Below are 144,179 nucleotides of genomic sequence, written 5' to 3'. Positions count from 1 at the left end.
TATATATATATATAAATATATATATATATATATATATATATACTGTGTGTGTGTGTGTGTGTGACAGAGAGAGAGAGAGAGAGAGATTCAGTCAGTGTTCATATAATTATCTGTAGAATACTCATGCAAACAAAATGTGTAGTTATGTACTTGTAAATTTATGCTTTAGTATACTGTTTCATTTGTCTAGTCATGTTTGTGGGGGTTTTTTGTGTGTGTCTTGAGAACATATCAATCGTGCTTTGTTGTGTGCAACTGCATATTTAGGTGTCTATACCTGTGTGCGTAACTAATATTGTAGCAGTATGTATGTGTGTGCATGCAGAAATATGAGACATGACTGTTGGCAGTCATGAAAATTGACTGCAGTCATAAAAACAAATATCAACTGCATCATATCATCAATTACACCACATTAAATACAGCAGAAATTTGCATTAAAAAATATGACAACAATTACAAAAATTACACTAGTAAAGATGTGCCAACAACAAGTACTGTATGATGGAAGGGTGTTGGAATAGAAATGTTGAGTCATTCAGTTTAGGAATATTTTTACAGTTCAGTAATGAAAATGAAAGAGAAAAGGAACTAGTAGAGAGTCTGTAAAGAGAAAGAAACAATGAAGTTATATCCAGGATTGTAGTTGCATCATAAAGGGGTATGAATGCTACATCATCTCATTTTTTACACTATTCTCTGTAATTGAGGTGATTGACAAGTATCTTTTGAAATCTATGACACTGGTGGTAGTAGTTGCAAAAGTAGCAGTAATAGTGGATGTGTAGTTTGGGAGGTTTTTTGTAGTTAGCGGTAAGGTGAGCACTTTGGGGATGGTGTTGAGTGCCATAGTGGAAGTGATGGTTATAGTTCTCTTCTTAGTGATGATGATGCTGGGTGCCTTGTGGTAGTGAGGGCCCTAATAATGTTGGTGAATACCCCAGTAATGGTGGTGAGAATTTATCATTGAGATATTCAGTTCATGCTTTATCAACATGTCAGGCTCTAACAACAGACAATCCATCTACTTGTGTTGGTTATTCATCTATGATCCCCAATTGTACACATTGATGCTACACTTTTGCAAATTTCTTTTAAGGATGTCTTCGAACCACTTGCATTGTCATCTTTGCATGCACTTTCTTTCATCCAAAATGAATAAAACAGTTTTTGGACATACCATTTTCCTATATTCCCACAAATATGACCAAATTATAAATTTGATGTTGCATAATCATAGTTTCATTGCAGAAGATATTGGTTTACTGCATCATGCTAACAAGCTTCCAGTGGATGTGCATAATTCTCCTCTTGTGTCCAGGTTTCATAGCTATATAAAAGAATAGTTACAACAGGAGTAACCATTGACAGTTAGGGCTGATGGACTATAATAAACAATAGGGGAATGAGACCTGAGTACTGAAGGACTCTGACTTGTTCTCTGGATTTGTTGTTGAACTCAGTGCTGATTCTCACTTCTCTGACTATGCCAACTCTTGTCTTCCTGACAGACTAATATTAACAACGACTAATATTAATGACTTTCTGACAAGTATAGGAAATAACTCAAGGCATGTTTTGGTATTATTCTAGCAACATCAGTGCAATAGAAATTTCACTATACTTGCCAAATTAGCACTGGAAAAATCATTTAGTAAACTCACAAATTTTGTAAATACATTTTCTGGATTTATTATTATTATTATTATTATTATTATTATTATTATTATTATTATTAAGGCGGTGAGCTGGCAGAATCGTTAGCATGCCAGGCAAAATGCTAAATGGCATTTCATCTGTCTTTACATTCTGAGTTTAAATTCTGCTGAGGTTGATGAAATAAGTACCATTTGAGCACTGGGGTTGATGTAATTGGCTAGTCCCCCTCCCCCAAGAATTTCAGGCCTTCTGCCTATAGTAGAAAGGATTATTATTTTTATTATTATTATTATTATTATTATTATTATTATTATTATTATTATTATTAGTAGTAGTAGTAGTAGTAGTAGTAGTAGTGGTTGTTACTGTATCAGCAGTAGTAGTAACACTATCATGGTAACTGGAGTTTCTAATAATTATAATAGTAATTTCTAATTTAGTCACAAGGCCAGTAGCTTTGAGAAGATGGAGCTAGCTGTTGTGGCGAGAGTCATTGACACTCCTGTGGGATTGGAAGAATGGACTAGCTGAACTCTTAGAAAAAGTAGTGTATTGGTTGAAACAAGAGAAGCCATAGGAGTTGTTGAGAGTTTGTATTTATTGGAGTATTTTGAAGTACATTGTGTGAAGACAGTTGTGTCTGTCCCTACTTCATGAAATCTGTATATCCAACATATAGAAGGATATAAAAGAGGCAATGAGGATATCCACTAAAAAAAGTGGTGATGAGGGTATTCAAAGCTTACATCAAACATTAACATTTTCTTTTAATACATAATCAAAGAAAAATTAGTTAACATGGAAGACCTATTAGCGTCCGTGCTACAGTTGCAAGAGCAACAACAGCAAGAGCAACAACAGTTACAGCAGCAGTCCTACTGTGTTGCACCTTGGCAAGTGTTTGCTACAAAGTTCCAGGCCAATCAAGGCCTTGTGAATGGATTTAGTAGCCATGTGTTGAGTGGAATTCTTTGAAGTTTGAATAATTCACCTCTGGAAACATGGGTGTTTCGTTCAACATCCTTAAACAACCCCTATTCAAGGACCATTTGAGTGAGATGAGCTACTCAACCTGAAGAAAATTCTGAGCCCTACCTGCAAGGTCATGTGCTGTTTATCTTGATATGGTTGTGATGCATGTGCCTGGTGTACCCTTATCAGATGAGTAGTCACAATAGGTATATTGAGCTTCGTATATTTTACCCTAGTGTCACTCTGATGGCATGCACTGCTCTCTCACTCAATAATAATAATAATAACAATAATAATAATAATAATAATAATCCTTTCTACTATAGGAACGAAGCCTGAAGTTTTGAGCAGAAGGAATAGTCAATTACATCAACCCCAGTACTTGACTAGTACTTTATTTTATCAACTCTGAAATGATGAAAGGCAAAGTCACCCTCAGCATGATTTGAACTCAGAAAGTAAGGAGCCTAAACAAATAACACAAAGCATTTTGTCTTATATTCAATATACTGTCTTATCTATCATTGCGTTATTTATAATAATAATAATAAGAAGAAGAAGAAGAAGTGTTTCTTATTTTCACTGATATTAAACTTATTTTGAAAAGGAGAGCAAAGCTATTCTCCCTCCCACCCATCCACCTATACCAAATAAAGCATTACAAAGAAGATAAAAGACATCAGGTTGATGTGAAATACCAGACTTTCTGTTTTTTCATCAATGCTGCATCTACTAAATGATGCTACAACTGCAATCATGCTGCTTTTATGATAATAAAACAGAAAAAAAATCTGAGGGAGGGGGGAATCAAAGTGGAACATCAAAAAAATTTAAAACCTCTTTGATTAATAAAGTCTTTTATTTCAACAATTTTTTTAAAATATGAAACAAGAAGCAGGAAGAAAAATAAAAAGCAGGTTTTTCTCTTGCAGCTTTGGAAAACAAATTTTATGGGGTTTTATATATATATATATAATGTGTGTGTGTGTGTGTATGTATGTATGTATATCCTCATTTAATTTCCTTTTGAAAATATTTCTTTTTAAAGAAATATAAAATAAATAAATGAATTAAATTAATGGAAGGGAGAGATTGTAGATTTGATAACATTCTGTTCTCTCTTTTTTCCTGTTTCTCCTTCTCTCCTTCTGTCTCTCTCTTCTGTTTTCTTTACAAAACTTCCTTGAGATATTTCAGGTTTCTTGCCTATCTTACAAAGTATTATAATTATTAGTATTTCTAGAGTGATGAATGAGTAGAATTGGTAGAGAGCCAGATAAATTTCCTTGTGATATTTAATTTCATAGCATGCCTTTTGAGTTCAACTCTTGCCAACATCCATTTTATCTTCCATGCATTTAGGGATGCTAAAATAAGTCTCCATCATGTACTGGTGTTGCTTTGATTGACTGTACTCTTCTCATAAAATTTCTGGGCCCTCTGCTTTTCTTAGCAAACATTATTCTTATTTTATTGTTTCTGGGGAGAGTCATTCTCTTTTAGTGCCTTATTACTTAACATGCTCACCATTTTGTTATCATTGTTATTATTATTATTATTATCATCATCATCGTTATTAGAGCAGTAGGTAGGAGAAATGGTACAGCACCAAATGAATTGTCTTCTAGTATTTAGTTATCAAATTTTGCTGTGAGACACCAGTCAATTACTGGTATCAGTTTGACCCCATCCCTCTCCACACACAAAAAAATAAATAATGACAATAAATTGTGTCATCTTGTGTCTAAGTTTCTAAGTTAAAAATGTATTCTTATTATTTAAGGCGGAGCTTACTGTAGGCAATGATGCTCCAACATGGCCTGAGCTGTGACAGCCAAAAAGCAAAAGTAAAGAACTAAAAAGAACATTGTGAAGATTATGGGTTTAACAATCTAATTTGCCATTTCTTTAACCTGTTTTCTGTTGTATCTTTATCTGATGATTAGTACATGTTTCTTTGGTACAGTGGATAAGTGTATTATACTACATTTACCTAGAAATAAAACTTCATGGTTTGAATTTAGTCCAGTATCATGAACATATTAAGAAGTTCACTTCGCAACCACATGGTTTCAGATTCAGTAGCACTGCATGACACCTTGGACAAGTATCTTTGTGCCTGTGTTTGTCCCCCAACCCTGCTTGACAACAGTGGTTTGGCAAAATAGACTGATGAATAAACACGGGTCAATTTGTTCAACTAAAACCCTTCAAGGCAGTACCCCAGTATGGCCACAGTCCTGTGACTGGAACAAGTAAAAGATAAAAGATATCCAGAAATAAGAACTCTCATGATGATCAAAGGTTAAACTGACCAAAGCATAGAGTAGATATAAATATCAAAAACTGCCTCATTGCATCTATTTTTCTTTGCTGGCATGGCTTTGGATGGTTTTTCAAAAGCAATTTTCCTCTCATCATAAATCATTTTAAATGCCTCTTACAAACCCTTCTTAAATTGGTGAGATTAAATGGGCTAAACTTTTACCATGTTAATGTCTGTAAGCAAAAGAAGTGTATAGGCAGGGCAGCAAGGGTTTGGTCGAAATACTAAGCATTCCAAAAATCCGATTGTAATGTTAAACTGGGTGGTGCACTGATCCTACTCTACGAAGGTATAATGTATGAGGCCCAGTGGCAGCTTCTGGAGAATGGGGTCCAGGAAGGACACAACATGACAATGGGAACCAAGGATTATGGGTTTCCAACAAAGGAGTTATGCCTGAAATTTGTATGTTTGTGTACACACTGGAGGAAATTCTTCTGTGAAGTAAATCCCAACCACTGCAGAACATTGTGGTGCTGTGATTATTTCATTTAGCAATTTACAATTTGTGCCTACCAGCTACATGCCATGTGAAAAATTTCTGTGACATGAATACTGGAAGAACAACAGAGAAGGGCTGGCTCAGAAACACCTGGCACCAGACATTCTTGGGGGTGGGGGAACACGTTGTATGAGGAGCAGCAGTTAGACAGGAATGGAAGGAACTGCATCAGATTGAGCATGTAGGAGGAAGTTTGCTGCTTTGTGTCTCATGGTGCAAGAAGACCTAAAATCTAAGCCGTGTGTGTGTGTGTGAATATTAGCAAGTTGTATTTTATTTAATTACTTTTCCTTTTTCTTTTTTCAGATAAACACTGAATATTGATTTTTAAAGAACTTTCAAAAACAAGAATCTCAAGCAGAAATCACCATCCATTCAAGAATACTTTACAAAGACATCATTCCTTTCATTGACTCCTCATCCAGTTCTATAACTAGATCTGACTGGGAACATTTCTGGATCCTTTTCAAATATTTCAGCTTTCCCATGACATAAGTGTAATGGCATTTAGTAGTTTTGTCTACAAACCACTGTGAAACATTACACCCTGCAACAAAGTACCAGTGGCACTGTTTTGGGGGATGGTATTCAAATGCAACTGTTATTGACCAGTGTTGATTTTTTACATTCCTCAAGAACATTATAGGACCAGTATTGTACACTGCAATCCATCTCTTACACATCTCCATATTGCAATTTGATGCATTTCTACAACTCTTTATAATACATCCAACAACTCGCTCCCTTAGATCTGTTTATTATGTATACACAGATATACACACATCCAGTACAAAAAAATTATATATACACATATATTAAATATATAAAATCATAAAGGAAAAAAATCCAAGTTATTGATCTGATGGTCCACTTGTGTAACTCCCTATCCAAATTCAAGTAATAATATCCATGCACCTCACCTTTTGAAAACTTGTAGGATTGGAACATAAAAGCATACAATATTGAACCAGATGGTTTTACTACCCACAGTGACATTATATTTTCACACAAACTGCCATAGCTCTTGTTTGAATAAGAGACATTGGCATTTGTCACATTGGCTTAACAGTGTTCTTTGGAATACTAGATATTAACGAAAGATATCGACTTCAACTTATATAACACATGCACACTCTCACACACACACACATATGACATCTATCTATATAAATTGTATATATAGCATATAAATAAACACATAAGTGTGTGTGAGTACGTGCATGTACACGTCTGTTATTTTACATGTTTAAGTTGATTGATGAAAATCTCTCTGAACTATCATTTGATCATAAGAATTTGTAAGAAGAGAAAAAGGAAGAAATATTTGTAGCAGGATAAAAATTCTTGCTTTTCTTTGTTGTAGTTTTGCTTCCCTGCCACTCACACATTTCTTCAGTTGTTTCCTGCATCCTCCTTTTGCATTTTCTCACTTGTGTCCTGCCTTCTCTCCTTCCCCATATTTCCTCACTCAATTCCCCACCCACTCCCTCCAAATATGGAACAACATCAATCCAGTTTCAATTCCCACCTGGCACAACTTTGTGCCACATTCAACTTTTGTTTTTATGAAGTAATGAACTGAAGAGAGCCCGTTGATAAAATGTTAGATCTGAATGGTCATCATTTTCTTTTATTTGTCAGTCCCTGACCCTAATTAACCAGCAGGACAGCCAGCCTCTTTTGTCCTCCATCTCTACCCTACCCTCTCAAAACACTCCCTACTTTACTTAAAACCTCCCCTTAAAACTGCTTTTGAGATGGGATCTGGCATTCCTTTATTGAATGAGTATAAGCAGGACTTTTTTTTGAAGAGGTTGCCCCAAACAATATTGGGCGGCCCTAAGCTGCGACTTGGCTATGATGCTCCGACATATGTGTATCTGTCACAGATATGTTTCTTTATCTGCCCATGCATCCTTGCTGCGATGTTCACAACACTTGTCGAGCTCTACCTCCTTCAATCGGAAGTGGCAGCCTACATCTTTGGTGCTATCATGTTCATCTTTGTCATCTCTGTGCAAGTTCTGTCTACAGTGTGCCAGCAGTCACAGAAGTCAAGTGAGGCTGTTGTCACCAAGAAGCACTGTGCGTTTTCTGAGGACGATGAGGTGGAATTCACAGCCTGCTGTGCCCCTGAGACACTGGAGTTTATTGTGCCAGTGAAGAAGTATAGAGTCAACATCCTGATCCATTCTGTGATATCAGGCGTGATGTGTGGCTTGGCACTACTTGCCTTGCTGCCTGTGTCAAACATCAAGCCCCTCTACAACAGCGATGTTGCTGCAGTTCTGCTCTTCTTGTTTGGCTGGTTATCTGTGTGCATTGCACAGTACTCACTGACTGTTGGTGCACCACCAGAGCCAGCAACATTCCGGACAATGGACACCTATGAAATATCTCATCTGATGCGGCCGACCTATGTCTTCATATGTGTCATTGTGGATGCTATTCAAAGGTAGGTTTAATCACTTTTAGTATTTTTGATTTCTTAATGTACTCATAGTGCCACTTAGTTTGAGGTAAAGTACTGAGTTACCACCATAAGGTACCATGTTATTATATATTACTAAGTCTTAAAGTACTATGCTACTAGGTCATAAAGTTCTGCACTACCAGTCATAAGGTACCATGCTACAATGTTATATGGTATCACAACTAAGTTATACCAGATCATATGGTACCACACTACCAGGTCATAAGCTACTAAACAACAGGTCCTAAAGTACTGATATGTTATGAGTATCCAAGTGGAGCTTATCAGATATGATATCATTTAGATCCAGAGCTAAATGACAACCCTTAAGAGTCCTTGAAATGCTTTGTGATATTTACAAATCCAGGAATGTCACAAAAAGTACCTTGGGGTGAAGATGAGTACTCTTAAAGTGTGAGGCTTAGTTCTGGATCTCCATAATATAAATTAGATGAAAGGGATAAGACATCAGTTTTCATGTGTGTCATTTCCAAGGTATGGGAGTTGCTTACCTGTCACCTATGATAAACTGGACACTATTCAGATTGATATTCATATCTCATGTAGTTAATATAATAGATCTCAACAAAATTAAGTGGGCTTTGAGAATCTTTGGGATACTTCCAGATCTTGTAAGAACTTCACCTATGATAGTCCAGTGTGCTATCCATGAGACGTTTTATCTCTCAACTGCTTAATACTTTGAAATTGAAGATCTTATGAACTCCTGGAGGCCTGTAAGGACATGTATTGCATATCATATGACATCAAGTTTTGTGTACAAGGCATCTCTGCATCATAAAGAGATTGAGTTCAATTCCAGTTGATCTATCCCTGTCTGTAGCTTTCACTTCATTTATCTACCTTTATTTTCTCTTTACTGATTTCAGTCATTGGTCACGGTGGAATACTACTTTGAAGGATTTTGATCTATCATATCTACTCCAATGCTTACTTTAGTCTCATATTTATTTTATTAATCTTTATTTTGTACTAACATTCATTATCTAATGTATAGTTAGATGGGATGGAGTTTTTTGGTTGATGTTATTTTGTTAGAGAAATTTTTCTTATAGTTGAATGACTTTTCTGCTGTCAACTACTGAACCATTAAGTTAATAGTATAATATATTTTATTTTTTATTTATGAGAGTGAGGACAAGTTTTATCATACTAGACCAGGCAGAGTTAAGTGTTTTACTCAGAGCCACAAAACAGAATGCTGTGGTCACAAAGATTCGAATTTACCTCATAGCCATTTTACCTGTTTTGAAATAGGAATAAACAAAATAAACTAAATTGGATGTGCATAGCTTAATGTTACCATGAACAATATTCCCTCTAAGTTTTTGTTGGGTGTGTACAGAAATTTACATTGTGAGCAAATTTTGCTTTTCTTTGCAAAGTATGTGTGCATCCATGAAAGTAATCACTGTTCAAATTTCTTCAATTAAAAAATCAAACTTCATCTTAAAAAACCTTTCCTTTCCTCATTTTAAAACATGCATGCACACAATCGTAGAGCTTAGAGGGAACACTAACTATGTGTAAACAGAACTTCATGTCTCCAGCTTTGAACTGATACCCTTAATCTCCTCTACTATCTATCTAAATAAGTTTATGATTGTGTATTTATGTTATTAAATATTATTTATTCATTGCCTTGAGTGTATATTTCTGTGTATTTTTCAGACAATATCCCTCATCTTATGACCTCCTGATTGCTAATCAGGTACTTCACATTTTCATGGCTTGCTTACCAATATGTTGGACATTTGGCATGTTACCACCGATAGATGCTGGCCTCCTATGGCTAGTAGAACAAAGCCATATATTCCTCTTAGGTGGATCTCCAATGGCTTCGAATCTCAGGTAACACATTTTCCTTTATAGATCTTGTCAACTTTTGTGATTGTTGCTGATGTTTAATGTTGTTGTTGTTACTGTTATAACTTTTGTTGTTGTTCAGTGGCCCATTTCCTTTGCTCAAGCAGACATTGTAAGCACATGTGGCCAACCTGGAACAACATGGTATTAGACATCCAGCTGAGTGTTTGATGCTTAATATCAAATCAGTACTGTACTGCCAACAACTTAGTCCACCAAGTCTTGGGTTCCTTACGCATAGAAAAAAGTCAAGACAGTCACATTTGAAATGCTTTTGATCATAGATCTGCTTTGTCAGATTTAATTTCAGTCTCCACTAAAACAACTATCAGTACCTAATCAATGGACTTCTATATTTAATGGCTTCTGTATTTAAAAATTACAGAAGGATGGATTGTATGATGCAGTTCAGTATTTCCCAACTTAGGGCCCAGACTCCTTTGGGTTGTGTGGAGAGCCCATGAATTGAGTTCAAAATTAATTGAAAGTCAGACTTTTTGAAAGCTAAGTGTCCTTGGTAATGAAAGTGTTTGGAACCATTGATATAGTTCTTGATAGATCTGTTGATTAACTTTGAGATAAACAACAACAATAGTATTCCCATTTTTTTTCCAGCATTGACCTATACATAAGTATGGTACCTGTTTACAGGTGGGCTTACTGAGCTTAGAGAAGTTAACTGTCTTATCTAAGGGTACAGTAGAGTGGTGAAGATAGATGCAGGAGGTGAACTAATGACATTTCAGATGTTACCCAACCCCCATCACTACCACCACTACCAACAACCACAATTGACGTAATCATCTCCTTTAATCTACTCATTCAGATTCAACAACAATCTGTCAGTTGAATTCTTTTCACATTCCATTTGTTGCCAACCTGACATTACAAATTGAAGTAAACTAAAACATAATCAGTCACACATATTGTGTCAGTAATTATCATCATTCAATGTCTGTCTTTCATGCTGGCATGGGTTGGATGGTTTGACAGAATCCAACAAGCTAAATGACTGCATTGAGTTCCAATATCTTCTTTGGTATAGTTTCCACAGTTGGATGCCCTTCCTAATGCCAACCACTTTATAACATGTACTGGGTACTTTTTACATAGCACTGGAAGTAGTGAGTTTGCCTGGTAATTCATACGACAAGCTCCCTTGACCCTCAATCCAGTAGAGGTGTCTTGGAGAGCAGGTGGCTTTAGATCAAGTGTTGAGATGTTAAAGCAGTCATGGGCAAACTGTGACCCGTGGGACTTTCTAAATGGCACAGCTAACAAAAAAAATTACCCTGAATTCTTTATAGTAGCATAGCCCACCTGTCATCAGGCCATGTTTCATGTGACCCACTTCTCAAAAAAGGTTGTCCATACCAGGCTAAAATATGATACAGAAATAGGAAGAAATATGTAGCTGTCCTACATTAAATAAGGGCAAATGGGAGTAGCTGGAAAAAGAGATAAAGGTGATGAGGAGGTGTCAGGGTGTACTCTCAATGCACAAAATAGTTAATGTAAGAGAAAACAGGGGCTGAGGATGAGGAAGGGTGTTTGTGTAAATTTGCAAGAGTGCAGAAGGATTGTGATCAATAATTAGTGATGGGGTTTGTGGTGAACAAAGGTGGAGGCTTGGTTGATGATGAATATTGGTTTGGAAGAGAAGGTGAAGGAAAAAGGAGTGGGGTCGGAGAGGAGGAAGTGATGTGGTGGTACAGAAAGGGTGAAGGAATAGAAGGAAAAATGTCCAATTAAACACATTGTTGCCATGTTTCCCAGTTTGAATATCATATGTTGTTCCTTATGCTTCCTTGAGTGTGTAGGTCTATGGTGTGTAGACATGAGGGGCAATATTAAATGGGTAATGGAGTGGTCCATTGTATTGAAGTGAGTGGTGACAGGTTGGCTCGGCATATGTACTAGAATACTATGAATGTATTTGCTAAAGGAATCAGTGACATGACAACCTGTTTCACCAATATGCAAAAGGCACCACTAAATTTGCAAGTGGTGCAGTATATGATGTTAAACATGTAGCAGAGGTTTTGTGTGATATGGTCCTCTGACTTAGGGTGGGTTATTATTGTAGTGTTATTGATGGAGTGACTGGGGCTATGGTGTTTCTAAGTTGTTGCAGAGATTCTTATTCCTGAAGGCAAGGTGAGGCGCCTTAATTTGCTTAGTCAGATCAGTGCTGATTAAGACATATCAGCTGTAACTATTCCACCTTTTTGTATATCAAGACTACTACATTGGCCAGTGTATCCTTCTTAAAGATAGTAAAGTATGTTTTGTTGGAGATTTAACTGCTATCTTTAGCAGCTTGAATGACCACATAGGAGCTCCCTCATTACTCTTTTACTTGTTTCAGTCATTTGACTGAGGCCATGCTGGAGCACCGCCTTTAGTCAAGCAAATCGATCCCAGGACTTATTCTTTGTAAGCCTAGTACTTATTCTATTGGTTTCTTTTGCCCAACCGCTAATTTATGGGGACCTAAACACACCAGCATCGGTTGTCAAGCGATGTTGTGGGGACAAACTCAGACACACAAACACACACACACATATATATACATATACATATACATATATACAACGGGCTTCTTTCAGTTTCCATCTTCCAAATCCACTCACAAGGCTTTGGTCAGCCAGAGGCTATAGTAGAAGACACTTGCCCAAGGTGCCACGCAGTAGGATTGAACCCAGAACTATGTGGTTGGTAAGCAAGCTACTTACCACACAGCCACTCCTGCACCTAGTTTTATCATTCATCTATTGGGTGTTTAGAAAATAAGATTCAGTAATATATTAGGGTTTAGTTCACCCAATTATACTTATCCTTGTACATACATAAGAAATCAATATTTTTGTTAATTTTTATTGATGTATTTATTTATTAAATTTTCTCTTTTTTACTTTTCCAGGTCATGTTTGATGCTAGCTCTGTCTGTCTGTATCTATCTGGTAGTACTCTATATGCCCGTCATGCTGGGTTCCATTGTGATAGCTGCTGGCTTCGGCTATCTGCTCAGCTTGGACCTGGGTGGACTTGGTACCCAGCTCATCCAGCACCTCATTGCCACATCGCCCCCTCCCCCAACCTCCTTTCCTGCCAACACGATCAACAGCCACCATAGCAGCAACAGCAGTTGCAGCAGTCACAACAGCAACAACAGCAGCAGCAGTAACAACAACAATAACAACAATATCCACAACAACAACAAAGCGACCCTCATGAAGGACAAAGTCACACTTGTTGCATCGAATGGAGCTCAAGGTGGTGGTGGTGGTTGTGGTTTTGGTGGCGGTAGTGGTGGTGGCAGCATTGGCAGTTGTGGTGGAGGTAGTGGTGGTAGTAGTAATGGTAGCATGGTCAGCTGTGGCAGTAGAGGTGGTGGAAATGATAGCTGGATCAACGGCTACAGTAAGGGTTTCATGTGGAGCTGGGGTTATCGAGAGGTGCTCTACCACACACTAATGACCTTATGTGTCAGCCTCGAGTCTGGAGTACTCTATTTCTTTGACTATGCACTAAGTACCGAGCTAGCCTGGTACTCACTTGGCTACATCACTGTTGGCTTTTGCATTGTAGAAAAGGTACTGCAAGACATCCAGAGAGTGTACATTGTGTTTGGGCTGTGGCGTAACCCTCTCTATCCGCATACCGTACACCGTGTCAGTGTTTACCAACGACGTAAAAGCATCCTCAAAGTTTTTGGTTTCCTAAGGAAGTGCATCATAAAATGGGGTCAGTACCAAATGCCTAAACATTTTTGTTTCTTTTCTTTATCTGCTTTTTATTTGTTTCTGTTTATATGCTTTTATAATTGTTTTATTGTTCTAGATCAGTGATTCTCAACCATTTTTTACTTGTGGACCCCGTTGATTCCTATTTTACTCAGATGGACCCGCCTAGCCCTTTGATGTTTAAAAATTCCTAATATATTTTAATAATTAAACATTACTGTTTTACTTGTTTCAGTCATTTGACTGCGGCCATGCTGGAGCACCACCTTTTTAGTCAAGCTAATCGACCTCAGGACTTATTCTTTGTAAGCCTAGTACTTATTTTATCAGTCTCTTTTGCCGAACTGCTAAGTGATGGGGACTTAAACACACCAGCATCGGTTGTCAAGCGATGTTGGTGGGGACAAACACATATATATATATATATATATACATATACATATATACAACGGGCTTCTTTCAGTTTCCGTCTACCAAATCCACTCACAAAGCTTTGGTCAGCCCGAGGCTATAGTAGAAGACACTTGCCCAAGGTGCCACGCAGTGGGACTGAACCTGGAACCATGTGGTTGGTAAGCGAGCTACTTACCACACTGCCACTCCTGCACCATTGTTAGGAATTGTATAAAATAGAATTGTTAAAATATTTTCTATATTGTAGAAGTATATCCAATTTATTGGAAATAAATTTTAACAACAAAATCTTATATGGACCCCCAAGAGCCATATGGATCCCAGTTGAGAGCCACTATTCTAGATAGATCTATATCCTCTTTGTGTTTCTCTTCCCTTTTGTAGTTGTGTGTGTGTAAAGTGTGTCCCTTTTGTAGTTGTGTGTGTGTAGTGTGTCTGAATGTGCAGACTCTAGATATGTGTGTAAGTGTGCATCCATAGGTATCAGTGTTTGTATGTGTACAACCCTTGGTCAGTCTAGATCCAGTAGATTTTTAATCATAAGTGTTCTAGCAACTACTTTCCAGTCTTTTTTTTTTCTAGTCATCATTTACCTAAGACTTCATTGTCTAATGCATTCTTCCTTCTTTGAGGGTGGTTGGGTGTGATTTGATGGGGATTTGGTAACTATTTCTCGCATATTGAGCAAACAAATGATGGCAACCTTGTTGAGTTGGATGTCTGTATATTATGGGGTTGCATATGCATGTGTTGTTTAGCCCTAGGTCAGCCTTAATTGGACTAACCTATAAAGAAAGACATATTAATCATGGCCATCCCATCATTTGCATATCAGGGACTATAATGTTCAATGTGTCCATCTTTATTTCTTAAGCCAGTAAGATGTGAATTAGGGAAGACTTGGCAACCATTTCTAGTAGGTTCAATTAAGTGTTTGTAGGCTCTTTCAGCTATGCAAGTATAGCATGTGTGTTTGCATGTTTTATATATTGGGTGGCCCAAAAGTAGGTTTACAGTTATTCAACTATCTCTTTCGCATTCAAATATTAACAGTTTAGATCTTAATTATTAAAAAAATATGAAACCATTATTCTATGCTAATTTAGTTAATTTTGTCAAGCTCCTTTTCAGTTTGTAAGATAGAAATTTAAATGTAATAAAATGTTTTAAAAGAAATTTAAAGTGCCTACCTGATAACTGTAAACCTACTCTTGGACCACCCTGTATAATGTGTGTGTTGTAAGTATAATGTGTCAGTACATTATATATACATTATTTACATTAGATTTATAAGCCCTAAAATTCACTCCATAATTACCCATGGGCATATGGCATAGGGGTTACGAGTGCTGGTTACTAACCCCAAGATTCTGAGTTCGATTCCAGGCAGTGACCTGAATATTCCCCAAGACATCTAATGAAGGCTGGAGGGTATATCATCCGAAACGTTGTGTTAACAACAGACAAGATGAGGACAAATATCTGTCAAATGTAAATAATGTACATAATTCCTCATCTCTTAAATGTAGAACTGTACATTATATATGTATAATCTGTGTGTATGTGTGTGCATGTTCCATGTACAATGTGTGTTTGTATGCATGTTGTATGTATAGTTTATGTTTACATTCTGTATGTATAATGTATGTGCATTCATGTTGTACTTGTAAAGTATGCATACATATGTGTATAATGTGAGTCTGTATGTTCTGTGTGTGACATGAGTGTGTTTGCATGTTGTATGTATCATCATTCATTTTCATCACCATCATTTAACACCCGTATTCCATGCTAGCATACGTTGGAATAGTTTAACATAATCTATGTTCATGTTGCATATATTTTGCTTGTGTGTGTATGTGTATACACTTGCTCGAGATCACCCTTAATTGCCTCACTTCATTATTAACACCATGTTCCGTTCCTTCCAGCTGGACCCATGGTTATGATTGCATATTTGATAGTATGTTTGAAACCTGTACAGTCCACTATACCTCTTATAGACCAGATGAACAATACACGGCTTATATGGTGGTCTCTAGGCATCATGCGCAGCTTCAGATGGGTGAGTCTCTGTATTATTTAGGCTTTAAATTTTAATCATGCATTCATATATCATAGAAGAACTGGTTATAGTACTATTGATGTCTTAGTGCAATAGATATCATAGTATTGTCAGTATTGTAGTACATTGATGTCATACCACAGCATATCCGGTATTATAATTTAGTGTTTGATAGAATGACTTGTTGAAATGGAGGAGGTGGAAATGTGAGGAAGTGGTTCAGTTTCTCTCCACATCAAACAGACCCAGATGCAGGATTACATGAACTAATTACATTTCTTCTGGCTGAATCACTAGGATGATCATGATCAGAGATGCACATATCGTCAGCCACTAAGGGACATGCTCAAATGGTTAAGATCAAGCAAATGAGAAGCAAATCTGTGGTATTGAGCAGATTATTTACTGTAGCCCATCTTTTATACCAAGACAAAACAGTGTACATGATAACACTTCCAATCAATTAAGATCAAAAGCCATGAGAGACACTGCCTAGTACTGCATCCGGGCATTTATTATTATTATGTTGTTGTTTTTTTTTTCTTCTTTCTTCAAATTTTTTTCCATTTCTCGCCGAGTGTTTTCCGTACACCTAGGGCAGAGAAACTCATTGTATACATTTCCAGTTTACACACGCAAATTCACAGGTAAAATATGTATTTAAAAAAAATTAATAAATACACGGTGGTGCATCAGCATGGTCGCAGCTCTGAGCTGAAACTTTGAAAAAAAAAAAAAAAAAAAATTCATGAATGGATGTTGTTTTCACAGCGATAATGCTCTTCTCAGTACATGAGTCGTTCCAGTTAACACGATTTTTTGCACTTCTTGTAGGGATGGTAAGCCTGGTATCATTTTCAAATAAGTTTCAGTACTTTTTTTTTTTTTATCATTCCTAGAGATCCTACAATCACTGGTACGGTAGTCACCTTGAGGTGCCACATTTTTTCAATTTCTATTAGCAAGTCTTTATATTTACTGATCTTGTCGAATTCTTTCGCCACTATATTATGATTGCAGGGAATACTCATGTCAATTAATAAACACGTCTTCTTTGTCTGATCTTTTATAATAATATCCGGTTTATTAGCTTTTATAGTCTTGTCGGTATGTATGTATCTATTATTATTACTATTATTATCATTATCATTATCATTATTGTTATTATTATTATCATTATTGTTATTATTATTATTATTATTATTATTATTAAGCAAATATTTTCTGTTTTCTTTGTTTCAGGTGTGGCAGAGCACAGTGCATTCTCTGTTTGAAGTTTCTCTCTGCCATTTTTTTATCCTCATGAAACCAGTTGATATTTGGCTGTTAAAGAGGCAGTTTGCTCCTCTGCTGCTCCTTGGCCTCAGCCTTGTACGAGATCGTTTCATTCAGTTCATCAACAAGGTCTTCTTCTTTCTCACTATCCTCATCACTTCACTGACTGACCGAAAACTGAGACGACAAGGAACGGGCACCATATTCTGCCTCTCCATCCTCTTCCTGCCGGTCGTATTGCTACTAATAGCTGTTACCACGGTGATAAGTGCACCACTGCTGCCACTCTTCACTCTGCCACTTCTCTTCATTGGTTTCCCCAGACCAATCAAGTTTTGGCCAGCTTCAGTAGGCAGTTCAGCTAACATCTGTCCTGACTCTATCTACTACCGCCAGTTTGCAATGGCCCTTGTTCGCAGCCTGCACAGTGCCTTCACATCAGGATCCTTGGGTGAGTAAAGCACTCGTTTCCTTCTACATTTTTCTATCTTTTCCTTCTTTGATAATCTTCACTTCCTCCACCTCCTCTGCAAACACAATTCCACCACCAACTCTACAGCCAGCATCTCACACTGTCATGGCCCTACTATTTGTTTATTTCATCTTGGCATTGAGACTAATCCAACTGCAGGATAGTGATGGTATTTAGGTTTCCTCATCATCATCATTATCACCTACACCAGTATGGGTCTGACTGGTATATAAAAAGCACCATTGGAGCGTTGGGCCTCACAGAGGCAGTGACAGGTGACCGAGACCTTTGGCGATATACTGTACTTGTGTAGACCTGTCAAGCCAAGTAAGATCATAGTCACAGTTGTTGCTAATGTCATGTCAATGGCACCCATTCCAGTGGCACATAAAAAGCACCCACTACACTCTTGGAGTGGTTGGTATTAGGAAGAGCATCCAGCCGTAGAAACCTTGCCAAATCAGACTGGAACCTGGTGCAGCTCCCCGGATACCAGTTTTCAGTCAAACCATCTAACCCATGCCAGCATGGAAAGCGGACGTTAAACAATGATGATGACAACTGGTTCTTAACCTTTTTTATCTATGGACTCCCTTGATCCCTATTTTATTCAGATGGACCCTCATAGCCATTCGATGTTTAAAAAAAATCCTATTATATTTTAAATAATATATAATTTTAAATAAATTAGTATTATTAGGAATTGTATAAAAAAGATTGTTAAAATATTTTATGTGTTAAAATATTTTGTGTGTTATATTACTAATTGTGCTCAGCGTCGCCTTTCTGGCACTTGTGCCCGCGGCATGTGTAAGGACTTTCGAGCGAGATCGTTGCCAGTGCCCCTGGACTGGCTCTTGTGTGGCCGTTGCCAGTATCGCCTGACTGGCCTTCGTGCCGGTGGCACGTAAAAAGCACCCACTACACTCTCTGAGTGGTTGGCGTTAGGAAGGGCATCCAGCTGTAGAAACTCTGCCAAATCAGATTGGAGCCTGGTGTAGCCATCTCGTTTCACCAGTCCTCAGTCAAATTGTCCAACCCATGCTAGCATGGAAAGCGGACGTTAAACGACGATGATGATGATGATGATGGTTGTGGATATTTTTTAACAACAAAATCTTATACGGGCCCCTATGAGTTATATGGACCCTGATTAGAAACCACTGACCTATCCTGTAGTGTCATATGCTGTTGAGATTAATATCCTCATCCTTGTTCGTTACTAACAGGTGAGGAGTGATCATAGTGGTGGTAGCTTTGAGGTGTAACACATTAAATAGGTTAACATCAGGTCTTGTCTGTATGCATAAAATTTCACTTGCATTTTGGAATTCCTCCTCAAGCATTGCTGTCAAATAAAATGAATGTTACAATCTACAAGGTTTCTTTTTATCTGTCAATAACTCCTAACTATCTGTCAATAACAAGAGAGCTTCTATGTGTTCACTTTACTTGCTAGAAATAGTAGCCAAAGCTCTCTTAAATCACATCTTGTCTTAAATAAAGGATATATAAGAAAATTTAGTTCTGCATGCTTCTAGAAAGGCAAGATGGTCGTGGATGGAATGTCTGCTCAGTTAGGATTAACTTGAGCTTAAGCAATATCAATCCTTGCTTCAGTTTGTCTATTATCTCAAGAGGACAGTTTTTTGCTGGACTTTAAAATTAATCTTTTTTGTTTTATTTTTTTTTTGTTTTCAGGTGATCCAAACCCAGGGAATTTTTATTTGGTACGTTTCCAAGACCGTCTTGCCTGGATCAGTGTGTTGGAACAAGGCAGTAGCCACGTGTCAATCAGTGTGAAGGGACTTGAACTTCAGGAGACTACGTGCCACACAGTTGAGGCGACACACATCGACACACACTTTGAGAGTACGTTTGAACCCCACCTGCACGGCAGCACAGTATCATCAGCTTTCAGTTGGAATTCCTTCAACAAGTACCCATTCCACACGCTTACACCTTATGATGCGTTCCCGGTACAGACCTACTCTGATGCACGCAGTGTTCTCATTGGGGTGATTGACTCACCCAACAGCCTCTTGATTGCAAAATCTTACTTTCTTAAGAGTTTTGTTTGGTTACTGCTTCACCATGTGTTTAAAGTGAAAGAGAAGAAGGAGGAAGGACAGATGCCCTTTATGGAAAAAATGCCCCAAATTATTGACATTCCTGGGGAGAAGTCTGAGAAAATATCCATGGCTGATCACGACCTTTTTGCCGTGGGCAACAGTTTCCGAATAGATGCCAGCCAGGCTTCATCACGTCCCTCTACAGCTGACTCCTCTATTGCAGCCAATGCAGCTGCTGCACAACGGCGCAAGTTATCGTGGGCGTCGTCTGTTGCCAGCTTCACGGACAGCGTCTGGTCTGAGGACCGGGACACCCTGGACAACCGAAAGAAAGCCCCGATGACTGTGCTGAAGAAGGACCAGATCTCACCCATCACCATAATTGTCCAACCTCGGGCCAAACCAGAGATCACTGAGGAGTCGGAAGATGATGATCTGTTTGTTGAACCGTCTGTGTTTGGTTTACCAGTTACTGATATCAACAGGTCAGTCACATTTTGCAGTAACATATTCTATTCATATATCACTATTACTGTATTTGTCATCGTCACTTTTTACTCATCTTCATTGTCACATCACTGTCAATACCATCATCATCATTATTGTTCACTCAACTACCACTACTACCATCATAGTCTACATCACCGTCTCCTTCATCGGACACAAAACTCAGCTTGCGAAGACTTATTGGGGCAAACGAAAGCGAAATTGCGATGGCACCTGTGCCCAGCATCGCCTTTCTGGCACTTGTGCCCGCGGCATGTGTAAGGACTTTTGAGCGACATCGTTGCCAGTGCCCCTGGACTGGCTCTTGTGCGGGTGGCACATAAAATACACCATTATGAGCATGGCCGTTGCCAGTACCGCCTGACTGGCCTTCGTGCCGGTGGCACGTAAAAGCACCCTCTACACTCTCAGAGTGGTTGGCGTTAGGAAGGGCATCCAGCTGTAGAAACTCTGCCAAATCAGATTGGAGGCTGGTGTAGCCATCTGGTTTCACCAGTCCTCAGTCAAATTGTCCAACCCATGCTAGAATGGAAAGCGGACATTAAACGACGATGATGATGATTTATAAATACAGATGATTTTGTATAATTGTTGTGGTAGTACTGATAGTGGCAGTTTTTGTTATAATAAGAGTATTGGTTATTTAATTTCATTCACCTTCTTTCTCTCTGTGTATCTTTAGTATCTCCATCACATGCACTCCTTCAGTCTCTCTCTTTCTTCAGTATTTCACCTCAGCCATGTTACTCTAAGAACCAACAGAAGAAGCTACACTCCAACGGCAGCAGCAGCATCTACCGTCCCCTGACCAGTCTTGCTGGCTCCCCAGACTTCAAATGCATCTACTCATCACAGTTGAGCCTCCCAGTTAAATGGCGTGAGTTACCAATTGAGCCAACCTGGCTCCTTAAACTCCAGGATAGCTTCCCACGTGACTGGTACACCTATGTGCTGGGGCAGCTTGCCTGGAGCGCAACTGACCAAATGCCCGTTGAACATGTGATCTCTGAAGTGGCAGCCGACACTTTGTTAATGAATAGTTATTCTCAGCTTACCATGGCCTGTTCATCAGTATTTGAGTCACAAGGTTTGTCTACTTTGGTTGTTCACATTACAGTTTTTTTGTTTTTCTATACAGACACAGGCATAGCTATGTAGTAAGAAACTTGCTTTCTGACCACATGGTTCCAGTTTCAGTCCCATTGCATGGAACCTTGGGCCGACCAGAGCCTTGTGAGTGGATTTGGTAGGCGGAACTGAAAGAAGCCTGTCATGTGTGTGTGCGTGTGTGTGTGTTTGTGTCTGTGTCCCCTACTACTGCGTGACAACTAGTGTTGGTGTGTTTATGTTCCTGTAACTTAGCAGTTTGGCAAAAGGTATTGATAGAATAAGTACCAGGCTTAACAAAAAATAAGTATGGGGTTAATTCATTTGACTAAGAATTCTTCAAGGCAGTGCCCCTGCATGGCCACTGTCTAATGACTGAAACAAGTAAAAGATAAAAGTTATTTGACCCTCGAATCAGCCCTGATTCAGCAGACTTATGATCAAAGAGTACCCAGTCATGATTATCGCATCTTTTTTAAGAGTTATATATAACTAAAAATAGATGTGTAGGTATAGCTGCTATTTTTAGCAGAACAAGCAATCCTGTAGGAACTCTATCATTGGCTTATTCTCATTGTAGCTATTTTTGTGTTGTTCTCGCGGTGATGGCGGTGGCTGCTGCTGCTAGCAGCTGTAGTAGTAGTAGTAGTAGTAGTAGTAGTAGTAGTAGTAGTAGTAGTAGTAGTAGTAGTAGTAGTAGTAGTAGTAGTAGCAGCAGCGGCAGCAGCAGCAGTTGTTATGAGTGTAGCAGATTAGCAGAATCATTAGAGCATGAGAAAAAATATTTTGTGACATTTTGTTCTGGTTCTTTACATTCTTTACGAGTTCTAATCTCACCGAGGTGAGCTGTGCCTTTGATCCCCCTGGTATCAATAAAATGAAGTATCAGTCACATACTGAGGTCATTTTAATCCACAAAAACTCTCAACCAAAAATAAATTTTCTGTCCTTTTGTCTATGTCAGAAACAATTATTGATAAGGGTCAGGCTGAATCATTAGAACATCAGATAAAATATCTTGAAGCATTTGTTACGGCTGTTTACATTCCAAGTTCAAACCCTGCCTTTATCTTTCTTCCCTCTGGAGGCGATAAAATAAAGTGCTGGAGTCATTGTAATTGACTAATCTCCTCCTCAAAAATTGCTGACATTCTTCCTGTTTTTTTTAAAGCATTTTTTAAGGTGCTTGGGATTGAACTTACTCTAGACTTCTAAGTAGACAGGAACTGGGACAAGGTTAGAGCAGGGTGGATGATGTGTCTACTCAGAAATGGGCTGTGAGAAAGTTGTCCCTGAATGTTCAAGTAAAAATGGCAAATGCATATATCACATCCATTATTTATTACTGCTTAACCAACGTGTCTCGCTCCGGTTTTCATCCAACCAGATTGCAAAGACTGCTCTTTTATTTATTGTGTATGGAACACATTTCACTGATCAGAAGGTCCATTTGTTGTCAACACTCACTGGAAAGAGTTTGGTATGCCATAGCTGATGTGTGTGGGGATGTGCTGATCCCATGGAATTAGTGGAGAATCTTGGACAGTGAATAAGTGTGGTAGCTGTTTGTGAGGCACATTCACCCACATCTCATTTCTTTGACAGAGGTGCAGTCCTGTGTTAAGTGAAGGCTAAATTTGGATGGATTTTGCAATATGAGTAGCTGTTGCTGGCCCTTAAATCAGCCTACTTCCATTTCTTGCTCAAAAGGGTTACTGTGAGTAGTCTCCCTCAACTCTCTCAGAGCATGTATAGTTGCTTCTGAAAAAGACAGACAGACAGGGACAGCAAGAGAGTGTGAAGGGGTAGAATTGATTTCAGTATTTGGCTGTTGTTTCATTTATTAACCTTGGAAGGATGAAAGTCAGTGAGATTTGAACTTGGAATGCAAAACTCTGGAAGAATTCTCATTAAGCATTTTTCTGACAATTGACTGCCCTAACATTGATTCTATTTCATTGCTAATCCAGTGTACATTTCTTCTGCTTCAGATGTCCACTCACCTGCCAGCTACCTTTATAAATATTACATTGGTAATATACCCTGGAATGCTATGTGGGACTGGTTAGCTGAAAACAAAGACTTACAGACGATCGTATTGAAAGCTTTTAGGTACTGTTTTTTTTTCTTTTTTGTGACCTTTACTCATTCTGTGATTTCTGAGACTACATGTTGTTGTTGTTGTTTATCTCCAGTTAATTTTGTACAAACTTACAATGAAAGATGTTCCTTTCATGACAATTCTATTTTTTACTCATAGTATATCTATGAAGGCATGTGACCTAGTTGATAAGTATTGAATTCAAGACCATAAAGTTGTAAGTTCAATTCCTGGAGCAAGTGACACATTGTGTTCAACAGGATACTTCATTCCACATTGCTCTACTCTACTCAACTGAAATAAGTACCAGCCAATTGCTCTTATAGCCCTATAACTCACCAGTTGTCACATCCTGGATGCATCACCGGGTCATGGTTGGGAGGGCCAAGAGCATATTTATATCTGTCTGTGATTACATAGGCATCTAAAACAATTTGTAACAACATGGTTCTTGTTACAAAGTTATTCTCAAATCTGGGTAACACCTGTAATAGTTTTTAGTGGTGTATCTAGGACTATATATATTTTTTTTTATCAAAGCTTTGTGTTGATGATGTCAGAGCTAAGGGAACACATAATGAATGTTGCTGCAGTTCCTAATTCAGATTTGTACATGGGCGACTATTACTGAGTGTTCATAGGTTGTTCTTGACAGGAGAGTTCATAGCTCACTGTAAATATAGAGCTCAAGTTAAATATAATTTCTAATTTTATTATTTTGCTTCCTAATTAAAAATGTTCTTTTAGATATGGTTTTAAATTAATGATGGACGAGGTACTGATGAATCCAATCACCAGCCATGAAGAACTGAAAGAATTCCTTGAGGACTATGACCAAAATTGGTTTATTGGCTTAGAGTCAGATCCTGACTGGAGCCGAGCTATTTTGGCAGGAAAACCACATCTGTTTTCTCTAGGGCACAACACCTCACAGGTAAGAACTGAATTGGAGAACCAATGTGTTTTTGTTTTTAACTCTAGGACTTATAAATTTATCAATCTAAGAAATGGATTAATATTTGTTTCTTAGATGGTTGGCATATTTTTGTTTTGGTAAAGGTTTCACATTTGTGTGTGTGATAGAGATAATAGGTTAACATACCGCATGGAGGGTAATACATGCTTATGTTTGTTAAAAGGTTGATACATATATGATTCTGAAAAGGCTAACAGATTTATAGTTGTTAAGCAGCTGGGTATTAAAAGTTTAACTTTCTACCTTTTGTACAATAGTTGTTAAAAGATTAGCATGTTTGTTTTTTGTTGAAAAGTTATATGTGTTTCTTAAAAGACAATTTGTTTTGCTTGCATTTGGTAAAGAAGTAACCTGTTGTATGTGTATGTTTGTGAAAGTGTTAACCTAAATATCATTATCATTTACTGTCAGTTTTCCATGGCATGGGTTGGACGGTTTGACAGGTGCTGTCCAGACTCCAGTTGTCTCTTATGGTATGGCTTCCACAGCTAGATGCCCTTTCTAATACCAACCACTTTACAGAGTGTGCTGGGTGCTTTTTACATGCCATCGGATAATATGTTTATAGTATTTGTATTCATTACAAGGCTAATGTTTTTGAGTTTGATGAATGAGCAACATCAGTGTGTTTATAGGACACCTTCATTCTTTTCTCTCTTTTTTTTCAGGCAACATACACCAGCCGAGTGTTGACCTTACAGGATGTCATGATACAGGTGGGTCACCTGAACCCAGAAGTCGTACGTGGTCAATGGGCCAACCTTAGCCTTGAGCTCCTCTATTTCACCAATGATGATGAGGAGCGTTACAGCATCCAAGCCCATCCAACCATTCTTCGCAATCTCACCGTCCAGGCCGCTGATCCACCTCTTGGCTACCCAATCTTTGCTTCAGACCCGATATCCATACCAATCCTTTGAAGATCTCCTCATCTGTTACAAAAGACAAATTAAAGAACAAAAAAAAATATATTTAAAACAATAGTACATAACAAAAAATTTTAATAAAACAAACAAAATACTCCAGAAATAATAATAGTAATTATTATTATTATTATTAGTATTATTATTATTATTATTATTATTATTATTATTATTATTACAATGATATAATAACAATAATATATTAATTTAAAAACAAAAGACGTCTGATTTGGTACAAAGCCAATTTTATACTGTAGAAAATACAGTCAATTGAATTTATCCCCTCAGTGAATTTGGTGGTATTTAATTGGTTGATGACGTACAAAGCCAACTCTGATAGGGATTGGATTCAGAACAGTGAGGCATCGAAATGGATACCATAAACCGTTGGTGAGGGGTGGGGGGAGAGCATCTGTCTACAATTTCTGACATCACCACCACCATTCTGTAATATTAGTAAGAACCAAGTAAAATCAAAAAAGCAATGTGCTGAAAATTGTGCTTGAATGCCGACTATATATATCAGTTGCAACTTTAAATGACGCACACACAGAACACTTTCCTCCTACACTACTATGATAGCTGGTGTTTTTTTGTTTTTTCACCTAAACAGATATGGCCTAATCTTATGCTGGTCAGATGTAAGTGTAACATAAGACAGATGAACAGGTCATTTGTTTTTGTTTTTTTTTAACAGAACAGTGTATGTGTGTGTGTATAAAACAAAACAGGAGAGTTTGTTCATAAATTTCATGTATTGATGTGTGTGTGTGTATGTATGTATGTATATATATATATATATATATATATATATATATATATGATGATATGATGTATAAACTGTTATCTTTTTCATACTGGTGCAATGTTGGGGTTTAGTTGTCTTTTCTTTATCAAGTGTACTTATGTGTGTGTGTGTGTGTGTGTGTGTGTGTGTGTGTGTGTGTATACACACACACGTGTGGTCATACACAAACTGTCTTTTTGTTGTGAACACAAGCATTGAATTTTTTTTGCCTACATAGATGTGTATATTTCATATGTATGCAGGATTTTATTCCCAGATATATGTGTATGTGCAAGTTTATATATATATGTTTATGTTTGTTTAAATATATACACATAGAGAACAGTAAGTAGGTTGTACTCAAGAGAGCGAAAGTGTGTGAGAGAGAATTCAATACAGGTTATTTGTAGAGTGATATTGCAGGAATTGGAAGTTTTTATTCTTTGTGAAAAAATATTTGGGTTGAAAACACACACACGCACACACACACACACACACACACTTAAGTGTGTGACATTCAATAGTTTTTCCTCACATTGGTGTCTTTTTGTTTTGTTCATTTTTGAAATTTGGACAGCTGTATATAATATATGATACAGAAGCATGTTTCTCATCCACTAATACAATAATTGTTTTATTTAGACAGTTGCATAGTTCTTTGTGTGTGTGTGTGTGTGTGCATGTGTGTGCATGTGTGTGAAATGATTGATTAGTTTATACATTGGACCACTACCAGTTCCTGAGTTATAAACGTTTTATTGTGTCTCTTGATATATCACTTTATTTGACACACTTCAGTTCATATTGTTGTGGGTAGGTTGGGAAAGTTAGAGGCTGATTCTTCTGAGAATTCTACCTCTGGTAAAACAGATTCCTATCCAGAAGTTTTGTTTCCCATCAGTTTTATTGACCTCTGGTTCATAGAGGCATTATTTTTTTTTCACAATGCATGTGTGTGTGTGTAAATGTGATTGTAATTGTGGATATGTCTGCATATTTTCATGTGCATGTGTAAGGTGGCTTATGCATCCATTGCACAGATTATAATTTTCTGCCTGTGCTCTTGTTGTATAGCCCCACTCAGTTGTGACCAAATTAACTGATGGCTGAAATAAAGCCATTTGAACACTTCATGTTAACCCAACTAATACTGTGAAAACTTTGACCACAAAATCACAGTGGAATTTATAATGAAATTTCAAGAAAACTGCAGCAATATAGACTAAAATACAATTGACACTTGAGCAGGAATTGAACACAAAATACTAATATAACTATCTTTTCATTAACCTTTAACATGCTTGGAGACATCATGGCACCATATGAATTTTCTCCCCTGTAGCTGCAGGTGCATAGAAAACTCATATGGCAACGTGATGCATTTACACTGTGCTAAAAGTTAATCATACAGTCCTTTCAATAATATATTGGCTTATATTTCTAAATACATGTTAAATATTGATAAAAATCTTAGACATCAATTAGCTTTTCCACTACATCACTCCTTCACTTTTATTAATAGGTAGGTTTCCATATGATACACAATCCCAGCATTGAGAAAACATTAAGAATGTGCTTAATAAGAAATTTAGCAACACAGTTTAATGGTTAATTTGAAGGTAGAGCATTTTGTTAAGCTGATTTTGCTTGAAACTTAAGAGACGTGTGTCTGTGGAATGTTCAGCCTCTTACATACTAATTCAGTTGATCAAATAACTGAATCCTTATTGTCAAAACCATTTACTTTACTGTTGGATGAACTATCAACTAGCTGATAAGTCATGGGTTAAAATTGTCTGCAGATTTTACTCTGAATTGCTGGAACAAATATTTAACTTCATACATGCCTCATGAAACAAGTATTAGGTTTTCTGAGCATGCTACCTGTGATAAACTGTTATCCTACATCAGCGCTGGAGAGATTTATTTCTTCTCTCACATGCTTAATGCTGCAGATCAGTCTTTAAGTAAATATTAGTTTTTATGAATTCCTGTGAAATATGGTGATCATTTTTTCAAAGGTTGGTTTATTTACATAGAAGCTCCCTTGTTGGATGTGAATATGTTGTGTTAGTATTGTACACAGTGATGATTTGAATTGTGTGAGAGAAAATTTGGTTGGTATATAAATAATTTGAAAGCCTCATAAAAGCTCTCCCTCCCTCCCTCAGAAATTATATCCTTTGAGATACAAGCATTGGGAAGTGGTGGATGTCTTGATACTTAAGAGAATGTAGATACATAATTAAGGAACGGTTTTTTTTTATATCAACAAGTTAAATGAAGTCATATAAGCTCTCTCTTTTTCTCTCATCATTGTATCTTGTCCTGTAAATACAAGATTTGTAAAATTTGGTCTCAGCATGAGTAGAGACTGTTGGGAGTGGGTTGTTTTTAATATTTTTGTATGTGAGGGAAGGTGTGACTGTGTTGTTTTGACAGATTCAGTGACTTGACAAAGATGCTTCCTCCTCATCTAATATGCTTGCATTCACTGCAGTCAGGTAGGTGCTTTGGCTACTACTTCATCTAACACTGCTCAACAAGTGCCCATCCAGCAATTGACTGATATATCTCTCTCTCTATATATATAATTCCAAACAAGAAAATAACCTTTTCCCTTAAATTCAGTTGAAGAGTTGTTCTTCACAGAAAAACTGTTTACTCATTGCAACAAGAATACAAAAATTAAAAAGAACAAACTCTTTAGCAGTATAAATTCAAATAAAGTTTATCAAAATTCTGCTGCTGTTTTTTTTTTTTTTTCTCTGTTTCTTTAAAACAAATGTTTCAGTATTGTTATTTTCCCTATGTCTGTTTCTGTTGTAGCCAGTTTTTTTCTTCTTCATTATCATCAACATCATCCAAATCAGCTCTGATTCAGCATATCTATGGTAAAAAAAAATTCTCCAACTCATGACTAGCCATTTGTTGCTTAGTCATTGGACTATATTTATCCAGAGTTTCTTTCATTTATAAAAACAGTAGGACAGATTGACTGCCATTTTTGCAGGTCAGGACACCACACAGAGACTACCTCATTGGCTCAAAGCAGATCAATTGTGTTACATTGACAATGCCATTCCACTTTGCTCACATTGCTTGAAGGAGATGAGCAAGATGCTTTTGACCATAATTAGATAAAACAAAATCTGGAAATATGCTAAATCAAAGTTAAGTTATAAAAATAAATTCCTGCACTAGTTTCTAATGATACTCCTTGCTATTTTAGGTAAAGGAAAGGTTTTTTAATATATATATATATATTAATCTGCTTTTATATGAAACAGTAGAAAAGACATTAATACTAATTCTTTGGGTTGGTGGAATGGGCAGTGCTCATGATTTTGCAAGCTCACCTAGACTGGTGAGAATGATGCCATTAATGTTTCTCTTGAATTTTTGTAAGTCAACACCTGCAGGAAATTCCAGAGAACCAATATTCTGGAAAGGGAAGCCGGTGTAGTTGCAATTAATGTTGGGATTGGACACAACAAGGTGTGAGATAAGTGGGATGGGGGTGCCTAAATGGAAGTGCTTGAGTCTGGTCAGCTACAAGAATCAAATTGAATTCTCTGTTTAACCCTTTAGCATTTAAACTGGTCATATCTGGCCCAAATATTCTACCTGTTTGATATTTAAACTGGCAAGATCCAGCCTCTCACACCTACCCTACACTGTCATTCTAAACAAAAACAGTCATACCATTGAAATCTCAAAACTACAAGATAATGTTTGATTAATTCAAAACAATGTGAATAAATAAGCATCACATTTGACAATAATCTGAATACTAAAGGGTTAAACCAGAAACTTTTGAATCTTAAATTTTTCTTTTCTTTGTGTATCATACTATAATGATTTCAAGTTCATGTGCAAATACTGGAACATTCGCTGACAAAAAGTAGCACCGTTTCAAGACAACAGACAAATATCAATGCATAGATCTAGAGTTAATTATAATCTATAGAATAATTAATAACCTAGTTGATATTCCTTTAAAAAATGTTTTTAAATTTTAAAAGTTACATACCTTTCAATCTACCTGTAAATGTTTCTATTCAAATAGAATCACTGACTTTTGGAATGGATTACCAAATAATATAGTCTAGCAGTCTTCACTTGCACATTTCAAAATTGTGTTGGTCAAAACCTAAAGGATATGTATTCACTAATGCTGCACAGGTTCTCAATTTTTGTTTTATGGTACCCTTAATTATGTATACAATGCACTGCAGTGCCCCCAACCCACCCTTTCATATCCTCACCAAATTCCATGGCACTCTGTTTCTATTGCAAAGGATTAAGTGTGACAGGAAAAAAGAAGGTTAATATAAGTACCTTATACTATTTACTATAGCACAATAAACTTTATTACATTGTAATTGCTGAGTTATGATAAATGACATCCATAACAGCTTGCAGGACACCAATCATACCTCAGATACTATTCATGCAAATTCTAACTCAAAATATTCCACAAGTTGTGAAGAAGTTTCAAAAACATCTTTACAGATGGCAGTTGTTTCCAATTCCTTTATCTTCATCCTCATCACTGTTTTAACATCCACTTTTCCATGTTTGCACGGGTCAGATGGAATTCATTAAGGCAGATTTTCTATAACAGGATGCCTTACCTATCACCAACCTTCACATGTTTCCAAGCATGGTATCTTTTTTTCCCCATGGTCAGGCAGGTTTCCATGGAAGATTGGAAACAAGCAACACCACATGTGTGATGGTGAATCTCATTTATAAATATGCAATATCAAGACAAACACTCATATATAAGAAGGTTCTCTCAATTTCTGCTCATCAATTCCACTTATATTCATTCACAAGGCTTTGTGAATTCAAGGTGATAATAGAAGAAATTTACCTATGGTATACTCCAATAGGATTGAACCTGAAACAATGTGGTTGGGAAACAAGCTTCTTAACCACACAGTCATGCTTGCCTTGAGGAACAAAAATTGGCTGGATATATCCTCTTGCTGAACAACCCTAATAAATCACATTAAACTTTCAGCATTCAGATTAGTCAATCAAATGTAATGCTTATCTATTCAATTTGTTTTGAATTAATTGTGCTTTATTTCATAGCTTTAAGATTTCCACAATGTGATAGTTTATTTTAGAATGACATTTCAAGTGTGAGAGGTCAGATCTGGCTGGTTTGAATATAAAACACATAAAATATTTAGGCTCGATATGGCCTGTTTAAATGCCGAATATTTCGCAATTGTGCCAGTTGCTCCATCAACTTGAGGGACATTCAATGATGGAATGAATGAGGAATTAAGTTGTCACTTCATCACAATGTAATGGCCAGCTTTTTGCTGACAGTTAGTTTAATGTGTACTGAAAAAGACTTAGTGGTCAGCTTTTTGAAGAGTCTGGTTATTTCTCAAAAATCTCCGAAATAGCAGTAACAAGTCCTGATTTCAAATTTTAAGCAAAGATTTACGATGGCTGGATTTGCAATTCAGTCTCTCGTAAGTATTCTCTTCTATATCTACTGACAACTCAACCACACACCTACATACTATATCATTTCATAGTGCTATCTTTTCAGTTTTATTGGTGACCTCATTCTCAAACTTAGTTCATATCCTATCTTTACAAACAAGTTGGATCAACTTTTCCTCAATGCTGTGGGTCTTAATTCATAGCAAGCTGTTCTGAAGCAACAAAGCTAGCTACCAGAACACTTTCTGAATTCTTGATTTTTTTATCATTTTTTATTAAAGTAGAGCCTTGTTTTTAAAGATCCGTGATAAGTGTCTTAATGTAATCAACCTATTTCTCACAAAATGTGCGTTTAATTGTGATATAGCACTGCAATTTATTTTGTAGTTTTGCCTTGTTGGTCAGTGGTCAATTTCTCCCCACAGAGCAGATTTTCCCTAGTGAAACCGAATGGTAGATAAGATTCGAAATATGGCTTACTCTTCTGGCCTTTACGTGCTTTTCTTGAGGTCTTGCGACTGTTAGGACTAGTTGACACTGTTGCCACCCTCAGTTACAAAGATCATTTACAGATGGATATGAACAATCTATTGTAAAATCATGTCTGCCACATTATCTGTAAAGTGCCTAATATGAACAACAAATCTATCTATTTTGACAAAACTTTTGCCTGAAAGGCAAACTATGACCACTAACATATCAATTTTATTGACTGTCCATTAAAACGGGGGGAAAAAACAAAAAGAAAAACTGAATTACCGATATTGTAGTTGAAGGGAGCTAACTTTTACTGTTTACGCAAATTATTTAATCTATATCTATATATATATATATATATTACGGAGATGTACTTGCATAGCAAGTGACCTGATCTGAGATCGTGTGCTGGAACGAAAACAATTGCAGCGTGGAAGGTGTTTATAAGCCATTTAAAATAATACACAAAATCCGTTAGATTCACTTCAACATTTAAATTTAATTTGTCAAAATATTTTCGTCGCTTTGAGACCGCGACCTGTTCACTGACAAAATTCTGTGCTGCACAGAATTTTGTCAGTGAACAGGTCGCAGTCTCAAAGCGACGAAAATATTTTGACAAATTAAATTTAAATGTTGAAGTGAATCTAACGGATTTTGTGTATTATTTTAAATGGCTTATAAACACCTTCCACGCTACAATTGTATGTATATATATATATATATATATATATATATATTAAACGCAAATTGAAAACATATATATATATATATATATTTGATGAAATGCAGTTTGGGTTTGTTCCAGGGAAAAACACCACTGGTGCTATATTTCTGGTAAGACAGCTGCAGGAGAAATACCTAGCCAAAGATAAACCTCTGTACCTGGCTTTCGTTGACATGGAGAAAGCCTTTGACAGGGTCCCCCGATCCCTTATCTGGTGGTCAATGAGGAAACTAGGGATAGATGAATGGTTAGTGAGAGCTGTGCAAGCCATATACAGGGACGCTGTCAGTAAGGTGAGGGTTGGCAACGAGTACAGTGAAGAATTCCGGGTAGAGGTAGGGGTCCACCAAGGTTCAGTCCTCAGCCCCCTCCTATTTATCATAGTTCTCCAGGCAATAACACAGGAATTCAAGACAGGATGCCCCTGGGAGCTCCTCTATACTGATGACCTTGCCCTAATTGCTGAGTCACTATCAGAACCAGAGGAAAAGTTTCAGGTGTGGAAGCAAGGACTAGAATCGAAGGGCCTTAGAATCAGCCTAGCTAAAACCAAAGTCCGAATAAGTAGGTAGGTAGACAAAACACAAACCCCTTCAGGTAGATGGCCCTGCACGATCTGTAGAAAAGGCATAGGTAGAAACTCTATAAGATGTACCCAGTGTAAGCTATGGACACACAAGAGGTGCAGCAATATCAAAGGAAGGCTAACCAGCAAGATAGTTTTTGTAAGTGGCAGATGCTCAGGAACTATAAACACTGTAAATGTGCAGAAAACAACTTCTGCCACATTCCAGGGAGAAAACTAGACGTAGTTGATAGCTTCCGCTATCTAGGTGACCAAGTTAGTAGCGGGGAAGGGTGCGCTGAAAGTGTAGCTGCTAGAATAAGAATAGCCTGGGCAAAGTTCAGAGAGCTCTTACCTCTGCTGGTGACAAAGGGCCTCTCAGAGTAAAAGGCAGACTGTATGACGCATGTGTACGAACCACCATGCTACATGGCAGTGAAACATGGGCCGTGACTGCTGAGGACATGCATAAGCTCGTAAGAAACGAAGCCAGTATGCTCCGATGGATGTGTAATGTCAGTGTGCATACTCGACAGAGTGTAAGTACCTTGAGAGAAAAGTTAGATCTAAGAAGCATCAGTTATGGTGTGCAAGAGAGGCGATTGCGCTGGTATGGTCATGTGGCAAGAGTGGATGAGGATAGCTGTGTGAAAAAGTGCCACACTCTAGCGGTTGAGGGAACCTGTGCAAGAGGTAGACCGATGAAGACCTGGGATGAAGTGGTGAAGCACGACCTTCGAACTTTAGGCCTCACCAAGGCAATGACTAGTGACCGGGACCTTTGGAAATATGCAGTACGTGAGAAGACCCGGCAAGCCAAGTGAGAGCATAATCTGTGGCCTCTGCCACAAGTGTAGCCAGCTCACTTATTCATATCTTTACTTCATTGGACACTAAACTCTGCTTGCGAAGACCTGTTGGGGTAAGTGAAATCGAAATCGTAATTGAACCATATTCGATGACTGGCACCTGTACCAGTGGAACACTAACATCACCGTCCGAGTGTGATCATTGCTAGAGCCGCTGTCTGCCTCCGTGCTAGTGGCACGTAAATAGCACCATTAGAGCGTGATCGTTTTATGATTTTTTTTCAACCCTGATTGTTTCAATTTATAATTTAAAGTATTGGAGAGCCTGAGTTCATTTCTGGCATTTATCCACAGTGACTTTAAAAAAATAGGTATGTAAAAGATAATTAATTTTATTTAGCATACTTTTCTGTGAGAAAATGTTGTTTGCTTATACACACAGCCTCACTTAATTAAGGTGGGGGTAAAAATATGAATTATCATTTTTTTGTTGATGCTTGTCTCTCACCAATGGAACACATGTGTGGTCCATTGGTATCATCATTAAGTGGGAGGAGAGTAAAAACCACTTTTTCATGAAAAGATGCTCCCCATCATTTTGAAGGTTGTAGTGGAAAACAATTGGAAAAATCCCCAACAAAAGGGAGAAATTCTACTTTCTGTGGTCTTCTTGATCCGAAACTCTTCTCCCCACTCTTTTGAAAAATTCCGCCCCAATTTCTTTATAATTGTGATCTATGTCATTTGAAAAGTATTTGTATAAACTTTCATTAAAAGATACCCATTTTCCTGAAAGTTATGAGGGAAAAATCGGATCATGTTAATTTTTCGAAAGTCCTCGTTCGTTTGCGCAAATTTTTGTTTTCATATTCGTTTTCTACACACTTTTTTTTTACACCTATTAGACTTGTTCTTTTTTGTTTTGGTGACCGGAAGTTAAAGTAAACATTAACCAATTTCTTTTTTTCATTTTTCTTACAAAATACCCTATTACCCCCGCCCCACTTCCCTGCTTTCAAAAAGCTAAGAACTCCATATTTTACTTTCATCTGATGTTTCATACATGTGTAGATTTCTCCTGAAATAGCAGACGAAAAAATATTATACCACCACCAGAAAACCCGATATGCTAGAAACAACAGCTAAATGTCTGGAAAATACTTTTTTCTTCTGATTTAATGACTTTGTTTTTCTTCTGTTTTTTTTTTTTTTTTTAATATAAACGATGTAATTACCCGCAAAAAAAGATCCAAATTTTGTTTTCAGGTGTTTTATATATGTTGTACGATTTCTGAAAAAAGTTCATTTTAAGTTTATATTGAAGATCAGGATTTCAGTAGAAGTTGAGCTGTAATTTTACGCGTGCACACAGCAAAAGAAGATTGCCGAAGGTTTTTTTTTTTTATGCCAAGCCACATATTATTATCATGTTTTGTTTATATAGAAATACCAAATAATAATCCATACTGAAGAGTTTGTCTGTCCTAGAACTATGTTTATCCACAACTAAATTCTGTGTGAAAGTGTGTTGTGTGTGTGTGTGTGTGTGCGTGCAACAGAAACGTACACAGAAGTTTGGTATCAAAAGAAGTTAATTTAAACATACTTTTCTTAATTCCAAAACATTGCAGGCATGGCTTGTGGTAAAAAGCTTGCTTCTCAACCACATGATTCTAGGGTTCAGTCCCACTGCATGGTACCTTGGGCAAGTGTCTTCTTCTATATAGCCTCCGGTCGACCAAAACCCTTGTGAGTGGATTTGGTAAACGGAAATTGAAAGAAGCCCGTTGTATATATATGTATATATTTGTATGTCTTTGTGTCTGTGATTGTTCCCCCACCATCACTTGACAACCAATGTTGGTGTATTTACGTCCCTGTAACTTAGGGAGTCTGCATAAGAGACCGATATTAGTCTTACAAAGAATAAGCTCTGGGGTCCATTACTTCGACTAAAAACCCTTAAATGCGGTGCTCCAGCATAGCCGCAGTCAAAATGCCTGAAACAAGTAAAAGAAAAAAAGAAAAAAAGAATACTTTCAAAATTGGACTTCGGCCATGATTGTTGATCTAAGATTTTCCTTCGATTTTGTTCCTTCATAACTTTCTGAAAAATGGAAAACGACGAGATGCGTATTGCACATCCCCCACCAAAACAATTCCATTAAAAGATATCCATTTCTATAGACGTTATGAGGAAATAAAGTCGATGGGGGAGGGACACTTGTCAAGATGTGCCCTTTTTTTGGTAAATTTTGATCCTTTCACCCGCACGATTTTCAAAAAAAAAAAAATCCATCATAATTATATATATCATTATACATCATCATCACCGTTTAACGTCTGCTTTCCATGCTGGCATGGGTTGGACGGTTTGACTGAGGACTGGCAAGCTAGGAAAATCTATTCGGGATTATTATATATATATTATATCCAGTTATTTTAAAAGGTTGGAAAAAGATATTTTGTTAATATTTTACTTTTACTTCATTTCACTCATACATGCAAAAACTCTAATGTGTTTTTTTTTAAGATGAATTTATCGTCTATCTCTCTACACTTCGTTACCATTAACTTCTATAACCTCTGCATCTTCACTTATTCATTCCAAACTTCTTTGAATTTTCAATCTAATGTAATCCACACACTCTCGAAAACGTATTTCTGCAAAATATCAACCAAGATTATGGATAAAGAAAGAAATAGCCAAAAATATTTGAAGATGGGGGTGAGGTGAAATTTCCGAGGGTTCCACTCCACCTCACCCTGTTTTCCGGACCCAAAAAGGGGTTTTGTAGCATATTAGGAGGTCACCAGAATTCAGTCAACGGAAAAAAAAAAAATTTCCCATGATTCCAGGATAGGTGGGGGTCCGGTTTCCCACCCACGGCTTTTTTTCGAACAAAAATAAGAGGTTTTCAGCATATTAGGAGGTCATGGTACTTGATTCCATGCAAAAAATCCGAGTTTTTTTTTTTTCTTAGTGAAAATCGGGCCTGTGAAAAGATCAATGGGGGTGGAAGGGGAAATTTCCGAGGCTTCCACCTCACTCCACCCCCCGTTTCCCCCCACCACCAAAGGATTTTGTAACATATTAGGTCACCGGATTTCATTCGACGAAAAAAGAAATTTCCAATGATTCGGGATATGGGGGGGGGGGGCGGTTCCCACCCCCTTTTTTCCGAGTAAAAATATGGAGTTTGCAGTATATTAGGAGGTCAAGGTACTTGATTCCACGCAAAAAATCCGAGATGTTTTTTTTGGGGGGGGGGGTGAAAATTGTGCGGGTGAAAGAATCAAATAATTCCCTTTTTTACGTTTTTCCTTAATTTTGCAGGTTATGCATCTCGTTTTACTTGGCCACTTCTGGTATCTTCTGCCTTTCTATCACTGCCAAAATCAATTTCTCTTCCAAAGAGAGAGTAGATTTTACCTCTTTCCTTAAATTTTTCATTAGAATGCATGGAGAGAATATGTTGTCACAAAAATGTTAAAGCTTTGCTAACGTGATCGATATGAGAGTAAACCTGGATTAAATTTCATTTTATACACACTTTGCTATCAATTATATAGAGAATTGCAAACATGGCATGTAAAGATAACTTATTTTAATACAATATTTATGTGTGTACATTTCCATAAATCGTTTTCTTGAACACTCACACCAAAATTATTAAATCAAGTGAAAAACGTGACAAAAATAATTGACCCGGAAGAAGGCCGTAGTCTTTTCGTACCTCTATATAAAGAGAGTAACCGGGAATTTTCAATTCCTTTTCACCGCCATTCTTTGAAACTTCTTGTCGGGTTTTGCTAGCTTAAATTTAGTTGGGTCTCCTGGTTTGTTTCTCTTTGCTATTTGTACGCGCTGTTATGTCCTCCCCTTTTGTGTTCAAGTCTGCGGACACGCCGACTACATCGGATCCGAACGATGTTTCCAGTATAACATCATTACTTTCGCAAACTACAGTAGAAGATGAGAAAAACGAGTTAAGCTTCTCTGGCCGGTCTCTGAAATTGAACGAGGCTGAAGATGGTCCGTATTTTATTTTGTTATTGTCTTGTTATTGTTTTCGTTGCTTTCCTTTCATTCTTAAATCATTACTCTTTATTTCTCCTATATACAAACAAACAATATATATGTGTTTATACATTGATTGTTCCATTAGTTGAAAAGAAGTAAAATTAAAACCAAAAGTCGGTGGTTCTTGATGTCCCTTGACTTTGTTGCGCACGGATAAAGAAAATTACTTGTACGCTTTGCTTAATGTATATATATATATATATATATATATATATATATATATATATATATATATAGAGAGAGAGAGAGAGAGAGAGAGAGAGAGAGAGAGAGAGAGAGAGAGAGAGAGAGAGCGAAAGAGGTCTATCTATATAGAAAACTATTGATTACCTTGTTTTCTTAAATCATACTTGCGAATAACACGTTCAAGGTGTTCATTCACAAGAATAGATTTACTAAAGCCTTAAATTAAAAGATCAACGCACATAATCGCCATTCAGGACACCTTGTGAGGACTAACTTCTACTATATATATATAGGCATAACTACAGGGTTTTACCCCCCAGACTTTGGGAGGTCATAACTTTCAGAAAAATGAAACCCTGTAGTTATGCCTATATATATATTGTGCGTGTGGAAACAAAATTGTTTTCGACCGCATTTGAGTAAAAGCTTTTGGCGGACTAAATCTACGTCAGTTGATAAAAGCTTAAAGCTCATAGAATATCATTATTGTATTTATTTGCGTCCATGTGTGTTTGTGATTACAAATAGAAGGCAACAAATATACGTCATTTGTCTATTCGTAATCATCAGAAGTTATGTTACAGTAGACGTCAATTACTATTCCTTGGCTGAGGTAAAGAATACGCACACCACCCGTTTTCGGCGTAACCCTGACCCCCAACCACCGGGTGTGCGTATTCTTTATCTTCACCCTATTCCTTCAGGTATCCGAGTTGTGAATTATAGTAAAGAAGTGTCCTAATTTGTTTTTCAGTGACCGACTCACATATATGTAATCAATATTCGAAGTGAATGCTCGATCTTAAGTTTCACCTACCCATTGTGCCTCCCACCCGTCTTTGTTTTCTAACTTTCAGAAAAATGGATATTTTTTAATAACATCTTCCACAAATACGCTTCTGATGATGTAGATTTCGTTTACATCTGAATTTTTAAGTGCGTAGTGCAAAATAAAATTGAAACAGTCCGTCTTGAGGGCCCTGGGAAGGGCCGGAAGGGAGTAACAAAATCAAATTTTCGAAATATTTTTTTTATAAGAAGCGCCCCACTCCGAACCATTTAGATGTATTTGGTGGAAATAAAAAATGAAAAAATCCCTGTCAAAGCAAATAACCCAACGTATGTGTGCGTGCTATTTCAGATCTCCACCCGTAATTTATTGTAAGCATTTTTTCCCGGAGTGGGAAGAGGGGTTTCGAAAAATTTACACTAGGCGGTTTTGTTTCTTCATAACTCAGAAAAATGGGCATGTTTAGATGAAACATTCTACAAATACCTTTCAGAGTGTGTAGATTACGATTATATCGGAATTTAATGTGGTTAAAAAAAATTGGTTGGTACACAGCATATGTATGTCAACAAAATGAAACTAGAAATTTCGAAAAAAATTGTGATGTCAGTATGCACAATTCCTATATAATCGTAATGTAACCGTCTGAAAGGATTTTGTAGAAAACTTCAAAAGTTATGAGGAGACAAAGCCGACATCTGTGAATTTTCCCCACCTCTGGAAAAAATTTTTCACCACAAATTCCGACCTGCAGTAATTTCTCGCCATATCACGGTTCACCACCTATCGCCGTTTATTATTTAAGCTTATGGTATTGTTTTGCATTTATAATAAAATAAATATATACAAATGAAAATTTTAAAAATATATATATACAGTATAGTACTGTTTCTATTTCGCGGATTTTCAGGTTTAGGAACATAACATCCACGATAGTCGAGGAATGACTGTACTCAAAATCTATCTACACCAGTTGAAGTGTATTTCATTAAAAAAAAAACCATCCATTTTTCTGAAAGTTGTGAGGAAACAGTCGGTGGCAGGGCATGTGTAGGTATGCTGTAACTTGAATAAGCTGAAATTCATGTTCAAATGATTAAGAAATGAGCTTATGGAATTTTTTTCATGACTAAATTAACAACATAATTCCAAATATTTAATATTATATAAGTAGTAGACCTTAGTTTAGATCTCTGATGTATTCTATCAAGCAGATTGGTGCTTCTCATCTGGGCTTTACTTCCTCATAACTTATTGCAAAATGCAATGAAACTTTGTAGAGATACGTATTAAAAGGTTTAGATTACAATTATATTGTTAAAATTTATTTAAACAAAATTGATTGAGGCGTTTTGGACTGTTTTCTTCTCACTCTGACTTTGTCACCCATTTTTATCATCCAAATATTTTCCTCTCGGTTTTCAGATTTATATTTGAAATTTTAGCATTAAGCACACCACAATCTCAAAAGCCATATTTCTGCAAAATATCAGTTAAAAAAATGTGCATAAGAGATAACAAAAGATTTCTCTTTCAGTGTGTGTATGTATTTCTTTGTAATAAAAGGCATTGGCTGGTGTATGAAAGAAGATCTATGCTGGTATATGTCAAATATGTTATGAATTTGGTGGTGGAAGCTACCCCTTGATAGACAGTTATTTTACATTTTAGTTAAGAGAGAAGAGACATTGCCCATGATATGAGCAACCAAATGCATTAATTTCTAAACTGTTAGAAATAAATTTATTTGGTTGCTAATATTAGTGTAGGACCAAAGAAGACTTAAGAAGTAAAGTTAGAAGGGACATGATTTTGAAAGTACACATGCCAGCGCCACGTAAAAAGCACCCAGTACCCTCTGTGAAGTGGTTGGCATTACGAAGGGCATCCAGCCATAGAAACCATGCCAAAACAGACAACTAGCACCTGATGTAGCCTTCAGTCAAACTGTCCAACCCATGCCAGCATGGAGAATGGACATTAAATGCTAATGAAGTGATGAACATATGTGGAGAAATGTTATACAGTGTAATATAAACCTTTCAACATAGTATTGGTATTGTAAAGCTGATGTTAAAATAATAATGATACCTATGAACTTTAAATTTTGTCAAATTCTGTAATATTTATTGTTATCTTTTTTTCTATATAGCACAAGAAATCATTGATGCAATCAATGATTTCAAGAATATGTGTGTGTTACGTATGGATGGGAATACAGTAGGACTGAATGCTGCTAAGGCAATTGCAAAGAGTTTGGAAAATCATCCAGAATTTAAAGTAAGTTGTTTGGAAATTACTATTATTATTGTTTTTTAATGTATGAAAAAAATTTAAAGTGATATGTGGTGTAGACTTGTACCATAGTCAGAAGTCTCACAGAATCATCAGCATCATGGCAGAAATGTTAGCACACCAGGCGAAATGCCTAGTGGTATTTCGTCTGCTGTTACATTCTGAGTTCAAATTCCAGGTTGACTTTGCTTTTCATCCTTTCGGGGTTGATTAAATAAGTACCGGTTAATCACTGGGGTCGATGTAATTGACTTAATCCCCTTGTTTGTCCCCTGTATGTTTAGCCCCCTGTGGGCAATAAAGAAATAAATAATAATTATATGGCGTGGGAATGACAGTGCTAGCGGAAATACACAATAGTTATTAGCTTATCAGTTTCAAGTTCAGAGTTCATATCCTACTGGTGTGGACAGTTACTTTTTCCTTAGAGTCAATAAAATAAAGTACCAATCAACTCAATTCGTTATTAGATCCCACCGTATTTATGGCCTTGGATCATCATCATCGTTTAACGTCCGCTTTCCATGCTAGCATGGGTTGGACGATTTGACTGAGGACTGGTGAAACCGGATGGCAACACCAGGCTCCAATCTAATTTGGCAGAGTTTCTACAGCCGGATGCCCTTCCTAACGCCAACCACTCAGAGAGTGTAGTGGGTGCTTTTACGTGTCACCCGCACGAAAACGGCCACGAGAATTTATTGTTATTTTTAGAATCGTTAACACACTGCAAAAAATGCTTAGTTGTATTTCTTCCAGGTTTATATTCTAAATTCAAATACTGAGGTTGACTTTGCCTTTCATTTCTTTTGGTGTTGATAAAATAAGTACTAGTTAAGCACTAGCTCGATGTAATCAACTTAGCCATCTACCCCTTAAAATTCTGTAGATTAGCAGAATTGTTAGTGTTGAACAGAATGCTTTGCAGTATTTGCCTGTTTTTATTATCTGAGCTCAAATTCCACCACGATTAACATTGCCTTTCATCCTTTTAGAGTCAATAAAATTAAGTATCAGTCAAGTACTGGAGTTGATGGCATTGACTAACCTCCTCCTAAAATTACTGATCTTTTTCCTAAATTTAAAACAATTATAATAAATTAAAATTTAAAGCAATTATTATTATTATAACTAGTGGCACCTGTGAATTTTTCATGGAATTAATTATAAACCTATTGGGTTATTTCTGATAACTTTATCCAAAAAACTGAAAGTGTAGCCTGTGTTGTGTGTGTATGGAAAGATAGTCGCTCATCTGCAACTCATTGAAATGTGAAAGGAATTGGAATACGATGATTACTTAATGCATTTTGTATATACACTTTATGCACAATTTTATAGACTTAATACACACCACTCACAAAATGAATATTCACTCTTATTTTTCCATTTTTCCTATAAACAAAAAAAAAGAATATCCTATACATATGATACAACTTTTAGTTAAATTGCATATGTCTGCCACGTAAATAAGAATATTTCATGGAATTGCACTTATGCACATGTTAAGTGATAGGTTATATAAAGTCTTAGTTCAATTTTTAAAACACACTTTTCACTGTCCAATCACCACTGCCATCACCACCATTTCTCTCCCTCCTCTCTCTCCCTTCTTTCCCTCCTCTCTCCCTCCCTTTAATCTCACCATCAGAACATCACCCCTCTGCTAAAATTATTATGTTCCTCCTACCTCACGTCACAGACACTTCTCTCTCTCTTTCTTTCTCACCCTCTTTCTGTCCCACTCTTTGCCTTATCCTCTTTCTCTCTTTTTTTTTCCTCCTCTCCTTCCCTTCAACTAATCATATGAGAGTGTTACAATTACATTCCCTCTACCTCATGTCATGGACACGTCTCCTTCTTTCCTCCCTCCCTCTTTTTTCCTCTCCCTATTTTCTTTCTTCTTCATTTTCTCCAATCACATGAAAGCGTTACCGACAGGCTAAGTAATGCAATGACAAGCAGAATTATAATAAGATATTAAAATGCTGTGACATGGCAGAAATAAATTGCTGCCTAAATCCCTTTCCTTAGTTCTGTACCTCGGTGTTCAAATATGACCAGGTTCACTTTATATTTCATCCCTTTAGTGTCAATAAGTACTAATTATGTTATTCTACCTCCCTCCTTCTCAAATTTGTAGCCTTTTGCTGGTGGCTATTGATTGGAAGAATCACTAGAGCATTGAACTGAATGTTCTGTGATATTCAGTTTTCCTCTGTACATTATCAGTTCAATTCCTTCCAAGGTTGATAGAATAAGTATCAGCCAAATACTAGTATGAATACAATGAACTATATCTAACAATATATTAGAAATCATTATAGTCCTTGTTTTCCATCAGCCATTTCATGCTAATATTAGTGGTACAGGTTTTATAGTTTTATAGATACTTTTATGCTAACCACTGAAGTATGGGTTAAAAGTGGCACCTACTTATAGTTAAACAGGCTTGAAGCAAATAAAAATGTGTTTTTTAAGGATGCAATGCAGCAGATTGCACTTAGCCTATAAGTAGGTTGGCATGCCATTGTTGTGAAGGCATGTGGCTTAGAGGTTAGGGTGCTCAACACATGATCATAAGGTCTTGGAATCAATTCCCTAGCCTGGGTTGCACATTGTGACCATGAGCAAAGCTTTTCATTTTACACTGCTCTAGTTTAATTAACTGTAATGTGTGCCAGCTGGGTGGTGGTTGTCTCCCCTGCCCTTCTAACAATCACATCCTAGATGTTCCTTTAGGTTAGAGTGGAAGAGCAAAGAGAGTGTCTATGTCTGCTTGCAACTATACCAACATCATCATCGTTTTACTTATTTCATTTTAATATGTTTGAAAGAAAAGCAAAATCAACCAGAATATGGTGACAGTGGTTCCAACAAAATAATTTGCAACTCAATGAAGCAGGTCTTTGACCAAGGATTTCACTAACTTCCATTGTAAGTTTTAAATCCTTCTGTGGGCCTCAGACAACAAAATACCCATTCCATTGTTGCCTCCTTTGAAGGATTTGACATTTTCAGTTGTACCCTGATAAACCAATGGGTTTGTAAGTTATTTTAGAGAGATCAACGTGTTTGTTGTAGAGTTTGAACTTGTGACCATCCAGCACATTAACCTCCTTGCTACTATGTATTTCAAAACTAATTTTAATGTCATTTTTCCTTTACTCCATTTTCTAGAGAGCTCTATGGAGTGATATATTTACTGGACGACTAAGGGAGGAAGTTCCACCCTCATTGGTATGTAGAATTTTGTTTCACTATATCTCTTCAGCCCTGTTTTCGTCTCTCTTCAGCCTCCTGTCTTTGTCGTGTTTGAAATAATAATGATGCTATTGTTATCAGTTTCATTTTCCAATTTCAGTTGTTTCCATTACCACTTATTACACCACTCATATTGTGGGGCCTTAAAATTATGACAGTACCCATTGTGCAGATTTTGTTAGTGTTTTTCTCTTAATAATTGTGAATAAGAAAAACCGGGGCTTTGTGGTTAAGAAGGTTGCTTCCCACCCATGTGGTCTTGGGTTCAGTACCACTGTACAGCACTTTGGGCAAGTGTCTTTTACTATAGCCCTTAGCCAACCAAAGTCTTGTAAATAAATTTAATGATGTCTAGACAAGGATACACACACATATATTATGTGTGTGTGTGTGTATCCCTGACTAGACTTCATGTAATGGTTGTAAATGAGCATCACCATCATACTAATGAGATTGTTCATTTCCAGTCTTCTGTGAAAAACAGGTCTGGCCTTGGAGAAATATTATTATACTTGGAAACAGGCAAGGGTTGGTGACAGAGCATCTGGCTGTATAAAATTTGCCTCAACAAATTCCATCTGACTTGTGGAAGCATTAAATGATGATGTATGTGTTTGTCTCTTTGTCTTGACATTGCAGGATGACTGTTAATGGGCATCATCATACGAATTGGTGTTGTTTGTTTCCTAGCCTCCGTGAAAACTTGTCAGGTCATGAGGAAATATTAACTTGCTTGGAAACTGGTGGGGGGTTGATGACAAGGAAGGAATCTGACCATAGAAAACCACCCTCAACAAGATCCATCTAATCCATGTAAGCATGGAGAAGATGTTAAAACTAACATGATGATTTGGGTGATATAGAAAATGGATGCCATTTTGATTGTGATGGGTATAAGCCTGTATTTTCGAGAGATGTAACAAATTTGAGATTTTACTAGTTTGGATACTTTTGTGTGATTTTTTTGCTTGGGTGTAGTTGTTTGTGACGATATCTAATCAAGAAAACCAATAACCACTTTGTCATTTGTTGGGACTAGTCCTTTTTAAAGGCAAGAACAAGAGATTTGGCTGCTACTTCTAGCAAATTGGGTATCCATACCATGTTTCTGTTATTGGTTTTTCTGTGTATTGTATCAAAGAAAGGTGGCTTCCACTACTCAGGAAATCCTAACTTCATCATCATCATCATTTAACATCTACCTTCCATATTGGCAAGGGTTGGACTTCTGTCTGTTTTTGGCGGGGTTTTTACAAATGCATACCCTTCCTAATACCAACCACCTAGCAGATTGGACTGAGTGCTTTTTACGTGGCACAAGCACAGTCGAGGTCAGTTTTGGCATGTTTTTACAGCTGGATGCCCTTCCAAACGCCAGCCACTTTACAATGTGGACTGGATGCTTTTTACATGACATCAGCACTGGCAGGGTCATCAAGTAACTTGCAAGACAAAGACCCTTTGAGAGGGGAAGGAGAATCTTGTGTCAGATAATGAAAGGTTGTAGTAAGACAGGAACAGGTGTAGAGGAGGTACATGGTTACCTAACCAAAGAGAGAGATTGAAATCTGTTTTATTGTGTGCTGCAACAACTATTGAAAGTAACTTTCTGTGTCTGGTCTTCTGTAACTTTGGCCCACTAACCACTAAACCTTGAAATGAGGATGACTGTGGTTAATATAGTTTTATCATTTGTATTTTCCAGAAAGCTTTAGGTGCAGGTGTTATGACAGCAGGAGCTCATCTGGTGGAACTAAATCTCAGTGACAATGCATTTGGTGCTATTGGTGTGGAAGGAATTGAAGAACTCTTGCTCAGCAGCTGCTGTTATTCTTTGAAAGAGCTTTACCTGAACAATAATGGACTTGGTATCAGTGGTGGAAAGGTAACTATTTTCTTGTTTGAACATATGAACGCATCTTATGTAATGACACATGTACATAATATCTTACCTTGTTTTCTAATGACATGTCTACAACATCTTGCTTTCTGATATATGAGCATAACATTATGATACATGAACAATGTTACATTGTGATACATGAGCCAAACATGTTACATTGTGACGTGAACATATTTTATAACACATACTCTACTTACTTGTGCACAAGTTGCACTATTTTATACTTGATTTTAACTGGAAAAACTGGGGTGCAATGTATACATAGGACGATGTAAAGTTACGAAGGGGGGAAAAATTTTGTACTAAGATTTAACAAGATTATGCACAAGTAAATACAGTAAATCACCTCAATTTAAAAGATGTCATTGAATAATTAGTCACAATTTTTATACTCTTTTTTTTCTTTTTGTATTTTTACTACTTGTTTACCTGGTCTTTAAACCTCGGTCTATTTAGTCCTAATTACTGTTGGGTAGGTAGGGACTATTTTCCACCAGGCAGAGTTATTGTTCATTGTAAATGTTTTATTTATAATTCAAGGAATACCCAGACATATGACTTGCATTGAATTCTGATTCTGTGATTTAATTTTAGCTTTATGATAATGATGATAATAATCCTTTCTATTATAGACACAAGACCTAAAATTTTGTGGGAGGAGCTAGTAAATTATATAGCCCCCAATGTTCAACTAGTACTTATTTTATCAGCCGCGGAAGGATGAAAGGCTAAGTTGACCTTGGTAGAATTTGAACCCAAAATGTAAAGAGTGAAAAAAATACTGCAAAGCATTCCTTCCCATACCCTAATGATTCAGCCAGCTTGCTGCCTTAATACTAACAATAAACGCCCTCCCCTCCTTTAATAGGAATGAACAGGCAGTTTTACTTGTGTCTGATGGCTGTGGTAAATGTGTCGGGAACAATGTTGAACGAATTGATGATAGACACCTTCATCTTTCGTCAAGTCCTCATCTACTTTTTCAAGTTCCACTTGGAAAGGAATTAGAGTGTGAAGAGGGAAGTGCTCTCTTCTGAATTATCAAAGGTGGATGACTAGTTAAAATGGTTAGAGTGAATGGAACCACTCAAAGCATATGTCTGTACATTGGAAAACATCTGTTGGAAGAGAGCATATACTCTTGGTGGATCTGTGGAGTTTCTTGATTGGACCTCATTGGTGGCTCTCTTGTATCTGGAGGACTGTATCATCGTATATTTTGTCTATTATGTATACTTTTCAACTCATTTCACTCTTTACTTTCTTTCCCTCCTCACCTTATTTTATGTACCCACCCCGTCTATGTTGTAGCTTGTCTTGTAATGTCTTCTTTTCTGATGCCTCTGCGATGAATAAAAGAAATTATTTCAAATACTATTGTGATTATGAAAAAAAAAACCCCAACTATTTCTAATTTGAAATACTGTAGATTTCTCTATTTTGTAGCTGCTGGCCAAAACTATGTTGAAGTGTCATGAAACCAGTGTGGCTGCTGGCACACCATTTCAGTTGAGTGTTTTTGTATCTGGACGGAACCGGTTGGAAAACGAAGGAGCTACTGCTCTTGCACAGGCCTTTAAGGTAGACTTTCTACTTTTGCATTTGTTGAAGACATTGAATTACTGCGTTTGTCTTATGCGACTTATGTCGTATATTTTCCCTATACCATTCTATCTTTCTCTCTCTATTTTTCTTGCAGACCATTGGTTCATTGGAGCGTATTGAAATGCCACAGAATGGAATCCAACATAAGGGTATTTTGGCCCTTGCTAAGGCTTTGGCCTCAAACCCTTCCTTAAGAACTCTTAACCTCAATGATAACACATTTTCAGAAAACGGAGCTCAAGCTATGGCTGAAGTAAGTTACAAGAAACACTGGCAAAGTCAACTATTGCTTTTTTAATTCATTAGTACAAGTTCTTATACTGGTGTCATATAATCAATTATACTCTCCCTCCAAAAACTTGCAGTCTTGTGCCAAAGGAAAAAACCTTATTGCATTCGTACATTTTCTACAGAAACGGTTTAGGAGCTTGCAGTTCTTTATTCTGTTCCCCATCCAATCTATTTTTCTGTAACTACACTAAATGTTACCAAAATAGCAAACATTTTACTGTGAACGATAAGCATCAAAATGAGAAAGAAAAGAGGAACAGGCCAACTGATTAGCCTGTCCTGCTTTTGCAACTTGATTAATATGCTACTGCTTCTCTACTGTTGAAATAATCCACTTCCGTATAATTTGAGTGACTATTTCTAGTTAGTCTCCAGCCCATTCCCTTCAATATCTCAGCTGCCAGCCGTGAAAGACCTCTTACTTTCCCTTTCTCCGTCATGTAACAGTTATACTCTGTACAGATCTCTACAACTAACCTCTATGTTGGTTCATCTCACTTGGTGTGTCCCCACTTATATTTTTTGTTGCAGTCTTTCTTTATGCCAATGGGGAAGGTTCCCTCATTGGCATAAAGAAATTTGCTGTAATCTGACCTGCTTGGAATAGCAACCAAATTCTCTCAAATCATATCTTACTATTTTTAAAAAGTATGGCACATTAAATAATGTAATCCTAGATATATGAAAGGGTGGAATACTCATAGTTCAGTTGGTATTGACCTTATTGCTGTTCAATTTCTGTCCTGGGGCTAAACAACAAATCATGAAATTTTCATGATTCTCTGTCATTATTAGCTCAAAGGTTGTCGGCAGAAACAGTTAAGCACAAGATTCATCTGTCTATTGTCTGAGATATATACTATATACTAAGAAGTTTACTATGTCAAGGCACATAGTTTAGTGATTAGTGGTGGACTCGTGATTGTAAGAGTGTGGCTTCAATTCATGGTCTGAGCAAACCACTTCATTTCACGTTGTTCTAATCCTCTCAGCTGATAAAAAATGAGTTTTCCTGTGATGGACTGGCATCTCATCCAAGAAGAAATGTACGAAACTGGGAAACTAGCCCTATGTTCTTTACCGGGTAATCTCAACTAACCAAGAAGCTTACTGGAATTAGTTCATTCACTTATACATTGCACCTTCTGCATAATTTGCTTTGTGACTAGTCAAGAGAAATCATAATCGTGTTGTTATTTAAATCCTTAGTCACAGCTCTGATTGTCGAACTTGAGATAAATTTGGTTGTTATTTCTTGCAGGTCAAGTATCTACACAGACACTTTACACCTTGGCTCATTATTATTATTGGCAGAATCAGTAACATTCCGGACAAAGTGCCTTGTGGTATTTAGTTATATACTTTTACACTCTGAGTTCAACTCCTACCAAGATCTTTTACTCTTCAAAGATGAATAAAATAGTACCAGTCAAGTTCTAAGAACAATCTAGTTTTCTGCCTCTTTTGTCAGAACCTGTGTCTATGTATCTTTGTTTGAAAAGATGATAAACGTTTAGCTGAACCTGTGACCCTGTTTTGATACCCACGTAAAGCATTTCTCCTACATTATATTCCAAATATTCATTAAAAAAAGAAAAAACAAAATAATGAAACTGTAAAATTTTCTATTCTTGTTAATTTGTTATTACTTTCTGCTTATGTATGAGATCAAGATTTTGTCAATGTCTTCTCTCTAGGTCCTTCCAAAACTGCAGAGGCTTGAAGTAATTAATTTTGGTGATTGTCTTCTGAAGACTGGAGGTGCAAAAGCTATAGGTGAAAGTTTGAAGACATCACACACATGTTTAAAAGTGAGTTGTATTCATTTTATTATTGTCAGATTTGTTGACTTGCTAGTGTGGTAGGAGTTGTGAGAGTTTTTAGATAGATAAACTATTGTACTGCGACTTTCCTTTTTCTTGGTGCAAACCTAACATTAAGGTATTGTGTAAGATGTCAAAAGAATTTGGGGATCGGACTGCTGATCAATTAATTGTCTCTATCTCTAGTTTAATCATCTTATTGCCATATTTCTAATGACGTATACTGCTTATGTGCTTCAGTAAATTCAGAAATTGACTAGGAATGCATATGTATCTCGCAAAATAACTTTATCATTAATTATGGTGTTTGTATGCAAATCATCCTCATTTAACATGTTTTCCATGCTGGCATGGATTTGACAGGAGCTGTCCAGACTCCAATTGTCTGTTGTGGCATGGTTTCTATGGTTGGATGCCCTTCCTAATGCCAACTACTTTACAGAATGTGTTGGGTGCATTTGCGCAGCCCAGTATTAGTGCATTTTATGTGGCACCAGCACCCGTAAAGGACAAGCCTGTATGTGTGGATGACCGTGATTTTACTTAGCTTGACATGTCATCTCATGTACAGCAAATTGCCACAACTCTCAGTCCCTTGTCATTTTCTCAGTGATAAAGTTATAACAGAAGGTTCTGATTTGTATATGATCATTTTCAAACAGACAATTTTTTATAATAGAATCAACAGCAGTGTCAAGCAGTTTGGTTTGGAAAAAAAATCAAATCTCTTTATAATAATTTACTAGAGTTGTGTGTGTGAGTGAGTATATGCTTCCTAGCCATGTAGTCTTGGGTTCAGTCCCACTGCATGGCACCTTTGACAAGTGTCTTCTACTGTAGCTCCAAGCCAGCCAAAGCCTTTTGAGTGGATTTGGTAGACTGAAACTGAAAGAAGTTCATTGGTGTGTGTGTGTGTGTGTGTGTGTGTAACAGACACGTACATCAAGTTAAATATAATTGTCTAAAAACTTGTCTTACTGCTTTGAGTTGTATTCATAAAACTTGCCCCTGGATCTTAGTGGTTGAGCAACTTAAGGCCTAGGCCTGTCAGAACAAGAGTTTTGCTCCTAAGTAAGGATGGTGTCATGAGGAAGCTTTGATTTATAAATTCTAGATCTACCTGTAGATGGAAGTCATGTCGAGGAGAGAACTATTGACTTCATCAAATGATAATCACTGCAGGATACATTTTGTTTTTCATTATGCATGTTCACACATGAACATAGCTTACACCAAATGACTTTCTAGGTACATTGTCTGGTGGAGAGCTGGCAATTAGAAAAAAAAGAGTAAGAAGTAAATGGAGTTTTGTTACATTAGCTGAATGAGGAAAAAACGGGTATAGGTTCATTATCTCAATGACTTGGTAATGACAATGATAATCATTTCAAGATTATAAATTTTGTGAATTATTAAACTCATTTTTAGGATATTTATTTACAGTATTTATATCTACAGTTTCAATCACTTCAATCTCTAGTTGTCATTTGGTAAGATCCCAGTTTAGATCTGTCAAATGTAATGCTTATTTCTTCATATTGACTTCAATTAATCATGGCTTATCTTGAAAGTTTTGAGATTTCACTAGTGTGATTGCTTATTTTTAGAATGACATTGTACAGTATGCATGAGAGGTTGGATCTGGTTTGTTTGAACATAAAACTAGTAGATTATTTATGCTAGGTATAGCCATTCTAAATGCTAAAGGGTTAAATTCAGTTTAGGATCATGTAGATATCCAGGAATTCAACACTTGTTGATCTGTGATCAAGTGTAAATTGTAGGTATAAATATTTTCAATACACCCACTAAAGATGATATTAAAAGATTGGAAAATTAATTTAATCAATCCATCTCAGATATTTAAATCTTTGATAATTACTGCTTGTATGATAATGTGACTTTTTCAAATATAAAAATATATTTTCTCCTGTTTGTAGCAACTTATATTAAGTGGTAATGAAATAGGAAGAGACGGCGCCACTATTGTAATCAAAGCAATGCAGAATAAAGAAAATTTGGAATTTGTAGAGCTCAATGGTAAAGTCTTTATTTATTTATTTGTTTGTCTGTTCATTTATATTTTAATGAAATAATTTGAACTCCTGCCTATTGCATGGAACTGATGTGAGAGCACTAGTGTGGTTGTTCGACCTATAAGAAATAACAGTGAAATATCCCTTAAATCAACTCTTGAATGAAGGTGGCTTTGGATACTGTAGTCATAGACATAGCAATATAACTGTCTGAAAAAAGAGATTAGGTAAAGCACCTTGCTAAATGCATTTCAAGCCAATAAGGAAACCTATATATGGTCACTTGACTGGCTAGAAATAGCAGCAAATCTCCGTCAAATAACTTATTACTGTCTTAAGAAAAGTACATATTGTATACTTAGTCCTGAATATCCTACAAAGACAGGATGGTCCTAGCTGAATGCCATTGATCAGGGATGACTTGCAGCTTAACAACTGGCAGCATTCATTGGAAAGGTAGTGGAGTGACAGAATCAGTATAATGGTAAATGAAATACTATGTCCTGTTTACTATTTTATTTTACTTGTTTCAGTCATTTGACTGCGGCCATGCTGGAGCACCGCCTTTAGTCGAGCAAATCGACCCCGGGACTTATTCTTTGTAAGCCTAGTACTTATTCTATCGGTCTTTTTTACCGAACCGCTAAGTGACGGGGACATAAACACACCAGCATCGTTTGTCAAGCAATGCTAGGGGGACAAACACAGACACACACAAACACACACATATATATATACATATCTACGACGGGTTTCTTTCAGTTTCCGTCTACCAAATCCACTCACAAGGTTTGGTCGGCCCGAGGCTATAGTAGAAGACATTTGCCCAAGATGCCACACAGTGGGACTGAACCCGGAACCATGTGGTTGGTAAGCAAGCTACTTACCACACAGCCACTCCTGCGCCTATAATTGTTTCATTACAATTCCATTATGTCCTAAGTTCAAATCTTATCAGGCCAGATTTGACCTTTCATTTCCCATAGGTTAATTAAGTCACTGAAGCTGTTGTGAGCTTAAAGTACTAGTGATACAGTGAGGGTTGATTCAATCATTTTTTATTTTCATTTTCTCTACATACTTCTGCCCTTATTTCTGTCTAAAAATCATTATTAGAGATAAATATTACTTTACAGTGTTTTATTCTATCTTGTTTTCTCCTTAGTTCAATTCTTTTTAGAACTGGTTTCCTTCAGTTTTGTGCACATGTGTGTAGCGTGTGCACACATATCTGAAAAAAAAAAACATTTACATGTTGACATGCATAGATGCATACATCTGTCCTGTAATTGTAATTTTATTATCGCTAATGCATGAATTTCTTTTCTTCTTTTGCTTTATGATTGTTGTTGCTATCTTTCAGAAAATTGCATAGGTGAGGATGGAATAGAGAACATTAAGGTTTATATGGAGTCTATTGGGAAACTTGATTCTCTTGGCTCATTCAGGTAAGTGTCATATTGTTTGATAAAATATTTAGTTCAGTTCGTTCTTGTATCGATAACTGTATTGCTTGTTTAAATGCCGTGGAAACCAGGGTAAACTCTGGCATAATAAACTTGTAGGCTTGTGGTGGACCTAAGATGAGGCAATGTAACTAACATTACCCTTTAAGTTAGAAACTATTATTACAACAACAATAATAACATTAATAATAATTCAGTGACACACTTCTGGTCCACTAATTATACACTTCTCATATTTGTAAAGCACCTTTGACTAAAGTGTTAAAGACAATTTTCAATAGTTGAAAGGTTTGTATAGACCAGTATCTATATCTTCACTTTCTGTAGTATCTTCCATCATAGTTATGTGTAAGAAACATCTGGTAAGTTATGTTCCAAGAGAATGGATGAGGATAACTGTGAAAAACTATCACAACCTAGTGGTTGAGGGAACCTATGGAAGAGATAGACCCAGGAAGACCTGGGATGAGGTAGTGAAGCACAAGCTTTGAACATTAGGCCTCACCAAGGCAATGACTAGTGACCGAGACCTTTGGAAATATGCTGTGCTTGAGAAGACCGGGCAAGCCAAGTGAGACCATAACCTGTGGCCTATGCCAGTGGTGTAACCAGCCCACTTATGCATACCTTTCTTTCATTGGACACTAAACTCTGCTTGTGAAGATCTGTTGAGGCAAGTGAAATCGAAATAAAATTCGCTGACGTGGCCTATGAGAGCACCACCTGACTGGCTTCCATGTAGTGTAATGTTAAGAGGACCATCTGAGCATGATCGTTGCCAGGGCCGCTGACTGGCTCCTGTGCTGGTGGCACATAAAAAGCACCATTCAAGCGTGTCGTTACCAGCGTCGCCTTACTGGCACTTGTGCCGGTGGCATGTGATAAACATTTGAGTGAGGTCGTTACCAGTGTCGCTGGACTGGCTCCTGTGCAAGCGGCACGTAAAAAACACCATTCGAGTATGGCCGTTGTCAGTACCACCTGACCAGCCCTTGTGCCGGTGGCACATAAAAGCACCCAATACTCTCTCGGAGCAGTTGGTGTTAGGAAGGGCATCCAGCTGCCAGATCAGATTGGTGCAGCCATCTGGCTCGCCAGCCCTCAGTCAAACCGTCCAATCCATGCCAGCAGGGAAAGCGGACGTTAAGTGATGATGATACTTATTTTCAAAATTAATTAAAACAAATCTGATAGATAATTCTAGAAATATATTCAGAAAAGGGTTTAACAAGTATTCATTTGCTCAATTAGTCTCACAATTGCACTCTAACCTTATAATGATTTGGCTTTGGTTTCATTTCTTTTTCAACTCTCAAAAACTATTGTTCAGTGATTGTAGATTCTTAAATGGTGGTGGTGTTGGTGGATCTCTGTCATTCACCAATGAAAATTCTATTATTCAGTCAACTGAACACATAATCAGCGGAAATAGTGTATGCTCTTAACATAAACAGTAGAATCAGCATGACACTGTGTGTGACAAGGCTGTATCTTTGGAATTACAGGCACAATCCTTCTATACAATTTCCATCTATTGGTATGGCTTAAACTTGAGGCTATAGAAAATGAAATTTGCCCAGGATGCTATGCTGTAGGATCAAACCTTGGATTTTGTGTATTCAAAGTGAACTTCTTAATCATTTGGTTATATGATGCCTACAGATTCTTTGAAGACCACTAACTAAATGCTTTTTCCCTTGAAACTGTAACGTTCTGGAATTCCCTGCTCAACATTTTTGTCAGGAGCTTTGTATTAACTGCAGCCACTTAACCAGTTTAGGATTTTGGCCTTTAAAGGCCCTGAACATTGCCTCTCTTGTCTAACAAAATTATAAAGATTTGTTATTTATTTTCTACAATTCTCTTCTTACCTATGTTTTTCCAGCTGACATTGACCTGTAAATAAATATGCAAGTAAAATGTAAACTGCATTGTACTCTACATGTATTTGATGTAGTTCTGAAGTTTCTTTTCCTTTTCTCAGTGATGATGAAGGTGATGATGAAGAGGAGGAAGAGGACGAGGACGAGGATGAGGAAGAAGAAGAAGAGGAAGAGGAGGAAGAAGAAGAAGAGTATGAAGTGAGAATTTTTATTATTATTAAAAAATATTTTCTGCTAGTTCTCCACATTTGCACAAATGAGTTAGCTATTTGTAGGATTAATTGCATTTACAACAGTATGAAATCACTTTCTACTACTGACCATGAAGTAGAAGTTTTTTTTTTTATCCCATATGATGTAATCTCTTTGCTGATGTATCATTTGCTCTCTTGAAGTGTGATGTTCGGTAGTGAATGCACAAGACTGGAGGTAAATGAGTTGTATATATACATATATATAGTCAAATCATCATCATTTAATGTCTTTTGCAAGCTAGCATGGCTTGGATGATTGAACAGAATCTAACAAGTTCATACTTCAATGCCTGCTTTGGTATGGTTTTCATCTCTAGATATCCTTCCAAATACCAACCACTTTACAGAGACTACTGGATGTACTCACTCTAATTTGTAAGACTAAGGCCCCACTCAGCTGAGTGGCACTGTGGTAGAGGGAGATGACTTTGAAAGGTTAAAGTATGAAAGAAAGGAGAGGGATAGGTTTATTGCTGTATAGGAAATACATGGCTTTTTTTGTTTAACATAGGATTTAATTTGAGGAAGATTTGGCTGCTCTTTCTCCCAATTTTGTAACTGTGCAGAGGCTTTTTCTTAGCTTAAGTGTTTAAATCAGACAGGTGAAGTAATGCATGATGAGAAACAGTATTGTAGACCAAAAGAAGGGATACGAGATCATGGGGAGAATGAGTTGCTCTGTGTATAACCAGTAATCTGTTATCCAGTATAATCTGTTGTGTGGTCAAGTGTAACATCCTATCCAGGTAGATATTTCTCAACTGCTTCTTACAAGCATGCAGCTTTTTGGAATTATACATAGTATTACACTGGTTTACTCCTATTATTTTTTATTTATTTATTCACTTATTTCTGTAAATTCCGTTTTGTGACAGGATGAAGACATTGAAGGAGAGGAATATATGGATAGCCTTAAAGCCAGCGAATTGATGAAGACTCCACCACATAAGGTAATAGATTCTTTCCTCTTATAGAGACTTTGAGATGATGGTTAGGTTTATCTGTCTTGTTAATGTTTACTAACAAAGCTTAATTTGTTTGTTATTATTTCAGTTTGATTTTTGTTCCAACTCGATTGTAATCATAGTAAAACTCCTGCACTTTTTTTCTAACTTTCTGCTGCTGATACCAGATTATAGATTGAGATGGAGTAATTAAGTGCAAGACATATATTTAGTCTTACGCCACTGTAAATTTTGGATTAAACTTGTAAAGAGGAATGTACCTGGCTGCCAGTTTAAAATAATGTCACTTCAGCCATGTTGGATCTCATTAAGTTTATGCATTACATTGGATTTCAATAAAGGGTAGAAGATAAAAGAAAAGATGATAGTGATGGAATGCCATAGCACAAGGCTTTTGTATTGTGAGTGCATGTCTGTGCACGTGCCAGGTTGCTTTGAGTATTACTGGTAGCATGTAACTCGGTACAATCTGTTATATTGTTGGGTTGTTAATAACTAAATTGACATCCCCGGCAGGACAAAGAAATGTGTCAAAAGAGAAGATGAACCTAGAGATAGCCTTTACCTATCTAGCAATAGTGCATAAGCACAAATACTCGTGATGGTGGTAAATGAATGAGCTTTAAGACTATTTTGGATGTGATGAACTCTTATCAAAATATCTGTCTCGCAAAGAGGTTGGTAGGGTTCCATAGCCATGGTGAGGGCAACACTTATCTGAACTGTTCTACACCTTTCTGGGTGAGTTCAGAACAATGAAGGCTAGGGGTGGGGGTGGGGTATTCTGTAGGGAAAAACAAACTGTGACATTCAGTTTTAAGGCAGTTTCTAACAGATTGGTTTTGCAGCTAGGAGGAAGTAACAGTTGTCTCGGGTAACTCTTACCACTGGCCCTATCTCCTTTGTAGTTAATGATACTAGGAAATGTGCACCTCAGTTCCACTTTTGAGTATCATTGCATAGATATCTTCTCCTGTAATCTATATCATGGATCTTGGATATGGTTGTTGTGGAAGTTGGAGCATAATGTATGTTTGTAACATTGAAATACCACCACTTCCATAGTTTACTTACAGTAGGTATAGCATAAGCTGTACCACTTGCAATTTTCCAGTCACCTGTGTAGCCGCGTTCTCTGTTAATTGTCATCAAAACATCTGCAACAGGAGATGATGGTTATCAGTGAATTTGACAGACAATTATAAGCATACGTGTGTGTCTGTATCCATGTTTTAGAATAGGTGCACTATCTGTGAGTGTTGTTGTATGAGGTGACTAAAAGAGATGATATCAGAGAAGGCATCCAGCAATAAAACGGTGCCTGAAAAAGTCACACACATCCCATACTAACATAGAAAGCTTAGAGAAAAATAATGAGATATATATATATATATATATATGTGTGTGTCGTATAACTGGCACTCATGCCGGTTGTGCATAAATGACACCCAGTATGTTGTTCTTGAGAAGACTTGTCAAGCCAAGTAAAATTGTAGTCCTGGCCGATGACAGTGTTGCATACCTGGCACATAAAAAGCACCCTTTGAATTTTGGGCCTCACAGAACCAGTGACAAGTGACTGAGATCTTTGGCAACATACTGTGCTTGAGAAGACTTGTCGAGCCAAGTAAGATCATAGTTGTGGCTGATGCTAGTGCTTAGAAACTGGCACTTGTGCCAGTGACATGTAAAAAACACGCACTACATTCTTGGAGTGGTTGGCATTAGGAAGGGCATCAAGCTGTAGAAACCTGGTGCAGCCTACCAGTATAGTCAAACTGTTCAACCCATGCTAGCATTGAAAACAGACTTTAAATGATGATGATGATGATGCATGTGTGTGTGATGAGAGAGAGAGAGAGACAGATCTGAGGCAAAAGGTCTTTAATGTGCAGCATGCAGGTGAAAAGGCAGACAAGATAAAAGGAGGAACTGTGTATTACATCTATCAAGAGGGTGAGGGCATCAGAGCAAAAAGCAAGGCCTACAACATCTGAAGAATGTCACTGACTCCTCAGAACTGGATGGCATTCACTCAGCAGCACAATTTGTCAAATGCTTGTTTTTTCATGTTTAGTAAAAACAATTTCTTTTTCAATTCATTAAAGAATTTACTGATTTTTCAAAGTGGAATCTTCATTGAACACATACATGCATACATACAAACGTATATCCATACATATATACTCTAGGCATGGTTGTGTGGTTGAGAAGTTTGCTTTACAGTCATATGGTTTTGGGTTCAGTTTCATTGCATGCACCTTGGGAAAGTGTCTTCTGTTTTAGTCTCAGCCAACCAAAGCCTTGTGAGTGGATTTAGCAGATGGAAACTAAAAGAACCTGAACATGTATATATGTATGTGTTTGTGTTTTTCTATTCTTGTTTTAACATTGTCTACTAATTGTAAACAGATGTCACTGCCATACAGATGGTATTGTTTGTTTACAATCTACAATGAAATCTTGTCCAGCCATCATGCTGCTCATGTTCAAAAAAAGCTAGAAGAAACATTACATTGCTTTGAAACCAGTGCGGGTTAGTGACAGGAAGAGCATCTGGATAGAGAAAATCTGCATCAGTGAATTTTGTCTGACCTATGCAATTATGGAGAAGAGAACATTAAAATGATATGGATAATGTGTGTGATTGTTGATATTCCACTTGCTACTGCTTGAGTGAAACGGTTAAGATGTTTGCATTCCTTCTTGATATTATGTTCAAACACTGCACTTTTGAACACATGTAAGAGTTGCCAACAAGAAAGGTATCCGGTTGTTAAATTCTCCCTCGGTTATGTTCTCATCTAACTCATACTAGCATAAAAACAAACAAACATTAAATTAATATAAATACACATTCACCATCAATAAATGATTTTAGTGAACCATGTACAAATAAACTTGGTTTTCCACAATACTTGGAAATCCGTATAGGTATTTTTCTCAGCAGGTTTTACAGGTTGGAATTGGAGCATGTAATCTTATAATTGAAGTTAAAATATTTTCTTGCTACATGACACCCTAGAATGATTACTCAAAGACCTAATCCCATAAAGAAATATAGATAATAGCAGATTTTGATGAAGTTGTTTGTCTGTTTCCAAGTTTCTGCTAATGTAAAGAAAAAGATACATAATGTGTGCATTGTCTCTGAGTTAAATGGTAATAATAAGAATCACTGAGAGAGGGTGAAAATGAGAAAAACGAACAAAGAAAGAAGGCTGTATGATGTAAAACAATGTGAGGGGAAGTATGATAAGATGAAAGACATGTTCTAAGTTTCCCTTACATTTTTAATGTGTACATTGCATGTATGCATGTGTGTATATATATATATATATATGTACATACATATGTGTGTGTATTAGAGAAAGCTGTATAAATAGAAAAGAGCTTTTCTTTTAAATGTGTTATATTAAAGTTACAACTATATTTGAATTGGATCTTTTTTTTTTTTTTCTGTTGGTGATTTTCCATATTTCTTTTTTAGCCCTTTTTGTTATTTTGAAACACTACTATTCTTAAATCCATTTGTCTATTACCATTTTAAGCTCCAGTCCCATCCTTGAATTAAAGTGATGGTAATAATGCTGTGTTATTCATGTATTTCACAGTAGTTCATAACTAATACTGAAATTCTGTTAAAACTGATAAAATAATAATTATACTAGGGCTAAACATTGCTAAATTTCATGACTATTTTGGCATTTACTGTTGATTTTTGGTTTCGATTCTGCTGTTAGTGATGCCTCCACAGTTACCATATTTTGTCGCATTCACTGTAATAAATCACAAATCAGCATACGGATACATCACACAATGGACAGTTTTATTTGTTGTAACAGTGTTCTCTTGATGCTTTGCAACCAACTGCAAAGCATGGATGGACCAATGAATGTAGGAATGCAGTTGCTTCAAAGTAAGTATAAAGGGCAAATAAAGAAAGTCTTAATACAAAAGATCAAACTTAAACATAGTCATGTCTAGAAAGGTTGTTTCTTTTCCTCTCTCTCTCTCTCTCTCTCTCTCTCTCTCTCCTTCTCCCTCCCTCTCTGTGCTTGCACATACACACATAAATGGAAAAACTGAAGGCACACGGCTTAGAGTGTTGGGCTCACAATCATGAGGTAGTGAGTTTGATTCCTGGCCCAGGTTGTGTTGTGTTCTTGAGCAAGACATTTCATTTCACGTTGCTCCAGTTCATTCAGCTGTAGAAATGAGTTGCATGGAGAAGGGAGGCTGATATGCATGAACAACTGCTAGTCTTCCATAAAGAACCTTGCCCAGGCTTGTGCCTCAGAGGGTAACTTTTTAGGTGCAATCCCATGGTCAGTCATGACTGAAGGAGGTCTTTACCCTTTATATATGAAAAAAAAAAAAAAAAAAATTTAATTTTAAAAAGTATAAAAAGAATATAATTTATAAACAAATGGAAAATGAAGACATAATTTTCTTAAATTACAATATTCAATAGTTAAGAATTGACTCCTCTTCAGTGAGTTTGTTAAATTAGTTCACTACTTTTCTTCTAGTTTTGTTTGAAAGTTTCATTGTGACTAGTTGTGCATATATCAGAATCATTTCATATGGTGAAAGTAAACATTTTTTTTTTTGTGTTAGCTTCCATATCGGAGAAATCAGTGGAGCTTGATAATACAATTTGTTCTTTTGGTCCTTGGTATGTTCTGTGGTATTTCATGAGTTCACTGTCCTGTGGTTTGTCATATTGCATTGTGTAGTCTTTGGTATGTTAACTATGTTTTTAGTGTTGCTATTGTGTTAGCTGTTAATATTTTCTCTTCACTAACCAACTGTGAACGGCTTTTAATGGTTTCTACATTAATCAGTTCTTGCTTCATTATTTTCTTATTTGTCACTCCTTGACATATTCATTTGCTTTAGTTTCTAAACAACCCCTCTTTCACATAATGTATTGAAACTGTGCTTGTTTGTTCTACCCTTGGTTGAGCTTTTCTTTTATCTACTCCTCATATAAGCTCACTAACAAGACAACAATCTAAAATACTCTCTAGTACCAGGTCTCTATGCTCTCTGCACCAGAACTCCTCACCTTCAGTTCTGACTGTTAGTTTTGAAGACTGGCAGAAGGAACAGGAAGATTGCATGTGTGACCACTGGTTACATTGTTGTAGTGACTGTGATATGTACTTGTGTTTGAAAACTGTTTTCCTGTTCTGTTTGCAGGGTGACATTTGTGATGAGCTTGAAGAAATTTCTCTAAAACTGGAGAAAACCCAAATTTGTTGTGACCAACTTGAAAATACAGATCTTTAAACAAAACCATTAATTTCTCTAGTTTTTGTTGTTGTTTTTTTTTATCATTGATGTTGTCTGACCCTAGGCCCCTATGTAGGTTATTGATCAATCACCAAGGTACAACACACAGGTCAATTGTCTGAGGTATACCATATCTCCACTTAGATGAAAACCACACTGTCATACTAACATCTGTCTATTTCCATATACCTGCTGTTGTTGGTGTGCTTGGTCAGAGCCATGATCAAATGTTTTTCGACTATCATCATTATCATTTAACATCCATTCTCCACACTGGCATGAGTTGGACAGTCTGACAGAAGCTGGCCAGCCAGAGAGCTGCCCAGGCTCCATTTTGTCTGTTTTGGCAGGGTTTCTACAGCTGGATGCCCTTCCTAAAGCCAACCACTTTACAGAGCGTACTGGGTGCTATTAACATGGCACCAGCTCCCACAAGCCCACAAAACTAGGACCTCTCAGCTGAATGAGGGACATAGAGGACATGCCTATGATCATTCATTTCTTTTATCAAGGACTTCATTGTCAAATATTTCCTTTTATTCAAGAGATTTGATTGTTATTTTGTTGGTTGTGTATGTCAGCAAATTCTGCTGATGTATCCAAGGTCTTCCTCTGCATTTATCACATGTTGCTGTTGTTTTAAAACCAGAATGAGATCAATTTTCGAGGTCTCTGATGAAGTCATTTGCTTTCTTCAAAGAAAAAACTCTAAAATCTCATTTACATCTAATTAATTTTAGTGCTGTATGCTAATTAAAATGCAGATGTTTATTACCTGTTATAACCTGTACTTCTTAAGATCTAGTTTTGGGAAGACGAGCTGAATTACAATGTCTTTTGTTTCACACTCAGAATAAATTTGAAAATAACTGTCCCTGATGCCTTCAGAGTTTGTTTTTGTTTAACCTTAGTTCAACCGAGGTTGAACAGTCCTATAATCAAAGGCATTCCTACCAGGACTATCCCAACTTTTTAAAGTTATGCAGGACTGCCCTGTTTAACATAGCCTTTCCTTATTTAAAGCAGTAGAGTGTGATATGTGGAAGATATGGCTGCCTGGCCCTAATAGGTTAGATGACTATGTTGAGGCTCCTGGGTCAACTACTTTCCCAGTAGAGATTTTCAAAGACCAGTGCTTATGCTAGTTTATCGCAAATGACTGTGCTAGTCTGGTACACATTGATGACATCTGGGTGGAGTGAGCAGTAAGGAATAAAAGGATTTGCCCAGATTCTCAACTAAGTTCCGGCAGTATGTTTGAACTCATGAGTCATGGATGGGTAGTCTAACACTTTACCCAAATAGCAAATATGTTGAGTTGTCACTGTACTACTAAAGATCATATTCCATTCCCACTACATTCCATATTTAATTCATTTAATTAAATTTTCCAGAGTTGTTTGTCTTCTGTTTTAGAGAATTTCATTAAAATTTCTTTTGGTGCTCCACTATGTTATACCCATTTTACTGTTAAGTTATCATGCAACAGGCATCTCTGGATGTTTTTCCCCAAGTCATTTTTAAGTTATTATGCCACTCTGTGTTCATTTACTAAAATTCTATATATACTTCTCTAATCATTCTAAGATCTACAGAAATGGTTGGACTACACTAGCAGGTCCAATGAAACAAACTTGTTCAAAGATGTCACTATACATCTAAAACCAGACTTGCCGCATCTTGTTTTTTGCTATAGTCAGTTGTTGTCTCCTTTATGAGGCTCAGCATCGTGATGTCGTCCTTTGCCACATTTTCACATGTTTTCTTGTTCTGCAGGCACCTTCCATATGGATCTTTGGACACATTTTTACTTAACTCACTTTCTTCATATGCATCATATGCCTGTATCAGCGCAGCCTTTTTTGCACACTATAGTTCTTATGTCTTACTCCCATGCAGTATTGTATTTCACATGCAAGCATAATACAGTCTATCCTTCCCTCAAAGTAAAAGTTCATTTATTGCCATAAAAGGTGGTAATTACTTAACTTTTCAAGTCCTTGTTCACTCTGGCTACTGTGCATTCATAACATCCACTCCCACTGTTGATTTGGTCAACAGAAGCTATCAATTACTTCTAGCAAACTTTCATGGATGCTGTTACTTATATAGGTAGCGAAAGGCAGACTGTGAGATGCATGTACATGAAGTGCAGGCACAGACATTGAAAATGGAGAATATGTTACAGCTGTAAAGAAATGCAGCAAGCATCCTTCTCTGGATGTGTAATGTCATGTTGTTTCTTACCCCTGCTGCCCTGTTTCACTGGTTTTGATAGGGTACCAACAGCTCTCTTGCCAATGCTGCTGTGGTAGTTTGAACCAGAAAAGACATTTTTCAATTTATTCAGTTCACCTAACTGTAAATAGGTAGCATGGTGAAGAAGGGATCATTGGTATGAGAGATGCTAAAAATAAAATTTAAGATCTTAGACATAACATTATAGAGAGCTGATAACCTTGTAATCTGGAATTACACAAACGACTGCTTAAGTACAAGGTGGTATCGAGAAGTTTCTGGGCTACTTCTGTAGTGCACCAACAGATGGCAGTACATGGTTGTGTGTGCAGTGAATGACAGCACTGTGTTTACTTCACAAGTCGTGAAATTTGTGTTTTTTTTGCTCATGTGTATGCTGTAGTCTGCGATTTTGTCATGGACAGGAAGTTGGAACAAAGAGCCAACATGAAATTTTGCATTGAACTTGGGAAGTCTACTACAAAGACACTGAGCATGCTTCCACAAGCTTATCGTGACAAGGCAATGGGTCATATGCAATGTTTTGAGTGGCATGGGCACTTCAACAGTGGAAGAACATCTGTCGAAGACAGTGAGCAATCTGGAAGACCTACCACGAGCATCAACCCCAGAAATGTGGTATTGTGCATCATGAATTCGTCCCCCAGGGCCAGACCATCAATCAAGAGTTCTACTGCAACATTTTGAAGCATTTGAGGGAGGACACTCAGCAAAAGTGACGGGATCTGTGGGTCGCTAAGAATGAGTTTCTCGCCAAAAACAACATGGTATTGTTTCTGCACCCACCCTACTGCCAGATTTAGCACCTGCGGACTTCCATCTCTTCCCCAAGATGAAAATGCAGTTCAATGGTTGCCGTTTTAACACTATTGTTGAGATCCAAAGTGAATCACAGAAGGTCCTTGACTAGCTTACAGAAAACAACTTCCAGGCTGGATTCCAAAAGTGGCAGGAATGCTGGGTCTGGTGTATTGCTGCACAAGGTGATTTTTTTTCAAAGGAGAGGATGTTAAAACTTAGGTAAATAAGTTATTTTTTATTAAACATAACTAGTCCTGGAACTTTTTGATACCACCTCATATAGCAGGAATGGAATTACCATGTTCAAGGAATTTAATCTTAGTATTACAATTACTACCAATATAGACATATTTATCTTCCTAGGTATAGCACTAAACCAAGCCAAAAGAAAGCTTATATAATTAAAGGTTCTAAACATCCTCTTGGTATAAAAAACATTTTAGTCAACAATACAGGTAGCATTATATCCAACATGTCTTCAGATAATACAACCTTCAAAATAACAGTTAATGCAAGTGGATTTCATGAAAAATTAGTTTTTTGACCAAATAGACTCAGTAATAGAACAAACATAGGAAACAACATTATCTAGTTTAACTTGCCTTCTGCAAACAATTTAGAAATAAACACAGCTACAAATTCCTTAGCCTTCATTTAAAAGAACATTTCCCAATCAATTATAAATACTACGAATTGTTTAACAAAAATAGCATCTAGGTCAGTTACTATTGTGCAAAATTGTTGGCAATTTGAAGGACCAGTCTGAACAAACCCCCAAGAAGTCAAGTGAAACTACAAGACAAAGCAAACTTAGTATCTCCATCATAGAAAAGACTTAACAAAAGGAATTATCTATAAATTTGGTCAGTCTGCTCAAGATTGCTCAGATTAGTTTATCTTTGTGTGGCACTTGCACCATATAATAAATGAACTAACAGACACTTCAAACAAAAGGACAGAAATATTATTAAAATGTCATCACCAGTTTTGGTGATGCCAATTACAGAAAGTTTACAATATATTGTCTTTTGGTATTGAATGCAAATAATAATTTTGTTAGCACTGGAAACATCTTTTCACTGACATAACATCTAATCATTGTCTGTAATAAAATAAAACCTGGAATATTTAGTATGTGTGTGTGTGTGTGTGTGTGTATGCATATGAGTCTACACACAAACACATTATTCATTACTATTTTTTTAGTTGCACTTGTTTAGCAAATAATTTGATCTGAGATCATGTGTTTTCATTGTACATTTAAAACCTCATCATTGAAGCTCCATTTGCTGACTATACACACACTATTGTATCACATATAGTCACTGTTGCTATAAAAAATACACATATACTGTTGTGCTCCCTTTTACTTTATTATTTTGTAATATGAATGTGTGTGTGTGTGTCAGTATGTTTGCATTAGTGCTCTACAAAAGTGTTCAGGAGCTACAAGCAGTATTGTTATAGCTTCTCCCCTATCAAGAAATTGTCTTGCTTTCTTTTATGAAAATATGTGAAATAAGAGATCTCTTACTTGTAAAGGGTTAGCAACAGGAAAGGCCTCCAGCTGTAGAAAGAAGCAGTTTCTTAATAGTATATCCATCTAGCCCATACTACCATGGAAAAATAGATGTAAAAATGAATGAATGAACTTGCAGGGTTTGTGGAATTACACATTTTATAAACATTTGTATTTCTATTTTGATGCATAAATTTATAGATCTTCATACCATTATTTCATTACATTAAAGAATTCAGTTACATCTTCCATTTCATTCCTTAAGTCAACTTGTTTAAAGCATAATACATAAACTTGTTTCAATATATTAAAGCATTCATTTCTTAGTTAAGCTTGTTTCAAATTTGAACACACAAACACTATGAGGAGCAACATAATGTCATAGTTTTTGGCATCAAAGTCTTTAGTAATATGTTTATGATTTAGTCACTCATACTCTGCTTCATAATAGTGCTGCTGCTTGAAATAGAGGGAAATAGTATGCCAGGGATTAGAGTACAGTTTAATAATCAAAGACTAATACATAATAAGGTGAAAGTAAATATGACAATGTATGTGTGTTTTTTGAATCTGTTAGCGTTTAAACTGGCCTTACCTGGCCCAGATATTCTACTTGTTTTTTGGTCAGTCATTCGAAAGCATTAGAATAATCTGAATGCTAAAGGCTTCAGTGTGTCTCTAGCATGATGATATAGTTTGTTGTTCTTGTTTCCATATTTTTAAGATTCTTATTCCTTCACTTTCAGGTGTCTGCCAGGGATTTCCTTGCCTTCCCGTCACCTAGTAAACTATTACAAATGGGTACTGCTGATACAATAACAAAAAACATTAAAGCAGAACTTGGGGTGAGTGACACACCCTCTATTTTGGGGTGGTGGTCGTTGTTGCTATATATTGTCAATAATTGTATATAAGATTACTTAAAGGTATCGTGATGGTGGTAGTTGTAGGAGTGTGGTTTTTGTGTGATTGTTTACTGTGCGTATGCTAGCTTAGATTAAATACACTATGTCCCTGCATGTCTTAAAAAGCAATTAAAAGAGTTTTTGATGTGAAGGACAGTAAAAAATTGCTTCTGAGAACCTGTCAACTCATACCAGCATGGAAAGGAGAATGTAAAGCAATGATGATGATGATGAAGTACTGTGGTGACTATAGTAGCATGGTATCCTGCTTAGTAAAGTTGTTACTGTTGTGTTGTAGTCTTTTATGATGGATGTAGCAGTGTGTTGATTGGTGTACTAGTGTTGTGCTTGGTAGTGGTTATAGTCATGTAGTGACTAGTGTGTGGTGGTTGGTTAAGCTGTAACAATATAAATGCAAACGTATTATAACCGTAGAACCCACCAACTCATGTGAACATGAAAGTAGTAAATGTTCAGTAGTAAAATAATTATAAAATAGCAAGTAAGAGCAGGTGAGAGGGAATAATTTTCAAAACTGCATACTCTTACTTAAGCCAGGAACCAAATGTAGATGTCAAGAAGTGAGTGTAGAAGAGGGCAAGTTGGCTGCAATGGACAGAAATAAAAGATAGCTTTAGAAAATATGGACAGTTGATTACATGGTGGATAGCAGTGGTTCTCCGTAGTTTTGACTTCATGATCCATGGAAATCAAGTAAAAAAAAAACCATTAGCACATTTCACATGTTAAATGGAACAGAAAAAAGTATATTAAAAATTATTGCTTATCCTGTATTTATTAATCATCATCAGGATTTTAATGTTGGACAGAATTCCTTGAGGCAGATTTTCTACAGCTAGATGCTCTTCCTGTCACCAATCCTCACCTGTTTCCAAGAAAGGCAATATTTGTCCTTGGCTGGACATGTTTTGATTGAAAATGAAGGGCATCACTTATATGTTGATGCTCATTTACAAATGTCGCACACTGTCAAGATTTGAAGACTGAGACAAACACACTCTTGCATACACATTCTTTTATTCGTTTCAGCCATGCAGCTGAAGCACCATCTTGGTTTTTAAACTACATCACATAGGTATATATATATATATATATATATATATATATATATATATATATATATTATTTTGTTTAAAAGAGTTCCAACACTGTCTGTTTTTTATGTTTTATTTATATTCCTGCAGAACCAATGTGGGGTATAGAATATGGAATATACAATATATAATATAATATATAAAATAAAATAAAATAAGTCTGTCATACCGGCCATGACGAAGGGAAATAGCCCTGAAACTCGAGTCGCCTTTATATATTTATATTTATATATTTGATCCTTTATATTGAACACTCAATATTTCATCTACATTCAATACTTTCTTTCATGGTGCCATCCATTTTTATTTTATATTATATATTGTATATTATATTGTATATTCCATATTCTATACCCCACATTGGTTCTGCAGGAATATAAATAAAACATAAAAAACAGACAGTGTTGGAACTCTTTTAAACAAAATAATATATTCCTCTATACACAATCATACAAAAAAACAAAAAAAAAACCCACCTTTTGTATTTATTTTTACTCGCATATATATATATATATATATATACACACACACACACCTATGGACAGGTTTCTTTCAGTTTCTGGCTACCAATTACACTCAAGACTTTGCTCAACCCAGGACTATAGTAGAAAACACTTGCTGTGTGGTGGGGCTGAACCTGAAACCATGTGATTGGAAAGCAAAACTTCTCAAGCACACAGCCGTGCATTCACTTAGCATGCTTGTGTATAACAATATTATGAATAACAGGTTATTAAAGATACTTAAGTATTAGTGTGGATTTTCTATAGACATAAATTATATTTTCGAAATTCTGCAGCACACCTCCTATGACACATTGGTCAAATGAAGCACTGGTACACACTCCTTTAATAACTGAATTCTGATAGTGCAGATTTTAGTATTGACCTAAAAATCCACTGAGTTTAGAGTTGACTTAAGAATAGTGAAATCAAAGATTCCATTCAAGTTTACTATTGCTGAAATACTTCTGTTTCTGCTATTCAATTCAATTATCTTACCATTTTCTTCAACTATTTCAGGAATCTTGTACAAATGTTGATGAAGTTGTTAAAACTTTCTTAAAGGTAAGTCCTTGTGTTGTTGCTTGTGAACTTGACTTAGGTTTTGTTAAGGAAAGATGATGCTAATGTTGCTTAGCCCTACATCAGCTCTGACTGTAGATTTATGATCAAAAGCGTTCCTACCATGACCATCCACAATCTCTCAGATGGTGTTTGTTATTTACTTGGGCATACATTATACAGTGTTCCTCCTTTCTCAAAATAGCAGGTTGTAATCTGAGGGAGTTTTGCTGCTATTTCTAGATTCTCAAACAACTGTTGAGACCCTTTCATTGGCTCTAAGCTCCCTTCAGCTTGGTTGTGTGTGTATGACTAATTACCAAGATAATATCTCAGACTGCACACCTTCACATACTTACTGTCATATTCATTCGTGTTTACATGTGCATATTTATAAATGCCTGCTTAAATATGCAATCATTATAATATGGTGATAAGCTCCCAGCATGCATGCTAAGCTCACAACTTGGTTTCATCTCTTAGTTGAGCTAATTTAGTTGAACAACATGTACCCATGTTAGAAAACATTATTATTAAAAGGAGTGTAACGAGGGTGGAGATTGACAGGGCCTGGTAGTGTTTCTCACACCTCTTTACATTCTAAGTTCAAATCCCAGTATGGTCAACTTTTCCTTTCATCCTTTCAGGGTTGATAAAGTAAAGTACTAGTCAAGTACTGGGGGTCAATATAATTGACTAACACCCTCCCCTCTAAAATTGCTGACCTTGTTCCTAAATTAGGAACCATTATCAGAAAGGCAATAGATTGCAGAATCAGTAGAGATCCAGACAAAATCCTACTACTACAGAAATTGTAAAAAAAGAATATCTGAGAATTGGAATAAAGGCCTTATAGTAAATTCTGAGCACAAATCCCACCGAAGTACTGGGTGACTGCACCTCTCCCTCAAATTTTGTGACCTAGTGATTCAGTTCAAAAACAGATGTTACTGCTACAACTACTGTTGTGGTAATAAACATTGATCGTTTAGATTCATTTATGTGAACTCCATGGCAAATAATCTCTGTGCTTGTAGTATAAAAACAGGAGAGGACTTTCTAAATCCTTCCAAAATATGAAAAAATATGTATGTAAAAAGGTATCAATTGTTAAAATTTATGTTACTGATATTACAAAAAAAAAAGTGGAGTATTTTAGGAAATAGTGTTATAAAAGAAATGCTGGCTGCATATTCAACTGTCTATATATACCAGAGATCTGTATTTGTTAAAGAGTGGGAACGTCTTGTAACTCTACACACTGAAGCACTAACTTAACAGATGTTTTGTTAGCCTGAACTGCTAAATTAATGAGCTTCATGGACACTATGGCACTCTAGAAATAACAACCAAATTGTCCTCAAATCTCACCATACTGTTTTAAAAGACTGAATGGTTATAGCTATTGTAGGTCTGCTCAGTTAGGGTTAACTTAGTACTACAGAGCAACAGCGATAGCCACCATATTAAATACTATAGATATTGTGAGAGACTGCTTTGTGACCTGCTGGAAAAAGCAGCCAAATTTCCTTCAAATCACATTCTAATGTTTAAAAAATAAAGGAAGGACAGATTAGATAATATAGTTCTAGATACACCAAATACAGATGGGAAGGATACAACAGCATCACATTTAACCATAGATAGATCTGTGATATTTGGGCCAACCAGGAGCCAGACAACAACCCTAGATGCACTACATGAGATAAAGTCTTCAACAGTACTCTTGTGATCAATTGATTTACAGGACTTACCTACATACTGTGTTGTGTTTATAGTGTTCTATAGTTTTATGTCACTGGAATTTTGTATTAGGATTGCCTTCAATATTTATCTTTGTATTGTAATTTCCATGTTTCTTCCTTAACAGATAGCATCTGTTGTGGATTCTCAAAATGAAAAGTTAAAGAAAACTGCCAACCAGTGTACAGGTAAGTTGTTCTTGGATTCCTTTGAATCATACAACAAGGCTATTTATTGCAAAATTAACCTGCTTTTTTCATTAACCATCTTAGATGTTCTTCAATATTTATGTATTGTCCCTATACAATATATAATTCATGCTAAATTCAGTGCCCAAATCTTGCCTAAATTTGTACACTGAACCCTGGCATAATGAACTGGATACCAGAGTGCATCTTGTCCAGCTCTTTACTCACTGCACCAACTCAGCTGTTTTACGTCTGTTTGGAACAATGATTTTTTTTTATATAGATATAAAACATAGGCGTAGGAGTGGCTGTGTGGTAAGTAGCTTGCTTACGAACCACATAGTTCTGGGTTCAGTCCCACTGAGTGGCGCCTTGGGCAAGTGTCTTCTACTATAGCCTTGGGCCGACCAAAGCCTTGTGAGTGGATTTGGTAGATGGAAACTCAAAGAAGCTTGTCGTATATATATATATGTTTGTCCCCCCAACATCGCTTGACAACCGATGCTGGTGTGTTTACTTCCCTGTAACTTAGCGGTTCGGCAAAAGAGACCGATAGAATAAGTACTAGGCTTACAAAGAATAAGTCCTGGGGTCGATTTGCTTGACTAAAGGCTGTGCTCCAGCATGGCCAAAGTCAAATGACTGAAACAAGTACAGGAGTAAAACATTATCTTTGTGGTTGATGTGGGAAATGGGTTGATGTCATGTTCATAGCTTTCATGAAAGCAATGAAATCTGAATTAGTAACAGTTGGATTATTAACTTGCAGACTTTGCTTCCTTTTAAACTTAGCTGCCAGCTAACTCCTCTTCATATGTATTTGATAAAACTATTTTCTCTTGTTTTCTTTGTAGATTCCTTATTTTCAGAGCTTTTAAAAGCAAATCCAGAAGAAAATACCTCATTATTGTTCAACTCACTCTTAGTCCACATGGGTTTACTTAAGGTAAGTTCAGTAAGTTTATCCTACTGAGAACAGTATTGTTTATTTGATAGTATTTACCTTAAATATATATCTACTGTATAGGTTACATATAATTACTCTATTCTATCTGTAAACACTGTTCTCAGTGAGTTAACTCTTAGGCAGGTTGCATCTACTGGTACCACTATTACTTATAACTATTTTAACCATTAACCCTATTGTTAGTGATTTGTCCATATTATCATTTCAGTTGGTAGTACTGTGTAACACTTGCTGTTACTGTTTTTTAACTGTTGAGTACTACTACTTATGACTGTCCAAATTATTAAACTTTGTTATCTGTGTATTAACCCTTTCTTATTACTGCCAAAGTATTTTACTATGTGCATCTCCGTTTTTAGAATAGGTACACCATGTCCTTACATGCCATAAAAGGCATCTAAGTGGTTAGCATTCAGTGAGTGGCATTCAACCATAAAACACTGTCTCCAAAAGCCCTGCCCAACCCATCTCAGTATGGAGGTGCAGATATGAGTAGCATAGGATAACTTGCAGTAGTTTTCTGAATTAGTATGGCATATTTAAATTTCTGATTACATAAACATAACATATTAAAATTGTGTAACCTAGTCTTCTAGTTCTGATAATGTGAGCAATTTCAGTTTTCCTTGGATCAAATTTTTTATTATTTACATAATACAATACATGATGCTTTCTTTACCACACATAATGTTTGTGAAATTCTATTTTTCTGTGTAACGAAGTGTAATATATGGTGTACTCTGTACTATATGTAATGTTTGTTAAACTATTGCTTCAGTGATGTCACTTGGTTTAAAATGAGCAATGTCTCATAAGGCTTGCTAGAAGAAAAGTTTGCATGTGTTTGATGTAATAGCTATCATTACATTTATGTGTGTGTGGATTCAGAGTTTGCTTTAAAATCAACTTGTTTCAGATCCTGTCTCTCTGTGGGACACCTTGAGCAAATGTATTCTTCTGTACCTTCAAGCAACCAATGCCTTGTGAGTGGAATTTTCAAAAGGTGTATGTGTGTGTGTTTTATCATGTGCTAGAAAGACAAACAACAAAGTTGGCCTCAGCAGGATTTTGAATTCAGAATGTAATAGAAAGGAACTAAAAGAACCACAAGTCATTTTGTCTGATGCTCTACCATTTCTGCTGGCCCAGAGGTGTTACTATTATGTGCAATTATTAAAATAAATTTTGATGTGAATTTAAAACCTAAAGCTGATGTTGACTATATGGGTTAACAAAATTTTTATAAATGTTTTTGATAGTGTTGACCATTTATTAAATTTGTTGGTTTTTCTTTTTAAAAGGGAGAAGACAAGAAATATAAATCACCTGGAGACCTCAATGGTACCTTGATAGTTCTAGAACATTGTGTACAACAGGCTTACTTCCCGAGCTTTGGGCGAGATATTCTCAGTGCATTCATTAGCCGGTGAGTAATAGTAGTAGTACGACAACAGCAGCGGCATCTTTGCCTTCTTCTTCTTTGTTGATGTCTTTGTCTTTTTTGTCTTCATCATCATCATCATCATCATCATCATATATATATATATATATACACACACACACACACATCTGTCTATATCTGTTTACTCGTCAGTAAGCACCTCAATATATTTCTATATTTGCAGGCCATCCACGATGTTAGAAAATTGTAGTGAAATGCAGCACAAGTTTTTGCAGACTGTCAACAAATTTTGAGAAACCTTCTGCACTATCACCACCACCACCACCATCATCATCATCAACATCATCATCACCATCTTATTTACACACCTCTGCACTACACACCAAGATTGTTTATACAATTGCCCATCTCCCTCATCCCATCCTGACCTCATGAATGGAATGCTTTGGGAAAGCCATAATATTATTTACAGTGTATGTATACACAACGAAAACATTGAATAAACACATACAGGAAAACTAGAAAACAACAAAAAGGACAATTGGTGAAAAATTTTTAGTGAGACAATGAAAAGGATGTATATTTTTCCCCAGACACACAACACAATGGCTGTAGCTACTGTAAGATTTGAACTGGTTAAAATGTGAACTTTAGTGATCAAGGTCTTTATCTTGCTTTACAGTCATTTATGTCTCCTTTCAGCTTTCTCAATTTGGAAATATTTCTTTTTTGCAGTTGGCCATAAAACATGGTTGTTGCAGTGAAATAAAATTATTTTCTTTTCAATTCTGAGAATTGTCAAACGGCTATAAAGAAATTTAAAAATAATGTTCTGTGTATTTCTCTGTGATCCTCTCTGGCTGTCTCTTTCTTTTTTCTTTCTTATACTTGCGTAAGTCATACAGAATTTTTTGAGACAGCATGGCTAGATGCCCTTCCTGTCACCAACCTCCACCTATTTCCAGGCAAGATAAATATTTCCCCATGACCAGACATGTTTTTCAGTGAAGATTTGGAAATGAATGAATCACTTGTATGATGCTTGCTTGTATGTTTTTATGCATATATATTGCATTTTAAATTATTAACAAGATGTAATTAAAACTCATGTAAACAAGAAAATACCATATGCCCACGGGCATATGGCATAGTGGTTAAGAGCGCGGGATACTAACCCCAAGAAAATACCAATTTAGTCCATTTACGACCCATAATTACACAATTACCAGATCACTCGTTAATAATTTGGAACACTGAAAGTTCGTGGAAATCCTGCAAATGGCTGAAGTTTGTTTACACTTGCACAAACGTCATGTATTTTTACATACCACATGCATATAACTGCTGAATTTTAATGAGTTGTTTTTAAATAAAATAAACAAATGTTATGTCATTAATAATTTGAAACGCAATGTGTGTGTATATATATATATATATATATATAATTATTACAAATTAAAAGGGTGAAGCAAATGCTTGCTGATCCCTTAATTATGTTTATATATATATATGTATATATATACATACAAGGTGTTATTAAAAAACTCACCATTTTGATTTAGTCTCCTTCAGGTGTAGCCATCTTTGAACTGATTGTACCACTTCTTTATTTGTGTTTTTCCCATAGCATCATCTCCAAAGGCCTTCTGAATCTTTTCGATAGCCTGGGCTTGCGTGTCACCAAATTTTTGGCAGAATTTAATACAGTATCTTTGCTCAATGCACTCAATCATCTTGGCTCAAAAAGAAAAATTACACAGCACACTCTTCATCTCTGTACTTAACACGTCATTATGGGTGAATGGCGCAACCTACAGGCATGAACATTTTTGTGCATGCTCAGGAAATACGCGGCCACCTAATACCCATGCAGATTTTGCTCACACATTCTGCAAAACATTTTGTCCCACCATTCCTACATTTCCATCATCTGTTACTTCAACAATAAATACCAGTCGTGTATTGGGTTAATATCAATTGCATTGCAGCTCCCCAATTTTGAGATGTTGTGCTATCATTATAATGTTTATCTACTATTTTAATTATAATTTCTTAAGACACAGCACCTCAAATATAAGGTATAGAATCGATAATATTGACCCCAGCTGTTGACTGGTACATATTGTATTGATCCTGGAAGGATTTGAATCCAGTATATAACTGAATATCACAAAACATTTTGTCTGCTATTCTAATGATTCTGTCTATCCAGAGCTATCAATTAGTAATAATAACAAATAACAAAATATTATTTCAAGTAACAAAAACAGATTTATTTTGTGATATGTCTTCCCCCACCCCCCACCTACTCTCTCTCTCTTTCCCTCCCTAGAATTGTCTGACTCCTTCAGATCGTTCACTGATAAGTTAAAGCCATGTATGAAACAGCAAGTAACTGGGTCCAAGCTACTACCACTTCATCATCTTTTATTCATGATGCTGAGTTCCTCTTGGTCACGTTTGTCAGTCATGGCTACCAACACAGTCATAAGAAACTTTTCAAGCTGCTCTCTCAGATCTGCTGAACTGGACTCCAAATTTGCTTCAATGCACTGGATGTTCTGAAATGATGGAGCTGAAAGGAAAAATCAGGAAATTAATATTTGGTTGTGAAGAAGAAAATCTTTTGACAAATGTTATTATGTATCTTGTACTTCTGATTACACACACATGCACAGTAACAAACTTCTTTGTGATCAATCAACTTATTAGATTTAGCAGTTAAATCACTCTTAAATCATACTCTACCTTCTTACAAAATCAAGAATGTAGATATAAAAAAAAAAAAGGAGAAACAAGATGGTCATGGCTGGAATACCTTTGATCATTGACCTTCTCAATTAGGGCTGATTTGAGGCTAAACAATAACATTTCACATTTTTTTCAGACTGGGCATTCTCTTCAGAATCAAAAAATACTGCAGCCTTAACACATGCTTCAGTAGATTACTACTCACACATGAGGAGGCGCAATGGCCCAGCGGTTAGGGCAGCGGACTCGCGGTTTTGATTCCCAGACTGGGCGTTGTGAGTGTTTATTGAGCGAAAACACCTAAAGCTCCATGAGCCATCCGGCAGGGGATGGTGGCGAACCCTGCTGTACTCTTTCACCACAACTTTCTCTCACTCTTTCTTCCTGTTTCTGTTGTGCCTGTAATTCAAAGGGTCAACCATGTCACACTGTGTCATGCTGAATATCCCCCGAGAACTACGTTAAGGGTACACGTGTCTGTGGAGTGCTCAGCCACTTGCACATTAATTTCACGAGCAGCAGGCTGTTCTGTTGATCGGATCAACTGGAACCCTCGACGTCGTAAGCGACGGAGTGCCAACAACAACTCACACATGCGGGATGATGCATCTATCATCACATATACTAAAGACTATCCAAGAAAAGGCTGATAATATAAGAATAACTCACCACTGCGCTACCTCTATGTAGTCTCTCGATCTGCAAGAAATAGCAACTAAATCTCCCTTCAAATTACATCCTACATACTGCCATAAAATAACTAAAGGTGACATTTGATAACGTAGTCCTCGATACATTGATTCCAAGTAAGACAGAAAGCTATGGCTGGGACACCTTTGATCATAAGTCTATGTGATCAGGACTTGCTGTTTTCTATTACTGTTACAACAGTGTCTGAGTGAGTTAGCTACCATATTGGTAGCTAACTCACACAGACAAAGCCCTCTTGATCCACTCCATCAAAGCCCTCTTGACCCACTCCATCAAAGCCCTCTTGACACCACTTGTTACTTCTACTGTGTAACGCCTTCCCCAGATCTTACACTAAATAATTTAACCTTCCATCCAAATGTATCTCCTTGAATTAACTTCCAGTTCATTTCATGTTTACTCTACTGAACAATAATTGCATCAATCACTATAATATACGCACAACCACAGGTATTATGGCATAGAAAATAACCTTTGTATACACCCTGTTGTGTGGGAAAGAAAATGAATAGGGACAATGCAAAGCGAAAATTCTAAATTTAAAAATAATAATAATGAAATTATTGTATACAGTGCTCAGGTGCACTACAATTTGTCAAAAGTGCATATAAAGCATATGCAGTAATGTACAAATGTCTTGAAAGTGAACAGTGTATGAGTCAGATACATGCTTGCGTGTGTATGGAGGGGAGAAAATCAGGTGTAGTGTTGGCGAATCTCAGGAAGCATGGAAGTTTTGAAGGATGCAGTGCTCCGACAACTAACAACTGATGCTGGCAGGTTTTTTTTTGTTTTTTTTGCTGTAGTTTCAGCTCAGAGCTGCGGCCATGCTGATGCACCACTGTTTCAGCAACTCTTAGTGTGAAAAAGTGTTTCCGAAAGTCATAGGAGCTGTGCTGTTTTCTGACTTTGTAAACATGTCCACAGGTGTTAGACAGGTGGAATTTGAAAAGGTGCTCAGAGTTATCGTTGGTAAGCTGGTTAATAATTTTATGGGCGTCTGCCAAGTCAGTTGCCAGACGTCGAAGTTTCAATGAATCCATGCCCAGGTAAGTAAGGCGTTCAGAATATGGCAAATGCCTGATATAGAGTATTCTCTTGGTTGCACATCACTGAATGGTTTCCAGACGATTAATATCCTGGGCAAGATAGGGGTTCCAGACCGGAGATGCAAATTCCAGGTGAGGCTGCACCATAGCTATATAAAGCCTCAGATTTGTGATTAACCCTTTACCATTTAAACTGGCCATATCTGGCCCAAATATTCTATGCTTTATGTTCAAACTAGCTAAAACTGGCCTCTTTCACCTACCCTACAATGTCATTCAAAAAATATATAATTGTATTGAAATCTCAAAGCTATGAGATAATGCATGATTAATTCCAAACAATATGAATACATAAACATTGTATTTGACAAAGTAATCTGAATGCCAAAGGATTAAACAATCTCTCTGGTATTATTAAGTAAATTGGAAACACTTGTAGTGGCACGAAATTATAGCCGCCATTGAGGAAGTACTATTCACCACCGGAAGCCCCTCGAGTTGCGCATGCGTAGTAAAACTCGTACTTAAACAGTTACTTTCATTATCTCGGTGAGTTGAGCTCAGACCTACATGACAACACCTCGCTCCTCCACGAAGCACTTTTACACTGTTCTCTGGCAGGCATCAAGGAAGCCCTTAACCTTCCATTACCAAACTACAACCTAATCAGCGGCTGCTAAGCAGAATGACAGGAATTGTGAAACCAAGCATCATAGTCATAAATAAAACCTTTTTAATATGTTGTTAATTGTTCTGATGTCTCTTCATTCATAATGCTGTTGAAAGGTGATAGAGAGACTAAAGTCTCTATGACAACTATCATACCTTTTACACACTCTAGGACAGTGAAGCATTTTTAGTCTTGGTGAGAGCAGGATGATATTTCTAGTGCTTTGAGAACAGTGTGTCCAATAGATCCATGGGTGTTAAGTTTGGGCTTTAAGTCGGACAGAAATCCTCCTTACATTGTTGATGTAAAGGAAAGATAGAAAAAGGATGTAAGATTTTAGTGTTCACATAAACTGAACACATATATGAATGTTACTTAAGAAGAGTAGCCTGTGTTAAGCTTCTTTGCCCTATAATCACAACATGAAGGCATAAGTTTTATAGTGATTGTGATCTTACAGCCTGGACTTACTGTTATGACAACAAGTCATACCAGAAAAGCTTCAATAAATACAACAAAAGGGAATCTATGTGATCACTCAGGCTGCTAGAAATAATTGCCAAATCACTCTCATCACACTACACTATCTTCAAAAAGGGAAAGACACATAAGATAGTTCTAGATGTCTTTTGATCATAGGTTAGCTAGATCAGGATTGACATGGAGTTAAAAGGTAACTCAACATACCTGAGAACCTATAATAAATACCTGAACAACACACACACACACAGCAAACAACCTGTAATACCTTTCAATAAATACAACAAAGAATATTCAGGAGTCAGCACATACAGTATTTATACATGTAGTAAAAATCCTTGTATTAGATGGCTTACTCACGGAGATCATAGGTCAAAGCATTACATGGATATTGTAAGACGATTAAGATACATCGTTTGGGGCTTATTTTGCATGATCGGACAAAATAGCTGTATCTGGGATAAAGAAAGCAAAGCAGTTAGTATTGGTGGCACTAGTGATGATGGTATGGTGATGATTAAAGCAATGAGTAGTGGCCATTGAGGTGATGGTAGGTAGAGATTGTAGTGTTGGGTGAGGTGGAGTAATAGTAATGAGTGATGATGGGAATGGTGATGAGTGATGGACAGGGAGTAGTTATGGTAGGTGGAGGTTGTGGTGATGACGGTGTCGCTTGTATAATGGTTTTGTAGGGACGGAGTGGTTAGTAGTGGTGGTGTCATTGATAATGATAGAGTTGGTGTCAGAGCTGACTTGGTTTGGAAGGGATGGTTGTTGATAGTTTGAAAGTGTGATTATGGCTTTGATGAACAGATGTAGTGATGGAGGAGTGAAGAGGTGACAGTGGAAGCTGATGGCACTAGGCTTATCTGAGTTATCAGTGGAGTAATGTGTGCAGTGGCAGACATGAAAGAGCAAAGAGCAATTGATGAGTGCAGTGGCAAGCATAACAAAAGCAAACTGTGAGAGGCCAATGTTAGACTGACATACAACTAAGTAATAAGTGTGTATACTGCTAAACTTTACGAAACAAACTGTGAGAGTCTGAGCATAGTGTAACATGTAAGTTGAGTGTGAGTGTGAGTACAGTGCTAGACATGATTAAAACATAAATTAATAAGTTTAAAAAAAAAAAGAAAAACTTCAATAATTTGTGGAGAGAGGGATTTAGCTGCTAAGTTGACAGATGTGACACTTGAAATACACTATAGCAGCATGTGACAATTTAAATATTGTTATAGCAACAAACATAGTTGTTTAAATATGTCTACCAAAGTGTTGTCATGGTATTCATGCCTTGTTGCAGTAAGCTTGCTGAAGTAAGTTCAGTGTCATTGCAGCAGACTTCCCAAGTTTAATGCAAAATTTCACATTGTCTTTTTGCTTCAGCTACCTGTCCTTGACAAAAGTTGCAGACTACAGAATACAAGTGATCACAAAATCACACAAATTTCACAACTTGCAAAGTAAACACAGTGATGTCATTTGTCTCATGAAGGTCACTGCAAGCTCTCGTTACACATGCAACTGTGTGCTGCTATCTGTTGGCCTACAACAGAACTAATCTGGGAACTTTTTGATACTACCTCATAACCCTTTCTTCGATCATGCTTTCCAAACAAGCCAGACAAAATGCTATTGCTGTTTCTTCAGACTCTTTGTATTCTGAGTTCAAATCCTGCTGAGGTTTGACTTTGCTTTTCATTCTTTCAGGGTTGATAAAATAAGTATCAATCAAGTACTAGGATTAATATAATCAATTGCCCACTCCTTCAAAATTTCAAGGCTTAAGAATTGTTAGCACACCAGACAAAATGTGTAATGGCATTTTATGTTCTGAGTTCAAATGTCACTGAGGTCAACTCTGCCTTTCATCATTTCAAGGTCAATGAAATCAGTACCAACTAACCCAACGAAATCATCTACCCCACTCCACGAAAATTCCAGGTCTTGTGCCTATCATAGAAAGGACTATTATTATTATTATTATTATTATTATAATTGTGTGGTGGTCTAGACTGAAAGGGCTGAAGACAGATACTTTTCTCTTTGGTCTACCCCATATCCACTTTTTTAGATACCATCTGAAAAGGAAAGTGAGGGTTGAGAGAGAAGTGCTGACTTCCAGCAAATTTGTTAAAAGGTGAGTGAATGTGGCAAAGATGGTCCATATCAATGGGCCTGCTTTGAGCATGCGCTTTTGAGTTTCCAAGTCTGAGAGAGAGAGAGAGACAAAGATGGAGAGAGGGCTCTTGCCCTAGTGGTCCAGGTGCCTGTGGATTCTTTGTGGGGTCTCCATGAGTAGCCCTGAGTTGCTTGCCTCTTTTAAGCATTTTCTTTGTTATATTTTTCATTGTTATTGACTTTTTACATGACACTTTATGTAACCCCACTTTATCCTTCGTGTTTTGTAATGTCCAGTCTTATTTTTGTTGGCCCTTGTGGCTAATAAAGAAAGGATTATTATTATTATTATTTCAATAGTTTAAAGTTGACTACTTTGCTGCAATCATCAGGTGGCATAGCAATGAAAAATTAAGAATACTTAAGTTATGTATGTATATATGCATGCATACAAGTTTGAGAGATTGAAAGCATCACAACAGAAAGCCAAACATAAAATAGCGGTGATGATAATGTTAGTGATGACAAGAGCTGTGTATGTGTGTGCGTGCACGTGCATAGAGATCCAGCTGCAAGATGATTGTACTCACGGAGTTCACTGCGAACAGGGGCATTGTAAGCCTCAGCTCTGACATTGCTCACACAGAAGCAGTGGTTGGTGGTAAGGCCTGTCTGAGGTAGGAAATAAGCAAGTCTAGAACATGTAAAAGAAAAAAAATAAATGGTAGGTTAGCTGAACTTCACTCAGAGAACCACCATTTTTATTTGGAAAGAATATGGTACAAATTGATCCCAAGTGCCAGTATTCAGGTGCCAGCATTGCTGATAATAAAAATTTCTAACCCAGGCATAAAGACCCAAAGACTGATATTTTAGTTTATCAGAGGCAAAGTTAGGCCCAGCATGACCTCAGTTATGTCTCTTTGCAAGGGATATGACTAAAAAGACAATAACAACATTTTGCCAACTTTACAGTCTTTATAATAATGATTTCTAACTCAGACACAAGGCCAGTCAGAAATTCAGGAAAGAGTAGAGCTGATTACACTAATGTCCGACCTGAGTATTTGGCTGGTATTTAATTTGAATCTTTAGAATGGTGAAAGATAACTCAGTACAGCAAGGCATTCCAATTCTACCTCTTCATTTATATTATAATATTAATAATGATTTCTAATACGTTTACATATTCATATCCATTTCACCATCAGATGTAAATGGATAGGTGGGAGGTAAAAAACCCCTTCAGTTATGAATGACCATGGAACTGCACCCAGAAATTTCCCCCCAGGCACATGTCCGGGTAAGGTTGTTTGTTAAAAATTAGCAGTCACCCATGCATACCAACCTCTCCACTCCACACCACTGATGTCATCCAAGAGAAAGGCAAAGGCCAATACAGCTTGACACCAGTGACCCTGTTGGTGCTGTGCCTCATAAAAAGGCACCCAGTGCACTGTAAAGTGGTTGGTGTTAGGAAGGGTATCCAGGTGTAGAAACCATGCCAAAACAGACGATGGAGCCTAGTACAGCTCCTAGCTATGCCAGCTCAAGTTGACCCATCCAACCCATGCCAGTATGGAAAATGGATGTTAAATGATGATGATATATAAGTGCATGTGTATGTACTTATATACACACACATATATAAGATGCAGGCACAGCTGTGTGGTTAAGATGATCACTTTGGTGTTAGGTTCAGCCCCACAGTCCAGCGCCTTGAGCATGTGGCTTCTATTACAGCCCAGAGACAACCAACAGTGTGAACGAATTTGATGTATGAAAACAGCAGGAAGTTTACCCTGTGTGCACATGAAAGCGTGTAAATGTAGACTTCCCACAGTTTTGTTTGAGTAAAACATATTACCAACAAACAAGAAGTCAACACTTCATATCTGTCAGCCACTGCAGCTCGGTGAATTGAAAAAAACCCCATGAAATATTAAAGTTGTATGATAGAGAGGTGAACTGTGAAATGTATGAGGAAATGAAGAGTGTAACATGTGAGAAGAGAAGAGAGAGAAAGAGTAAGAGAAAAGAATCTTACAGCTCTTCAAGTTCTTTGTTGTGGTTGGTACGGTCTGGGTTATAAACAAAGATAATACCATTGGCATCTTTACTAAATGCTGCCCAACAGGATTCATATCTGAGACACAACACAGAAAACAAGGTAAATTAATAAATTACAGTGACAGGTTTTCATTAATGTCCCATGACAACACAACCTCTTCATGGCTTATTGTGCACCACTAATTTTTGCAATGATTTAAAGCAAAAGTCAAGCTATTTCTTACAGCTGGAGCATTGTCAGAATAAATTAGCTTTATTTTTATTCCCTACTTACTATGAATAAATCTGGTGTCCAGTGTATTATTTAAAATGTTAACTGGCTCAGCCTATAACTGGAACTTATCAATGATACATTTAACATGTTAACTGCCACAGCCTGTTACTGGAACTTACCAATGATACCACGTATTTTATGCGGTCACACCGCATACTGTTTAGTTACAGAGAAATGTACTTTTACAATATTTCATAACTGAATTTCAATATTTAGCATTCATGTTATTTGAATATCCTCAAAACCATGTGAGCTGAACAACCCCGTAGACGAAAATGGTGTTCATCTTAGAGGATACCGACAACGTATGTATGATCAATGGAGAGAAAGAAGATTGTTTCAACTCACGGAACAGAGATTATGTGATCAAGCTAGAGCTTGATCACATTTTATGATGGGATTTTATGATTCAGTGCGACCATGAGAGAGAGAATAAGAAAACAGATATAGTGTTAATTGAGAAAGAAAGCAAACAATGCTGGATCAGAGATATAACAAGCCCAACTGACAAGGTATGCGATAAGGAAGAAAGAAAAGTCAATAGATATTACAGGTTAGCTTGGAAATTTAAGCAGTTGTGGTCACTGAAAAAGGTGGTAGTAGTACCAATAACTGTTGGAGCCCTGGGAACAGTGAGTAAAAATCTTGAGTAGTACATGGAACAAATAGGGGCTGCAATAAGGGTGGAGCACTTGCAGAAAACAACACTGCTTGGAACTGCTCAAATACCCTGGATGGCACTCAAAATATAAGGGGTGTTACCTTAGTTCACTGCTAGTGAACAGCTGACACTGTAGTACATCTCCAGCAATAGAAACTGTGCAAAGACGATAAATAATAATAATAAAGACTTGTAACATAGGCACAAGACCAAAAATTATAAATTAGAGCAACTGAAGAGTAAATGGACACTAGACATAACTAAATATTACAAAGCAATTTTTCTGTTCAACACACTGTTAATTTTGTCATACATTATCATCAGTAAATTAGGAAAGTATGAGTGGAATCCTGGGTTCAACCAGAAGAATGTGCTTTTCTTAAGGAGTTTGTTTGAAAGTTGATGTGATACACTAGCTTTTAATCCAGTGGATATTTCACACATTCCATTCTAAATGATAGAAACTGGAATGAAGTATTGGCTCTATGGTGACTGGATGTTTCTAAAAGGATTAACTAAACCTAACTTTATTGTATTGATTACAGATATATAACAGCACAACTACTGTATTGGGTGATAGATGCCTTTTTGCTAAAAAGTGTAGTGCACTATTACACATCATGGGACAGTAATGCTATTTACATGTTGTACTAAAATTGGACACAGCAAATTCATATAAATCTACCTTCACAAATGATGTATAAGCTCCATTATGAAATGTAACTGGACAACGTGTTTAGACATGGATTCCATCTCAAAAACTATCCCTCTTATAGATTCAAAGAAAAAAGGTAAAAAATGACCATAACAAAACATAACAATATCTGTTTCAACACAGGGTTTCACATCAGCAATCAGGCAAAATAAATTCATAAACACACACACACACATATATATCATCATGATCATCATCATTTAACATCAACTTTCCATGCTGGCATTATATATATATATATATATATATATGTGTGTGTGTGTGTGTGTGTATATATGCCTCTGTGTGTGTGTGTGTGTGTGTGTGTGTGAACACCATTTCAATACTGCTACAAGCCTGTAATCACCATTGTAAGACAACTACTACTACATACCTATGATCACCACTACAATCCCATAATTCGATATCAGCAACAGTATTACGACCATCCAGAATCATTGGCTGTTCAAACTCCATTATTCTGTTCAGAGAAAGAAAGAAAAACAAAATATATAGGTTTATAATTTTGGGAATGACTGCTAGTCTCATTTTCAAAGTTGAATTTTATATATATATATATATATATATATATATATATATATATATATATATATATATATATATATATATATATATATGTATGTATATATATGTATGTATGTATATACACACTCACACCCAATCAAATAAATTCATACCCATGTTCTGGTTGAGGCTCCCCTCCATCTTATCTCTTGTACACAGCACACATCTACTTATCACAGCTTCAGCATCTCTACAATCTCTCCAGATCTAACAGTCTTTCAGGTGTTAATAAGATATTTTCTTCACCTGGAGGATGATACATATTGAGACAAAAATCTGAATGGCAATAGAATGAATTGTCAACATCGAATATATATATAAGAGATTTTGCAGAAAATACTTGATGCAGTCACAATATTTGAAGAAAGATTTTCTTAAAAGTTACTATCTATTTTAAAAAGCTTTTTAAGAAAGTTTTTGTATCGTGCATTACTTTGCTGTTTGACTTTTCAAGCACACATGTCCTGGGCTTATGTATGTGTACATCATCATCATCATTCCTCCCATCACCATCCTCACCACCAATAAAACCTCCTTTAATACAGTGATGATAATACACTGAGGAGCCTCAAGATAGTTATCTGATATACTAGAAATAGTAGTCAAATCTTTCTTGCATCACACCATACAACCCTTTGAAAAGGATAGTTTGAATAATATTGTTCTTCATATGTTATATCAGACAAAAATTTTTGTAAAAATGGAATACTTTAGGTCAAAGCATCTTTCATCATAGCTTTGCTTGATCAGGTCTGATATCAGGTTAAACAACCAACAACTGCAACAACAACAACAATGATGAAAATCAAGAAGAAATTAGTTAATTCTAGAGTATGTCACTCACCTGACCCCAACAGTAGGAGAAATATTTGTAACTTCAGTGGCTTTACACAGGAAATTAGCCAGGACTGTTTTGCCACTCTGAAAATAAATGGAGATAACATTGGGGCTTCAAAGTTTGACACAAGAGCATCAGTTTTGGGAGATATGGTAAGGTGATTACATCACTTCCAGTGCTCAACTAGTACTTATTTTATCGACCTTGAAAGGATGAAAAGCAAAGTCAACCTCAGCAGAATTTGAACTCAGAGCATAAAAACGGACAAAATGCTACTAGGCATTTTGCCCAGCTAGTTAAAGATTTTGCTAGCTCAAATGGAGAAAATATTAAACTATAACAAATCCACAAAGAGATTTTGAGCTTGGTTTCCAACCATAGGGTTTCAGGTTTACTCCTTAGGTAAGTGTCTTCTCCTATAGCCTCAGGCTGACCAAAGCCTTGTGAGTAAATTTGGTAAGTGGAAACTAAAGTCCATCATGTGTATATGTGTGAGAGTGAAATGCTTGTACCCTTTGTACTGCGGGCAAATTCCACAATATCATGCCTTCTGATGGTTTGTATACATTTAGTACGATACCCAGATGGTGATTTTAGACGATATAGACTGAAAATGCACTCCTATATAATTAGGCTATATATCAATTTCTCATGGAACCTTTAGTAATGTCTCACAGAATCCTATGGGAATACTCATCTAAAATAAGGCTATATATGTCATAAACATATAATTATACTTCGGTATAATAAATTGTTTAGTTTCCCATCCTTTATTAGTGTAAACAGAGAACAAACAAAGGAGGATATTCTACAGAGACATTGCATTCTTGCAGAAAAAGAACACAGTATCTGGTCCTACAAGGAATTTCCTTTCAGGGTGGCTGAGTGAGCTATAGACCAAAATAGTTGCAACATTGTTGCTTTTGATGGATAAAACGTGCATGTTGAGTTACATATCATTATAAGTGAATCCTGGCTGTCATGCATCAGTTAAATTCATTTTTTGTCCCAGCTGTAGCAACTATCACAGACATTGATCATGTGTTTAACCCAGATACATGTCTTTTGGGAAGACAAAGTAGGTAGGTTTACAGTTCCTGAAGCTTGTATGGTCCAAATTCTACTTAAATATTATCCATCATCACACCAACACCAACTTAAGGAGTCAGCATTGATACAGTAAATTGTTAACAAAAGACCACTTACCACTAAGAATCAATATGTAAAAAAAACAACTTTTACAACAAAAACTATTTGCATACATATTGTCTCATAGTGATGAGGTGTTTTGCTGAAAACTGACTTTAATACTTTATATATTTATTAATGCCTACTGCCTGCAGAGTGTATTTACTCACTATTTACTGTTTAGTCTAAATGCTTTACAAACAAAAGGATGCAACAAGCACTGACTGACATCACAGCACACTTGGCAGAGTTACGAGGGTGGGCTGAAAAGTTAGTAGGCTGACTACGAAGGAGTGATGCTAGAGCTGTGAAATCATGCATGATTTCATTTCAACTCTCCTTATTAATAACTGCATTGTTTCTTTCCATGCAAACTGATATCTGACTGGTCAAAGAAAACTTCAGCTTTGGCAGCAGTGCAAAAGTGGGCAGTTAGATTTAGGAGGAGGGAGGGTCCTGAAGATGACTCAAGGTATGGACTGAAGATGACTCAAGGTCCTACAACTGCCACCACTGAGGAAAACATTGTGTTCACCACATGGTGATTGACTATAAATCAAATAACCAAGGCTGTTAGTATATCCCGTGAGAGAGTTGAGAATATACTGCACAATGAACTTGGCATGACAAAGGTTTCTGCTAGCTGGGTACCATGTCTTCTGACACCTGATCAAAAAGCACACCAGACGGATCACATCAGGAAAATCTGACATTGTTTAAAGCAGATCCAACTCTCCCTTTGATCTGTCTTGCAAAATGATACATTTGAAATGTAGTCCAACATATGTTTGGATGAAAAACAGGGTGACCACGATAGAAGGTCCTTGGTCATAGGTCTGCTTGATTAGGGCTGACCTTGGGCTAAAGAACACCAACATTAATTCCCATAATGTAGTTTTGACATTTTCTTGCACAGTTTGTTTTATTTTCTGAAGTTAGTAAAACAAAGTTGTGGATATTTCAATGGAGGGGTAGAGGTAGTAAATGTCAAATAATGCAAACGATGGAGTAACTAAGTCTTATAGCAACTAAATCTCCCTCAAACCACCTCTTACCATCTTTAAAATGGACACAATGGTTAATACTGTGCTTGTAAATGAAAAGATGTAGTGGTCAATACTAGAACGCTTCAGATCAAAGACCTGGTTATTTAGTGTTAGCCTGAAGTTAAAGACAATAAATGTAACGTTGAATATCTGCGAGTTTTCGAATCTTCTTCTTTGTGGGTGGAGATGAAATACGGCAGAATGAGAAAATCAAGAGTTTTTTTTTAATAGTTGTCATTTAGTCTCCGGCCAGCCTTCATGTAACAAATATATGATAAAAGACTTTCCAAACATGACCATCATTTTTTAATTCAGACTTAGTGTATATAGAACTTATGCAGTGTGTCATTTCATTTAGAAAGTTTGTGTAATTTGAGGGAGGCTTAACTGCTCTTTCTAGCAGTTCTCTCACTGGTTCGGTCTTAAGCCTAATCAAGATAATTTATTGACATAACAACACTATTTTAAGCAAATACACTTACTTCCATCGGCCCGAGAAGTAAAACTTTGGCTTTGAACATAGACATGGTTTTTCTGGTGTGGTTTATGTGTTACTTGGTAACCAGGCTCCTGGTACTACTGCCGCCCTCTCTTGGCAAAACATTACACTAGCAGTAATAAATATCATTAGCAATGCGGTGGATCAAATATACCAACATATAAACACGTTTGTTACAACTATTTTGCCACCAATTTTATTTACACATTACCATAAAAAATACATTTCTTAGGAGTGAATTATGTTTGATAAAAGGCAAAAAATCTAGCTATGTAGGTACATTTTTTTGTCTCTCGACGAAGCTGAATAAATATTACACAGGAACTAGACACCGTTTACACGTGGACGGTTACTCGTTTTATGGGAACGATGGCGGGATTTCTGATATAAATATTGACATTTTGGTTTGTAAGTAGATTTATAAGAATCGGCACTTTAATCTATTAACTTTACCCTTCAAATTATCTCATTTGTTTTGCATTCATTTACTTAGTAACTTTTAATGTATTCCATTACAAACTTAAACTAAAGAAGAGCGCAAGTACGCAGGCGAATTAAGCTATCTTAAATAAGTAAACATTCAAATGATAAATAAATATGTCTTTTTCCTAATAGAATTAATGACAGTGTGATTTTAAAGAAGCTTTATGACTATAGTGGTTTCTAAATTTCAGTTTACTAATATGCACCAACTTATGTTAATTACGTTTTCTAGTGAAACAAGTGTGTACTTCGCTTCTTGCATGTTTTAGATTTGCTGTCGAAACAAGATGATTACCGCTTACGTTGCTTGTTAAACATTGTCTTTTTAAACATTTTCTTTTCTTATTATTTTTCCCTTTAAAACATTGTCTGTATTCGATTGCTTCGGACAGTCTGAAAGTGAAATAACTAGTTTCTCTAGAATTGTTCAGCTTCCCCCGATTTTTCACGAGAAAAAAAAAAAACCGTCTTTCTGTGAATACCAAAAATGTCCGCTTTAGTAAGACACACCGATTGATATATATATCATTTTGCCTTTTAGTTCCTAACTTTTAAACTAGAAGAGAGTTTACCTATCCGTTTTATACTGAATGACACTGTAGGATATTGTTTGAATCATCTATCGATCAGTTCACTGTATTGCCAGAAATCACTTCCTGTTTGATTACTGCTAACAGGTGATGCTGAAATTGACGAACATTTGGTTAGTTTCCACTCTTGAAATCAAGTCCCTTCATGCAAGCCAACAAGGGTAATTCCATGTAGTTGCCTTTCCTTTAAGTCATACCTTATTGTCTCAAAAGAAGAAAGGCAATGCAATCCTACATACATGAAGTTGGGCTGATCACAGCTGAGATACTGTTTTCGATCATAGATCTGTTCAATCAAAATTCTTTGCATAGATCTGAAGAAAGTTTTAGGTCATCCTTGATTGCATGGACCTGTGATGAGAAGTATTCCAACCATGACCATTCCATTTTTTCTAGTACTTTTCCCTGATGCTGTGCAATCAGGACTGTAGGGTGGGATTTGAAAGAAATTTGATTGTTGTTTCAAGCAGATCAATAACTACTTAAGTGCTCTCGTTATCTTGAACACAGTTACACACACACACACACACACACACACACACACACACACACACACACACATTTATATATTAAAAGCTACATGTTCAAATGCATGTATTGTGTGACTATTAAAACTACAGAAAATATGAAATTAAGGATTGTTTACAAGTATATTAGTAATTCACCCAAAATAGCATTTTCTGATAAATATGAATATCAGTAATATGCTAGGATTCATCTAAATGCTATGTAAGCTCTGTGGTGACCTGTTTGCTTGTGATATTATTTGAGAATTATTTAACTAGTACAGCAACATGTTTCTGTTTTCATCAAGGTTTCTGGCTCCTTCTGTCAGCAACAATGGAAAGCACGGAGGTGTATCATATTGGGGGTCATAAGGTTATGTTCCCCTTTAAACCTTACCCTTCCCAGTTTGATATGATGAATAAGGTAAGAAATCAACTCAAACGCTTTTGTTGTTATTTTTCTATAGGTTGTTCTTAAGTATTTTAATATATTCTACATTGTGTATATATGTCTATGTATTAGTTGTTTAACCCCTAGCTTGTTCAGGAGACCTGTGAGCATAGACATTACAGTTGCTTTCATCCCATCTTTTTTAGGTATGAAACACTAGATGTTGTAGTCTGCACCATCTGGCGTTTCCTACCATTTTAAATAGGAAGCATCTAATGTTTCCTTGTGTCCTTTACTTATTTAAGGTAGTACAGTGTGGTTTGTGGGAGATATGATGACTATTTCTAGCAGGTTAAGCAACTGAGATGTTCCTTTGAGTTGCTCTATTTACGTGTGTGTGTATGTTATAATTCCTTAGACTTTACTTATGTCAGTCTACCTAACTGTAAATAGCTTCTACTACTTCCTGCTACTTGCACTGTATCATGTCACCTTCAAACATTGTACAATGTGACATACATTACGTGTATATGTAATGTTGTTTAGCTCCTGGTCAGTTCTGGTCAAAGTGTCCCACCCTTGACCATCCCATTATTTAACAATTTTTCCAGGATAACGTTATCCTCTGTGTCCTTCTTTTGTTTAGATTATAAAGTGTGATTTGAAAGAAATTTACTATTTTCTTTAGTAGGTTTGAGTATGTATACAGAGGCTTGTTTGTTGGGTTATAGTGTTTGGTGTTTGTATGTTTGTTGTTTACTTAAATTAATTTGTTGTTGTTATTTAAATGTATTTATTTTCATATAATTTCTGCTGGGGTCTGGCCCCCTTTGTCTCGTTCCTTCTCAGATTCTTAGTGGATTGGACAAAAGACTGAACTGTCTCTTGGAAAGTCCTACTGGAAGTGGTAAAACACTCTCCTTACTTTGTTCAAGTTTAGCTTGGCAGAAAACCGAGGCTGGTAAGTTGATCATCTCTGTTTTTTTTCTTGTGTATATATATATATGTCAGTGTAGTTTGACTCATTTATATAAGTGGAGTTCAGTGAGAAAATAGGGTTTGTGTTTGTTTTTCTTTTTTGTTTTTTTTTTTGCTTTTGAATTTACTCTCACTATTATAACATGATTGACTCCTTACTTGATGAGTTTGAGTGGACGCTCTTGATGAGTAAACAAGACTTAGTCTTTTCATGATGTACTTAAGAGCAGCTTTGTGAGATTGTAGAATTTATCTTCCTCTTAGCATGTTTGAGTGACTCTCAGTGACAGAGTATGACTCTTTCCTCAATGTTTTTGAGTGTAGCTTGTTAAGACAACAGGATTTATCTTTTTCTTATTAACATTATTTCATGCCAGTGGATTGGCAGAATCTTTAGGGTGTTGGACAGAATACCTAGGAGTATTTATTCTAGCACTTTGCATTCTGAGTTCAAATCCCAACTTCGCCTTTCATCCTTCAGGGATCAATAACATACCAGTCAAGAATTAAGGTCAATATAGTTCACTGTTTCCTTCCCTTCAAAATTTCTGTCCTTATGCCTATGTTAGAAACATTAACATCGTCATTATCATCAACATTATTATTTTTTTCTTTGTTGCAGCTAAAATTGAAATATTGAATAAGGAAAACCAGAAAAGTAAGAATTATTTATATATTTCGCCCCTATTGTCGTATTAGTAGTGGGAATAGAGACAGTCAAGAGGTTGCTGTTTCACATCCTGTTAACTACATTGTGTTGTATCTCTGGTCAAGAAACTTAATTCGTAAATAGCTCAGTCCACCTACCTAAAAGTAGATACCACAGAGTAAGAAGAGCCTTTGTTGTTGCTTAGCACTCGGTCATCTGTGATTAAGTAGATTGGAGGTTTTCCAACTATGAGCATCCCATTTTTGTCTTTTTGAGACTTGTCAACCTTCTTTAAGATAGTAAGGTGTTATATGAAGGAGATATGGTTGCTATTTCTAGCAAGCAGAGTGACCACTTAGAGACCTTAAGCCTATGCTTGAGCAACAACTTGTTCTAAGTCAGTGATTCTCAAACAGGATATATTTGCTCCTTGAGGATAAAAATCTATGTGGCAGGGCACAAATTATATTAAGACCTAAGAGAAGTCATACATATATTACATAACAGCAGAAGAGATGCAGTGTAATGAAATCCTGATAAATTGCAGTGCTTTGCTATATATACTGTCTTGCATGGGAGTAAAGGTATAAATTTGATGGAGAATAAATGACAGAAAGAGATGAGAGAATCACTGTTGTAAGCAGTGGCAACATCACTGTAAATGTGGTAAGTAGTGCTGGTTTCAGGTTTCAACTCCTCTTGCAGATAATAGAGCTTAGAGAGCTGTAGGTTCCATCAGAGTCATTTGCTCTAAGCATCTTTGTACACTAGAGAGAGATTGAATCTGTATTGATTCAGAGTGGATACACCACTATCGGTATTGGTTGACAATAGTGCTTATAGAACATAGCGGTGACCATGGTGATTGGTGGTTGATATCTGTACTACCATGTAGTATAGCTATCAGCTGTAGTTACCACCCACTGCTGTCACCTCTATTAACCAGCCACTTCTGTACCAGCATGACATACTTCTGTTCCATTACTGCCCACCATCATCATGTGTCAATGTCACTATAATCTATCTCTGCTTTTTCAAATTAATGAGTGAAGCTCTGCATAATTGTTTTACTTGTTAGAAATAGCAGACAAATCTTCAGATCACACCCTTAAAAAAGAAAAACACATTGGATAATATACTGGGTTTTTAAAAGTATATTGGCTGAAATGCCTTTTGATCATCAGTCTACTTGATCAGGGTTGACCTGGGCCTCAGCTAAACGGCAACCTCCATTGTAGCTACTTAATCATCCTTTATCACCACATATCCATACATCAGTTTGACCTGCCTCATGAACCACTATCATGACAACAGTTAAAACATACCAGTTTCTACCATGTTTTAGTCTAGGCAATATGATCTGACTACCTACCACACTACATCCCATACAAAACCCCACTGCTAACTAAACCTTACACAGAATGACCTCACTAATACATTACTTCCCTCACAAACCAAACAACCCTGACAATTCCAATGTACACTTGTCATGGACTAACTGGGGTTATTCAACAGTGATAAGGAAAAGCGATATATAATCTAAAGAAGGGGTTTATTTGTTTCTTTTCTTCAGATATCTGTGAGTTTTGCTGGGATCCACATCGTTACCATCGTACATACCATCTCCAACCAAAACAGAAGACAAATAAGAAAACAAACTCTAAAAGTAAGTCAGGTTTCTTTTGATTTTTTATCAAATATTTCTTTCTCTTTTTTTTTTTTTTCATTTTAGTTTTTGTATAATCCCTGCCCTACATCCCTAACCTCCAAGGTTTGTGACCTTCGTCTAATTTTCTTTTATGGCCAGTGACTTGCTCAATTGAATTCAGTTCCCTATTCTTTGTTTGGGCACAGGTATTGATGAGTGGGTAAAAGTTTTGCACTACAACCACATAATTCTGGTTTCAATCCTAGCACATGAAACCTTGGGCAATTTCATCTATGATTGCGTAACACATGAAAGTACTAGTTTATTTCAGTATTGTAAAATTATAAAAATTGCAAATGATAACACATGAAAATCATACTTGTGCCAATATGACAGAGATGCTCTTTTACAAATCCTCACTTGCTGCCAAGACAAGACTCCACACAGATACACACGCATACTTATATATATGACGGGCTTCTTTCAGTTTCTGTCTACCAAATCTACTCACAAGGCTTTGGTTAGCCTGGAGCTGTAGTAGAAAACACTTGACAAAGAGGCCATGCAGTGCGACTGATCCCAAGACCACATGGTTGGGAAGCAAGCTTCTTAACTTGTGCCAAAATGCGAATGTGTGTCAGTATTGTAGTGGCAGATGAGAGAAAAGATGTTTTTTTTAAAAAATTTTTATACCAACAGGGGAACTGTTAATAGTTACCAAACAAAATTAAGTTATGTGTATGTATAATTTCATTTCATCAGCTGAAACCCACACTGGCAACTAGTTACAGTTTTCTTGTACGAAAGGTGCAGTTTTTCAGGTTGCCATATTAGAATGAAATTTAATAAAAAAAGAAGCAATATTAACGTGAACACATTCTCATTGGTTTGCACAAATTTCATTTTCGTCTTGGATATATGCACAAGGATAAGATCAAGAACTTTCTGTAGTTAAAACAAGGGAGATTACTTTGGAGGGATGAAGTATGATGGGAGGTAATCCACATAAGAAATTTGGCATAGTTAATGTAAGATTGATTACTGAGTCAATTCAGAGAAGAAATAGAGAAGTGAGGGATTGAATCCTTTAGAAAGAATCTTTCAGTCAGCTTTAACAAACGCTGATTGATAGATTGGAGTATGTTAACTCCTATATTTCTCCAACTATACACACACACATACACATATATCCGGGTTTTTATCATCATCATCATCATCATCATCGTTTAACGTCCGCTTTCCATGCTAGCATGGGTTGGACGATTTGCCTGAGGACTGGTGAAACCGGATGGCAACACCAGGCTCCAGTCTGATTTGGCAGAGTTTCTACAGCTGGATGCCCTTCCTAACGCCAACCACTCAGAGAGTGTAGTGGGTGCTTTTACGTGTCACCCGCACGAAAACGGCCACGCTCGAAATGGTGTCTTTTATGTGCCACCCGCACAAGCCAGTCCAGGGGCACTGGCAACGATCTCGCTCGAAAATCCTACAGGAGCCAGTCAGGCGGTACTGGCAACGGCCACGCTCAAAATGGTGCATCTCATGTGCCACCCGCACAAGAACCAGTCCAGGGGCACTGGCAACGATCTTACTTGGCTTGCCGGGTCTTCTCACGCACAGCCCATTTCCAAAGGTCTCGGTCCGTAGTCATCGCCTCGGTGAGGCCCAATGTACGAAGGTCTTGCCTCACCACCTCAGCCCAGGTCTTCCTGGGCCTACCTCTTCCACGGGTTCCCTCAACTGTTAGGGTGTGGCACTTTTTCACGCAGCTATCCTCCTCCATTCTCACCACATGTCCATACCAGCGCAATCGTCTCTCTTGCACGCCACAACTGATGCTTCTAATGTTCAGCTTTTCTCTCAAGATACTTACACTCTGACGGGTATTCACATTGACATTACACATCCAACGGAGCATACTGGCTTCATTCCTTGCGAGCTTACGTATGTCCTCAGCAGTTACAGCCCATGTTTCACTGCCATGTAGCATGGTTGTTCGTACGCATGCGTCATACAGTCTGCCTTTTACTCTGAGTGAGAGTCCCTTTGTCGCCAGCAGGGGTAAGAGCTCTCTAAACTTTGCCCAGGCTATTCTTATTCTAGCAGCTACACTTTCAGCGCACCCACCCCCACTACTAACTTGGTCGCCCAGATAGCGGAAGCTATCGACTACCTCTAGTTTTTCACCCTGGAATGAGATAGAAGTTGTTTCCTGTTTGTTTGCAGTCTTTATTGCACCTGAACATCTGCCACAAACAAAAACTAACTTGCTAGTTAACCTGCCTTTGATGTTGCTGCACCTCTTATGTGTCCATAGCTTGCACCGGGTACATCTTATGAGAATATATTAGTCAATGAAATTGCAACTAAGTCTGATTTTCACATTTTATTATTTGCAATTTTTACAATTATACAATATTGAAATAAACTAGTACTTTCATGTGTTATGCAATCATCAGGTTTATATAGTGACAATCATGTTCCAGAATTGACAACTGTTGTCAATTCTGGAACATGACTTTATTCAGTGTGTTCTTCCTGATTTAAAGTTGATTTGACTGCTATTTCTAGCAGATCAGGTAACACTGTAGAGGTTCCATCATTGGCTCACTGTACAATCTTGTATATTTACTTAATAATTTGTTCATCATTATATCAGTATGTATAGTGAAGGGTATGCCTTACTGATGAGGTCAGAAGTCTCCTATATTTGCTTAAAAAATTAAATACCAATAATAGTCATTAACATCATTGCATTTTAATTTCTCATTAGTTTTTTAATGCTCTGGACATTAAATATATTAACACTAATGTAACTGTTGTTGTTATCTTACTGTTTCTATAGAACAGTGCAAGACCGGTATTAAGGAAGAGGAGACAACCTGTTGTAACAAGGAAGCTGATGTCCTAGAAAAGACTGAGGAAACATCTTCACAACAAGATGATGATGATTTCAGAGATTTCTCAGAGATCATAAAGGAACGACATACTGCACAGGTGAAGCACTGCTACCATTCTATCACACCTCAACATTTTCTGCTTCCAGCCATCATCAATCAGTTTACAAGGTTTATTGCAAAGTCATCTCTATATTGTAGCTGGAAAAATTGTGATGTTCTTTTTAATCTTCTCTCCAATATTTAACCGCTGGACTGATTTGAAAGAGTTAATAGAATTTATTTATTAGGAATGTGGCACAACTTAATCCAATCCAAGCACCCATTATTCAGTGATACAACAGTGCTGATAATTTTGCCACATTCCATTGTTAACTTCACTTACCAGTTGTGTCTTCTTAGACAAAACACTACTTACCACAATCTACTTCTTTCTACAGCCGTTGTTTTGTGTTTCCTTAAACAAAGCACTTTACTTACCATAATTTATGTAGCTGTATAACAGATACCACTGTGACCTGCTACAGCCATTGTGTTACGTCTCTTTAAATGAGACACTATTTGCCATAACCTACCTTGCTACATAAGAGGTAGCAATACTTCCTGCTAGAGCCATTGTGTTATGTCTCCTCAGATAAAACACACTACTTATCATAGCCTGCCTAACTGTATAACAGACACCTCTATGTCCTGTTTCAACCATTGTGCTGTGTCCAGTTGCCCAAGACACTCTACTACTGCCATCTACCTAGCTGTATAATAGGTACCATCATACTAAGCCATGTTATATCACCACCAACCTTATTGACTCTTGTACTACTTAACCTCTACAGTTAAGAGACCACTGTGTAAATTGTACGCTTCATTTTGGAAAAGACTATTCTATTAACTGGCCACAATACCAACTGTCTAGTAATTTAATTGACCATTACTTTACCTTGACCACAACACTAACAAGTCAGTCACATTAACTGGCCACAATAGCAGCTGACCAGTAATATCCAGTAGCTACTATATTCATTTGACCACAACATTAACTAACCAGTTGCATTAATTAGCCACAGTGCCAACTGACCCATGACATCTATTAAGCATTACATTAACCAACCAGTCATAATAAATGACTACATCAAATTTTCAAAGACATATATTTCTGAAGTTAATGAGGATCTCATAGGATACAGCATTAGATTTAATGAGACAGTAGACTTTACCATGGATAGGGAGCGATGCCAAAAATGGGTGGCCAGTATTGAGTGCACGATATCACTTACTCTGTTGCATAGAAATTAAAGAGGATGTTCAAGACAATGAACACCAACTAAGCAGTTATAAAAATGGACATAGCATACACAACACTGTCACTGATAGAAACAACAGCTAAATCACCATTAGATAACGCCTTTCTATTCACATGCTGGTGCCATTTTAAAGCACTCCTTGCACTCTGTAAAGTGGTTGGCATCAGGAAGAGCATCCAGTTGTAGAAACCATGCCAAGGCACACAACTGGAGCCTGGTACATCTCTCCGGCTTTCTACCTCCTGCCAAACTGTCCAACCTATACCAGCATGGAAAGCTGATGTTAAATGATTAAAGTTATATGACTATGATTCAGTGCCATCATTTATAGCCCAATGTGTTTTTACATGTCTAAGAGGAAAAATTTTCCCCGAGAATATTTCCATAGTGAAAGGTCTTCCCATGTTTGAGTTTACACAAATGTGTTAAATATCATTGTACATTCATATAATAATAACTTCTTTTAATTATAAGAACAGTGTGGAAAAGCTAAACTGCAAGAAAACCTGAAAGCCGTATTTATGAGCCACCAAACTAACTGATTGCATTATCAGCTGATCTCTACCTCAGTAACTTGATCTGTTATTTTGTCAATGTTGTTATTTAACTCCAGGTCAGCTATAATCTTGCAGACATATTTTCAACTCAGGATCATCATCATCATCATCATCATCGTTTAACATCCGCTTTCCATGCTAGCATGGGTTGGACGATTTGACTGAGGACTGGTGAACCAGGTGGCTACACCAGGCTCCAATCTGATTTGGCAGAGTTTCTTCAGCTGGATGCCCTTCCTAACGCCAACCACTCCGAGATCATATTTAATGCATCTTTCATGACTATGCATTGTGTGATTTCAGAAGCATTTGGCTATTATTTTTAACAGGTTAAGTAAATGATGACAAGTTTCCTTGCTGCCTGCTTTTTTAATTTTATTCTCATTGTTGTTTTTGTTTTTTTTTGTCTGTCATCACCTTCAGACTTCATCAAAATCAAGTCGAAGCCATGTTACCATTGAGTATGAAAATGCCCAGGAAACTGACATGGAAATTGTTGATGGTTGTGGGGAGTGCAGTGATTCTAAAGGATGTGATATCGACCAGCAGGAACTCAGCTATACAGAGTGTGACAGATGTTTTTGCCAGTGTGGCGGAAGCAATGAAAATGCATCTAAAAAACTAAAGTAAATCGGTGTTTCCTATATTTTGACATACTTCATTGTTGTTTAAACCTAGGTTGGCCTTGATCATATGTCCAGGACTACGTTATCCAATTTCTTAATCAGCCAATCAATGTAATGTAGATTATGTTTGTTATTTATAGACAGATTAAGTTTTTTAACCAGGGTGATTTCTTTAATCTATAAATTTCCAGTATTTCTTTCTTGGACCTTCATAATAACTACAATCTCCTCATGACATCTCTTCAATTTTTTCTTCTTTTGGATGGAAGAGGCATTTGTATAAATGTGCTCCTTATTGTAGACGTGCAGTTTGTGAATGGTGCTACCAATACATCATCCACCTCAGTTATTGCAAACTATGCAGTATATCATGTCAGCCTAGGTGCAATATAACTTAATGGTTAAAAAATTTGTTTTGCAATCACAACATCCCAAATTTGATAATAAAAAAAAAGAAATAATAATGACTGTTTCAAATTATGGCACAAGGCAAGTAATTTTAGTGGGAGTGGAGTTTATTTGATTACATTGGTCCTAATGTTCAAATGGTACATCTTTTTTTTTTTTTGACCCTGGAAAGATCACAGGCAAATTTCACTTAGGCTGAATTTGAAATCAGAGCATTATGTGCCAGAAGGAATGCTGCTAAGGTTTTTGTCCAATGCACTAAGGATTCTACCAATTCACTGCCTTAATAATTACTTCAAAGTTTGGCACAAGTTCAGTCATTTCAAAGATGCAGTTTAATTCATTACATTGACCCCAAAAGGAGGAAAGGCAAAGTTGATCGTGGCAGGATTTAGACTCAGAATGTAAAGAGTTGGAAGAAATGCCGTTAAGCATTTTGTCCAATATCCTAACAAGTATGGCAGTTTGTCTTTTTAATAGTAAATAAATAAATGTGAATAAACAGCTACTAAGCATTCAGAGGCCTTCATCTCTCTCATACATAACTTTCTCTATAACATTGTTAATGTACAGCAATCCAATCTTTTCTTACCCTCTCTTTCTCTCTCTGCATTATTTTAGGGTACCAAAGATTTTCTTTGGCACACGAACTCACAAGCAAATCAAACAGATTGTTGGAGAACTGAAGGAAACACAATATAAAGATGTGAAGTATGTGATCTTCAAGGAGTAATATATGTTTGTAATCTGTTGGTAGTTGTTTAGTTTCAGGTCAATTCTGTTTTATGAGACCCATAATCAGGCATTCTAACTATGGTCAACCTATCTTTTTATGGACTGTAGTACTACATTGTCTAAAGTGTCCTTATCAAGATGGTAGGATTCTAATTTGAGTTACATGTGGCTGCTATTTCAGTAGATTTGCTGACCCTGCAGATGTCCTCAAACAGAGATAAATCTAAATCTTTGCTCAGGATATGTTACTAGTCTCTCACAGCTGTCATTCTCCCAGTGATCTGGTACTTTTACTTCTCTGGTAATAAAGTAAATGGAAGCATGTGTGGAATTAAGTGCATTGCTCAGACACAAAAATGAAAAACTCTTAATTGATTTGAACTTGAAACCAGTTCCTATGTTTGTGTATGTCATGAGGTGTGTGAATAATTCTGTGCGTGTGTGAATTACTTTGTGTGTTTTATAAACTGTGTGAACATTTGTGTTATTCAAACATTAACCAAATCCCCATTTCAGGATGTGTATCTTATCAAGCCGAGAAAACCTGTGTATTAACAGTGAAGTAAGATCAAAACCATCCATAAACGAGGCCTGTAAAGATTATCTTGAGGTAGGTAACCTTGAACCCCATTTTCTTTAAGTGTGTCACAACACTTTTTCCTGTGAGATCACTTTTTGTATAGGTTACTTTGATCCTCTTTTTAATGTGGGTCACATTTATTCCCCCTTCTTTCCTAAAGTGGGATTACATGTCTGTTATCCATGTGTGGGTCATTTTTATCCCCTTACTCTTGAAATGTGAATCTTTTTCTTGAGGTATTTTTTTTATCCCTTTTTCCTCAGATGCCTCACTTTTAGTTTTTTTTTTCTTCTTTTGGGTGAGTTACTTTTCTTCCTTTTTGTTGAGATATAACTCTTTTAACCCTTTTTAAAGTGTGTCTTAACACTATTTCTTGAGATGGAGCATTTTTTTGAAGTGAGACATTATTAAGGTAACAAGCTGGCAGAAATGATAGCATGCTAGACAAATTGCTTAGTGGCATTTCTTCTGTTTTTACATTCTGAGTTCAAATTCTGCCATGGAGCACTGGGTGGGGGAAGCAATGGGATTGACTAGCCCTTCCTCAGAAATTGCCGGTCCTGTGCCAAAATTTGAAACCATTATTATCATTATCATCATCGTCGTCGTCGTCGTCGTCGTCGTCGTCATCATCATCATCATCATTATTATTATTATTAAAATTGGTGAACTGGCAGAATTGTTAGCATGCTGGACAAAATTTTTAGCAGCTTTTCTTCCAGTTTTATGTTTTGAGTTCAGTCACCAAGGCTGGCTTTGCTTTTCATCCTTTCAGGGTTGATAAAATAAAAATTACAGTTCTATATTTAAAAGATGAGGAATTATGTACATTATTTACCTTATTTACATTCGACAGATATTTGTCCTCATCTTGTTTGTTGTTAACACAATGTTTCGGCTGATATAACCTCCAGCCTTCTTCAGGTGTCTTGGGGAAATTTTGAACCTGGTTTCTCATTCCTAAGGTATTTTTCGATGTTATTATTATTATTATTATTATTATTGTTATTGTTCAGGTCACTGTTTGGAATTGAACTCAGAATCTTGGGGTTAGTAGCCTGTGCTCTTAACCACTATGCCATATGCCCTTGGGCATATGGTGTAAATGATGTAAATAAGGTAAATAATGAAAATAAATATTCTTTTCTACTCTAGGCACAAGGCCCGAAATTTTTGGGGAGGGGGCCAGTCGATTAGATTGGCCCCAGTACGCAACTGGTACTTAATTTTTATCAATCCCAAAAGGATGAAAGGCAAAGTCGACCTCAGCGGAATTTGAACTCAGAATGTAAAGACAGATGAAATACCGCTAAGCATTTTGCCCGGTGTGCCAACATTTCTGCCAGCTCGCCGCTTTCCTTCTGATAAGATAGATATTTATTTCTTTATTGCCCACAAGGGGCTAAACATAGAGGGGGCAAACAAGGACAGACAAAGAGATTAAGTTGCTGCCAAATTAGATTGGAGCCTGGTGTTGCCATCTGGTTTCACCAGTCCTCAGTCAAATTGTCCAACCCATGCTAGCATGGAAAGCGGACGTTAAACGATGATGATGATGATTGACCCCAGTGCATAACTGGTACTTATTTAATCAACCCTGAAAGGATGAAAGGCAAAGTCGACCTTGGCGGAATTTGAACTCAGAATGTAATGGCAGATGAAATACCGCTAAGCATTTCGCCCGGCGTGCTAACGTTTCGGCCAGCTCGCCGCCTTCTGATTAGATAGATATTAGTTGAGCTCTAGGGTTGGTCAGTGTAATTGACAAGTCCCTCCCAACAAAATTTCAGGCTTTGTGTCTGTAGTAGAGAGAATTATTTTTATCATTATTATTATTCAGGCAGTGAGCTGACAGAATCATTAGTACTTCAGACAAAAATGCTTAGCCTGCCAAAACTATGTGAGTGGATTTGATAGATGGAAACTGAAAGAAGCCCATCTCTGCCATGGTGACTATCGCAGTATAGTTTGTTCTGATAGAACATCCACATTTAAGTGGGGATAAATATTACCTCTGTATGTATGTGCATGCATGTATAAATATATGTATGTCTGTGTGTACATATGTATATATATGTATTTTTGTGTGAGTGTTTGTACCCTTGTCTTCACATCACATGATGGTTATAAAGGAGCATCACCATTTTGAAGTGATGTTGCCAGTTATGCTTATTTTGTTTAATGCTAACCCATTGTATCATCTGATAAACTTCTTTATTGTTTTTATCTTTATTTTCTTTCTTTCCCTTATCCAGCTCCAGAAATGTAATTACATTAACGGTGCTATGAGATTCTCTACTCAAAATGATATAAGAAAGTTTGGTCTGGAAACTGCTTGGGACATTGAAGACCTGGTGAAAATATGTCAGAGTAAAAGGGCAAGCAAACTTATATTTCATATTCTACTTTTTATACATCATCGTCAGTGTTATCATTCTCATCATTGAATATCTGGCTTCCATATCAGCATGGGGTGGATGGCCCAACAGAAGCTAACAAGTCAGAGGATTGTGTCTTGCTCCAGTCTTTTATCATATATCTTTCATTTTTTTCGTGAAGGTACGTGGCTTCCCAGACTGGGCTGTGTGTTGTGTTCTTGAGCAAGACACTTTATTTCACCTTGCTCCAGTTCACTCAGCTGTAGAAATGAGTTGCAACGTCACTAGTGCCAAACTGTATCAGCCTTTACCTATCACTTGGATAACATCGGTGATGTGGAGAAGGGTGGCTGGTATACATGGGTGACTGCTAGTCTTCCTTGCCCAGACTTGTGCCTTGAAGGGTAACTTTCTAGGTGCAATCCCTAGGTCATTCATGACTGAAGGGAGTCTTTACCCTTTACCCTCTACTTGTTTCAGTCATTAGACTGTGGTCATGCTGGGGCATTACCTTGATGGATTTCATTAAACAAATCAACCCCAATACTTTTTTTTTTAAGTTTGGTACTTATTCTGTTGCTTTTTTTTTTTTGCTGAACCACTAAGTTACAGGGATGTAAACAAACCAACACCAATTGTCAAGTGGTGGTGGTGGTGGGAACAAAGACACACACACACACACGTATATGATGGTGTTCTTTCAGTTTCTACCAAATCTACTCAGAAGGCTTTGGTCAACCCAGGGCTATAGTAGATGATATTTGTCTGGGTGCCATTCAGCAGGACTGAACCCAGAACCATAGATGCAATGCCTGCACCTATGCCAGTGTCTACATTGGCATGTTTTCTACAGCTGGATGTCCTTCTTGATGCTAGACACTTTACAGAGTTTACTGGGGCTTTTTTCCTGCAGGTTCAAGCCATAGCTCTTTCTTTTTAATGTTAATTTTTAACCCCATGTCAGCCTTAATCCAGCTAGCCCAAAGTAAAAGGCATTCTTGCCATTCAAACTACACTATCCAGTGTGTTATTTCTTTTTAAAGTGGTAAGGTGTAATTTGAGGGAGATTTGGCTGTTATTTCTAGAAGGTTGAGATAATCTGCTGAGGCTCCATGGTTCATAGTGGTGTTACTCTTGAGCCTCATGTTAGCCCTGATCCAGCAGACTTTTCACCAAAGATATTCCAACTGTGACTGTTCAGTCTTTTATTTGGATATAGTATATCTAGGACAACCCTATATAATATGCCCTTCTTTTATTGAGACAGCAGGGAGATTTGGTTGCTATTTCTAGCATGTTGAGTGACTACATAGAGGCTCCCTCACTGGTATTAGATATAATACTGGTAGTAGCAATTAAGATGATTAGATAGTATCGCTTTATTTAGAATGTTCTCTTTCTCTGTTTTAATTATTGTTTGAGGTTACAACCATACGACATAAGTTGTACTGTTATTTAGACTAAAAATGCATGCATGCACACACATACACACACGTGGGAAGAAGCTCTGTATAGTATTTGAAATGAGTTACCCTGCTGATGTTAACATAATGTTAAATGTTAGTGAAAAAGAGAACACCTATGTCATACCAATGATAAGTTTGTAGTTACTCCATCCAGATTATAAATTTAGCTTTCAACCAATAATTATTAGAGTTCTTGGTTGCATGACCAACTGCCTCAATAGCAATCTTAAGAATTGGAAGTCACAAAACATGAGAGAACATGCTTAATCGGAAGATTACAGCTATGAGCTGTGAAAGATGCTGTCAGAAAAGTAAAACATTCATGTAGTTTAGCATGTAATACCACCTACAAATGCAATGCCATTTATACCTGCACCCATGTGTACATGAACACTCATATACATGTGCAAACATGTATACATATGTATATGCACAACTATTTTGGTTAATATTATCAAGACTCCAATGACAATGTCTTTTTTTTGTCAGCTAGAAACCAGCTCTTCTCCATTTGTGAGAAATTAAAAAAACATAACCAAGAAAGAAGCACACACACACACATGAACATGCACACATGCAGTGCAAGCTCACACACTAATCTCTTGGTCAGCTCTGCTCAAGCAAACTGATATTTAAAGGCATTCCAGCCACAAGCATCCTGTCTTTTCTATTAAAACTTCCTTTTTTAAGATGGAAGAAAGTGATTTTAGGGGAATTTGATTGCTATTTCTAGTAGGTTGAGTGACCATATAGAGGTTTCTTACTTTTTCAGCGCTGCCCCAACTATCTCAACTGTTATAGACATTCACAGCATATCTTCATCCTAGCTTTTTATTATTTTTTATTTCATGTTTTTGTATTTTCTCTTTTATTTTTAATAATGACCCTTTTTTTAAATATTTCCTACCATTATAGATGCAGGCTTGTCCCTATTTTCTCACTCGGTCTCTTATGAAGGACTCAGATATCATATTTTGCCCATACAACTATTTACTGGACCCAACAATACGCAAAATAGTAAGTTGAAAGAATACTATCATTTTAATTTCCCATCAAAATGGCAGCAGACGATAGAGTCAGCAGAGTGACAGATGAAATGTGTTGTGGCAGTGTTTATCTAGTTACATCTCTATCTATTCTAAGTTCAGTTCCCATATTGTTGGCTTTACCTGTCATTCTTCTTGTGGTGGCGGAGGCAGCGGCAATAAAATAAATGTGTGCCAGCATTGCTGAATGGTTAAGAGTTCATGATCAGCAGTGATTTATGGCTTGCCAAGGATTTCCGATGATTCAAGATGAGCATTGCTTTAAATTAATTCAATTTAATTTTCATTAACTATGTATATAATTAATGTAGATAATACCATAACTAGTAGCGTGTAAACATTGGGGCAAAAATTCCCTTTGGATAAAGAAAAAGAGTTGAAGGCTACCCATGGGACTTGAATCCACTTCTGTAAACACGGTAGATGTTTCAACTTCAACTTTTTCTATCTTAAGGGTTTTTTACTTCAGTATTTATACACTGTAAGGTGGTGAGCTGGCAGAATTGTTAGCATGCTGGGTGAAATGCTTAGCAGCTTTTCATCTGTTTTCACCTACTGAGGTCGAATTTATCTTTCATCCTTTTGGGGTTGATAAAATAAGTACCTGTTGATTACTGGTTGTCAATGTAATCGACTTACCCACAATCTCCCAAAATTGCTGACCTTGTGCCAAAAATTGAAACCAATATTTATACACTATTATTTTTAGTTTTATCTACTTCAGGTTCCATTGATAAAAACAAATAGATATATATATGTGCTGGTGGCACGTGAAAAGACATTCGAGCGAGATCGTTGCCAGTGCCGCAGGCACGTAAAATACACCATTTTGAGCGTGGCTGTTGCCAGTATCGTCTGACTGGCCTTCATGCCGGTGGTACGTAAAAGCACCCACTACACTCTCGGAGTGGTTGGCGTTAGGAATGGTATCCAACTGTAGAAACTCTGCCAAATCAGATTGGAGCCTGGTGTAGCCATCTGATTTCACCAGTCCTCAGTCAAATCATCCAACCCATGCTAGCATGGAAAGCGGACGTTAAACGATGATGATGATGATGATATAATAAGAAAGGCAGCTATATGCAATATAAAACCAAAAAGGAAAAATTCAATTCACTAATTGTGACTGACTGTACAGGTTAGCACCTACATTGCTAGAAATCCTCATCATTTAACATCTGCTTTCCATGCTATTATGGGTTAAACAGTTTGACTGGAATTGGTAAGCCGGAGGGCTACACCAGGTTCCAGTCTGATTTGGCATGGTTTCTATAGTTGGATGCCCTTTCTAACGCCAAGCACTCTAAGAGTGTAATGGGTACTTTTTACTTGTCACTGGCACAGGTGCCATTTACATGACACCAGCAACTGTCACAACTACGATTCCACAGGTGCCATTTACATGACACTGGTAACAACCACAACTATGATTTCACTTGATTCATGAATGAGTGTTCTCAAGCATAGCATATCATGAAAAGTCTTGATCACTTGTCATCGCTTCTGTGAAGCCCAACATCTGAAGATCATGCTACCAGCAACAGTCACGATTACAATTTCGCGGGTGCCATTTAGATGACACTGATAATGGTCATGACTATTGTTTTACTTGGCTTGATGAGTCTTCTTAAGCACAGCATATCGGCAAAGGTCTCGGTCACCTGTCATCACCTCTGTTAGGCCCAACATTGGAAGATCATGCTTCACCACCTCGTCCATGGCTTCCTGGGTCTACCGCTTCTTCTATAGTTAGAGCTCAGTACTTCTTTACACAGTTGTTCTCATCCATACACATCACATGACTATACCAGCACATTCATCTCTCTTGTACACAACATCTGATGCCTCTTATATCCTGTTTTTCTCAAGACATTTATGCTCTATCGTACATGCACTCCAGCGAAGTATACTAGCTTCATTTCTTTCAAGCCATCGCATGTCCTCTGCAGTCACAGCCCACATTTCGCTGCCATGGAATGCAGCTGTTCACACACAAGCATTGTACAGAGTAATATATATATATGTTCTATCTACATAGTATTAGCTCAAATACTATTTGTTTTTGTATAGTATATAGTATATCTTTTTGTTTATCTACAGATGGAAATTAAATTGAAAGGCAACATTGTGATACTTGATGAAGGTCACAACATTGAAGACTCTTGTCGTGAAGCAATCAGCTACACAGTAACCTCATCCTGGTTAACAAAACTAATTAAAGAGTTAAATGGCTTAGGTACGTAATTTAACAAGCCAACTTGTATATTGCCCTCTTAATTATCATGTGCCTCCCTCTTTTTTTTTTTTTTTTAATTTTTAGTAAGCAATAAGTCATGTCCTTTGTAATTCTTTTATTCCTTTCAGTGTTTGATTATGTTCTTGTAACACCATTCCCTCACAGAATACATTTTATCATCATCATCATCATCATCACTAACACTTGTAATCAGTATGAAAATCATCATTGTTACCACCACATCTACAACCAATGGCAATATCATCACCACTACACTCAACACCATCATCACCATTATCATTATCATCATCATCATCATCTTTAACAGAAATGCAATTGTTGCTACTGTTTTTTTTTTTTTTTTTTTTGCTTAGCCCTAGGCCAGTGCTGATCAAAGGCATTCTAGCTATGACCATCATGTTCATTGGGAGTTCTTTGGACTACTTTATCCAGCTTGTCATTCCTCATTTTATGGTGGTAGGTTGTAATTTGAGAAGATTTGGCTGTTGTAGACCTGAGAGCAATAGCAGCCAAGAGGTGGTTCCACATGCCCCCGACTCTGGAACTCTGAACCAGGGCCTCTCCAGATGCGATGCAAAGTCTTACTCATGCCATACTCATGACAGTTAAATGACCATACAAAAATTCCATTGTGTGCTCACATGCTTTGTGATAGCAATAGTGTTTGCTGTGTGGAGGCACAATGGCCTGGTGGTTAGGGCAGCGGACTTGCGGTCATAGGATCGCGGTTTCGATTCCCAGACCGGCCGTTGTGAGTGTTTATTGAGCGAAAGCACTTAAAGCTCCACGAGGCTCTGGCAGGGGATGGTGGCGAACCCTGCTGTACTCTTCCACCACAACTTTCTCTCACTCTTACTTCCTGTTTCTGTTGTGCCTGTAATTCAAAGGGTCAGCCTTGTCACACTGTGTCACGCTGAATCTCCCCGAGAACTACGTTAAGGGTACACGTGCCTGTGGTGTGCTCAGCCACTTGCACGTTAATTTCACGAGTAGGATGTTCCATTGATTGGATCAACTGGAACCCTCGACGTCGTAAGCGACGGAGTGCCAACAACAACAACAACAATGTTTGCTGTGTGAGAATCAGCTGTTACATTGAGCAGGTCAAGAATCTTTTATCATCGTCGTTTAATGTCCACTTTCCATGCTAGCATGGGTTGGACAAATCTATGTAGAAGTTATTTCACTAAGTCACTTTTGTAGGCAGCAATTGAGCTAACTGATAATTAATGAACAGAGAAGGCAGTGAGCTTGCAGATTCGTTAGCATATCGGGCAAAATGCTTAGTGGCATTTCATCCATTATGTCCTGAGTTCAAATTTCACTGAGGTCGACTTTGCCTTTCATCCTTTTGGGGTCAGTAACATAAGTACCAGTTGAGCACTGGGATCGATGTAATCGACTGACCCATTCCGCTGAAATCACTGTGCCAAAGTTTGAAACCAGTAATTGATAAACAGGGAGAAAATGTACAAAAGTCTGCATAAACAAAAAACAGGTATTAAATCTTCAAAGAAGAGCTCTACCTTGAAAAGTTAGAATTCACCTGTTCTTATTATGTGCAAATTCGTAAGTTATGAGTAGGTTTATTTTTTTCCATATCTCTTAATCAAATGGGAAGGTAGTGCCCATGACCCAATATAAGGGCCTCCAAGAATGGAGGGAGGAGGCTATCCTCCAATTGAAACCTGACCAAATGCTTGCAACAGAGTGAACTCCGTTAAAGGTACCAAAGTCATAAGATGTTGGTGAGGTGATAGACTAGGTGATGGGTTTAAATACAAATCTACTGATATTGTAAACACACTTAAAAGTCTAGTATCCTGGAAAAAGAGATATTTCTTGACTCTTTATAATCTTGGACTAGTTGGATGACAGCCAATTTGCAACTAAACAACAGAAACATCATTATCTTGTAACTAATTTTGAGGAATGAAATTATATAAATTTTTTCTAAATTCAAAACAAAAGTCAAAAAGCAATATTAATAATGTTTATGTTTTTATTTCTTTTTATTCTTTTCCTGATGTGACCTGATCAGTTCAGAACAAAGTAAATTCAAACAGTTTCCAGTATTTGTTAGATTTGGTGAGTTTAATTTTTATCATCATCATCACAACAATATTTTTATTACTATTATCATTTCATATATGCGCAACACATTAAACTGTTGGAAAACAAAAATTACTAACATCTGGTTACAACAAGTAACTTTGAGTGTCAAGAACCCTCCTAATTATCCTAGCTGTTCCTAATAACACTGTTTCCTGGAGCTGTACTAAACTAGGTTTTCTGCCTATTTCCTCTATCCATCTGTTCAAATCTTCAGGAATAGTTCCTAATGCACCTATAACTACAGGGATATATTTTACCCACACTTTACATTGTGACTTGAGTAGAAAGGATTATTATTAAGGTGGTAAGCTGGCAGAATCATTAGCATGTTGCTTAGTGGCATTTCATCTGTCTTTACGTTCTGAGTTCAAATTCCGCTGGTGTCAACTTTGCCTTTCGTCCTTTCGGGGTTGATAAAATAAGTACCAGTTGAGCACTGGGGTCGATGTAAATGACTAGTACCCTCTCCCAAAACTTCAGGCCTTGTAGAAAGGATTATTATTAATAGTAATAATAATAATAATCCTTTCTACTAAAGGCACAAGGCCTGAAATTTTGAGGGATGGGGAAAGTCCCTGTCTCATACACATGCTCTGAGATACTCTTCCATTACTTCTCTGTCTTTCTCACACAACACACTCATTCACATCTGACTTCTCTGTCTCTCCCTTTTCATTCACTCAATCACTCATTCACGCTCACATCCTCTCTCTCTCTTTCTCAAACTTTGCAGGTGTACAGTTTACATTCCTTCGTCCACAAACGTTCAACTGATCTCCAACAGACAGATTTCAACCAAGCCAGTAAAATTTGGTCAGGCTTTGAGGCTGTGGCTGAGCTGGTTCATATGAAGATTGGACCAAAAGATATAAACAACTTATCAGTAAGTAATAACGGTAGTTATAATTAAACATTCTCTTTTATGGACCTCATGGATTTCTGTCCATATATAACTTTAAAAACATATAAACATATATAGGCATAGCTTTGTGGTAAGAAGTTTGCTTCCCAACAACATTGTAATGATGGTGGATTGGCAGACTCTTTAGAATGTTGAACAAATTGCCTTGTATTTATTCTGGCATTTTACATTCTAAGTTCAAATCCCACTTTGTCTTTCATCCTTTTGGGGATCAATAAAATAAAGTATCAGTCAAATATGAGGGCCAATGGTATTAATTCATCATTCCCCTAATTTCAGGCTTTGTGCTTATATTAGAAACATGATTATTATTATTAGGTGGTGAGCTAGCAGAATCGTTAGCATGCCGGGTGAAATGCTTAGCAGCATTTTGTCCGTCTTTTACTTTCTGAGTTCAAATTCCACCAAGCTCAGCTTTGCCTTTCATCCTTTCAGAGTCAATAAATTAAGTACCAGTTGCACATTGGGGTCAATGTGCTCAACTTGTCCCTACCCCCAAAATTTTAGGCCTTGTGCCTTTAGTGGAATGGATTATCATTATTATTATCATTATAAGGTTGTGGCAGAAATGGTTGGAGTGAATGGCCCTACTCAAAGTATGCAATGGAGAGAGGGCTCGTATCTTTAGTGGTCAGGGTAATCCTGGAACTGTAGGGTTCTCTGATTGGCCCTATTTGTAGTTTCTTCTGTATCAGGAGGACTGTATCATTCATGTTATCTCATAATTTGTATACTGTGTATATTTATCGTATTTCACTATCTTTTCCATTTCTTTCTCCCATTTTCTATGTAAATCCCCACACAAATTTTTTTCTGTCTTTGTGATGTCCCCCTCATTTATGCCCCTGTGACTAATAAAGAAAGTGAGCTGGCAGAATTGTTAGCACACTGGGCAAAATGCTTAGTGGCATTTCGTCTGTTGTTATGTTCTGAGTTCAAAATCTGCCAAGGTTGACTTTGCCTTTCATCCTTTCGGGGTCGATAAATTAAGTACAAGTGAAACACTGGGGTCGATGTAATCAACTAGTCCCCTCGTCCAAAATTTCAGGCCTTGTACCTTTAGTAGAAATTATTATTATTATTATTATTATTATTATTATTATTATTATTGAGGCAGTGAGGTGGTAGAATCGTTAGCATGCTGGGCAAAATGCTTAGCAGTATTTCGTCTGTCTTTACGTTCTGAGTTCAAATTCCATCGAGGTCGACTTTGCCTTTCATCCTTTTGGGGGTTGATAAATTAAGTACCAGTTGCGTACTGGGGTCAATGTAATCGACTATCCCCCTTCTCCAAATTTCAGGCCTTGTGCCTATAATAGAAAAGATTATTATTATTATTAGGGTGGAGAGCTGGTAGAATTGTAAGCATGCTGTCACTACGTTCTGAGTTCAAATTCCACCAAAGTCAACTTTGCCTTTCATCCCTTTCAAGGCTGATAAAATAAGTACCATTAGAGGACTGGGGTTGATGTAATCAACTTACACCCGCCCTCCAAATTGCCGGCCTTGTGCCAAAATTTGAAACCTTTATTATTATTATTATTGTTCAGTAGTTTTATTTTTATAACGTGCTTTCACTTCACTACCGAGCGCAGCTCTGTGCGCCTTGGGTATGTGCTGTGGTTTGCTGTGGTGCTCTTATGTTTACTGTATTGAAAGTGTTTTGCGTAGAATGTGTGCAATTTTCTGTATGTTATATATATTTGTAAGTCCTGGTGTTTTTGTTATGTATTTGTCTGAATATTTTTTTTATTATACCTAAGGCACCTACTATGATAGGAATTGTTTCTGTTTTTAGATTCCACATTCGAGTTACCTCTATTTCCAGGTCTTTGTATTTTGAAAGTTTTTCCATTTCTTTTAGAGAAACGTTATTATTATTATTATTATTATTATTATTATTATTATTATTATTATTGTTATTGTTATTGTTATTATTATTATTATTATTATCATTATCATTATCATCATTATTATTATTATTATATTTTTCTGTTTTTTTCCCCTCTTTTCCATTGTTGCACCACCACCCAAACCTCCAACCACTGGATCACAAACACCATTACTACCACTGCTTTATCATTGCCATCACCAACACTACCGCCATTGCTAACACTGCCACTAAACTACCAATGTCACTACTAACACCATTACCTCCAATACAAACAACACCACTATCACCACCAACATCCCTACCACCAACACCACTACCAACACTACCACTGTTACCACTGCTGTTTCCACTTCCATTACCATCGCTACTACACCGACACCACAATTCCTACTGTCACCACCAACCACTCTGCCATCACCTACACCCATAACACCAACATCCCTACCACTGTGACCACACCTACCAACACTCCTACCTCTGTTGCCACTTCTGTTCTCTCTTCCATCACCACCACCGTGACCACAAACACCATCAGGTACACCTCAAACATTTACGAGATGAAGCAGAAAGAAGAAAGAGAAACAAGTTGGTTTACCCAAAATTGAGCAGTGCGGGATTCCAGATGTTTGATCAGCTGTTAGTATCTCTCACCTACTTCTACATGAATGACCTGAAGAATGTAGAAGATTTTCGGTAAATACTGGTCAGTTTTTGTTGTCTTTGCCACTTGTTGTTGTTGTTTACTTCCCAGTCAGACCTGCAGACTTTCAATTAAAGGCTTTCCAGCCTGGACTACATCTTTCAATATATCCTATCTTTCTGTGACAGTAATGTGCATGACATGAGGGTGAATTCTCTGCTATTTCAAACAGATTGAGTGGCCTTGTAAAGCATCCTTGTTAGTTTGATTGTTGTTATTTTATTGTGTTTTCTCCAGTCGGTCTTGATGTAGCAGCCCTCGGGCACATAGATAACTCTTGGATCACTAAAACTAATACTCTATACATCCAGGCATTTGCTTTATTGGGCACTAGATGCACGTTCTGACAGGCTGTGGTCTATTGTAGGATGTGTAAAGTGACAGTCTGGACACAGCACTTCCTAGATCCACACCTTTATCTTGTTGGGTACCACATTAAACAGTCTGTAGTTCATTGTAGGGTATGGCAGTCTGAACACATTTCATACATCCATGGATGCTCCTCCAGTTACCAACCATTTCTTGACATGGACTGAGTGTTTTTTATCATGTTCCATGTATGAGAGATTTTTGTGTTAAGACAAAATGTGTCTTTTACTCTGAGTTTTTTTAAGAGTTTTCCCTAATATTCATTACCTTCTCTGTGCAGTTCTGGGTCCACTTCTCCTCCATACTATATTGCTACCCTATTGGGTTTGTTCAGAGTGCCCATCTTCTTAGACTAGTTACTTTCACTAAAGTAGGTAGATGGAGTTTTGCTGTGACACTCTGTTGTCAGTAGTGGGGTGGGGTTATGACAGTGCTCTAAGATTATTGGGTATATATGTATTAGATGTAACAAAATGTTTATATTTATATGTATGTGCTGTGCGTGAGAAGACCCGGCAAGCCAAGTGAGATCGTTGCCAGTGCCCCTGGGCTGGCTCTTGTGCGGGTGGCACATAAGATGAACCATCCTGAGCGTGACCGTTGCCAGTACCGCCTGACTGGCCTTGTAGGGTTTTCGAGCGAGATCGTTGCCAGTGCCCCTGGACTGGCTCTTGTGCGGGTGGCACATAAAAGACACCATTTCGAGCGTGGCCGTTTTCGTGTGGGTGACACGTAAAAGCACCCACTACACTCTCTGAGTGGTTGGCGTTAGGAAGGGCATCCAGCTGTAGAAACTCTGCCAAATTAGATTGGAGCCTGGTGTAGCCATCCGGTTGCACCAGTCCTCAGTCAAATCGTCCAACCCATGCTGGCATGGAAAGCGGACGTTAAACGATGATGATGATGATGTATATCATGATCATCATCATCATTTAATCATTTATTGTCCATTTTGCATGCTGGCATGAGTTGGATGGTTTGACTGAGGACAAGCAAGTTAGTAGGCTGCACCAGGCTCCAATTTGATCTGGCAAGGTTTCTACAGCTGGATGCCCTTCCTAACGCCAACCACTCAGAAAGTGTAGTGGGTGCTTTTTACATGCCACTGGCATCGGAGCTAGTCAGGGGCCACTGGCATCAACCACATTCAAATGGTGCTTTTTATGTGCCACCAGTATGGAGAGCCAGTCGGGCAGCACTGGTATCAACACATGCTCGAATGGTGCTTATTACGTGCCACCAGCTTGGGTGCCAGTCAAGTGGCATTGGCATTGGCCATGACTACAATTTCACTTGACTGAACAGGTCTTCTCAAGCACAGCATATTACCTGATGATTCAACGGTACTTTTAAATGGGCTGGTTATGCAACACTGGCATGAGCCACGGCTGTATTCTCTCTTCACTTGCCGGATTTTCTCAATCACAGCATATCTCCAAAGGTCTCAGTCTCTTGTCATTGCCTTTGTGAGGCCCAACATTCGAAGATCGTGCTTCACCACCTCACCCCATGTCTTCCTGGGTTTACCTCTTCCACAGGATCCTTCCACTGTTAGGGTGTGACACTTCTTCACACAGCTGTCCTCATCCATATGCAACACATGACCATACTGGCACAGTTGTCTCTCTGCTTATGTCCAACTTTTCTCTCAGGGCACTTATACTGTTGTGTATGCATACTGACATTACACATCCAGCAGATCACACTAGCTTCATTTCTTTCAAGCCTACGCATGTCCTCAGCAGTCATTGCTCATGTTTCACTGCTGTGTAGCATATATCATATATGTACATATTATGTGCATGTATGTGTGTATATAGATATGTATATATCTTGTGAGTTTCAAGGCAACCTTACTAGCGCAGGTGCCACGTATACTCTATAAAGTGATTGATATTAGAAAGGTATCTCAAACAAAGAAGCTATACCAAAAAATGAGACATTGGAACCAGATGTAATCCTTTAAGCTATTGGATCTTGTTGAATCATCCAGCACATACCAGCTTGCTAGGTAGACATGATATGATGATGGTGATGATGATGTGTACATGTATATCATCATCATCATCATCATCATCATGTCTGTTTTTCCATGCTGTGTGGGCAGGATGGGTCTTCTCTAAGTACAATGTCTTGCCTCTTGTTGTGATCCATTTTCAACTCCTTTATGTGGTTCAGCCTTCTCTTATCTCCTTTCATTTCTACTCATGTCTTTCTCTTCCACTTGGATCACTTGGCAATTCTGTGCCCAACTGTTATCCTTCATATGCATCACCTATCCATACCAACACATTCTCCTGTTTTTCACACTACATCTGATTTCTCTTGTACTCAGTTTTTTTTTTCTCTCAGATTATTTGTCTTCTCCTCGTTCATACACACTAACATTACATATCCAGGTGAGCAAGCTTGCCTCCTTTCTTCCCATCCTTTGCACATCTTCTATTTGCGGTGCCCATGTTTTTCTACCATGCAATCCTAGGCTTTGCACTCAAGCTTCATACCATCTGCCCTTCACTTGAAGAGAGAATATATCTTACTTAGTGGTAGAGGTGATAACTCTCTGAACGTTTTTTCACTCTCTTCTTACTCTGGCTGCTATACTTTTCAAGCATCCACCTCCACATTACACTAATGCTTTGTTGTGTTTCCTTGGTAAAAGAAGCTTTCAACTACTTCTAGGCACGTGAAAGAATTATATTCACAGGTGTTCTTACTACTGACTTCTTCTGTACATCTGCCATATATAAAGTCATTTTTTTATATCAGCTGCATGTGATGCTACTGCATCTCTTATACACTAATAATTTACAATGGATACACAAAATGGAATTCCCACCCACACATATTTTCATATATCAAACACAGCTGTTTCCCTGACTGCAAAAGTGGCACAACTACAACTGGCCATTGCACCATGACTGTGCTCACTCACACCTCCCTCAAGACTAGTTTTTGACAAAGAATCAAAAAATGGTAGTCATTCCATACCTTCTGCACTCATTTTACCTTATTCCTCTGTGACTTTGTTGTGTTTCCAAAAATGAAATTGAAGTTGGAAGGTGCTGCTCAAGATGATAGATGATGGTAGATAAAATTCAAATGGAATTGTAGAGCAGTGTTTGACAGTCTTTAGGAAAGGTTTTTACATTTTCAGTGGGATTATTTTGAGAGAGATGGTGCCCAAATATAAATAATATATGAAATACATTATTTACTGGTGTGCATTTTTTTACCTGGTATGGGAACATTATATTATCAGCTCATATGCTTGTGTGTGTGTGTGTTTGGGGCTGTATTAATGTTTGCATAATACCTGTGTTGTATCAAAATGCATTGATATTTCAACAAATAGAGTTTGATAACCAAAGTGTACAAGACTGAAATAAGTAAACTAGAACTGTTGAAGTTTGTGCCCCAGCTCGGTTGCCATAGTCCAATGACCTAAACCAGTGAAAGAACATATACAAGTCTCTCTCTCAAACTCTCTTGATATATATATATATATATATATATATATATATATATATATATATATATATATATATATCAATGTCTATCACCCCCAAATGAGATTGAGGGTAAGTTACCTCACCTGTCCATGACTCTAAAGTGTTTTAACACCGGTGACATGAGAGTTTTATACTTCCCTATGACATTGCAGCCACCAGAAAATGCACAAAGCATATACATAAAAAGCATCCAGTTCACATTGTGAAGTGGTTGGCATTTGGAAGGGCATCCAGCAGTAAAAATTGTGCCAAAAGTAACCTTGCCTGTGCTAGTACCGTGTAAAAAGCACTGAATCCACTCTGCAGAGTGGTTGGTGTTAAGAAGGGCATCCAGCTATAAAGATCCTGCCAAAGCAGACACAGTATCCTGAGGTAGTTTTCTAACTGGCTGGCTCCTGTCAAACTGTCCAACCCATGCATGCATTGAAGACGGGCATTAAGCGATGGTAATGATACACACACATACAATGACATGCATATTTATTCTTAATACATTCCAGTAGATTTGAAAGTAGATATGCTAATCACTATTGTGTTCCTAACACATTTGATTCATTAACACAAGGGATTCTGGGACAGTTTGTGTTTCAATGTCAAATGAATATGCAAGTCTTCATTCTGATTCTTGCTGTTCACTGTGCATATGATGATTTAATATACGATGGTAGTCTCTCATAGTTCAAGAAATACGTTTCTGCAATTTCTTGCTGAAAAGCCTGCACATTAGCTCACTCCCTCCATCAAATTGACATTGCATGTACAGGTGCACAGTGTACCTCACTTTATGTGCTGAAGTGATTGCAGAGCAACATGAGATGAAGTATCTTGCTTAAGAACACAACACTCTAGCTGGTCCAGAAATTGAAACCACAGTTGCGAGTGCCGCTACACCCTAACCACTAGAACATACACCCTCACTAATATATATATCATCATCGTCATTTAACATCTGCTTTCCATGCTAGCATGGGTTGGACGATTTGACTGAGGACTGGTAAAACCAGATGGCTACACCGGGCTCTAGTCTGATTTGGCAGAGTTTCTACAGCTGGATGCCCTTCCTAACGCCAACCACTCCGAGAGTGTAGTGGGTGCTTTTACGTGCACACACACACACACACACACACACACACACACACACACGCACACATACATATGTATTACTAAACCCATGTATCTTAACTGCATTAACAATATGCAAATTGTGTGTCCATGTATGATGTTTTAACTTCTGCTCTTTAAATATTCTACACTAATTTCTTTTTTTTTTTCCTTAGATTGGTTCTTCTCAGAAATGTCACATTTGGACCAAAGAAAGGCACAGTAAGATCAATTCTTTTTAATTGCATTACTGATTTCACATTTTCGCATTAGGCCAGCAGTTTTGTGGGAACGGGTTCAGTTGATTACATTGACCCCAGTGTTCAATTGGTGCTTATTTTATCAATCCTGAAAGGATGAAAGGCAAAGTCAACCTTGGCAACATTTGAACTCAGAATGTAAAGATGGACAAAAATTCATTTTAATACTAGTAATATTAGTTGCATTTAGATGCAGGCATGACTTGTGATCAAGAAATCTGCTTTGAACCATATAATTCCAGGTTCAGTCTCATGATATGACACCTTTGGCAAATGTCTTCTGTTACAACTTTAGGCTGACCAGTACTTTGTAAGTGGAATTTAGTCAATGAAAATTATGCAAAAGCCAGTCATGTGTGTGTGTAGAAACCATGCCAAATCAGACTGGAACTTGGTGCAGCTCTCCGGCTTACCAGTTCCAGTCAAACCATCTGGCCCATGCCAGCATGGAAAGCAGACACTAAATGATGATATACACACACACACACACATATATATGTATGTATGTGTGTGTGTGTGTGTGTGTGTGTGTGTGTGTGTATGTATGTATATAAGGATCTCAGACAGGCTGACAGGGAACAAAGATTTCATGTGTAACAGTGGCAGAGGTGTTGTTGGTGAAAAGATTATTCTATAAACGAAACTCTCAATTGACCACAAGGTTTTTTAGAAATAGTTGATAACTTCCATTTACCTAAAAAGCAATGGTGGTGGTAGTAATGATGATGACAGTGATGACATACTTATGCAATATGAAGACGAGATGAAGAATGACTACAACAAATGGCAAAATGCTGTTGTTGAAACCAATTCAGTCCATGCCGCTATGAAACAAAGAACATGGAACTGCTGCTGCTGATATGTGTGTCTTATCATCATTGTCATCACTGTTTTACATCTAATTTTCTTTGTTTGTATATGTTGGACAGGTTTTCTTCAGCACAGTTTCTGTCCCCTTCATCATTTTACCCATTCACATATATTACTTGAGTACCTAGTTTCATACAGACAGAATGACTCTTACTTTGCTCACTGTGCAGTGTTTTCTGATTGTTGTTGTAATTATGTTTTATTTTTCTCGTGTTTTCCAGAGATCAAAATCACGCGTAGAAAACTTTGGTAAGTTTTAATTTGGTACTGGTAAATTCTCTCACTTTTTATTTTACAAGGTTTGGGTAATTAAACACTCATCTCTTATGGATTTGCTGTGTTAAGAACAATGATTATTGGAGGGATATGAAAATTCATCCCTGCAGTGACCAACAAGTATATACATACACACTCATATATATATATACACACACACACACGCACACATATAGCCATGTTGTACACTTGTAACTGGATATGCATATATGTTTCTATATTTACATCTTATAGACACCTATATCTATGGAAAAGCATAATCCTTATGCATTTATCTAGTTGTATAGGTAATTTCATGCAGTTACATATATACATTTGTCTACACTCAAATAATATCTATGAATATATATATTATTTGAGTGTAGACAAATACATTTATAAATAGCCACAATCCAGACCTTACCAAAAATGTCACTTTTAAAACTTCTTAATAGAAAGCTCATAACACAACACCAAATTCAGTCTGGTGTGGCCAACCGTATTAGCTACAAACATTATTCTGAAAACCTAAAATATGATAAAAACTAACCTTCTGTGCAAAGACTGTTGTGACCTGAATATGACACATTTGCTTACATGTTTACATCCACACTTGATTGAACCACAAACAACAAAATACCACTATCAAACCAAAATAAATCTCTTCCCCATACATTTCTATCAGCCCCACCCTGCAAGCACCTACTTTCCTCTAAGTCTCCTCTAGTCTCCGTTTCCCACACAACTACATCCTCAGTCTACCTTCACCATACCTAATTATCATTACATTGTTTCATCTACCAAAAAGTAAGGCTGCCAAAGACTACAAAGCCAGAAAGAAACAAAATAAATCAGTCTAATGAATGTGAGCAAGCCAAAACCTTGAAGTCACTCAGCTTTTTTTCCAAACGAATTTAATATGTATATACTCTACTAAAAAGTTCTGAGTAATCCATCAGTTTAATGTGAAATTGCTTTTATATAAAACTTAACATAAAAACAAACAGTAATATATATTTGTGGCAGAAGATGATTTCAGTGATGATAATTATTATGGTGACTATGAGAATTGTGAGATTTTTTTTTTCTATCTCTGTTAAAGGTCCCAAGGAAGAACTGACTCTGTGCCTATGGTGTTTGAACCCTGGTGTGGTAAGTACTTTGGCTTATTATCCTCTGTAATGTATTCTTCATAAATTACCTAAATCGTGTGTGTTTGTATAGATTGCAGGTGTAGCTACTTGGTTAAGAAGTTAGCCTCACAACCATGTGTTTTCAGATTGGATTTCACTACATGACACTTTGGTGTAGGCTTAGATTGGTCATTGCTTTGTGAGTAGAATTTGGTGAACAGAAATTGAGCAGAAGCCTGTTAAAATATATATGTATGGCCTTGCCAAAATCTGTGTTTATGCTGTGTCTCTCTATCTTCCATAACTTAGCACATGTATGTATGTATATGTGTGTTATATGTGTATATGTGTATATGTGAGTGTATGTGTTATATTTGTTTTTTATGTCCATCTTTCCATTCTAGGATGAGTTAGACAAATGTATTAGTGAAACATTGTTTTACAGCCAGAGACCAATCCTGTTGCTAACTTTTGTTTTTCAAGGAAGAGATTACATATTTCACAGAACTACAAAGATACAAACAAGCAGACAATTTGTTGACAGGAGAATGTGACAACAACAACACCACTTGTAGCTCACTAATTTCACTGAACATTAATATAAACAAACACATTTATGTACACACATGTAAGTATATAAATATGTGATAAGTTCCCTTTAGTTTCCATCTACCAAATTCAGTCACAAAGCTTGCTTGGCCTAGAACTAGTAGAAGACACTTGTGTGTGTGTTTCTGCCTTTTTTTTTTGTCTTTTTTTGACTTTGTACTCTTATTGTGATGTAAACAAAGCATCTCTGTCATATAAGCGATATTGTGTGATTGCAATCTGCTGCACTGAACTAGGGGAAAGTATCACCTTACCTGAAAACAGATGTTGGTTGGCAACAAGAAGAGCATCTGGCCAAGGAAAATCAACTTCAACAAATCCCATTTGAACCATGCAAGCTAAGAAAATTAGATATTAAAATGATGGTGATAATGATGATGATGTTTGTGTTTAAATGCTAGCAGTGTCATACAGTTAACTTAACTGATACTGTTTTATCAACTCTGTTAGCAACAAACCTATTTTGTATTTAGCTTCTTGATTGTTTGCATTTTTCTTTCTTTTGTGTGTGCTTTTTTTTTTTAAATCTTGTAATCTAGAAACTTCTGTATTCTACAGACATTCAGTGATTTTTCTGGCACCCGAAGTGTGATCATCACCAGTGGTACCCTCTCACCCATGGTATCATTTCAGTCAGAACTGGAATTTCCATTCTCAGTTCGAATGGAAGCAAGGCATGTTATACCAGCTTCTCAGGTAAATAATCTTAATAAAAACCGATTGATTGTTTGGCACTTTTTTTTTCTTGACTAAGTTATCTCATAGTAGGAGTATAGCTTCAATATTTAAGAGTAAAGCTCAAGTGCTGAATTTCATTCACTCTCTTGTAACATAATAGGTATTGTCTTAGGTGTTAAATCTTGCCTGTTTAGGTATTTCGAGTGTTAGACCTCATACCCTATCTTGTATTAAATTAGAGTTGGGCTTAGTTATAGGAATTCACTTGCCTTCTTTAGTAAATTATTTTGTAACACATTAAAAACTTCACCTTTGCCTCTCAGGTTAATTTTTTTTTCTATGAAGGTAAAGTTCTCATCATCATCATTTAACGTCCACTTTCCATGCTAGCATGGGTTGGACAATTTGACTGAGGACTGGTGAAATCAGATGTCTACACCAGGCTCCAATCTGATTTGGCAGAGTTTCTACAACTGGATGCCCTTCCTAACGCCAACCACTCCGAGAGTGTACTGGGTGCTTTTACGTACCACTGGCACGAAGGCCAGTCAGGCGGTACTGGCAATGGCCATGCTCAAAATGGTGTATTTTACATGCCACCTGCACAGGAGCCAGTCCAGCGGCACTGGCAACGACCTCGCTTGAATGTCCTGTCACGTGCCACCGACACAAGTGCCGGGAAGGCGACACTGGTAACGATCTAACTTAGGGAAAACATCTCACCCCTTTGGTAACATTTCTAAAATATTTCCAAGCATCTACATATTAATTCATAGTAATTCCAACTTTCTGAGAACTGCTCACTTCAGAAGTGAAATCTTTTCTCAAAATACTCATTGATTCCTTTGACACACAGCACTCCACAAAATGTGTTCTTACTATCATACTGAACTCTACATATCAGATCTCTAACTTTCCTGGTTACTAAGCTACACATTATCATAATACTGTACCTCACAAAACATGACCTGTCATACTTCCACACTGTACCCCACAAAACATGCCCGAGTCATTGCATTTCACATACCTTATTGTCACATTGCATCCCACAAAATGTGTCCTGATTACAATACTTCACTTAATACATCTCAGTGTCACACTTCACTCTATACAGATCTTTGATTGCCACATTGCACATCACATGCAACTTATTCTGACTTAAATCAATGAGGGACCTATATGTGGACAACTTATCTGCTAGAAATAGCTGAGTCTCTCTCAAATCACGCCCTATAGTCTTAAAACAGGAAACATTAGGCAGTGTAGTCTGAGGTATAATATATCTAGCATAAAAAAGGACAGCCATGGAGGTTATGTCTTTAATTTCCAATAATATGAATAATCAGATGACCTAATGAGAGAGCCTCTATATTATTGTTCGAGTTGCCAAATCTCATTCTTCCTTCTTAAAAAAAAATAAAAATAGATACTGGAACGTCTTTGACTTTAGGTCTGTTCGATCGAAACTGACCTGGTGCTAAACAACAACAATAGTAACATCATCAGAAAAGACAGCCCCCTCTTCCGTAAATATGATGCTTTTGTTGTTTAACTTAGATCAAACCTGATTGAGCAGACTCATGATCAAAGACATTGCAACCATGACCATCATGTTATTTTAAGAAAGAGTATGTAGCACCGCGTTTTTTTTATGTTCTTTACTTATTTAAGCCAGTTATGTATTATTTGACTGCTATTTCTAGCGCTTCAAGAGATCAATATTGAGATGAAGTGAGAAAGTCCAGCCTTTGCTTCTACCTTTGTTATATAATCGATTTGTTTATTTCAGGTTTTGGTGAGGGCCATTGGATGTGGACCTTCTGGAAGGTCACTTGTGGCCACCTACAAACATACTGAAACTTTTGCCTTCCAGGATGACCTTGGTGACATTGTTTGTGACGTCTGTATGGTACGTTCCAAAGACATTTTTTTGCTGTGGTGAATGGGTGGCAGTGACATTAACAGAAATACTGGTACTTCGGATGCCTAAAAACCTGACCACTAGGGGAGGCCATCCAGCTATGCCAAAGCTGACATTGGAACATGGCTTGTCGGTTTCTCATCTAATCTATGCAAGCCTGGAAAAACACATAAAATGATGAGTGGTGATGCTGCTAAGGAAGACTGCAGACAAGAGAGATATCACTACCAATATGGGGGGCATAATTCCGCTAAATGCAGGGTTTGAGATTTTGGCCAAGATACTTATGGGCAAATCGGCACTTGTCTATCAGGGCATGGATCTGTGTGATTCTGATAGATTTCTTCTCAGCCTTGTGATACATTGTAGAGAAGGTGGGTAATAAACCTGGATTGAGTTGGGTTCTTGACCTGCAACATTTTAAATAAAATAATAAAAATTATTATTATTAAGGTGGTGAGCTGGCAGAATTGTTAGCACACTGAACAAAATACTACTAAGCATTTTGTCTGGCTTTACCTCCTGCCGTAGTTGACTTTGCTTTTCATCCTTTCATTGTCAATAAAACAAGTACCAGTTATGCACTAGGGTCGATGTAATTGACTAACCCTTCCAATCAAATTTCAGGCCTTATGCCTATTGTAGAAAGGAGTATTATTATTATAATTATTATCATTATTTTCTGAGTTCAACCCCGACTGGTACTGGGATCAGTTTAATTAACTGTCTCCTTCTACCAAATTTGAGACCTTGTGTGTATTTTAGAAATCAGTATAATAATAAAGAAATTCTGGAAGCATGTGGCTTAGTGGTTAGAGTGGTGCACTCATGATTGTAAGATTGTGGTTTCAATTTCTGGACCGGGCAATGCATTATGTTCTTGAGCAAGACATTTCATTTCACATTGCTCCATTCCACTTAGCTGGCAAAATGAGTACTCTTGTGACAGACTGGCATCCCACAGAATTCAGGAAACCAGCCTGGAAAGATCTTTGATCTGTTTTTTTAATAAAGAAATTATTATTGTTATCATTGCTGCTGCTGCTATTACTACTATCTTTTTTTCTTTTTTTAGAGAACACCTAATGGCGTGTTGTGTTTCTTGTCTTCCTATAGTCTGCTTGATAAACTTTGCAAAAGATGGCAGGTATGTACTTAAAAAATATGCTCCACATTCATTTTCTGTCTTGCTTCCATAAATTATGACATGTCCGACACAGTTTCATTGATATTCCCTCCTTGTTAATATGCTGCTTAGTTCCTGGTACTCCTTTCATATGCATCTTACTCTAACCACCATTACCAAGTCCAATCCACACCCTCCGTTCAGCATGTCTCCTAAATAACGTCTCCTAAATAACGTCTTCACTCTATTTCCAAGACACAGCTCAACATTCCCTCATTCTGCGGCTCTCTCCATACACTTATTATTCTTAAAGATAGCTACCTAATTACTTACTAACCTGCACACACAATCACATTTTCAATTAGCCCATTCAGCATATATTGTACATTTAATGGGGTTCATTCCAACACACTTCCTGTATATTGCACATGGTTACTTCTTGTTTTTTCCACTTCACCACATGCTTTTATCCTTTGCCGTGATCTTTGTCTCTTCTGTACATTCCTTCCACCCATTCATCTCCTCCTATCTAGCCACACACTCTGCTCTTGACAGCTATTCTCATTATAAACCTTCCTTTATGCTTTGAGCCAGTAGCTTCGTCACAACTATAAATAGTAAAGGGCTTGATAATGACCCTTGATGTATTCTAACTTTCACTTCAAATGCATCATTATTCTATCCTTTGTGCTTATAATTGTGCACATTCTCTCTCATGCATTGTCATCACTAATCTAACCAGTCATTCCTCCACTCCGAGCTCTTTCATTGCTCATCTTACCACTTCACATGGAACTCTATTGAAAGCTTTCTTCAGATCAATAAACACAAGAACCAATTTATTCCTCTTGATCATGCACTCATCATCATAATGTCCACTTTTCCTTCCTTGCATGGGTTGGACAGTGCTTCAAAGTAGATTTTCTATTGTAAGATGCCTACCCAGTCACCAACCCTTACCTTTTTCTAAGCAAGATAATATTTCCCCATGACCAGACATGTTTTCACAGAATATTGGAAATAAAAGGCATTCGGTCACAACAATCATGTGATTTCAATACATGGAGACTACCGTTGGTCATGCCTCTTCCAAGAATAAATCGAGACTGTATTTTATCAATCTTCACTTTCTTATTCTTTTCTCTAGCCCTCTTTCCAATACCTTTATACCACACTCCAATAATTTAATTGCCTCCATGCAATTCACAATCATGGGGTTTGCTTTTTTCTTTCTACAGATTGAGAGTACTTCACTCCCATCCCATCGGAGTACAGTTTTCTTTCACTTCTAACCTACAAATCTATCATTTCTTCATAACCTCAACTTCCTATTCCTTTAACATTTTTTCCATAATTCCTGCGAGCCCTCCTGCTTTTCTTAATGCAACTTCAACTTCTGTTTCATTTATCTCCTTTGTCAGCCCTAGAACTGGATTACTCTCTTTGTTTCCATCCCATTCATTCTCCATATTTAAAACATCTATGACAGTGAACCACAGATAGATCTGCTGGAAACATGTAACCAACCATAAATTGCAATATAAAATATGTACATATATGTTATATCACTACATCCTTTACAGAATCAAAAATTGTAGTATTTCTTATATTTTTATTTTTTAACCTTATTCAAGGCCATTGGATTATGGAAAAAAATTGAGGAACGGAAAGTAATTGTAATGGAACCACGAACAGGAAGGAAAGAAGATTTTACAAAAGCTTGGCAAAAATTCAAAGTTTATGCTCAAGGAGACTTCACAGGTGAATTACAGTGCCGTTGTTGTTATTGTTGTTACTGTTACTTTGTGTTATTGTTTAGTTTGAGGTCAGCCCTCATCCAGTAGACTTGTGATCAAAAGTCTTTCAGCCATGGCAGATATAGTATATCTAGATTTCAAGGAGAATTGACTGATATTTCTAGCGAATTGAACAACCACATAGAACCTCTCTCCCCCATATGAGGGAGCTTCACCATGTACACACCCAACCTCACCAACATTACCACATACACATTCAATCTCACCCACCACCAGCTACTATCATTACTACCACTCACCACCACCATCATCACACCAACCTCACCACCATTACTAAAACCACACCAACTTCACCACTACATCAACCTCACTGTCACCACATAATCTCAAGACCAATACTTTCATCACAATTATGACTAACATCACCACCACAACATTACCACTACTAACACCACCACCACCACCACCACAACATTACCACTACTAACACCACCACCAACACCACCACAACATTACCACTACTAACACCACCACCACCACCACCATCAACATTTACTACTGATCCTTAGTAAGCTCAACACCATCATGTCACCCTTCTTCTTTCAGATTCCATGGAGGAAAAAGAAGATATCACACAAGATGGTGCCTTATTCTTAGCAGTGTGTCGGGGTAAAATCAGTGAGGGGATAGATTTTTCAGACAACAGTGCAAGGGCTGTCATAACGGTATTATCAATCAACTTCTCTTTCTCTCTCTTATTATTCTAAACACACACGGTGCAACAGTAGCAATGCCCTTTTTTATTTAGAAATTTTTATAAAACAAAATAAGAGATGTAGGTTCAATTTCCATGCATACTAATGTCCATTTTTTCTTCAGTTATAGGGCTTTATATGCCATAATATTAGACTATTTTCTATAGTAAATATACAATGAAGGCTTATAATTATATTTACAAAATTTCAATTGCCACCATTTCCTAATTCACACACAATTTGCATACACACACACACACACATCTCCAAGTATATTATGTCATTTCTTTTTTCTCCAGGTTGGAATCCCTTACCCTAATGTGAAGGATATTCAGGTACGTTGAAACTTTCGGCCTTGGTTTAAGATACCAATCTTACTTCATCTTTTTCTCCTCTCTACCTATTTACCTATGTATCAGCTTCTCTCTTTCCCGCATATTGACTATGGCAATGGCCATATCCTGATGGTAGTTGAATTTTGTTTTCTCTCCTGATAACTGAAACTTTTGTCTCAGCTAGATTTATCTTGCAGCCTCTTGATTGTAGGCTTCCACATTAAGAATTATTTAACAGATTCAGCTATGAGAATTAGTCCATTGGCATACAAATGTGTCCACTCTATTATTCTTAGGTTATTTCAAGAAACTAGGAAGACATTCCATGTTCCAACATGATAATGACTCTAAACACACATCAAAGATGACGACTAAGTTTTTATCATGTCACCTGATTTAAACCTAATAGAACATCTGTGGGGTATTTTGAAAAGGAAGATTGTGGAGAAAAAACCCTGCAATGTAACACAGTTGAAAGATATTCAGACCTTTGGCGATATGCTGTGCTTGAGAAGATCCATCAAGCCAAGTAGACTAGGTGATTGTTACATTACTTAAATATAGGTGAGAGTGGCAACAGGAAGGGCATCCAGCCATTAAAAAAAAATCTGCCTCAACGAATTCTGTCTGATCTATGCAAGTATGGACAACTGGACATTAAAACAATAGTGATGAGGATGAAAATTTTCTTACATGTGAGGAATCTGGCTGAGGTTTCCCCTCTATCCTATCTCTTGTATGTAGCACACATCTACTCGTCTTTACTATAGGATCTCTTCAGATTTATTTTACATCATGCAGCTCTGAAGTATTGTACATGACAAGAAGTGGGGTGTTTCCAGTGATAGATGAGTTGTTTGATGTTTGTTTTCTGTTACTGAAAGGAAGAGAGCTGATGAAACATAATTACTTCAAGTGTTCCTTCTACATATATTCAGGTTTCATTAAAGAAGGAGTATAATGAACTACACAAAAGGACCAAAAACTTACTTCCAGGAAATGATTGGCTAGAAATCCAGGCTTTCCGTGCCCTAAACCAAGCCCTTGGCAGATGTATTCGACATAAGTAAGATTTTAAGACATCTTTCATTTAGAAATTTTAATATTTCACAGTATATGTCTGGCTGAAGATGTAGGTTCACGTTAGTCATATGACCATTTAACACTAATATGAACCCATATTCAGACTTTTTTGAACACTTTGCAATCAGAAGTAAGTAGTACATCTGGCAATGACTGGAGTTGTGGCTTAGCTTTAGGTCTGCTGGATTAGGCCAGCTATGATTTAGCAGATCTGTTATCAAAGGTCTCCTACCTATGACCATCTTGTCTTTATATCAAACATAGTGTATCTTGATTTATATTACTTAATATGTCCTCCCTTTTCTAAGGTGGTAGGGTGTGATTTGAAGAAAATTTAATTGGTATTTCTAGCAGTCTGAGTGAGCACCTAGTTATTCCCTCATTATTTCTATAAACTTGAGTTGTATCCAGAGTGAGATTTTCTATTCATTTTATCGGATAAAACTGAGACTGAGCTCTGTCTCTTGTGAGAAACAGCAACCCTAATAATAGAAATTCTATAATTACAGAGATATGTAGTGTATTTGTCATCATAGCCAATGTTGGACATCAAAAGACAATACTTGACTTGTGTTTCATAAATTTAAAGATGTGAGAGATAAATCTCCTACTTATAGGGAACTGCTCTGTCTGAAGTAACATTTCTAAAAGAATTTAGTAAGAAAGGGACCAAAATTTCCTGAGATTAAGTGGAATGAGGGATCTCATACCGTGAACTAGTTCCATGAGATGAAGGAATAAAGCATAAATCTCTTCATGGATATAACACGAGTCAATGCAACCAACAATAGCAAATAATTTGATGCTTATTCCTCACAGATGGGTGAATGGATTCATAGATATTCTGGTTTTATCAAGAAATCTTTGATAAGTCATAAAGTATTAAGTTCATGTCTGCTGTTGTTGTTTCATTGTATATTTGCAGGTAGATTATTTATTCTACATTACCTAAATTCACCTAGCTATATAGACTGGATACATCAGTCTATATGTCTTTAGACTGTCTAGTATTGTTGGTTACACCACCTGGTATTATAGTCAAGAGCAGAGATTTATCTCTTGTCCACTTCATTGCATAAAACCGACTTTCTCAGTCACCAGATTAGCTAGAAATTTGATTTTAGGTAGAACAGTGCTTCATAGAGAAAGAGATTTATCTTTCATCCCTTCATCCCATAATACTTAGGTCTCTCAGTTATGAAATCATTTAGAAATGTTAATTCAGAAAGAGTAGTGTTCTATACAACAAGAGAGATTTCACTCTGATCCCCTTAAATCTATGAAAGAAGAGCCAAAGTCTCTGCCAACTTGTGCCTGCTATAATGATGGATACACCACATATCCCATTAATTATAGCATTTGCATAGCGTTGTTCTCTCATTCTCTTTTTCAGATCTAATAATACCTGGGGTTGTTGCTCTTTACAGAGAAGCTGCAGCTGTTGATATTTACACCCTCATCCAGCCATAAAATATAAGCAGCACTAAGAAGATCCATTTGGGTTTTTCAATTGTAATCTCTTACTTGAAGAAAACTGGGAGACACCTCAGTATTAATTAATGAATTAATTAAACCAACCCCAGTGTTTGATTAGTGCTTCATTTTATTGAATTCAGAAAAATAAAAGGCAAACTTGACTTGGTGGGAATTGAACTCAGAACATACGGAGCCAGAACTAGACAGTTTTTCCATGCTCTAACAATACTGTCAATTCAATGCCTTAACCATTATCTCTTATAATAGAATATCATTTGAGCGAAACCAAATGGAAATGTTGCCATCTTATAGTAGGTTTCTTGCTGAATATACACACACACACACACACACATATATATATATATATATATATATATATATATATATATATATATATATGATTGACCGTTGACTGGACACTATTCAATTTTTTTTCTCCGTGTTTTTCTCCTTGTCTCCGTATTCTTTCTGTTGAAGAGCGTAGCTCGAAACGTCAAAGACTTTCCGTATTCCCGAGCGTCATACTAATACATTCTTTTGTTATTTACACCACCTGTCCTCGTCTGTTGTTGTTTTTTCGTATATTCTCCCATATATATATATATATATATATATATATATATATATATAAGAGGTATAATGGACTGTGAGGTTAGTGTTGAATGATTGACTATGATCCTGCAATCTAATTTTAATATCACATGAATTTCTCACTGTTTCTATCTGCAGAAATGACTGGGGTGCCCTGCTCTTGGTTGATTCTCGTTTCCTACAAGGCAACAGATACCATAAAGGTGAGTACGTGTGTGCTCTGTTATTGTTATTGAGGTTAAGGTTGTTGCTGCCATAGTTGTTAAAACTGTAGTTGCTAATGGCACTGTGTTGTACTATTGTGATCTTAAAGAGTTTGTAAACACAAGGAATAGATTATGCACAAATATGTGCGTGTATATGTGTCTATTTATGCACACACCACATAAAGATTATATATATTTATACATATTTACAAATACATTGTAAAAGTGCCTCTGCCGGTGCCATGTAAAAAGCATCCAGCATACTCTGTGAAGTGGTTGGCATCAGGAAGGGCATCCAGCTTGTAGAAACCATGCCAAAATAGATAGTCAGCACCTGGGCAGCTCCCCAGCTAGCCACCTCTTGTAAAACTGTCTGCATGGAAAACAGATGTTAAATGATGATGATGATCATCATCATCATCATCATCAGCAGCAGCAGCAGTATCACCTTACAAACAATGAACTGTTCAGTAGTTGTATAGTTATAAACAATGACAAATATCAAAAGAATGGGCATGCACACACACACACACACACACACACACACACACACACACAATGATGGGCATCTATACAATTTCTATCTATCAATTCCACTCACAAGACATTGGCCAGTTTGATGCAGTAGTAGAAGATGCTTGCCTATGATGATACCAAAACAGCAGGAACTTGCTTGTGTCTATACATCATCATCATTTGCCTTCCATACTAACATATGTTTGGTGGTTTTGACAGGACCTGATGAGTCAAGGGACTGCATCATGCTTCAATGTCTTCTTTGGCTTCATGCCCTTCCTGGTGCCAGCCACTTTTCAGAGTATACTGGATACTCATTACTCATCATCATCATCATCATCATCATAATAATATCCACTTTTCTGTGCTTGCATGGGTCTGGCAGAATTCTTTAACGAAAGTATTTTATGGGTGGATGCCCTTCCCCGTCACTGGCCCATGGTGAGGCTTATTTGTCATGGTAGACCTGAATCAAATAAGCATCACATTTATGATGGTGACATTTACTTACAACCATCACATGATGGTTCAAGAGGGTGGAGGGATGATATATGCAGACACACACACACACACACACAGACACACACACACACACTTACGAAGAGCTTCTTTCAGTTTCCATTTACTGATTCACTCACAAGGCTTTGGTGACCACAATTTATGGTAGAAGACACTTGCCTAAGGTGTTGTATTGTTGGACTGAACCCAGAGGGTTGGCAATAGGAAGGGTATCCAGCTATAGAAAATCTGCTTCAATAAACTCCACCCACCCTGTGCAAGCATAGAAAAGTTGTTGGGAAGTTTACTTTGTAACACACAATCATGTTTGTGTGTGTGTGTGTGTATTTATACACTTAGATGATATATGCGTATTTATATACAATATGTATTAAAATATATGCAATAAATATATATGTTTGTACATTTTCTGTAGGTTTATCAAAGTGGGTCCGTGACATGTTGAAGTCCCAGCCCAATTACACAGTTGCTATGCAGTCTCTGACAACATTTATCAAAGATAAAATGAAAACCAACAGCTCATTACTGTAAGTAATATTTTTCCAACTGCTGTTTTAGAAAAAAATCCATCTCAACAAAAAATGTATTAAGATGTGAGAAATGTCAGAATAAAGAATTTAGAATTAAATAATGTATATCTTAAAATGTGTTTGAGTCTCACGTTAGCAACTTTAACGGATCATTTCATTTCTTTTGAAATTCAACCCTGAAAGAGCCATATCTAATCTCATACAGAAGCTCTGTATCCTTATTTAATCCACCCATATTTTAACACACCTCTAAATCCAATCCTAATTTACTGCCTGCCTCTATTTCTGTGGATTATATGTAGCATTGATTTATTTTCTTTTTTGTTGGTTTTGTTTTTAGGGAAAAATCTACCCATAGTATTGAAAATAACCACCCATCATCAGACAATTTACACATGGAGCCCATCCAGTCTAGTACACCTATAGCTAAGCGTAGCTGTAGTGTTCATCCTGAAGGCAAGCCAAATAAAAATAATCTCACACCTGAAGGTCACTTAGGAGATTCCAATAAACCTGCCCAGAATGCAGCAGAACTTTCCAGTGTCCTTGCTGCTTGTTCTCCCAGTAGTAAGTCAGATGCAGATTTTGCTGAAACGGTGCCTCAGTCTTCAAAGTACTTCAGTTCTTTGGTAGATCAACCAGAACTGGTGCCAGAGACACATAAGCGATCAAATGAGGCCAACTCCTGTTCTCACAGTAAAGCCTCCAAAGATTCTGGCTTAACAACAATATCTCCAAGTGAATCCAAGACCCAGATGATAGCAACAGAAGATTGCCAGTCAAAGAATTCCAAATTGGCTGCTGGGTGTGTTGAAGTTCACAATTCAGAAATCAGTGGAAAGGACACAAAATGTAATACAGAGACTGATCTCAAATGCTCGCAGACCTCCTCAGTGAATGGCAGTCCTGTTTTATTTAATGACCTTAATGATTCTACTGATGATGCTGAGCTCTTATCAATGATTGAAAGTGAGGCTGAAAAGAGCATCACAAAAGAATTTAACTGGTCTGATGAACTGTCAGAATCTTCAAGTTCCTCACCAAATCAGATTGCAGCTGAAAGTAACTTGAATGAAACATTGAAAATGATGGGTCAAGAAAAACATTCAACATTGAGATTGCCAGTGCAATCTTCTTTTGATTCTTCTGGAGAAATGTTCAATGAAGATCCAGACTTAATGACCTTCATTGAAAACAGCTCCAAGATTGATTCTTTTTCCTCTGTAATTGCTTCCTCTTCACACAAAAACCTAAAAGGAGACAACAATAAAATAGAAGACACAACCAGTTCAACACAGTTGAACCATAAACTGCAACGATGTCCCTTGTTCAAAACAGCTTCCAGCCATCCACATGCACAAACTAGTGCAAAGAACGATCTGCAAGGTTCTCACAGGCTGTCATCTGTTGATCGAGATCCTTTTGCAGAGCTTCTGTCATTTGAGTCCCAGGAATTGAAACTGAAACACTCAGCAGGACGGAAACGACGACCTTCAAGTAACCATGTGAAGTATAACAAGAAGTCCAGAGGTATCGCATATGATTCAGCAGAAGAGGTGAGTAGTGTTGTTACTGTTAGTGTCATTGTTGGTGTCATTATTGCTGTTGTTCTTAGTGTTGTTGTTGTTGTTGTTGTTATTAATATTAGTGTTGTTGGTGATGTTGTTGCTATTGGTGGTGTTGCTTTTATCGTGAATAGTGGTGATGTGCATTGAAAATTTGAATATGCATGTATATGTGTATTAGATCATATGCATACATGTGTGCATGAAAGAAAGAGGCTGAGTATATTTGTGTTAAAAAGAGAAAAAGTGTGTGTATATGTGAAAGAGAAATGGAGAGAGAGAGAGTGTGTACATATGTGTGAAACTGTTAACTTGGGTTGTGTACATATGTGTGTACATATGTGTGAAACTGTTAACTTGGGTTGTATGTGTGGATCACACAATGAAATATACATTGTAAATGCTTTTGTGTATGCCTGTGTGTCTTATTGCTACTTACTGTCTTCTCTCCTTCTCTCTCTTCCCATCAACAGAAAGAACAGAAAGAAGAACTTGTTATTCTCTGCAAGAATTGCCATCGGAATCTTTTTTCTGTACATAGCAGTAAGTGTCTCTTTCTCTTCTTTTATATATATATATATATATATATATATATATATATATAATTTAGTATTGGTGAACCCCAGTGCCATCTAACTGGCACCCATGTTGGTGGTACATAAAAAGCACCATTCGAGCGTTAGGTCTCATGGAGGCAGTGACAAGCGACTAAAACCTTTGGCGATATACCGTGCTTGTGTAGACCTGTCAAGCTAAATAAGATCACAGTCATAGCTGATGCCAGTGTCACATTAATGGACGTGCTGGTGGCACGTTAAAAGTACCCACTACATTCTTGGAGTGTTGGTGTTAGGAAGGGCATCCAGCTGTAGAAACCTTGCCAAATCAGATTGGAACCTGGTGCAGCAGCTCTCCGGCTTGCCAGTTTTCAGTCAAACTCTCCAACCCATATCAACATGGAAAGCAGACATTAAATGATGATGATGAGTAATGTATCAAAAAAATGCAAACCATTTACTGACGGTAGGACTCTATACATTTGTTAGGGTAGAATGTATTGATGATATTGGATTGACTGGAATTTCAAATTTCACCTTTAAATGATCATTCAGTCTCTTTATATATGTGTGTGTGTGTGTGTGTGTAAATGTTTCTTCACTGCTTTCACATTGCTAAAGTTCAACCTGGTAAGGGTCAAACTAGCATCTGTGACATAGCAGAGTCAAGTTATTCTACCTCATGGTCAGGAATCATGCTGAACTAACAGTCAAATGCTATTTATGGTTTCAAAATTGCTGATGTGCCTAAATCAGAAACTGGGTTCAAATCCTTCCAAAGTCTATTTTGTCTTTCATTCTTTCAGGATCAATAAAATTAAGTACCAGTCAGATACTGGTGTCAATGGTGTTGATTAACTCCTGCTCCCTCAAAATTGCTGGCCTTATGCCTAAATCCAAAATACTTATTATTATTATTATTATTATTATCATCATCATCATCATCATCAAGAGCAGGGTGCAAATCGAGACAATTTAAGTTGTAATGTACTTATTTTTATTCATTATATTTGATAGTGCCAAACTATATAGTGTACCTTATTGAACAATATATATGTAAACATTTATGGTGCTATCTTTACAAAACCTCTTTGTAAACAATATTCTCCATTTGTCCACAACTAAGTTTCAAATTAGCTGAATCCGTTGCCCCTACTCATCACGAAATACAGCTGGCTGTGTGTGAACATGGGAGAGGGCAGAAACACACCTTTCAAATGAAACAATCCCTTTCAAATGAAACAATCCCTTTCAAATGAAACAATCCCTTTCAAATGAAACAATCCCTTTCAAATGGTATAGATTACAATTATGAAGAAATTTGTGGGGAAAATTTTTTCAGGGATTTTCCCCATTGTTTTTAAACCACAGCCTTTGAAATGATGGGTTTGGTGTGGGGAGGGGGCATCGTTGTATGAAAAAAGTTTTGCAAACTCTTTTTTTTTTTATTCCCCCCTCCCTCATCCCACTCCAGACCTATTTTGGCCAATTTTATTTTGCACTTCAAAACCATGGGAAGAGCATTTTCAGTTAAAAAAATTTTTTAAATAGTTAATATTTTCAGAGTGATTTAAGGGCGATTTAGCTGTTGTTTCTAGCCCATCTAAAGACAACCTGCCTCGTTTTTTTTTTTTATCACACTTGCATGTATTGATGCTTTTCAATATTTTTCCCTCCATAAATACTTTTATATGCTATAAAAAAGAAAATTTGAGAAATTATGAATCACTTAAAAATTTTTTTTACAAAAATGATATGGGTATTTTCAGAAATTTTCATTCAATAAACAATGTTTTAACATTATGTGTATATTAATAGAATAAACTGTTGGTTTTCCAAATAGCAAATTTAAACTTAAAATGAAAACATTAAAAGAGAAAGTGAGAATCTTTGCAAATGAAAATGGAATACTCTGCAGTAATTGCAATGAATATTTAAATTTGTGAGAAATTGGAGTTAAAAATTTCAATAAACTTGAGAAACTGAAATTATAGAATGAATTATAAAAATATTTCCAGACAGTCAACCTTTTAATAATTGCATTCTTTTAGTAATTGTTACATACCTAATTAATAAGCAGCTTTTCCCAATTAAAATATTTTTATAGTTTTAGAATTTAAATAACATTCTTTTATCAAGTTTAAAATCTTGTCATGGCTGATGTTTGCTTTTCATTCCTCCAGGGTTGAGTACTAGGAAATACTGGGGTCAATGAAATTAACTATACTTTACCTTTACAGATTTGTGTCATATTTAGAAATCAGTATTAACCAGAGATTAAATAATCAGAATAATCTAATCTGATTAGATCCAATATAGACTTGTATATTTCTTCTGGCTTCGTCTGGTTTGATCTGTCTGATCTGGTCTCTCAGATTTATCAGGTAATCAATCCTGTACTATAATTATTTCAATCCCTTCATATTTTCTTCTTATTTTATACAGATATAGAAAAACGGTCAAGATTACCACCACTGGTGAAAGATATTTTCACAGATATGCAACGTGTGTTTCTTTACTTAGCGGCCAACACCAGCGACCAGCTAGACAGTGTCTCAACTGTGAAATTTCAGATTGGCAATGGTCAGTTAAATTTCAAATAGTTTGGCTTTTTATTTATCTGTGTCTCTTTTCTTTCTAAACATGGTATAATAACCATACAATAAAATGTCAGAACATATGTTTCTCCACAATACGCTATTTCAATACAGTATATAGCAAACCACAGGATACCCCATCCACAAATACGTACACACCCTATATATTGGGTCATCCCATGAATAATGTGGTTTTTTTATACTTCTTTTATTTTTCAAAATTAAGATAAACAAAGTTCTTTTTTAGTCTAATATATACTCCCCTTCATTTTCTACAATGCTCTTCTATCTATCTGGTACACTTGCAATGCTCCTCTTCCAAAATTCACTTCTCTGTAATGAAAAGTACTCCTCCAGTACTGTTCTGGCCTCGTCTGCAAAATTCATATCTTTCCATCCAAATGATTTTGAAGACTGCAGAATAAATGATAATCAGATGGGGCAATGTCCAGCGAATATGATGGGTCGGACATCATTTCCCATTCAAACTGCTCCAGCCTTTGGAATGTCATCCTCACTGTATGTGGCCGAGTACTATCCTGATGGAAGAACACCTTTCGTCTTGAAACCAAAGATGGTCATTTTTCTTATAGTGCTGACTTAAGCCACTCAAGCTGCTCACAGTAGATCTCCTTTGTTCGGTTTGAGTTTAAAAGTTCAAAGTGGATTAAACCTTTCATATCCCACCAAACAGATAACAACACATTATGTGGATGAAGACCTTCTTTAGCATGGGGTGCAAGTGTTTCTCCTTTCCCTACCCACTGTCTTCAGCACTTGACATTTTTATAGAGAACCCATTTCTCGTCACCGGTCACCTTTCGATCCAAAAAAGGTTCATTCGTGGGATGTGACAGCAAAGAAGAGAGCTACATTCACTCTCTGCTTGTTATTAGACTTGGTAAGTTCATGAAGAACGCATTGACTCAATTTGCAGACTTTTCTGATGGCATGTAGGTATCAATGAATGGTTGAATGACCAAATCCAAGCTTCTCTGCTAGTTCCTCAACAGTTATGATAGGATTTTGTTCCACCAGGGTTTGCAGGACATCCTCAAGCTCTACAGATCTTCCAAGATAGGCTGTAGTTTCCGGCTCGGAATTTCTGGAACCACCATTGACACTGGCTTATGCTTATTGTCTGATCCCCATATACTGCATTAATATTTCTTGCACTTCCCATTGTGTTGTTGCCTTTATTGAACTCATAAAGCAAAATATGCCAAATATGTTCCTTTGTTATTTCCATTATAGCTTTGAAAAAATAACTGTTAAAATCAAAACTTGCACTAAGAATAAGCTAAGCTAAAATTACTGCCTGCTTTTATAGCAAGTTGATGCAGGATAATTTATCCCATCCCCTTCCAACTTTTAGTTAATATAATTGAAAAAAACCCACATTATTTATGGGATGACTCAATACTACACCAATCTCTACAGTGCACTACACCACTCCACAGTACATCACCACCATATCACCATGCCACACCACACCACAACACCATCACCACTGCTGACCATTATTCATATCACCATTTTTATTATCAGGTGCTGCTTTAAATAGTTGCTGGTTTCCAAAATATGGATGCTGTATAGAATATTTACAATGCATTTGCAATCATGGAACGAAACAGACTCTTGGTGTCAGAGTGTTATTAGGATCAACTGATTACCCCACTGGTCAGGTAATACATCAGATAATTTAATATCTCTTTCTCTCTCTCACTGAATGGAGAAGAGTGACTGGTCATCACTGAGAAGTTAGTCAAATGAAGGTGTTGCTAAAACTTGCATGCCAGATATAAATGTTGGTTGTTGTGGAACAGAGGAGAGGACATCCACAGCCTACATTCATATCTGGCTTGCCAAACTTTTCCCACCTTCGTATGAAATTTGAATTATGCAAGAACACATTTTAGTTTTTGGTGGGCTATAAATATATCCTTATTATGATATCTGATTCTGTGAGTTCTATAAAAATATATTTGCATAAATCATACAAGTTTGTGTCACTTAATGAAATTTAATCTATTAGTTACTTGTGAACCATTGTTGATATTCATTCTCTACTTTTTAGAAGATCTTCCTCTATGTTCTTACTTTGATTAAAACTTATTTTATGGTTTACTAAATGACATATAATTATATGTCATATCTATTTTTAGGCTCATCAACCCATGTTTCAGTGACATCTTTACACTATGTCTGTATCAATCCTGTTAATATTTACGTATTCCACTTTTCTTTTTCCCACAGTTATGGCTATTAGATGAAGCAGTGAAAATCAACAGTGTCCATGACTAAACATCATTCATCCGGTTTTGTTTTTGTATCCACAACACCTGTTGCTCGTCAATGACATCCTACTGCTCTCAGTGACCTACTATTAAACTCTCAATGACATACTTCTCTACTCGGTGGTAATACACTTCATTCAGTAATACAATACTCTTAATGGCACATTATGACTCTCGAGTGATAAAATATTTTATTGAATAAAATCACATCTTTTTAATATTTAATTTTCCATATCTTGTATAATCAATTTTTTTTTTCTCAGGTTTATTTTTAAAATAATAAATTTTTAAAAGATTTTTATTGAATAGTTGAAGAATTATTTTTGTATTCCATCAAATGGTTTCTGCCTTATTGTCCTGTGGAGCATGGTGTATGATAGATTCACGTCTGACTAAGTCAACAGCCTATTGAATTACTAATTGAGAGAGTCAACAGTTTGAAGCCTATCCCTAAAACTCCATTATATTTGTAATCCACTAGTCTAGGCCACTGAGTTGTGAAAAGCTTACAAGATAAGGCCTGTGATTTGCTCTTATGAATCAGTATATTAAGAAATGTTTTGATCCCCAAAGAAAAATAGAGTGATTGTTTATGATTTTATTGGAATATGGTCAAAAGTGTGATTAAACATATGAAGGCAGAGAAAGGTGCAAAGCTATCAGGGCTAGTCATTGAAAAAAATTGGCAAAGTAAAGAACACAGAACTTGGTCGGGTAATATAGGGAGATGTTATACCCAACAGTTGATGCATCAGGATCTTCATCAATTGGTTTGATGGAATAAGAGATGTTCTAGACAATACAACAGTTGAGGCATCAAACTGATGGACAAAGTTATGAAAGTAACACAACTGATTTTAGCAGAGTATTAACTTAGATTGGATGCAGTTTGGATTTGCACCAAGATGGAGTACTATCAAAACCCTTTTTTTAAAATAAAGCAATTACAAGAGAAGCTTTTCACACAGAGCAAGCCACTATGTATGTGTAGATGCACAAGCCATGTACTAACAAGGTGAGAGTTATGACTTCAGTGAGTAATTTAACATGTATTAAAGTATCTATCAGGGATCAGTTCTTCCTTACTGTTTATGATAGATTTCAGGCTGAAACAAAGCAGTTTAAGATCAGATGCCCTGAGGGAACTCCTATATACTGACGATCTACTTCTCATCGCTTAATCTAAGATGTATAAAAGAAATTCTGTATGTGAAAGTAAAGCCTTGAATTGAGAGGACATAAAGTAAACTTAAAGTTTCAGTTACTAGGAGAAAAGACAGGACTCTGTTTCCATTTAGGAAGTGGCTAAGCTTTATATACAGAAAAGGAGTAGATAAAAATTTCATACAGTGTACTTAATGTAAATTATAGGGGCATAATATATGTGGTAAGGTCACAGAGAAGAAACTTTTTATAAGACACATTTATGAGAGTAGTTAGTACCTGTGAAATAAATTCTATTTGATACTTGGTAGGCTCCCCAAAGTAACTGGTAGCTTCCTATATCTAGATAGTTCTAATTAGTTGTAGAGATGGTTTTCTGAAAGCATAGTGGCTAGAATAAGAACAAGACTGAGAAAAATGCAGGTCGTTGACAGTAGCAGTAAGTGAAATTTGAGTCTGGATAAAGAGCAGATAAGAGAACAGAACGAGTGTAAGAGGAATCAGATGAAGTGTGCAAGAGAGAAGACTGCACTGGTTCAGTTGTGATATGCATGGTGGATGGCAGTTGGACAGAGAAATGCTAAACAATTCAAGTGGAAGTAACCTGCAGAAGAAAAAAAAAAAAGTGATGACTGATCTCAAGAGGTTGAAACTCAGAGAAGACAAATCACTGAAACAAGTGGCAAAATACTATGTTGGAGAAGACTCAATCTATAAAAAAAAGTTAAAAACACACACATACATACAAATGTCATTTATACCATACACATGATCATCATCATTGTCGTTTAATGTCTGCTTTCCATGCTGGCATGGGTTAGACGGTTTGACTGAGGTCTGGCAAGCCAGAAGCTGCACCGGGCTCCAATCTGATCTGGCAGAGTTTCTGCAGCTGGATGCCCTTCCTAATGCCAACCATCCCGAGAATGTAGTGGGTGCTTTTTACGTGCCACCAGCACAAGGGCCAGTCAGGTGATACTTGCATTGGCCATGCTTGAATGGTGCTTTTTACGTGCCACCAGCATGGGAGCCAGTCAGGTGGCACTGGCAATGACCATGCTCAAATGGTGCTTTTTACATGCCACCAGCACTGGTATCAACCACACTTGAATGGTACTTTTTACGTGCCACCGGCATGGGAGCCAGTCAGGCAGCACTGGCAACGATCATGCTCGAATGGTGCTTGGCGGTGCTCACGATATCACCCATATCA

The 144,179-nt window shown here is 36.9% G+C and overlaps 4 protein-coding genes across 8 annotated transcripts in view; 3 read left to right on the top strand and 1 right to left on the bottom strand.

Annotated features, from left to right (window-relative positions):
• LOC106871477 (pecanex-like protein 4) overlaps positions 1–25,609 on the top strand; it is a 76,331-nt gene extending 50,722 nt beyond the window's left edge. For 2 of the 3 annotated variants that reach the window (XM_052968987.2, XM_052968989.2), the window contains exons 2-11: positions 5,766–7,914; positions 9,625–9,804; positions 12,743–13,566; positions 15,911–16,044; positions 17,287–17,770; positions 19,493–20,348; positions 21,096–21,457; positions 23,469–23,589; positions 24,326–24,512; positions 25,223–25,609. In XM_052968987.2, the coding sequence (XP_052824947.1) occupies positions 7,217–7,914; positions 9,625–9,804; positions 12,743–13,566; positions 15,911–16,044; positions 17,287–17,770; positions 19,493–20,348; positions 21,096–21,457; positions 23,469–23,589; positions 24,326–24,512; positions 25,223–25,474 (4,098 nt within the window). In that variant the 5' untranslated portion in view covers positions 5,766–7,216 and the 3' untranslated portion in view covers positions 25,475–25,609. Of the gene's footprint in view, positions 1–2,957; positions 3,090–5,765; positions 7,915–9,624; positions 9,805–12,742; positions 13,567–15,910; positions 16,045–17,286; positions 17,771–19,492; positions 20,349–21,095; positions 21,458–23,468; positions 23,590–24,325; positions 24,513–25,222 lie in introns of all 3 variants that reach the window. The other variant, XM_052968988.2, reaches the window with a different exon arrangement.
• An 11,553-nt stretch (positions 25,610–37,162) lies between these two features.
• Positions 37,163–75,245, top strand: LOC106871481 (ran GTPase-activating protein 1). 2 transcript variants are annotated; one of them, XM_014917959.3, is made up of 17 exons: positions 37,163–38,347; positions 41,524–41,651; positions 44,847–44,906; positions 46,636–46,815; positions 48,280–48,414; positions 48,533–48,691; positions 50,427–50,540; positions 52,493–52,592; positions 53,952–54,036; positions 56,039–56,135; positions 57,067–57,141; positions 67,780–67,878; positions 70,076–70,120; positions 71,988–72,048; positions 72,903–72,994; positions 74,317–74,441; positions 74,641–75,245. In XM_014917959.3, the coding sequence occupies exons 1-17, from the start codon at positions 38,185–38,187 to the stop codon at positions 74,708–74,710; spliced, it is 1,788 nt and encodes a 595-aa protein (XP_014773445.1). In that variant the 5' UTR covers positions 37,163–38,184; the 3' UTR covers positions 74,711–75,245. The 2 variants fall into 2 exon arrangements, with proteins under 2 accessions (XP_014773445.1, XP_014773446.1); XM_014917960.3 differs by lacking the exon at positions 67,780–67,878 and having other exon boundaries at positions 37,215–38,347.
• Positions 75,246–76,665: 1,420 nt separating this feature from the next.
• On the bottom strand, positions 76,666–90,198 carry LOC106871479 (intraflagellar transport protein 22 homolog). Of its 2 annotated transcripts, none has more exons than XM_014917956.3 (6): positions 90,041–90,198; positions 87,331–87,407; positions 86,296–86,382; positions 84,250–84,348; positions 82,793–82,896; positions 76,666–76,992 (listed from the first exon to the last, which is right to left on the bottom strand). In XM_014917956.3, the coding sequence occupies exons 1-6, from the start codon at positions 90,083–90,085 to the stop codon at positions 76,838–76,840; spliced, it is 567 nt and encodes a 188-aa protein (XP_014773442.1). In that variant the 5' UTR covers positions 90,086–90,198; the 3' UTR covers positions 76,666–76,837. The 2 variants fall into 2 exon arrangements, with proteins under 2 accessions (XP_014773442.1, XP_014773443.1); XM_014917957.3 differs by lacking the exon at positions 82,793–82,896 and adding an exon at positions 80,439–80,533.
• A 196-nt stretch (positions 90,199–90,394) lies between these two features.
• On the top strand, positions 90,395–142,103 carry LOC106871478 (Fanconi anemia group J protein homolog). Its single transcript, XM_014917954.3, has 32 exons — positions 90,395–90,465; positions 91,945–92,060; positions 92,877–92,988; positions 93,628–93,663; positions 95,228–95,320; positions 98,148–98,299; positions 100,481–100,683; positions 101,713–101,802; positions 102,343–102,436; positions 104,662–104,784; positions 107,166–107,267; positions 109,397–109,532; positions 111,595–111,641; positions 112,402–112,551; positions 115,020–115,177; positions 120,343–120,388; positions 121,518–121,545; positions 122,654–122,703; positions 123,852–123,989; positions 125,761–125,880; positions 126,968–127,039; positions 128,653–128,779; positions 129,382–129,500; positions 129,830–129,865; positions 130,804–130,931; positions 133,154–133,218; positions 134,672–134,783; positions 135,127–136,342; positions 136,825–136,894; positions 139,354–139,491; positions 141,054–141,190; positions 141,762–142,103. The coding sequence occupies exons 2-32, from the start codon at positions 91,971–91,973 to the stop codon at positions 141,807–141,809; spliced, it is 4,236 nt and encodes a 1,411-aa protein (XP_014773440.2). The 5' UTR covers positions 90,395–90,465; positions 91,945–91,970; the 3' UTR covers positions 141,810–142,103.
• The last annotated feature ends 2,076 nt before the right edge of the window (positions 142,104–144,179 follow it).

This window comes from Octopus bimaculoides, chromosome 6 (assembly GCF_046866305.1).
Source record: "Octopus bimaculoides isolate indiv1 chromosome 6, ASM4686630v1, whole genome shotgun sequence".
In the NCBI taxonomy this organism is placed as follows: Eukaryota; Metazoa; Mollusca; class Cephalopoda; order Octopoda; family Octopodidae; genus Octopus; species Octopus bimaculoides.
Note: the sequence above shows the minus strand (reverse complement) of the source record. Positions and strands in the feature narration are given on the sequence as shown.

Coding starts and splice junctions, on each gene's coding strand:
- LOC106871481 (XM_014917959.3), top strand. CDS start 38,185: ATGTCCTCCCCTTTTGTGTTCAAGTCTGCGGACACGCCGACTACATCG. Junction 52,593..53,951: donor GGAATTTGTAGAGCTCAATG/GTAAAGTCTTTA, acceptor GCTATCTTTCAG/AAAATTGCATAGGTGAGGAT. Junction 72,995..74,316: donor TCCACATGGGTTTACTTAAG/GTAAGTTCAGTA, acceptor TCTTTTTAAAAG/GGAGAAGACAAGAAATATAA.
- LOC106871479 (XM_014917956.3), bottom strand. CDS start 90,085: ATGTCTATGTTCAAAGCCAAAGTTTTACTTCTCGGGCCGATGGAA. Junction 86,383..87,330: donor TCTCCTACTGTTGGGGTCAG/GTGAGTGACATA, acceptor TTCTCTGAACAG/AATAATGGAGTTTGAACAGC. Junction 76,993..82,792: donor CCCTGTTCGCAGTGAACTCC/GTGAGTACAATC, acceptor TTTTCCTTTCAG/CTCCATCATTTCAGAACATC.
- LOC106871478 (XM_014917954.3), top strand. CDS start 91,971: ATGGAAAGCACGGAGGTGTATCATATTGGGGGTCATAAGGTTATGTTC. Junction 92,989..93,627: donor TTGGCAGAAAACCGAGGCTG/GTAAGTTGATCA, acceptor TCTTTGTTGCAG/CTAAAATTGAAATATTGAAT. Junction 139,492..141,053: donor GAAATTTCAGATTGGCAATG/GTCAGTTAAATT, acceptor TTTTATTATCAG/GTGCTGCTTTAAATAGTTGC.